Source organism: Alligator mississippiensis, chromosome 8, assembly GCF_030867095.1.
Source record: "Alligator mississippiensis isolate rAllMis1 chromosome 8, rAllMis1, whole genome shotgun sequence".
NCBI lineage: Eukaryota > Metazoa > Chordata > Crocodylia > Alligatoridae > Alligator > Alligator mississippiensis.
In genome coordinates, this window is record NC_081831.1 from 78556106 (window position 1) to 78678001 (window position 121896).

At 45.0% G+C, this 121896-nt stretch overlaps 2 protein-coding genes across 9 annotated transcripts in view; both read left to right on the top strand.

The window, feature by feature from the left end:
- Nucleotides 1-5211, top strand: part of LOC102558291 (uncharacterized) — a 7306-nt gene extending 2095 nt beyond the window's left edge. The window contains exons 2-3 of the mRNA XM_014601019.3: nucleotides 76-211; nucleotides 3369-5211. Coding sequence (XP_014456505.2) covers nucleotides 76-211; nucleotides 3369-3825 — 593 coding nt within the window. The 3' untranslated portion in view covers nucleotides 3826-5211. The remainder of the gene's footprint in view (nucleotides 1-75; nucleotides 212-3368) is intronic.
- A 14730-nt stretch (nucleotides 5212-19941) lies between these two features.
- On the top strand, nucleotides 19942-117083 carry ATP11C (ATPase phospholipid transporting 11C). Of its 8 annotated transcripts, none has more exons than XM_059732876.1 (31): nucleotides 19946-20042; nucleotides 54676-54800; nucleotides 56661-56780; nucleotides 61922-62011; nucleotides 66533-66613; nucleotides 67885-67992; nucleotides 69509-69637; nucleotides 72706-72809; nucleotides 73884-73934; nucleotides 75468-75532; nucleotides 77272-77353; nucleotides 77749-77899; nucleotides 79142-79339; nucleotides 81764-81907; nucleotides 82901-83058; nucleotides 83927-83998; nucleotides 85029-85102; nucleotides 85754-85857; nucleotides 86882-87063; nucleotides 88063-88326; nucleotides 88799-88973; nucleotides 90881-90983; nucleotides 92688-92833; nucleotides 93190-93249; nucleotides 95852-95979; nucleotides 98790-98925; nucleotides 100311-100376; nucleotides 102245-102348; nucleotides 104646-104796; nucleotides 108830-108895; nucleotides 112462-117083. In XM_059732876.1, exons 2-31 carry the CDS (start codon nucleotides 54798-54800, stop codon nucleotides 112597-112599), a joined length of 3453 nt encoding a protein of 1150 aa, XP_059588859.1. In that variant the 5' UTR covers nucleotides 19946-20042; nucleotides 54676-54797; the 3' UTR covers nucleotides 112600-117083. The 8 variants fall into 8 exon arrangements, with proteins under 8 accessions (XP_059588858.1, XP_059588859.1, XP_059588860.1 ...); XM_059732877.1 differs by having other exon boundaries at nucleotides 19985-20042; nucleotides 54669-54800; XM_059732875.1 differs by lacking the exon at nucleotides 54676-54800 and having other exon boundaries at nucleotides 19942-20042.
- The last annotated feature ends 4813 nt before the right edge of the window (nucleotides 117084-121896 follow it).

The following is a 121896-nucleotide window of genomic DNA, read 5'->3' on the forward strand; positions in this document are numbered from 1 at the left end:
AATCAACAGTGGCTACAGCTGTGCTTTTGGGAGAGGTTGGGGTGATTCTCTACCCACTGTATTGAATATTTGTAGGGAATGAATTCCAGGAGAGTCAGAAGCTGAGGCAAAACCTGATCATTGCTGCCATGAGCGTTTTCTTGGTGATGTCACTCCTGCTTATTCTGGGCTGCAGTTTCATTCACTACAAACTGGTGACAAAGGACGACACGTGAGTTTGGTTTGGGTTTTTTTTACAACAATTTAACACCCTTGTGTGGGGAGCTGGCGTGCAAAAGCAGCCCCAAGCAGCATGGCAGGAGCCAGCACTGGTGCAGACCTGACCTGCAATGCATGTGCACTGCTTGTCCTGTGTTGGAAGAGCGGTCCAGACTGGCAGCACTCCTCATCTGTTTGCAGCACCTGATGGCATGAAATAGTCTGGCACATTTTAGCACAATACGTCCTGCACACACTGGTGCCCGCACCTTGTCCCTGTGCTTTTAACATGCATCATGGCTTACACTGCTCCAAAAAGTCCACGAGCCCCTCACACGCTGTGGATATGTAGGGGTCGATAGCTATGCCCATTATTAGAATAGCTTATTGCTTAAACCACGAGACTCTGCTCTCTGCCACATATTTAGCTGTCAAACCACGCAAGCTAAAAAATATCGCGCTTGGGCATCTCCCTCGGACTGAATATTTTTTGGACACTTCAGTTTTCCTAAAACAAGATGAAAGGGGAAAAATGTTCTGTCCATATTAAATCATTCTAGCAACCTTTTCCTTGGACAACTCCAGTGCCTTGGAGTTTGGTGGGGAGAGTGCTTTTTGCTTTAGGGATGTGCCTTGGGTTGCCCATGTGAAGATCCACACAAGTGGTAGGCCTTTTGAGTCTGCATATACCCAGTAGAGACTTCTTGGACTGCAGCAGTTAAAAATGCTCTGAAGTGTCTATCCAGTCTAAACATGCTCAAACCTCATAGCTCTCAGTGCTGACCTGACTGTATGTATCCCATCCCTAAAGAGCAGCCGTGCAACCTCCCTCCAGCCTAGAGCTTCAGAGCTAAGCCAAAATTTCCCTGAAATGGCTGGGATCAAGCTTGGTAATGGCACAAAGAGTAGGGAGCCGGTCTCTGTTTTGTTGCTCATTCCCACTGACATGCAGGTGGCATGGAGGGGAAGCTGTCTGACATGAATGCAGAGGAGATAATGGCCAGACCTTTGGTGAGACTGGGACTGGAGGTAAACCAGGACTGGTGGGCAAGGAGCTGGGGTCTGAGCAGTAAGAGGAGTGGGAGAAAAAATCCTTCCCAGCCCTGTGAGGCAACCAGCAAACCCAGAAGCCTGGGCAATACCTAGAGCATAGCGCAGGCATAGCTACTCCTAGATCAGCCATGATCAATGCTCGCCCAACCTCTTCTTGAGCCCCTGTTGTAACAGCGAAGAAGTGTTTCCTGCTATCCAATCTAAACCCACTTTGCTACAACTTTAAAACCATTGGTCCATGTCCTGCTCTCTGCAGCAAGAAAGAAGATGGTTTTTCTCTTCTTTATGACAGTCCTTCAGATATTTGAAGACTGCTAGCATGTCCCATTTTAAGCTCCTTTTCAGCAAGTTGAACATGCCTAGTCCCTTCAACCTTGTATGGATGGCTTTCCAAGCCTTTTATCATATTTGTTGCCTACCCCGGACCCTCTTTAACTTCTCTGTGTCCTTTTTAAGCCCCAAACTGCATACAGTACTCAGATGGGACCAAACCAGTAAAGACACACTATCATGCCCCATGTTTTGCACCTAATGCAGCCCAAAACCCCTTTCGCATTGTGTGCAGCTACATCACACTGCAGATTCATATTGAGCCTGCGATCTACCAAGACTCCCTAGATCCTTCCCCATAGAGCTGCCAGTCAGCCAGTTGTCACCAATTTTGTATTTGTATTTTTGATTCTTCTTCCCAGGGTGTAGGAACTCAAATTGCTCATTTTTTACGTTTGCCCTTCTGGTTTTGGCCATGCAAGTTCTTGCTGTTTTTGGTATGCTTCCTTAATGACTTGCACATCTTTCCCTTGCCTGTATGCTTTCCTTTTGCAGTTGAGGTATCCTAGAAGCTCCTTGTCCAGCTGCATTAGTCTCTTATCATTCTTCTTGTGCATCCATTGTGTTAGAAAACTTTCTTGTTGGGCTTCCAGTGCTGTGCCCTTTAGACCTTCCAGCCCTCCGGGGCACCTTTATCCTTCAGTTTGTCTTCCCTTGGCACCATGCCTATATCTTCTTGAGTAGGTTGAATTCTCCCTTTCTGAAATCTGTCTCGGGATCTTGAATTCTGTCATATCATAATTACTTCCTCCCAAGTTGCCCATCATCTTCGTATCCTCTACCAGTTCTTCCCTATTAGTCAGGACAAGATCCAAGGTAGCCGACCCCCTAGTTGTATCTTCACATTTCCAGAAGAGAAAGTTTTCCTCCATACAAGTTAGGATCTTGTTGGACAATTTATGTTTGGCTGTGTTATTCGTCTAGCAGATGTCCAGAAAACTGAAGTCACCCATCAGCGCCTACTCATAATCATAGGCTAATGTTGTCACCCTTTGAAGAGTGCCTTGGCCATCTCTTTTTCCTGACTTGATGGTCTATAATAAATCCTCACCATGATATTGGTACTGTATCTTTCACCTTTTATCTTTACCGAAATACATTCTGATCTGCTACCTTCTTCCTCCTGAACCGGGGAAGAGATAGGACTGGGCAGGATCAGGATGGAGGAGATGGATAGGAGAGCATGCTCCTTAATGTATCCTCCCCGTCAGAGCTGGGAATGAGATTGGAGATTTCTAACTTTCATCAGCAGCAGATATCTGGGAAACGCACTAGCCACGAGTAACGCAGTAACACACAATCTGCAGTAGTGATCCGCCTAGAGGATTACCTACTAGTGTTACCAGCTATTTTAATTCAAGTGGGCAATGGGTCTAAAACTTCCAGCCCTATTGATTGAACAGTATTGGTGTCCATGTAATTTGCTTAAGAAATCTAAGAGAATTACACATACACACACACACAAAACCCATGTTAGAAGGTTTCTTGTGAAACCTTAATTCACTCCCATTACATGTTTGGACAATGATACACAATCACATACTATTTTTCCTTTATACGCCATGCACAAGACAGATGGTATTTTGTTATTGCATGGTTAATTATTAATGGCTTATTACTTGCTCGATAGGCTGACTTATCCTCATTGTTAAATGTACGGTATTTATTCTCATTGGTACTTATCCTCATTCTGAAATGTATGATATTATTTACCGCTTCAACCAATGTGATCCTAGAGCTTCAAGCATTATATTACAATTCAAATAGCTCTGTCTATTTTGTTTTAGGGCCGTAAAGGAAGAAGTGAAGTCTGTTGCCATCAAGACTCACTCACACCGCATTGAAACGAGGATTGTCCTGTCTCCATCCCAGGTTATGCAATTAGCTGCTTCCCAACAGCAGATGATGCCCGTCTACAAACATGCTGGTCATGTGCTGCCACGACCAGGCTCCAATCAGTCTGGGGTCAGCTTCAAGTACATTGACTGTGGCATTGCCCCCTCCGCACCCAGAAGCCATACTCCAGAAAGCTTTCTATCGACTCTCTCCAAGTCAGGAAGTCTTTACTCTCTGGATCAGCACAATTTCTTAGACATGTTCTCAAGGAGCAATTCTAGGGAGTCTACAGACATCTTTGGGTACCGACATGAAGATGGAGAAGGAAGCAGTGATTCTGGGACCACAGTTTATTGTCCCATTCACAGCAATGGGACAGCTGATCTAGGTTCCTTGAACAAATATTAATCATGCAGAAGAGTGATTATGACATGATACTGCTTTGTGTACATTTTACCATTTTACTTGTAATGAAAAAAATATTTAATGAGGGGGAAAATTTGCAACACTGATTATGTCCAGGCTTTGTCTGACAGGAAAGCCCCACAAAGAGATGGTTCCTATCAGCATGTTCTACCTTTCAATGAAGGCGGTGTCCTTTGGAAGTGACTTTTCTTCTGCCTTTTCCCTATCATGCTAAGAGCTGCAGGACCTAATACATCAAGCAGTGACCAGCAGGAATGCAGAAGGTGACCCTGAGACATCAGCTCCAAATCTTAGATCATGATCTGAGTAACAATGAGACTGATCGGTGGCAGTTGCTATTCATTAAAGTCATGTAGGGTAATTAAATCACCGAATTAAAAAAAAAAAAAAAATCTCACTTGCATGAAGAAAAGCAGAGATGCCTTTATTCACCCACACACTCTCCCCCAACTAATTCAAAATCATGCGACTGGGTGTCTGATATTTTTAAGGGAGCTCTCCTAGAAAGATGGGACATGTTTCTTTTAAAGTTTGCCTTCAGTGTTAGAGATACAGTTAATGGAGGACTTAAGTATTACTGTGTAAGGGGGATTCAGACCCAAAGGCATTGACTTCCAGGGAGCGGGATGCCTAACGACTCTCTGCTTTTTTGAAAATCACCCCCAAAATGTCTAACAGCTTGCTTAGTCAATCAGGCCAAGGACCTCACCATTGATCTCTCAGCAAATTGCACTTTTGTGTTCGTAGTTAGTATCGGGTGCAAAATGGCACCCATGGAATTGGAGGTGAAGTTGAGTCAAGACACCACAAGTTTTGGTCAAGACACCACAAACTTATCAAACCGTGCCCTGATTTCTTTTCCTGCGGGTCTTTGTACAGTCCCAACAGCACGTGGGATGTATGTGTGTTTCTACCCACAGTGTAGATGTTCCTAATGGGCAATAACTAAAACTGGACTGACTGTCATAAAATAAGACCCAAGCCAAATCTTTTTAGAGTTTGAAAGAGTTTGGCCAACTCTTGTCTTTGGTTTGAAAGAGTTTGGCTGACTCTTGTCTTTGATTTTCTTTGTTGTCCTTCTGCACTTTCTGGCTTTTGTTGCGGCCGGGTGCCAACATACAAGAGCAGGCTGTCTATGATGTGGTTCTTCTCCACTCAGAAAGAATAAATGCTGAGAATCCCACAACAGTGCCTATTTCCATGAGATTCTGCACCATGGGTGAAAGTATTGGATAAAGATCTGAATTGTTGGCTGCTTGTTGAGCCTGATCTTAGTTTTGCCCATCCGTAAATATGATCAGATTGTGATTTTAAAGGCAATAATTTACCTGATAAAATTAACTTATTTTCCTACTCATATGATGACTTTAAGCGCATGATGATTTCCTCCCATTTATTCATTATTCAATTTTTGTTGACCATTTTTTTTTTCTTCTATGAATTAATCCTAAACAGCCTGCTGTGTCTATTCAGTGCTCCATGTCCAAAATTTGGACTAGGTTGGTTAAGGTGTCTCCTGTGGTGTCAACAGTAGCAAAGAAACCTCCTTAATTGGATGAGCTTAACCCTTGCATAATAACTGGGAATAGCTTGAAATGGCTGCTCCAGATTTGAATATCATAGACTCATAGACAATGAGGGTTAAAGGGACCTCAGGAGCTCACATCTAGTCCAATCCCCTGCTCAAAGCAGGACCAGCCCCAACTACATCATCCCAGCCAGGGCTTTGTCTACCTGGGTCTTAAATACCTCCAAGAATGGACAGTCCACCACCCCTCTGGGTCCAGTGCTTTACTACCTTCCTGGTGAGAGAGTTTTTTCCTAGTACCAAACCTCAATTTCCCTTGCTGCAACCTGAGCCCATTGCTCCTTGTTCTGTCATCTGCCATCATTGAGAACAGTCCAGCTCCAGGGTATCTCGGGGGAGTTTGCAGGATTTGGGTGTTTAGAAAAATGTTAAACCTCTTATCTAGGTCACAGAAGCTTCTGTTGAGGTACCATTCATAAAGAAGAAACAAGTGGTTAAAAGCATGATTATATCCATGTCTGCTTTGTTTAAAAGTGCAGGAACACTGGTCAGAGCTTTCAAGAGACATCTTATTTGTGGACCTTTCCCCTCCCTCCTAAAGTAACTCTATCTCTGGTTGTTTAGATTTTTAGTTGTGTTTTTTTAAAGAAAAATGTACTAAAGCAACTATCTATTAATTTTGTATCTCTCAACAGCTAAAAATAATCTGAGCTTTGAGTAACTCATCTTTTAACTACTAGTTTAAAAGATGCATCATAGTTTAGCAATCAGGACTTGTAGTAGAGTTAATATCTTTTATTAGACCAACAAAATTTTTGCAAAAAAAAAAATTCTTTAGTTGCAAGCTTTCAGGCACAAACACCCTTCATCAGGCATTGGAGAAAAGATGGTAAAAGTTCTCCTGGGTAGAAATGAAAGTTTATATTTCATAGGATTTCACAGAAGAGTCAGTAGATGGAAAACTCCTCTGGGCAGTCAGTTCAGAGCTGGTCTGCAGCCTCTCACCTCCTGTGAGGATGCAAATGACCTGAACACAAAGGCAGGAGCAGGATCTCAGGTTTCAGGGGGTCACAGTTGCTTCCTGCTTGGGAAAATATTTAAGTTTTTCATATTTCAGCAAGCTGCTTTGAAATACAAAAAAAAAAAAAAAAAAAAGAAAGAAATTCCATAATGTGGTAGAACCGTAAAAAAATCCAGTTAAAATAGTAAGGAAACCTCATTAGATTTGGGATCAAAAGTCAAGTTTAATAACTGAAAATGTCTCACTGGGTACAAAGGATTTTACGTGGCGGTCAGAGCTGAATCCGTGGCCATAAGAAGACCTTTACCCTGCTACACCACAAATACGGTCTCACCGCAGTTGTATGTAGCAGGACTCTAGCACAAATCCCTGAGCCCTGGGGTCAGGTCTCGTTTTCGGCTGCCCAAGCTACACTCTAGATTAGCTTCTAACACCCATCTTCCCCGTATGATTTTACAGCAAGGTCTAAGGAGGTTTTGCCAGACAGGTCAGGGGAAGCGAACTCAAGTGCCGATTGCATCGGTGCCAGGTAGACAGGAATGAGGCTATTACGGTTTCAGTTCTGTGCCCTGATCCTGCACGTGCAGCCACCACCGTGAAATTTAATTGACTTTAAAAGGACTCGGACTGAAAAAAAAGGGCCTGCATAGCAAATCCCCTTATGAGATCAAAGCCTAAATAATTTCAACTGCTCATCTGGGAAAGAAAAATACATAAGTGAGCAGGGTAGAGCATTTGATTGATTTTTTTTTTTTTTAATGAATGGATTAGTGTGGGAAAATAATAAAAGATGGTATACACATCTTACAGCATATCTAAGCAAACTTATAGCCATATATGTATGCTGTCCGCCCTCTACATGCATTTCTGCCTTCGCTGTCTGAATTTTGTCTTGCGTCCAGATTTTAAGGTCTTTGGGACAGGAATTTAGCACGCTCCAGTAACAAACCTACCAAAAACTACATCACAAGAATATTACGAAGGTGGGAAAGTCAAGCTCTCCACAGCTAGGAAGTGCAAGGATGAAAGCTGTGCAGGTGACCCGAAGCTGTGAGGCCATCTTTAATGGTGTGATTGCATGCTACGTTTTCCTCGGGAGCTACGTGTCCTTCGGGGCAGCACGTTGCCCAGACCTTCCTTTCTCTATTCCGTTCAAGCCCTGCTCTGAATACAGAGCCATTCATTTCCCCGTTGGCTTTTCCCTGGCTCTCATCCCTGTTCCAGCTGAATGTTTCACAAACAGTCATTCATTTCTCTTCCCAACCTCCCTCTGAAGGGGAGGGAGATTTTGCCATTTAACAGGTACAGAGCAGAAGTATGGAAAGATGAAGGTCTCATTTGAAATGCCCCAGTGTAGATAGCTTGGCCTTGCTTTTTTTCTCAGAGCACTTAGCACTGTGCCACCCTTTGCATCATCTTGCTGACCTGGGTGGCAGCTGGGAGCGCTCAGCACGTCTGCAGATCAGCCCCAGAGTATCACATCAAGCATCCGGATCAAGAGGAAGAACAACCCATACAACAATACACACGGTGCTGTGGGGTAAAAGTACCTAACTTCACTTGTTGAAGAAAGCAGGGGGTAAATTAGCCTTCCCAGAGCTCCATGCATTTGCAGGTAGCCTGCAGCTTCTCCACCCCATCTAGTTTATAGCAAGTTTGGACTCCTCTACACTGCTGTGTAGTCTTCAGCATAGATATACCCACTGTTAGCCAAAAGCCTGGTTTAAAACTGCCCTCATGGATCAGGCAGGACCTGACTTCTAATATCACATAGGAGACCTGATAGGGGCAAGAACGCAACTCTGTCTGCCAGGGCACCATCCACGTGTTTTAGTCAAAGATCACCCCTTCTCCTCCTGCAGCCTTGTTCAGTGTTGGATCTACACCTCCCAACTATTGTAACAGAGACGAGATTTCTACAGCCGCCTTTAGAGCACGAGCCTGGCTTCTCCTTGTTGCGGATCTATCTCAGGGGCCTCGTACTCACTCATTTATGTCATAGCTAGTGTGTGATGTAATTAAGGTTGACCTAATGCCTATGCATGAGGGAGAGGAATTATGATTACACAGGCAGCCTTCATTCTGGCTCTTCCTAACTTTTGAGTGTTTTGCAAGCCTAGTAATGGTCCTTTACTGCAGGATTATTTTCTTTCTGCTCAATTTCCTGGGGTTTTAAGGAAGCAAAATAAAAAAAGGAAGTTGCATTATCTGACATTTTATTTGCACCCACGTGAGGCAAGGTTTGACCTTTCCAACCCGCAGCAGAGACCTCTGACATTTGAGCTATGGATAGCAGCAGTATGTTGCCATCCTCTCTATGAAGCAATGGCAGAGGAGAAGGAGATGCACATTTTGCCACTTGAATGAGGAGGGAAAATTACTTGAAAACAGCAGTCGGTAAAAGTCATAAGACAACTGCTTAATGTGTCTTCAGCTGTGGCTGCATTCAACAGCAGACATATCTCATCTTGCATTCTTTTACCAGCCGCATGATGGCAGAATAAGCCAAGCACATTGCAAAGTGCATTAGGAAGGATCAGTAATATCTCTGCTGCCAACTGGCAGAGCGTTCACCTCTAGTTCTGGTGCAAAGGTTTCTCGTGCTGATCCTGGGACGGTGACATTTTGTGGAAGAGCTGTACCAATGCAGGGTTGTTGTCCAGGAGTCATGAGTGAAAGAGGCTGCATTATCAGTAAGCTGCTTGTGGGCTGCCTGATCCATGGGGACAATTTTGAAGACCAGGACAGCGGGCTATAGTCTATAATCAGGGCTCTTGTGTGGTGGAGGAAGAGGAACTGATTGCCATTTCGACTTGATGCCCACACAGAGCCCCAGCTGCATGGCAAGGGATTGGTTCTGCTCTCCAGTCTCCATCCAAGTCCTACTGACCCCCATCAACCCTGTTTCCACACCAGGTTGGCTCCTTCTGGTCCTCACACCCTCTCTCTGTGAGTAAGGAAGAGGACAACAGTGATGAGAGTTGGCAACCGTGCACAAAGAACAGCTGCCCCACTCCCTGGCTGGAGTTGTCCTCTTTCAAAGTCAAAGGACCACCCATGTCTAGTGGGCCCTCCAGCTACTGCAACTGAGGCATATCTGTTTCCATAGCCAAAAGCACACGATGGAATAATGTGGCCAACCTGGACTCCACACAGCCCAAACGATTAAGTCCCCATTTGCAGCTGGGCCAGCACGTGCCTCTGGAGCTGTAGCAAGGTGCACTGACTACTCTGCCATTGCTACATCATCCAGGTTGTCGTAGGGGAAATGTGGAAAAGCAGAGCTTGCTTGTGAAGGCAGGTACACAGAAGGAGGTTAGTAGGTACAGAGGCTTTATCAGAGACTCGTATGTCATAAGGAGCGGGGGAAGGCGAGTCACGGAGTACGGGTTGGACATCCTTCCTGCCACGCAAAAAGCAGAAGTGTTTGCATCTGATCTACAAAGGAGCAGCAAGGAGGCTCCTGCCCTTCTCGAAACTTCAAGCAGGATTTCTGCTTGGGTTGGTTTTTTTGTCATTTATCTCGGCTTTCTCCACTTGACCCTCTGCCTTGCAAGGCAGGTTGCACGCTGATCTAATGGTAAGAGGTACTGCACAAAACCACAAAACATTGCACCATGTGGACATTTCCAGTGAGGTTCTCTGGAGCCAGTATTGCAGGGCTGCATTTTAGTTTGATTTTAACCAGTGCCAGAGAGACAACCTCAAGATACCTGGTGACAACAAAAATCACTTAGACAGCCTGACAGCTGCAGCCACCATTCCCCCTGTCCTCTTACCTAATATTTGGTAATTCTGCAATAGGCAGGCAGCTAATTGGCTCTTCCTATAACAAAACACACAGCAAGAGTATCAGGACCATAACAAAAATAAATGAATCATTACTTTTCATGTGTGGAAATATAGAAAGCCAGTTCCTGAGCAGGGGCAAATTAACATAGCTCCTATGACCTTTGGATAGAGATCTGTATCTGGTGAGAATTGTTCACGGCAAGTGGGTGGGGGAAAAAAATGAAATATTGGCGGCAATTCAAAACCACATAATAAAATTCTCAAGTGTTGCAGTATTTATACCTATGTTGATTAAAAAACCCCCAAGTATCATGTAGTTTATTCTCTGGCTAGCCACAGGATGGCGGAAGAAGCAAAGAGCATTGTCACAACCCTGCTAACACGTCTTTAACTGTGGTGGTGAAGAAGTGCTCTTGTTTTATCCTGCATTGCTTACCTCTTTGTGGAGCAGGCTATCACATAAATCGAGGATCGTGTCACGTTGCAATATATGGAAGCTCTTCAGTGACCTGTGACAAATGAGTTGCTTGGCCCAGTCCAGTTCTTAAATTGTCCCTATAAAAAATATCCTCTCAGGTAGCGCAGGTCTGACGGTAGTTAGCAGGCTCAGCAAAGTGCTAAAGCCCTGGAAATGCATCTTGACCCCAGCTGGGGTTACTCTAGGCCATGACCCGAGAGGCTTGGTGCATAAACCTCTACCCTGAGATTTTCTAGTTGGTGAGTTGGAAGTGTATCTTTGAGTGCAGAATTTGAATCATTGGTGGGACAAAGTAGGAAAACTTAATTTCGTATGGGCTCTCATATGTAGTCTCTAAATGCAGGATTTCAGTTCTGAGGGCTGTTCACCTGGTATTTTTTACAGCTATTATGTTAACTTGCAGAACAGATGTGAGAAAAGCCGGAGGTCAAAACCTGCGGTTTGATTTATGCTCAGGAGTTTTCTCGAATTCCTAGCGAGTCCTACCTAAGCGGGGCAGGGTTTAGCTCCTTATAATTATGCAGATGGTCCTACGCCAAGGATGAATATCATGGCACCGATGCAGGTCCTTTGGTTTTCTCTCTCTACCTAAGGGACAGTCGGTCTGAAGTCAGGCAGAAGGCAGGGTAGATTTGCACCTTATAGACTAATGATATTAGAGATGCATTGCATAAACTGTTGTAAGCAGTGGCTTATTTAATTAGACACTGTGGAGGGAAATGTTGTGCTTTGCTGACATGTTACCTTTGTGGATACTAGGTGAGCTTTTGGTCATTAAACAAGGGCTTGATTATGCTGATTGACTAGATGATTAGATATTTTATCTGAAGGTGGTTAGGATAAGGTAGAGGGGTCAGTTGTATCCTGCTCCTTTTTAAATGAGGAGGTAAGTGAAATTAAGTGACTTTTTCTTCATTTAAATGCATTGAAATACACTGAGCCAAATACATTTCTTGTATAGCTCCATACCTGATGTTAATTTTCATTAAGGAACAATTACCTCCCTGCTAAACAGTCCCTCTGTTTGGACTGTTAGATGCTGTGCAGAAGAGGTTTTCTTTCCTAGGTGCCTTCAGGGAATTAATTTGAATGGTTTTATTGACAGGTATGGCCATCCTAAATATAACTGCATATCAGAGCCTCAGGCTTGCATTTGAGTCATGATACCAGATCTCATTTAAAATAGCTCCAGACCTCGACAGTCATTGATAAGGTAAGAGGTTTTTTGCTGGTTAGATTACAGTTAAAAGGAAACTATACATGGATCATAGTCAGGCATAAGAGCCAGGCAGAATAAATGGAGTCCTTTTTGCTGTGCATCTACCAAAATATGTTTAGATAAAGAGCAAGTAGATAGTAGATCAAGCTGACATGTAAAGTAATATGTGAACTATTACATGTTCAGTTTGGAAAAAAGCCCCTAATTTATGTACAGCTTCAGACTTGTATGAGAGCGATTTAAATAGTGCTGTCACGCAGTCAGTGATGTCATAATAGTCCTCCAGCAAGAGGAAGCAAGTGGTTATTGGCCAGTAAAGAGAGGAATTCTCTGCTCTATAAAAGCAAGCAAACATGACTGCTTATTCCCTCAATTTTCTGCTGGTCTCTTGGTTAATGTGCGGTGGTCACGCAGCTAGTGAAAAGGAAATATCTTCTCCTGAAGGTACGGTCCTCGCCCTAAACACGATGATGAATGGCTGATGTTCTGAATGTTGAATTGGTGAGGCCAGCATTCATAGCAGGCAATATAGAGGCAGGCACCCAAGCAAGCAGGTTGTATCGCATCCTCGGTTTGCTTCCACTATTAAATCTCTCCTAAGTCGAATAGCTGGTGTTTGAAGGTAGCTTTCTAACCAACCTTCCCCATCCTCCACTTTGTCCTTCTATTGCTGGTTACAAGGCTGTGTCTGCTAAGATATATGCAGTTACACATTTGACATTTCTTGATGGTGAGACCAAGTTGCTGTTTCCCCTTCCTCTCCTCCCACGGAGATGCACGCTGGGCACGGGGAAGGCATTTGACTGGCTACGACTATCAAAGCAATCATAGAAACCGAAAGGGATTTTTAGGGCAGATTCTGCTAAGCAGACCATATGGTTGTCAGAGAGCGCTGCTGGGTTTTCATATTTAAAGTTTGCCCAAGGTCCAAGGAGACCCCAGAAGACATTTCTGTCATGGGGGAAAAAAAGCCCTGTCGCTGCTCATGCTCCATGTGTGTCAGTCCCAGAAATGAAGCGGCGAGGGTCTTCCAAGGTGCTGCTTTGAGCTGACCAGGACTTGAGGACGGTGCCAGGAGCATATTCACTGCCTTATTGCTGGGCACAGGGGATGGCAGCAGACATCTTCCCCAATCACTGTGACCGAGATGCTCCACTGTTGGGTGTCCTCAGAACTATTTAACCCCAAAGAGCACCCAAACTATCTACCCCCATGATCATTAAATCTTCAGAGATGCCCCAAAACAAATGAGAAAACGAGCCGGGCCCAGCAGGCAATCCTTGAAATCCTGAGACCTGGAGGCTAATGGCCACAAAGATAGGTCTGTGGGCTGCCACAGAGGTGTTTAGCCCTTGTAATAAATCATGGAATCACAGCGGGAAATTCTGCAAACAGCCGTTCTCACCTGGCCATCAATGCAGGTAACAATAGTGTTACCTGACTCGGGTGTCATCCCCAAGCCAGGGTTTCGGAGCCGAGACACATTTGACAGCTGCTGAGTTGTGTTGTAACCTGGAGTCTGGGAGAATCATAAAATAACTGGTACTGCTATCTCCCGCTGTTGCAATGTTTGTGGCGCTGCATGAATAGGAATGCTGGCCCGCTCATCAGAAGAGTCTTGTTCCCTCTCTCCTTCCTAAAATCTCCTTTGAGGATGGGGGGTTGAGGGTGCCGTGGTGTAGTTGCACCCCTCATTTAATTCCTGCTCCACCCCTGCATTAAACTGCCTAGACAGGAAAGTAGTGCTGAGGGAGTCCATTGACTCCATGGTTCATTATAATTTACCTGTGTCCTACTAATGTCTCATTGCCCAGATGTTAACGACCCTCTCTCCTTTTTAATGGTCTTGAAGTTCTTCTGTTATTCAAGCTAGCCTTTCTTCTGCCATTTTCTTGTCTGCTATCCTTTCCTAGTCATCTCTCTCTTCTCTTTCACTGCCCTAGGGACTGTTTTTAGTTTGAACTAAAACCCTTAATTCAGATGAACGTTAACTCAGTGATCACCTAATAATAGAATTCAACATAAGACGGCGAGTGGGTAAGGTTACTAGTAGGGTGAAAGTGCTAGACTTTAGGAAAGCTGATCTCAATGCACTCAGGCGATTAGTCAAGGACGCACTGCAGAGTAGGAGTTTTGAAGGGATGGGAGCCCAAGAAGGGTGGCTGTGCCTAAAGGAAACGATCCTTCGGGCACAAAGCAAGACGATCCCCGAGCGAGGCAAAAGAGGGAAAGGGGCCAGGAGGCTTCCATGGCTGACCAGAGAAATCCAGGGCAGCCTAAGGGCCAAAAGGGGAGCACATAAAAAGTGGAAACAGGGTGAGATCACTAAAGATGAATATACCTCCTCTGCTCGTGCTTGTAGGGAGGCAGTTAGGCGGGCCAAAGCTACCATGGAGCTGAGGATGGCAACCCAAGTAAAGGACAACAAGAAATTGTTTTTTAGATATATTGGGAGTAAAAGGAAGGCCCAGGGAGGAATAGGACCCCTGCTAAATGGGCAGAAGCAATTGGTGATGGACAGGGGGGACAAGGCTGAACTCCTCAACGAGTTCTTTGCCTCAGTGTTCCTAAGTGAGGGGCAAGACAAGTCTCTCACTGGGGTTGTAGAGAGGCAGCAGCAAGGCGCCAGACTTCCATGCGTAGACCCTGAGGTGGTGCAGAGTCACTTGGAAGAACTGGATGCCTTTAAGTCGGCAGGCCCGGATGAGCTCCATCCGAGGGTGCTGAAGGCACTGGCCGACATCATTGCAGAGCCACTGGTGGGAATATTCGAATGCTCGTGGCGCACGGGCCAAGTCCCGGAGGACTGGAAAAGGGCTAACGTGGTCCCCATTTTCAAAAAGGGGAGGAAGGAGGACCCGGGCAACTATAGGCCAGTCAGTCTCACCTCCATCCTTGGTAAAGTCTTTGAAAAAATTATCAAGGCTCACATTTGTGAGAGCCCGGCAGGGCAAATTATGCTGAGGGGAAACCAGCACGGGTTTGTGGCGGGCAGATCGTGCCTGACCAACCTAGTCTCTTTCTATGACCAGGTTACGAAACGCCTGGACACAGGAGGAGGGGTGGATGTCGTATACTTAGACTTCAGGAAGGCCTTCGATACGGTATCCCACCCCATACTGGTGAACAAGTTAAGAGGCTGTGATGTGGATGACTGCACAGTCCGGTGGGTGGCGAATTGGCTAGAGGGTTGCACCCAGAGAGTCGTGGTGGATGGGTCGGTCTCGACCTGGAAGGGTGTGGGCAGTGGGGTCCCGCAGGGCTCGGTCCTTGGACCGATACTCTTTAATGTCTTCATCAGCGACTTGGACGAGGGAGTGAAATGTACTCTGTCCAAGTTTGCAGATGACACAAAGCTATGGGGAGAAGTGGACACGCCGGAGGGCAGGGAACAGCTGCAGGTAGACCTGGATAGGCTGGACAAGTGGGCAGAAAACAACAGGATGCAGTTCAACAAGGAGAAATGCAAAGTGCTGCACCTAGGGAGGAAAAATGTCCAGCACACCTACAGCCTAGGGAATGACCTGCTGGGTAGCACAGAGGTGGAAAGGGATCTTGGAGTCCTAGTGGACTCCAAGATGAACATGAGTTGGCAGTGTGACGAAGCCATCAGAAAAGCCAATGGCACTTTATCGTGCATCAGCAGATGCATGACGAATAGGTCCAAGGAGGTGATACTTCCCCTCTATAGGGCGTTGGTCAGACCGCAGTTGGAGTACTGCGTGCAATTCTGGGCGCCGCACTTCAAGAAGGATGCGGATAACCTGGAGAGGGTCCAGAGAAGGGCAACTCGTATGGTTAAGGGCCTGCAGACGAAGCCCTACGAGGAGAGACTAGAGAAACTGGACCTTTTCAGCCTCCGCAAGAGAAGGTTGAGAGGCGACCTTGTGGCTGCCTATAAGTTCATCACGGGGGCACAGAAGGGAATTGGTGAGTATTTATTCACCAAGGCGCCCCTGGGGGTTACAAGAAACAATGGCCACAAGCTAGCAGAGAGCAGATTTAGATTGGACATTAGGAAGAACTTCTTCACAGTTCGAGTGGCCAAGGTCTGGAACGGGCTCCCAAGGGAGGTGGTGCTCTCCCCTACCCTGGGGGTCTTCAAGAGGTGGTTGGATGAGTATCTAGCTGGGGTCATCTAGACCCAGCACTCTTTCCTGCTTATGCAGGGGGTCGGACTCGATGATCTATTGAGGTCCCTTCCGACCCTAACATCTATGAATCTATGAATCTATGAAGAACAGCAATGTGCTGAATGGACCATCAAGATGCTTGAGAAGGCCAGATTTTCACATTACAAAACTGAATAAGAGATGTACACTTCACTATTATGACTACGGGACTAATGGAACAATATGTTTGAACTATTTTTGCCTAATTCATGGTTTTTATAAAACCAAATATATGATCTAGCAAATTAACATACATTCCAATAAAGCTGTATTCAGTTTTGCTTTGCTCTTAAACTGAATAATATAGTGTTGGGCCCTGAGTAAACAGTAAATCTTCTAGTTTGTCTTCAAGTGGAAAAAAATATGCGTTGTGTTGATGCAGCACACCATCTGCCTTCTCTTTGCAAAATCCTAGATCTGCCCATGGGAGGGTTTCCTTCTAGATGCTGCAATGGAAGGGATGGGTAGTCTTGCTGTGGGAGGATTCAGACTTGGCAATTTATATCCCACCAGGAAAGGGGAATTTGGGAAGTGGAACCCAGTATTCTCTATGCTCCTGCCTCATTTTGCAGGAGGCAGGGAAAACCTCCCCATATGTTCTTTACTTGATTTGCTGTGTTTGGTGGCCTGCAATCCCTGCTAGGGATTTAGAGAAGTGAGCAGAAGCCTCTCAAAGTCCTGAAGGTGGTGAAAGACAGTTGAGGAGCACTGCCTTGGAGTCAGTAGTGTTACATGGACCTTCAGCATTGCACACCCGTTCTGTTAAGGAAACACTGCATCTCATGGGATGCCCAGGAAGGAAAGTCCACTGTATTCATAGTTTGATAATTCAGCTCTGCCTTACCAGTGCTTCATCTTTACCTTTGCTGTGACACCACTGCATTTTTATCTCTTGTGGTTTTTAACACCCTCTTCTTTTTTTATTTCAGACTTCTCAGATGATCAAGAAGTAGATACTGAAGTTGTCAAGCTAGACCTGGTCCTTACTCTCATGAGTGCTCTTTTGCTGACCATTTCCATCACCCTAATATGTTGCTGTTTTTTTCATTTTAAAATGTTGACCCACGAAAGAAAGGAAACTTTCAAGTAAAGATGTGTTACGAACCTTCACCTTTTCAGTTCAATGTGAAATAGTGGTGGTTTTTTTATTACTGATTAAGCATTCAGAAATAGATTCATGGCCCAAAGAAGTTGACTCTCTTGACTTCAGTTGTCTTGGGATCAGACCTCCTGGCACGGCTGCATCCATATAGAGTTTATTAATTGACATACAAAATGCAGAGAAGCAGAAAATTGCAGTGCTTTGTTGACCTCAAGTTAGTACTCTGTGCTTTTTATTTTATTTTTTTGTGGGGGGGAAGCAACTGAATAAGTACCACATTAAAGGGAAGGTGGTATTTTCATTACTTTTTCAACATTTTACAATATTTGCCTAGTACTTTGTTCCACGATTTCTCATGTCTGTTGTATTTTCATTCTAAAAACTTCAGTGTAGATTCAAAAGTGTGCTCTAAAAAAATGCAGGGAGGGTTCAGAGGATGTCACCTGTACTTGAAATATTTAACAGAACAGAAATATCCCAGTACGGAGAGAGACTTCTACTCGTATAATGGTAACGAGCGGTTAAAAGATGCTTTTCCCTGAAGGCGTTTTGTTGGGGCTGTCTGCTGAGAGGAACTGGTTATAGTTTCTTACAGGAAATCCAGAACACAAATCCCAGCTGTTGCCAAGCAGATGTGCAGCAGAGCTGAAAACAGAGCAAATGGTGGAAAACTGGGGTACTGTGCAGGAGATGGGGTAGCCAGAAAGGTTCATCCCATGCTGTGCGTATCTGCCAGGACACCCCTGGATGCTCCCTGTAAATCCATAAAGTACCTTTGTTGCCACCCAGAGCATGCACAGACCAGCAGTGACTCTAATAAGCTTGCAGCACCTGTAGAAACCAGTGCGCTCGCAGCGTACTGTGCATTAACCCTGACTGAATGCGCTGCGGCTCGGCAGGCTATCTCATTCCTTAAGTGAAGAAGGCACTTCATCCACCGGTGCATTGGTGTCTTCATCTCAATTTGACTGAAAAATGCCCAGGGGAGGTCCTTCCCTGTCAAGATCTCTCTGTGTAACATGAACATCCTTTTCGCGCTGTTGTAAGATTGCGCAAAGCTTCCCGTTATATAATAACCCTCCTGGAGTGCAAGATTCAGACTTACTCCTTTATTCGGCACATACATCTTATTGTGTAAAACCTCCTGACAGCTCCTGCTTAAGTGCAGCAAATGTGACTGTTTCTTAGCCCTGGTAAGATCAATACAGAATTATTCCTGCTTTAAACATGTGAAACAACAACAACAACCATAATAATAATAATAAAAACCTTTGTAAGTTTTCAGGTTTCTGAAGGAAAGGCATTCAAGCTTTCTCTCCAGACTGCCTCACATCACGGTGAGACCCATTTTGTGCTGTCACCAGAACAGAAGGCCCTTTTCCATATACCGCATCACTGTGCAATATCAGGAATACATGGCTTTAGCAGTGATTTTTAAAGTGAATCAGCCCCGTTTTAGCTGTCAAGCCAGGTCTTCAGTTCACAGCAATACAGATGTCTCTGTTAGGATCCTTACATCTGAACTTGTGTTTCTTCTCTTCTGGAATCAAAAGGATGCATGCAGCAACGGGAGACTTGTGTGTGCAGTAACAGGCAACTGGTGCATGCAGCAACAGGCAAGCCATGCATGTGACAACAGGCAAGTCATGCGTGCAGCAACAGGCAAGCCATGCATGTGACAACAGGCAAGTCATGCGTGCAGCAACAGGCAAGCCATGCATGTGACAACAGGCAAGTCATGCGTGCAGCAACAGGCAAGCCATGCATGTGACAACATGCAACTCATGTGTGCAACAGGCGAGTAATGCATGTGACAACATGCAAGTCATGCGTGCAGCAACAGGCAAGCCATGCATGTGACAACAGGCAAGTCATGCGTGCAGCAACAGGCAAGCCATGCATGTGACAACATGCAACTCATGTGTGCAACAGGCGAGTAATGCATGTGACAACATGCAACTCATGCGTGCAGCAACAGGCAAGTCATGCATGTGACAACATGCAAGTCATGCGTGCAGCAACAGGCAAGCCATGTATGTGACAACATGCAACTCATGTATGCAACAACAGGCGAGTAATGCATGTGACAACATGCAAGTCATGCGTGCAGCAACAGGCAAGCCATGCATGTGACAACAGGCAAGTCATGCGTGCAGCAACAGGCAAGCCATGCATGTGACAACATGCAACTCATGTGTGCAACAGGCGAGTAATGCATGTGACAACATGCAACTCATGCGTGCAGCAACAGGCAAGTCATGCATGTGACAACATGCAAGTCATGCGTGCAGCAACAGGCAAGCCATGTATGTGACAACATGCAACTCATGTATGCAACAACAGGCGAGTAATGCATGTGACAACATGCAACTCATGCCTGCAGCAACAGGCAAGTCATGCCTGCAGCAACAGGCAAGTCATGCATGTGACAACATGCAACTCATGCGTGCGACAGGCGAATCATGCATGCAACAGGCAAGTCATGCGTGCAGCAACAGGAAACTCATGCCTGCAACAACAGGCAACGCAGGCGTGCGACAACACAGCGAGTGGTGCGCGTGCACCTCGCACGCAGGGGTGCGTGACCGCTGCGGCAGGACTGGCGGCGGCACGGCTGGCCCCACACGGGGGCGCGCTGCCGCAGGAGGCGCAGGGCAAGGGCGCCTCGTTCCGGGCACCCCGGGGGGTGGGGGTCGCTGCGGCCGCCAGCAGAGGGCGCATGCGCGCGGAAGGACTACAGATCCCAGCATGCCGCGCGCGGGAGGGGCCTCTCGGGAGTGCGGCGCGGCGCGGCGCGGCCGGGCGGGGGCAGGGGCCCGGCCCCGGCGGCGGCAGCAGCGGCGCACGTGAACCCGCCGCGATGCTGCGCTGGAGCCTGCAGCGCCTGGTGAGTGCGGCCCGGCCCTTACCCCTTCCTGGGGCCTGCTCCCCCTCTCCCCCCTCAGTGCCCTGGGGCCTGCTCCCTCCCCCCCCCCCCACTGCCTGCTCCCCTCGTGCTGCCAGCCCACAGCACCGCGCCATCGCTGCCTCCCTGCCCTGCCCTGCCCTGCCCTGCATTGCTCTGAGGGCCCCTAAATTGTACGGATGTGAAGTTGCCACTCGCTTGCGTGCTGTGCCCTGTCTCTAGTGGGTCATACCCCACGTAAAGGTGAGGGCTTTTTTATTCTTCAGGCCCCCGTTGTTCCCTCGTGCCATGAAACTAGTGTAAGGGTCTTCACAGCATCGCTCAAAGGATGCTTGTCGCCTTGCACGTCGTATATCTTTGTTTCACAAAATTTCTCTAGAAGTGAGAACAGCCTAATTGGGATAAAAGTAAATTTTTCTGGAAGTGAGAGCAACCCAATTGGGGAAAAAACTAAATTCCCTGGAAGTGAGAGCAGCCTAATTGGGTTAAAAGTAATTTTTCTGGAAGTGAGATCAACCTAATTGGGATAAAAGTAAATTTTTCTGGAAGTGAGAACAACCTAATTGGGATAAAAGTAATTTTTCTGGAAGTGAGAGCAACCTAATTGGGTTAAAAGTAAATTTTTCTGGAAGTGAGATCAACCCAATTGGGATAAAAGTAATTTTTTCTGGTAGTAGGATCAACCTAATTGGGTTAAAAGTAATTTTTCTGGAAGTGAGAGCAACCTAATTGGGATAAAAGTAATTTTTCTGGAAGTGAGAGCAACCTAATTGGGATAAAAGTAAATTTTTCTGGAAGTGAGATCAACCCAATTGGGATAAAAGTCCTTCCGACTTCTTAGCAGCGCTAGGTTGGCCACGAATTGCAACGTTGCCCTGTATTCTTTATATGAATACGTGATGGTTATAAAGACAGGCAAACCCCTAAAGGAAAATATTGGACATGTGTAAGCAAGTATTTGAGATGCTGGGGTAATTCGCAGTGGGGGTGGGGAGGAGTTGAGGTGGCAGGGTGTGGGAACATGTGGCCAGGGTCCCATAGAGAATCTGAACGTTGACCCCATACACCCATGTCCTATCAGCATTTGATTGACTCATAAACGTCTATGTACTAATCAAGTATGTGTCATGTTGCGTGGCCAGTGTGCCCTTTGAGAGGTGCATGCATCAGTAGGGGCTGATGCAAAATGTGCTGTCTTACTTACAGCAGATGCGGGACCGCAGTGTTTCTGCACTGCATGTGAGGGTTGTAGGTGTATTCCTCGCTTTCCCCCCCACGGTTTTGCACCAGTGGCTGTCAGGGATCTGTCTGCAGTGGTAGGGATGTGTATTTTTATCATCAAGATCCAGGAGTGCATTTCCAGGGCAGGGAGGAAAGGGTGCAAATGCAGATGGGAATTCACTGGTTGCAGACGGGTGATTCACTGCAGGATCCTGTGTTTCAGTGGGCAGGGGAACTTGGCTGCAGAGAAGAAAATGCAGCGATGCTGTTTGCAGAGCAAGCCGCTCAGTTTAATAGACAAGAGGTGTAAGATGTGGATGAACCTCACAGGAGAAAGCCTACAAGTTGTCTGAGCCGCTACCTAGCTGCGCTGTCAGGCCTTGATATACACAATTGACCTATGTAGCTGGTGATACTAGGGTGCAGAGGGCGTGGAAACAGTATGTAATCAGGCTGGTAGTACTTTGCATTTACTCTATATCAGTGTAAATGACTGCACAGGTTGCTGGAAGGGCAGGAGTAAATGAGGTCTTTGCTTCTATGCGTCTGCACACGATCAGAACGATGCTATAAAGTAACCTCTGCCAGTAGCTTAAACCCAATTTAAAGCGAACAAGGATAGTTTGACCCCCTGGGGTACTGAATACAGGCCTCCCTGGACAGGAGCATCTCCAGGGGCAGAGTTATACTTACTAGGATTTCTGTACACTAACATTTGTCTTTAAAATTGTTCTAATTAAAAAGGGATATTTTAAGCATCTCTGTATATTCCTAGCAACTGGGTTAGGAAGACAGGAAGGATGCAATCTACCTATTTCTTGCTGCTCGTGACAGTGACACTGGGTGAGTTGACTTTTAATGCTTCTTTAGTGAGTAGCTGCAGCCCCTAGGTTGTACATACTAAAAAGCATCTGATGTCATTTGACTGTTTGTGATTGTTTTTTTGTGCATCAGAAAACACTCACATTCTTTAGGTTTCTTGATCTATGCCCAGACTTGGTCTGAATCTGGAAAATACGTTTCTTTTAAGTTTTCTGTCTCTGCCTTGTCCATAAGAGCAGTTAAGTTACTAACCATCCTTGCAGCGGACATGTACAGCCATCGTCAAGGTGCCCATTGATTGCCTTCTAAGTACTTGTTGTCCCCAAGTAACATGTCCTAACTCTTCAAAGTGCCACATAAACTCTGTAATTATTACCCTTTATTCCCCCTATTCAGCCTTGCCTGTGGCAAAAGCAAGGTGTGAGTGTTGCTGATGCAAACTCATTTTTCTGAGGAACGTAATTTCTAGGAAAGCACATACCTAGTGGAGTCACTTGGGATTGCGTAGGGGACATACATCCGTAGTACAGGACAGGTATGCTGGAGGGCAGCTGGAAAATTTCTGCGGGTCCAGCTGTGCCTCCCAGCTGTAGGTCACCTGCCAGAACAATGTTTTCTGCCTCCGGTTCACTCCATTTCTTGCTGTTGACTCACTCGACTTCCCTTCGAGAGAAAGCTACATGGTGCACTACGTGTGAGGCTCCCCACACGATGGATGTGTGCACTTGGTTCTGATGCATATGCTTAACAGCGCAGCAGCTCTGCATGCAGCAGTGGTCTGTCTGCGTACCTGCAGGATTTTTACCTTCTGTTGTTTTGAAATATTAGGTTGATCTCTTATTGGGGGTGCCACAGTCAGCCACGTTTTCTGCTGCACAGGTCTTTCACAAGGGTGGGGACAACGCTTGGCAAGGCATCAGCACTTGAATTCATCTCTGTCACGTGCATGGACACTTATTCTAAGCTCGCTGCTTCCACGCAGATTTCCTGTCGAGGATCAAGAAAACCTGGGGGATGTGCTAAAATATCTTGCCTCCTCCAAACAGAGAAAGGGATTTGTTGCTCTTGAGGACAGGTGTGAAGGCTTAAAAAAGGTGGGCAGGATGGTTACAATCCCTCGAGAGAGAGTGAATATTTAATGAGTACAGCGTGCTTAAACTTTTATAAGCGAATCTTAGCACGCTTTTGTTTCTTCTGCTTGGATTTAGCCGCAAGGAGGTTTGCAGTGGGCTGTGCATCCAGTGGGTGCTTCTCTTCTTCTTTTTTCAAATGCTTCAAGTTGCACCACACGTGGTCTGTATCCTGAAATAACCAAAAGCTTCCTGTAAATCGCACAGACAGAAATAGTTTTGCCATATCCTCCAGGGTGGTGGCTTGGGCATCTTGTGGGTAAGGCTTTAGCAAACAGAGGGCAGAATCTGCTCGCTAGGTTGGTTTGAAAAATAAGGGAAAGGGTCTTCCTGGGAGGTCCAGGTGCAGCCCTTTTTGTGGGTCCCACTATTTATTTGTCACCAACCAAGGCTGGGAAGGGGTGAGATGCTCTAGGGCAGCGTTTCTCAACCCATGGGTCACAAGACTATATGAAAGGGTTGCAAACAAACTTTAAAAATGGATTCTGCTTTAAAGGACAAAAATGTGGGGAACCGTGGGTTTTTCCTTACAGGCTGCAGAGTTCCAGCTTGCAAGGGGCTGTTCCCTGCCCCACACACCCACCCCCTGCCCCATCCCCTGGGGGCATCGGGGGGCAGCAGGTTGGGAGTGAGGGGCGCTGGGTTGGGACTGGCCATCGATGTTTGCAAATGGGTCCTGGTACAAAAAAGGTTGAGAAGCACTGGTCTAGGGAGACCTCCCGCATCCCCCTTTTCCCTCTGATGTTTTGAATCTAGCTCCGGGATCCGAGATACCATTAACCCTCAAGAACCCTACTATTAGCCCTTGAGAAAAGATCTTCTGATCTCCAAAGTAGGGAGCAGAGACCAGTTTCATGGCTGCTTGCTAGCTGGCATCGGTGTGCTCACGCTACCCTGCTCCAGCTGCCTTTTCTGCTAGCCCCCTCTAGCCAGGGACTTGGGCCTGCAATTATATTGCTAATCCTCGCTGCTTTGCCAGGTGACACCAAATGCTCCTGCCTCCAACCATGTCCTGAAGAGCGGCCGTGCAGTGGGCTGGCAGCGTCCAAGCAGCGTAACACTGCTTGGCAAAATGATGAGCAGAGATAGAGGCAGTGGAGCTGTCTGCAGGCCCAGGCGAGCTGTGCGGCATCAGCTAGCTCCAGAGCACATTTGACATTTGAAAGTGTGCGTGTTGGGGGTCAGGGAGGCGTTGAGTAAAAGATGATATTAAATTGTTGTTGGGGCTTTGCCTGCATGTTTCTGGCCCTGTGGGGATCCTCAAGGATCTTGTCCCACAGCCTGTTTCTCAAGGTAGGGGGGACAGCAGGTTCACATCTCCACTGGAGGGTCTGCCGAGACCCCCTTCCTTTAGGATAAGGTTGGAGCCATGAATAGATGTTTCCGTGGTGGTAGTAGCACCACAGAAATACTCTGTCCCATTTTAAAGCTGCAGCAGATTATCCGACACAAGGCTGCCTCTGACAGGCTGTCATTTCTCTCCTAGCTGGATATTAAAATTCCCCACTTTCAGATGCGATTCACAGCTTATGTCTCCTAAGTGTATCTTGCCTCTCCAGCCTTAAGATTGCTATGCTTGGTTGCATTTTTCAGGCTATAAACCTTCTCCCGTAGGGTCTAAAGATGATGGAAAGAATAGTAGAAAATATTTAACTCCCAGCCGTGAAAAACAGGGCACAAGGGGATGGGTGGTGGATGGGGGGATATGTTCTTCTACTGCGAGACTCGCAAGCTCCAACTAGCTGTGCAAAAAAGCGTGGATTCTCATCTTAGATTTACACCTGTCGGTGATGTCGCCTCCCCTGTCAAGATCAGACTTAGGCTTGGAGCACTGGAGGGATCGCATCTACATAATTAATCCACTGGAAAGGATCTGTTAACTCTAAAAAGTGACTGAAAAGATTATTCTTTTTGACTACCCTTGTTCTGGCATTTCTCTAGCCGTGTTTCGTATTTTATTTAGCTTGTGTTAATGTGTGCAAGACCACAGGAGCAATGTGGTCATTTGGCTTCCTGTACAGTGAAAAGAGCAGAATTAATGATACTCAAAGTGCTATCCAATGGAGGGCTCATTGGCCTGTAAGCTGTTGATGTGGGCATCTGTGCCAATGATAGTTAATACCAACAAAATACAGAAATGAACTTCCGTGAATTTCTACCAAAGTGTTTTTTGGAGATTTCTTCTTTTTTTTTTTTGCGGGGGGGGAGGCAGATCTGTTTTGCATTATTCTTGGAAACAGGATTTTGAAACCAGCTATGAGTAAGATGAACAGGAACAGAATCATCTCCTGGCGTGCTCTCATCACTGAAAATGAGCGAATGCTGATCAGCCGTTCACTTCCTTAACCCTGCCACCCTTCAAAATATCACAGCGATCACATTCTCCTTACAGCAGCGTATTGTACGTTCATATACGATACCTGTGTAACTGGAAGACAGTGGGGTTATTTTATATTTACTTCTTGCAAATGACATTGGAGCGTGGCCTGAGAAGTTTTCCTCAATATTGCGACAGATGTGAAAGATTTATAACTCTGGAAGTCAGCATGCTCTTTTCGAAATCAACTGCCAGCTGGGTATTTTTTTCCCCACAGCACAGCCTCTGAAGCAAGCGTGTGTATGTGTAATAATTACATATATTTATGTACACATATATAAAAAACACAAATAGACTAGTAGCTTGCAGCCGTAGTTGTTAAAATGTGTTGCAGATTTCACTACCCGGGATCTCTTGGGCTCATTATCACTTTGTCTCGGATGTGTTAAGATTCTTCACCTTACCGAATCTACCAGCGTGTGTTTGTTTCACCAGATATAGTAATTTATTTGATGATCATCCTGAGGTTTTGGCAGTAGTTTAGAGATTTATATTTAGGGATTTGGGGTCGAGCACTGCTCAGTTAACAGCAGGCTGGTAGTCGGGTGTCTAATTAACATCCCTGGCACCACTCTGATTTTTGGCTGCTACGAAGGAGGGAGAATTGCCCCTTTGAAGCGTCTTCAAAAATGCAGGAAGAACACAAATGTATTTCACTTGCAAGTGACAGCAGCCCACGGACTTGCCTTCTGGAAAGCTGTGTTATTTAGAGACGTGCCTTTTTGTATCGGTTATTGCTCTAAAATAAGAAGCACCTCCAATTCAGCTAACTCGGCAGTTCCTAGCAAAACTTTTCTCCCCCATCTGGAAGTTGCCTGCCCCCAGAATAGCCCTGGACATGTGCTCTGAAGGTCAGCTTGCTTGGCCGCTGAAAACTTCCTTTGTTTTTTGGGTTAAAGGCCCATGTATTGGCTCACTTTGTGTGCATGGCAATAGACAGTGCTATATAATAAGTGGTGTAGGATTTGATTTGATTTTTTTGATGCCATGACTATAAACATCCAGGGCAGTGTCCCTGGTGGGGATCTGGGCTATTAAAGGCATCCTGCGTTGCTAAAAAGGTTAATGTTTTCTCACCTTCCACTATCTCCTTTTTTTTTTTTTCCCCTTTTTTCTTTTTAATTGCCTCTTGTTACCCTCTTGTTCTGGTTTCTTTCTTATTCTAATTTTCTCTCCTCCTTCCGCCCACTGCCTTCTGCTTTCTGCATACATAGAGCAGATGGAATTTGCCTGGAACCCGGATGCATGGAGTGCAGTGAGGTTGGTTTCTAGTAAACTTCATTTTGCTGCCTGCCCCAACAAAAGGGGAAGAGAAAATGAAGGCCTTTTTTTAAACAAGGCCAGTCGGGCACTCCTTGGTGTGTGCATTTTTGCAGTTTCTCAGCCTGCTGTAACCCAGATGCACACAGGGAATGCAACTCTGACAGAGCAGCGCTTGTACTGCCCTGCCTTATTGCTTCCTGGAATGCAGCTTAGGGCAGGTATACCGAGAGGAAGGTGTGGTTAGTCTGTAAATATTCCCAGGTACGCATGGTTTCCCTTCTGCCTGCACCAGCGCCGTGTCAGTCTCTGCCTGGTGACTTGCAGGTTTGCTGAAGATAACTCCCGAATTCAAGGTTTATCCATGTGCTCGCAGCGTGCATTCTGTGTCCAGTTCTAACTTCACCTCATCTCCTGCTTCTTAATTAAACACCATAGTACGGTTCAGGTGACCTTTACCAACCAGGTGACCTCAGCAAAGGTCAGCAGCTTTGCATTATTGTGCTTTAGGCAGATTTAAGAGCTTACCTGGAGGTCTGTGCAGCAAATGCTATTTGGAATTGAGTTCAGTTATTCACTGGAGTGGATTTCTATGCCTCTGTGTTGGGCCTGATTCAGCTGCCCGTACTCTAGCAAAATACCCATTGATTTCAGTGGTCCGCATTTCCGAGTAGGGAAATATTTTGGTTGTTTGGGGGGGGGTGTCCTATTTACTGGATTGCATCCTGCTGTCCTTTCTGCTTTCCCATCCTGTGCCATGCCAAGCTCAGATAGTTATTAATGCCTGTTTTCTCTGCTTTTTCTCTTCTCTTTTCCCCTCCTGCTCTTTCTCTCTCTCTTTCCCCCCCCCCCAGCTCTTTCTCTTTTGTACATTGTTCCCCTCTTTCTTTGGCTGCCTCCCCCCTTCTCTATTTTCCCTTCCCTAGAAGGTCACATACTGTTTGGGGAGAGGGGAAAACCAGGACTCAGTGGTGCTGTTCTCAGACATGGGTGAAAGCCATGCTCTTGTACCTAGACAGGGAAGAGACAGTTCAGTGTCATTTTCTAGGGACTGTGCTTATTACCCTATCTGAGTGCCGTCCACTAATGCATTCAGTGACGTGACTTGCATCTGTCATGTGGGTGGTCTCCTTTTGTCCCCAGGAACGGACGTATGGGCCTTGTTTGGGGTATTTTTATACGTCACTATAAAGCTGGTGGTCTGCATGCATGTGTGTTTGTTAGAGACAGCGAGGGCAAAGAAATGCAGGGTAGGGGCTGCCTCGACATATAGGAAACTTGCTCCTGCATGCCTGGTTGCACGCGGGGTTGCTGCAGGGGTAGGGTAGGTAAAGGGGTGGCTTTTGAGCATATTTCATTTGGGTGGGCCCATGTTGCACATCCCCACGGCTCTTTCCTTGTACCAGCAACACGCAGGTTGGGAAACACTGCCCACAGGCTGCTAACGTGAACCATAAAATACTCCTACCCAGACTGCTCAAGCACATAGCTGTGAGCTGGATCCAGCCTGCTCTGTGCCCTAGTGCCACGTGTTTGCCTTTTGAGACTCCTGGCTGCCATTTATGGACTGAAAGATGCAGTAACGCGGGGCCTTGCATTTCATTTCTAAGTGGTATCCTCATGCACCGCTTGTCCAAGGAACATTAAAGTAGAAAAGACCAGCGCTGAAAAAATGTGCAAAGGTCAGAAAAAGTGTGGCCCGTGCAACAGGAATTGTGTGCGTGCCTTCTTGGTTGCGGGATCACAAACCTTTCTGCCCCCCACCCCCACCATGACCTCTCCTTGCTTGGTATTTTCAGCTATTTACTGGGTGCTGTGCTCATGCTTTTGAGTCTGGGACTGTTGAAATTCCCCGTGGCTGCACAGGAGCACTTTGTGCAGATGAATATAATCATCTAAAGACACCCTGCCCCTTCTGGTGCAGTTAAGGGGAGAAAGCTTTTCACCGAGAGGCTGGATTTCCTAGGATCCAGGCTCTTGTGTAGATTGCCTAGAAACTTTTCTAGACCTGCCGGCTGGAAGGGACCTCACCCCCCTGCAAAGGTTGCCCTGAGGGTAATATTCCTCATTGGGCATACTTGAGTGGGAGGTATTGGAGTAACACGTGCTGCTTGCACGCCTAGCCAGCAGGTCTCCCAGCGTGTGCATGCATCAGGGGGATTACCCTATACCCTGCATGGTCTCCCTTGTGGGACACGTACCTCACCTGGCAGCCTTGTGGGAGCAGGATGGCAAAGGGGACTTGGGGGAGTGCACAAGGCTCGCAGCTTCCATGGGTGGCTGCAGGCCATTTGCTGCTGATGAGCTAAGTGGCTGCTGCTGTTTATTCATGAGAGCAGGAGACAAAAAAAGCTGTTATACTTCTCAGCTTTGGGGCAAGAAACTGGGGAGCAGTGGGGGATGTGCCGCAGGCCCCCTGAGCCTTACCGGTGCTCACCTGGGTGCCAGGTCACATCTGGAGTGGCATCCCTCTGTCTAGGAGGGTTTAGTTTTAGTGGGGGATTGTAATCCAAGGAGAACAGAATACGCAGAAAGAAAATGAATCCTCCAGGCTTATAGCTATAAAGACAGTGGATGGTGGGGGTGCAGAGAAGTGTAGGGCGTGCATGGAGAGGAATTAGGATGGTCTTGATTTAGGAGAAGGGGATGGGAAGTTAGGAGCTATGGGAAGGGAGGGTGATGTGGGACTCAGTGGCAGGAGGAAAAGCATCCAGCTGGGCTTGGGAGAAACAAGGGGCCTGTCCTCTGGGCGTGTTGGAAACCTTTTTGCTTCCTCTGGTGTGAGCTAGGGTCTGGAAATGCAGGGGGGTGCTGCGTCCCTGGTGCGGGCCAATCTCCTTTCATTCCCCATACAATACGTAGGAGCCAGGATCTGTGCACGCCTTGCCACTCTGCGTCTGGGCTTGAGCCCCGTTTCTATCCCCGTGCCCAAATTAGGACAGTCAGAGCTTTTTGATCCAACAGGAGAACACAGGTAATGATGGGTCTTTTCAGCTTTTCTATGTCAGACTTCTTAGAAGCTTTTTTCAGGGAATTTCTTACCTAATTTTAATAATTTCTTGCTTGAGTTGAAAACAGTATCGCTGAAGACTAGATGACTTTGTTCTGGGTATTTTGCATCCTTCTCGTGGGTATCGGTCACCTAATACCTGGAAAGCCCCGGGAGCAGTTTTCTGTGTTTTCTTTCCTGTTCTGTTTGGCTATGGGAAAGTCTGTGTGCTGACACAGACCAGTTGTCCTAATGAACATCTCTCCTTACTTGTGTTTAATAGAAAACTGCTGCTCGTTCTGGGCCCTCGCAGGGATAGGAGTGCTACTTATTCATCTGTGCTGTGGGGACTTTTTCCTGCCAAGCAGATTTGGCTAGTGGCACAGTTTTTTCAGCCATCTTAAGGGGCAGGAAAGGGAAGGGGTCCTGTCCGTAGGAAAGCTTGCAATTAGAGAATTTGGTTGTGTTTTTTTTGCAAAAATCTTGTTGGTCTAATAAAAGATATCATCCTTACTGTGAGTCCTGACTACCTGTCCATAGGAGGCATTTGGAAATGGGGGGGAGAGGAGTGCCAGTTCTCCTGCATTCTCCTGCTGCTCATTCTCTGTGCCAGGGATGATGGCTTGAGCAAGGTTTGGGAAGGCAGCCGGGTCAGGTGCGAAGGTGGCTGCTCTCTACAGCATGATTGCCTCTTTTCAGCTGGCTGAACATCCAGACCCTTCCCAGGGGAGCCACGGGCACGCGGGTCACATGGAAAGTGGGTGGGAATAATGCAGAGGCCCTGGGGTAGCCTAAGCCTTGTGGTCTCCAGGCTGTCTCAGCAATATTTGGGGCATCAGCAAGTGAGGAAGGGTGAATTTCCTGGCAGAACAGTAGCTGCTTTTGTGAGCCGGGCTGTCCAAGGCAAGAGCAAGCTGCTGAAAGCATCAAAAGCGGTAGCAAGCGTGTAAACCCTTGTAAGGGTGAATCTCCCTTGTCTGCAGTGGTGGCAGCCCCTATGCATCTGCCGCTGTCTTCAAGGAAATCAGCCTGGTCCTGCGTCTCAAGCAGTGGAGGCCCATGAGTAGATCCACAGCTCTTTAGTTTGACCCAGCAATTAGTTTGTAACATGAAGCTTGTCTAGAAATGATCCCTACGGTGCTGCATAAGAAGGTATTAGGCTAAAATTGATCAGCATCATTTCTTCTCCTTGGTTCTTCCCTGTTTGCTGATTTAGCAAACAGCCCTAGAGCTTGTAGGAGCTACTGTGTTCTCTTTTCAAGCATGCAAAGCCTGATTTTTTTCTCTTTTTTTCCAGAGGTGCTGAGCTCCCGGGGCGTAGTTTTTTCTGAGCCCTGTTCCCCTAATCCCTCCTTGTCTGTGGAAGTTACAGACAGGTTAACAGACTAATAACAAGGTTTTTGTGGAAGTCAGGGCTTATAGGTTCTCCATTGTACTTCCAGGCATAGGTTTAGGGCTGGGAAAAAAAGGGTGTGAACTTATTTGAACTTGAAAGCAAACCATGCCTGGTTAAGAGCAGGGCGCTGTCAGTGCCGGGGTATTGGCAGCCCCCAGACTGATTGTCCTGGCATTTTCAGGGCTTCTGCTAGGTTCAGGGTTGCAGTTTGAAGTCTTAAAAATAAAGAAAACTCATGTGTCTTGCAGCTGCTCTGAGAGGTTTTGAACATAAGGGGAGATGGCAGCCACGAGGCTGATCAGTACCCACCCTTTTCAAGACACTAATAGCAGCCCTGCAACCAGTGAGCCCCTGTCAGGGCTTCCCCTTCACCAGTCCAGAGTACAGTGATTAATGGGGTAGGGAGAGAGCAATGGTTGTACACTTGCATGGTTTATGCCCTTATGCTGTATGATGAGGCCCCAGGTTTGTACCAATTCAAGTAATGGGCCATAGGTTGGGACTGGCATTTTATTGTGCAGTTAAGCAAATTGCTCATTTACACCATAGTCCACTTACATGCATACTGGCTATCCCAGTTCAGTCTGGCCTTTAGGAAAACCTCCTCCATCACAGCTCATTGCCCAGTCATAGGCAAACGGGCAGGAAAAACCTAGCAGCTATTTGTGTCTGAGGCTTGCGAACTGCTTTTGACACCAGTGATGCCAGCATCTCTGTCCTGATGTCTCTGCCTCGACTGCCTGTCTCATTCACATTTGCCATAGAGGTGCTGAGCTAAGTGCAAGGCAGGCTGGCCTCTCCATGTCCCAGCTGCAGTCGAGTTTGCCGAATGACTTTGAATTCTTTAACCATGTCGGACAAAGGAGTCAGTTACTGGCCTTGCACCGAGATAGCATTAAATACGTGCTGTTGATAACCGCCATGCTCTTTCTAATAAGCTGTCATATTGAATGAAATAGTTTGAATGTTTGTAATGGTTGCCCACTAGCCAGTTTCAGGAAGAAGATAAGATTTATCTCCTTATCTAGCTCATTGTTTTGGACTACGTGCAAAAGATCCAGACTTTGCTTAAAGTCTTAATTTGAATGTTATCTTTAGAAGTCTTTTACAAAGAGAACCTGAAATTGATCCTTTAGCAAATATCCTGAGTTCCGAGAGATCAAACCCTAGAGCCTTTTGAAAAGATTGGTAAGAAAAGGTCCCTTGCAGTGATATGGAAGTTCCCCAAAGTAATTTAAAATGATCAACAAAAGAAACTAATTACTAAGCAAAAGAATCGGTTGAGTAAGATCCAAGCCCAAATTTGGGGGTAATGACAGGCTTGAGTAGGAGTGGCCCAAGACGGTAGCTCACTCAATAAAAACTATAACTTACTGTCCCAATTTGGAGGTGACTATACTTGTAGAACAACGAAGGAAGAATCGCAAGTGTAGGCCGGATCAAACTGATCACTGAACCGCCCTCTCCGTGAACACGAATCTCTTTGCAGCTTTAGCGTGAACTGAGCGCCCGAAAGGGACTGGAAGAAGGGGACTTATTCCTATCAGTATTGAGGCCAGCCTATTGAATTGTATTGCTGAGGCGAGCCCATTGAACCGTACTACTGAGGCCAACCCATTAAATTGTACTACTGAGGAATGAAACCATATTTTGATATTTGGCTTCTCGGAATTCTAGGATTATAAATATATTATGAAAAATAACAATATTGTTTCAAATTTAACTTTTAGTTGTAATTGTAGTTGTTTTTGTAACACATTCTTATAGCATTGTTTGGGAAGGAAGTGAATTTGGAACATTGTTTCTGATATATGTAGTTATTGTGTTATTAATGTTTGTGGTATTTCTTAAAGCTAAGCAGTGTTATATACATAACAAAGAGTTTTAAAATAAAATTGTGTTGTATAAATTAAGTGTGTAATCATTGTGAAATCGTGCAGTCAGCTAACTACCCCAGCCAGTGCATCAAAACGAATCAGTAAATTGTGTGGGGTTTTCTCTATTCCATAACCCACTAGAGACATAATAAGCCTGGCTCAAAGGCTTTAGTGAAGAAACAACTTGTGGATTTTTATTGTCTTTTATTTGTTGGAAAGTGATACTTCCTAAGTGATTCGTCTCCACTGTCCTTGGTGACTGCATTGCCCTTGGTTTGCTTCCCTCGATCTCTCTGGTCTCTGCTCTAGCTAAACAGGGAGGCTGTGCCTCTCTTTTGCTCATCTCCATGTGCTGGAATTGAACATCCTTTCTTTTTTCTGCCTGTTCCCTTCCACCAGCCCCGCTGATGACTGATTAGGATTTGCCCAGCAATGTGGGGGAGTGTGTGTTTCGAGGTCCAGTTCGAGATTCGGGTATTATTTTTACTGTAGGCTGCTCCAAGGGAGGCTGTCGGCACCCTGAATCGACGTGTGACAAAGCTGTGCAGAAAACCAAGCGACAGATTTTGAAATGGCAAAACTCCAGCCACATTTTTTTTTCTCCTGCTAAATCTTTCCAGCTTCCCCCAAAGTCTCGCCCCGTAACCTCAAACCCTGTTATTGCAGGGCAAGTGCCCAGAGGGAAACCTGCTGTCTGCGTTCATCTGGCCGAGTGTTGAGCACAGCTCAGCTGAGCAAACTGGGCAGAGCCTGGGGTTGGGAGTAGTTACACCACCGTGGGGCTTATAGTGGAGGAGAAGAAATCCTGCAGCTCCTCTCAGGTGGGCGCGAGAAGGAGGATGCTTTTCCGTGGGACAGCCCACCTGTTCACAGTGCAGTTTAGCATCCGGGGAGGTGGTGGCAGCGAGTGCCACAGGGGCATTGATTCTGGAGCGATATTTGCCAGGCAGTCCTTGCAGCCAGATCTACAGTGCATGGCTTTTAATCGCATAGGGTCAGGTTTGCAGAGTTGTGAGTAGCCTCCAGCCGTGAGTCATGAATAATGACCTTCAGGGTATAGCCTTTCTGCTGTCAAGCCATGTTGGGAAAGGCGGGAGAAGTGCTGGGCTGTGATAGCAGTTCTGCTTTGTCTTTGCTTTGGGGTGGTTGCAAAAAGTTGGGAGGACTCTTAAATACCCTGGAGAGGTGTGGCATTCACAACCGCTTTCTCCTGTGGTGGTGTTGGCAGCCAGGCTACATTGCACGACTTGAAACATAAAGCCATAGTTCATATACAAGTAATACAGCGAGGACTGCGTAGGAGATTTATTGTGTTTCCTTGATATGGTATGGTAGACTCTTAGATTATTTGTGCATGGATTTTTTTTTTCATTAATGCACACTGAGTGTTATCATGCATTTTGCATGCATGGCAGGTGTAAGCTTGCATATGATAATAACATTTGATGGTACAAATACCCATGGACCTAAGTCCTCATGTCACAAACTTCCACATGCCTGTTAGCTTGTTACAGCCTTCTGCATGCAGAGATGATTGCAAGATTGGGCCCTTGCAATCCTTTTGGGCATGCACATGGGTATGTTAGTTTTCCACGGTAGAAGGGCTTTGGGCATGCACATGGGTATTAGCTTTCCATTGTAGAAGTGTTTTGACATTTGACATGCATTCTGGACCAGTCAAGGGATTGTATTAAACCCCCTCATAACTAACACGACTGAGCTCTGACTGAATCCAACCCAAACATAAAAATCCTATATAGCTTAGTTTTCTCTTACAGAGTTATTTTAGATTTTATATTATTGCTAACGAATCAGAATTTGTTAGCAGCATCTGCACCTTTTTCAAAGGAAATTGCATTAAGATCTTATCTAGTCCTTGCTAATGCACCCAGATAAGTAGTTTCTGGATCCATTCCCAGTATATTGTAAGAAATCCAGATGCATTAGGGTGGATTTAGATTGTAATGCAACTCTGTGGGAGACTTGGATTTTAAAAGCCCAGTGCAGCTGAATGGGACAAAACCTAGCGCTTGCAAAGTGTAACACATTGCTTGATGAGGATCAGGGGCTTGGGTGTCTTAAAGATGACCTGGCATGGGAAATGAAGCATTAGTGCTACATCTTTCCTGTGTTCTCTTTGATGCTTTCTTACAATTATAGCAACATTATTGTTTTGCAATCCATTTGCATTCATTTAGTAATACCTGACATATTACCGCATTGACCAGAGCCTGCTGATAAACTTAGGTGCTGGTGCTTCCTTTCCATGGGGTTGCGTTGGTGTGATAAACCTCACCACCAAACTGTGCATCTCAGACTTCTGGGAAATGTTGCTAGATATTTTAAAGTATTTTTAAGTGCTTTAGTATTAAGGGGTGTTGGTTGTAGCCACGTTGGTCTAAGGACACAGGCAGACAAGGTTCTTTGGATAAATCTGATATCTTTTATTAGACCAGCAGAATAGTTGGGAAAATTCTTCTTAGCGAGCTTTCAGGTGTAAATCCCTGTCATCAAGCTGGCAAGATGCATTGGATAAATCTGATATAAAAAAACAGATATCAGATTTACCCAAAGAACCTTGTCTGCCTTAGTATTAAGGGTGCTTTAGAAAGGTTTGCCAGTTAATGAAGTATCTGTTGGTGGGAGGAATTTCTTTATTTTGCTGTATGCTGTGTTATTTTCTTTGAGCTAAAGGAGCAACAGCGATGCAAATAGCCTAAAGATGAATTGCAATTTGGAAAGTCATTGCAAAGAACGACACAGTAGACCCTGTTTGTACCTTTGCAACCCCTGTTCACGCTTGCTTTATGTAGGCTTTTTTTTTTTTTTTTTTTTTTTTTTTTTTGGTACCAACCTATGTAGGAAGAATGTGGGGTACCAATGCACCTTTACAGACTGTCCATCAGACATGTGTGAGCATGGCTACCTACCTCTCCCTGCTTAGGAGCAGTAACTTGGGATCTGAAAGTTTCAAGCAATGGTGATGCATGAGCAAGAGGGAACAATTAGGAAGGGAATTTCTGTCTGCAGTTACTTTTGTGCAAACCTTTTGGTTTCCAATTTCCTAATTTGGCTTTGTATTCAAAACCTGGTTTAACAAATCTCATTTGATTTTTAGTTCTGGGATAGTCACAGTTGCTTTTAATGCAACGTGGGGGAGGGAGCAGTTGGGAGAACAGAAGATGCATGCAATTCCTATGTATCAGTGCGTGGTTTTCCTTTGTGTTGGGAGCGTGCAGTTGGCCTTGGCTGTAAAACAGTATCTTCGTCGCTGAAGTAAGCAGATATGACTTGCAGCGCACACATCAAAGAGCACATCTGTTCCAGATGCATGTGACCATTTTTTTACACGGTCCACATTTCGAGTGAGTGTTATAGTTGACACTTTAAAAAGCCTGCAAGCAACTTGCTGTTAATACTATACTGTTAAGCCTTTTTAAAGCTTCATTTGACCTTTCAAGATAGGAAATAGTGAAGCATTGACAATGACACCATTCACAAAAACTAAATTAGAAAGGCTTAAGATCTCCATCATTTTCCCCCCAACTATTTAGGTTGGTCTAATAAAAGAGATCAGATTCACCCAAAGAACCTTGTCTGCTTTAAGATCTCCAAGAATTTGTGGTTATAATACATAGGCTCATCTACTGCAGGGCCTAGCGTAAGAATAATAGTAATAAAAAATTAAACCATAGAGCAGGAGTTAAATTGTATGCATTTATGTTAGTTATACATATGGGATTTTAAGAACCCTTCTGGTTTTATTGTCAGACAATTCTGCCTCTTTCCTTTGGGTAAAACCACGCAGAGGGAGGTGAGAAAGGGATGGGGGAATGTGGCTCTTGGAGGAAGAATCACAGTGTCGAGGTATGGTTGGGCTCAGGTTGTCATCCTGCACAATTGAGACTTTTTTTGAAAGGGCATTTCTCTCCAGTCTCCCTACCCCTTGACTGCTCTGGGGACTCTCCAGAGGGAGATCTGGACAATGATACCCTCATGGTACTAATTGTGCTCTTGAGATTCACCATTTAAGCGATCAGTTGGTGTCAAGAAAGTCTCAGGTAGCACAACAGCTGGGATTAACTTGTTCTCGCCAGGCAGTGGGATTGCCTTGGACCTGTTTCAAGTTCTTCCCTTTTCCAAGACACCTTGGGACTCGGATACACCGTAAGTGAAAAAAGGTGGGGAGAGCATTGCAGTGACGGATTATACATCTCCTTGAGCGTGTCTTTTATTTGTAGGCTTAAATAGATGTAAGGAAAATGTTCATCTGGCATAAGACGGCGTGGTTGAGATCAAAGATCTACATACATAAGAGGATCCTGCTAGAGGTATTTCAGGACCAGCTCTGGCCTTTGAATTTTTACTCACAGTGTACCAGAGGGTCTTTTAAAGGGGGTATGAGTGAGGCTTCGGTGCGTGAGGATCCTGCAGTGATTTCAGTTAGGTTCCTTAGGGAGTCCCCGGCCTGAAAAAGAAAGCTGGAACAAGGCCCTTGATGTGGGTGTGCTCCCGTGAACTCCTACGGCTCTCCTTGAATAGCGCCTGGTAGGATGCCTTGAAGGGACTTTTAAGTTGTTTTCATATTTTGCTTCTCTTAAAGCACGCTCTCAATCCTTAATGAGATTTTAATAAGACTTTATTACAAATTGAAAAACACGGCACAGCACTTTCCCAGTAGGCATCATTGGTTTGAAAAACATTACAAATGGGTTGGTTTGCAAAAACAATAGTGCTTTCAATTTACATGTGCTGCAGTGTGAAAGAGGGGAATCGGCCAAGACAGCATCATACAAGACAGATTCACAAACCTAGGAATCTCTCCTAGTTTTCTTCTCCAAGATGCTTGTGAAAAGAAATGTTTCAGCATGGCTTGGCATCGGTAATGCCACACTTTGTTGTCTGGCCAGGCCAAATTTGGCCAAAGGAAGAAAAATCCATGGGTGAGAAAAAACAAAAAAAATAGCCACTTCATAAATATCTTTGTAATACATTAGATTGCTCTTTATATGGATTATCTCTCCAGTGTTAGAACAAGGCTATGTTATTGCTGCCTTATTAGGATAAGCAGCAATGGACTTGTAGATACAGTTCTAGTTGCTTACAGCCTATGCTTAGGAGTGGGCAAAATCAACTAAGTTTTATAAAGCAAAATGACCTTTTTTACTTAAAACGTGTTCAAATCAAACACAGGGTTGTCCGGCATGACTTTCCAAATGAATCATCTCAAGTACATCGTCTTTGGTGCTTCCTGCAAGGCTCCTTCCCCAAACTAAATTGAATGGCTGGAAATGGAACTTTTCACTCGATGATGCGTTCTGGGTTCTTGAAAGAAAGGAAATCTCAGGTTGTGGGTGGTGGGACAAACACCCTGCTTCTGTTGCTGGAAAGTCAGGATTTGAGAAGGCTTGTTAGAGGTTTTTGGTGGAAACAGCTGACTGTGCTGGGTGTATTCATGCGACTCGTCTGTCTCGTTGGGTCATCAGTGAAATGGGTACATGGGGTATAGACTGTTGGCCTTTTTTTCCCCCCCTCCCCTTATCCTTGTTGTTCTAGGCTCTTAAGTCAAAGCTGCCCTGCTGGTCTAGCTTTCTCAGCAATGTATAGAGCAATTAAGGCCATGTAGGACTGCAAGTGCTTGGCAGTGATGGGTCTGATGTGAAGGGGATTTGCATATACAGTGCATTTGCATGTGATGAGCATGGGGAGGTGTACCACGCTGCCCCAGTGGAACGGTTTCGTTTAGCTGGGGTCCAGCCCAGGCGTCTCCAGGCTTCCTGTGAGTAAGCCTGCTTTCCTGTGGACACCAGCCCCACTCGCCGGCAGCTGGCTCATGTCAGTCCGGCTGTTCTGGAGATGCAAATGAAATAATGTATATCTCTGGCAGGCCAAAAGTACGGTTCCCTTACCCGGAACCATGAGCCAGAAGGATTTCCTGAGAATAAACAGCCAGGGGCAGCATGCGAGTCTCTCCCCTCTCCACTAATTACAGCCTGTGATTGTCCTGATACAGGTGATTCATAGCTGCGGTGTACAGCTGTGCTTCTCACCCTTTTTGATCCCATAGCCCATGTCTCCCTCATACCCGCCTGCAGCCCCATGCACAGCCCCCGAGGCCCTGCTGGTCCTCTTGCCCGGTGTGCTTTAGAGATCCCCGAGTTAGCCCCCCATCATTGCATTCATGGCTCTGCTGAGCATCAGAGCTCATAATCGAAAATCCTGGTTTTCTCTGATTTACCAAAAAATCCCCAATTTTCAGTTAAAAACAAGTAACGCTCAAATGCACATTTTTCTGTGATTAAAATGAAACACCATTAATGTATAGATACTATACTATACTATATATAGATATAGGTTTCATTTAAATCACATTTTTCTGTGATTAAAATGAAACACCACTAGAGTGTGTGTGTGTGTGTGTTCGTTCTGTGATTAAAATGAAACACCACTATATATATTGGTGGTGTTTCATTTTAATCTCAGAAAAATGTGGTTTAAGTGAATTCTATATATAGTGGTGTATATATAGTATAGGTATATGTAATAAATATCTATATATGAGTGGCGTTTCATTTAAATCATGGAAAAATGTGGACTTTGGGTTACTTTTTTATATCTGAAAAATGGGGATTTTTTTTTTTTTAAATAAGAGAAAGCCAGGATCCCTGCTAATAACCCACCCACCAGGCTGCACTGAGGTGGTTTTGCTGTGCCATGGGGACATTTGCGGGGGGCCATTGGATCCATCCCCCAGTACCCACCATAGTAGTCCATTCATACTACTTGCACTGTCTCCTTGGCCTAGAGCCAGGCTAAATGTGTTAGTCGTCACATCGAGCTCCGGACGGACATGCTCAAGGGAGATGGATGTAGCAGAGCATCTCTCTGGGGTGAGGAGGTAGCTAATCCACTGCCTTTTTTTTTTCTTTGGAGGGGAAAAGAATCAGGTGGAGGAATAGACCAGGTTCTTTGGGTAAATGTGGTCTCTTTTATTAGACCAACTAAATAGTTGGAAAATTTTTTCTTTGCAAGCTTTTGGGCACGTGTTGGAGAAGTGGCATGTCTGAAGAAGGAACTTGCTCTTCCTGGCAACTGTCCCTTAGGAGCTGTCAGGGGCCAAAGGCTGAATTGGACACGGTCATGTGGACCCTAGGGTAGAGTGGAGCCCCGCACGAGAGCTGAAACTGCTCTAACAAAACCACTGCCAGTTTACTGTATGTAGGGAATGGAGACTTTTCCTTTGGGGAGATGAGTATCACTTCCTGGGATCAGAGGTAATTTGGGGGTGCAGGGGGAATTGGACGTGTGTAACTATGTAGGGAGTCGCTCTTGCATCAGCCTGTCACATCTGGGGCTATATATATAAGCTGTGCAAGACACCAGGCTGTACAGAAGTGACATGAAAGCCTGACCTGAATCACTTTAGTCATATAACCGCTGACCTGCGCACAGAGCTGCTGCTTCTGGCCATACCCCCTACCCCAAGCCTCTCAACAGCATACAGAAAATGTTTTTTGGGAGCGTGCAGATGTTTATATGCAGTGTGTAGGGAAGGGGTTTTTGGTGGATGGGTGCTGGGAGATTTGGGTACCTCCCACGTGGGCTTGCTGGGTGACTTTTCTTCAGTCCCCTAGATCTAAGCTTTCAGCAATAGCCTAGGCACAGAGATGATGAGGACAGACAGTTTCGTTGCCTGCCACAGGAGTTGTGGGGCTTGCTGAACGTCTGCTGTTCAATCTGCAAGCGGATCCCTGGATTAAGATGTTGTCATTTCCGACTCATCAAGGGGTTTTCTGTGGGCAGGGCTGGTGTTAACACACAAGTGGAATTCCCTCCACTCCCATTTTTATTTTAAGAAGTTTTGTACTGAAACTTTCTTGTCAGCTCTGAGGCCTGCCTTGTAAAATACACTACTTTGCATAGCAGCTAGCAGATCATATCACTGGATTTTATCTTGGCACAAGCTACTAAATTGCTTAATCAGTTTACATTGCTGATTCCCTAGACCCCCCCAGCCCTAGCCTGCCTGAGCTGATAAAGTTAGAAGCTGTACAAACGCAGCAGTGAGACTCTCCTCCTTTCTCAATTTGCTCCTAACTCTCCACCTGCTTCAGTACTTTCCAGTCTCACAGTCAAAGCCGAAAAGCTTTGTGGACATTTTGCATAGCTGATAAATATTTCAGGCCGCGATGCAATTCGGTTCCTGCTTATAGGGGTGCAAATTAGATGGGACCGCCCGGCGTCAGCGAGCTGACATACTGCAGATCGGAAGCAGGCCTGCTTTTCCACGGGCTTTGATAACATGATGCTAAATGTCTGAACCCAGCCGTCTTCTTTCCTGCGAAAGGCACTTTTGTGTTTCAGAAGAGGGCCACCAGCTCAAAGCCGTGGTGTTGGAAAAGCGAGCTGAACTCATGTGTCTTGCCCACTTTGATGTTGCAGCCGAGCTTGCAGGAGGTCAATGCTGCACTTAATTGGCATGGGGAGAGCCTGGAGATGATTAACTGTGTGAGCTGGTGATAGTTTTACCTGTCATTTGATGGGTTTAGTTGGGAGCTTGATCCAAATCCCCAGGAGAGCTTTACCATTGACTTCAGTGGGCCTCTGAATCGGGACCCTGCCTGCTACTGCTCCCCAGCACGTGAGCTCTGAAACAGCAGGATCAGTCTTTAATGAGCAAAACAGTACACCTGTGGGCAAAAATAGAGTATGAAAATCTTGGACCCTAAATGTAACCCTCTGGGCAACACTGAGAATGCAGGGACATGGGAGAGCAGTGCAAGAGATTACCCCTAAAATATATACATATATAGCAGTTCGAACCCAAGGTGCAATCACTGGCCTCCACCACAGGAAAACAAGGAGCAGATGAATCAGGGAACTGATGATCATTAAGGCATGTGCTCCTCTTGCCTGTTGTTAAAAGCTGGAGATAGACCAGCTGAAGGACGAGTCTCAGGTTTGCTTCTGAGCAGCTGAAGTGGTGGCCTACTGAGACAGACTGAAGCTGCTTTCTAAGAGTTGGGAAGTGGAGAAAATCAAGGCTGAGTTCAAACAATATCTTAGATAAGGGATGTTGGTATCCCATGGTTGCAAGATTAGAGAAATGAAGCAGGGATACGGTCAGGCGGCAGAGAGAAGGAGCTGCAGAAAGCGAGGAATATTTCCGTCCTTTATTTTCATTGCAGAACTAGCATCATTTTTCCAAGGAAGAACTGCAAGCTACTAGAAAAGCAGCAAATTATAACCCTTCTGGCTGACGTGAGCCCAGCTGTCGTAAACTCAGAAGTCTTTTTTTCCAGACAATTTTTCTCAAACTGGCTTTTTTCAATTTTTTTTATTTTTTGGAGCATGTGGCTGGCTCTGCTGTGCAGCTCTTACGGAGAGAGTATGCAGATGGCAGGGATGGGATGTGTGCGGGCCAGCTGAGCCCAAGGGGCTGGATTTTGCGGAAGAATGACCTCATCAGGGGTTTTTTTTGTTTTTCAGGGTGACCTCTTAAATCTGTTGGACACATTTTTAAAATTTAGCTTCAGTGTTTGGCTGTCCAGTCCTCCAGTGACACTGGATTTTGTAGGCCGACAGTGTGCTGACCAGCCTTTTTTTTTTTTCCTACTGCCAAAACCAGCTACTTGTATTGCAATTCGAAGGAGGGATTTATAAGCCAGCCAGCAGGACTGGAGAAAGTTGCTGCAATTATTGGCTGTGGATCATGTTTATTGGCATGGGAAACGTCATTTCCTTTCTGGCCTCTGTCGTTTGAAACGTGTCCTCAGACTGTGGATGCTTGCTCATTTTCTGTTTTTTCCTCCTGTATGTACTGGTATGCATAACACAAGAAAATGGACAGCACTGCTTGCTCAAGCCTGGCAGCTCTCACCACGGGTCAAAATGTGCAATGTGCAGGCCATGCAGAGGAACTTTTGCTTTCTGTCTCCCTTTTACATCTAGGAGCTGCATTGTGCAAGGCCAAAGGTTGTCCATCCTCACCCCAAATGGCTGTTACAGGCAGGGAATTGGGGACTAGAAAGGCAGCTCCATCGTGCCAGATCCTGGACAGTGTGAAGGGATCTGTGCACTCTAGAGACCAGCAGGGTCTTTAGCCACCATTCGTCTGCTCCTGTTTTCTTGTGACAGAGGCCGGTGCTTGCAACTTTAACCTAAGTTGCTGCATGATTTAGGGGTGATCCCTTGCACTGCTCTTCCACATCCCTCTACGCTTGGTGTTGCCCAGCTGGTTATGCTTAGGCCCCAAGTTTTTCGTCCTCCACTTATACCCGCAGATGAATTGTTTGGTCTATTAAAGATTGACCCCTCTGGCTCAGAGCTCACATGCTGGGGCGGGGTAGCAGGCAGGGTCCTGGCTCTCAGCTGGCAGCTTTGCACATCTGGGGAAAGCCTCCTGTTTATAAACAGCAGGAGCGAATATTTGACAAGTGGGCTCTGCACATGACCGAAAATCAAAATACCACACACTAGCAATTTGCTGAGTGCCTGCCAGGGATGCAGGCATGAGAGCCCAGGGACTGAATTTCACCCCTGGAGTCACCACAATGTGACCAAACCATGTGGGGAAACATTTTTTCCAGAGAAACAGGGTGGATATAAATGTTAATAGCAAAGGGAGGTTTTGCGAACAACACACCCCCCCGGTACTACAGAGGGAGGCTGAGGTGTGGACAGCTGGAAGAGCGATGCTGATGTCAAATGCCACTGGTGCAAGCTATTCTGATGTAGCTGTTATGGCCACATGTCCCCATAGGTGTATAAAGGGACAGCCCTTTTTCATGCAGGGTCACACATGGGTTGCTACATGAGCATACAGATGTTACAGTTGCATTGAAACAGCTGGGAACAACTCTGCTTTTCAAGATGCTGAAAGTGGCTTTTCTTCCACCCCTATCACCCTGCTCCCACCCCTGTCCACGAAGGGCAAATCATTGACTTGATTTTTCAAGCTGTATAAGAGCTTAAAGCATTGGAGTGCTTCCAATTTCCTACCCCCGTACCCCGCTTTCCTCCCCAAATGTTTTTCAGTAAAGCTAAAACAACAGTCCGGCAGTGGCTCTCCCTTCCACTGAAGGACAGGATCATTTGTGTAGTTTCTTCCTTGCAGTTTGGGTAGCAGTTGCAGCTGGTGAATCAAAGACGTTCATGCACAAAGTGTGTGGCTTTGCGGCTTTTCCCAGGAATCTGGCATGTATCGCATCTCCTTTACCCTGTGTCAGGTATCCAGGATGTAGCTGTATTGATCTAGAGGCAAAAAGAAATCTGGACTCATGGTAGAGGTGATATCTTTTATGAGACCAACTAGATTTTTGCAAAAAAAAATTTAAAAAGTCTTTAATTGCAAGCTTTCGGGCACAAACGCCCTTCTTCAGGCACAGGAGAAAAAGATCTATCCAGGAGAACTTTTGCAATCTTTTCTCCTATGCCCGATGAAGGGTGTTTGTGCCCGAAAGCTTGCAATTAAAGACACTTTTTTTTTTTTTGCAAAAATCTAGTAGTGGTCTAATAAAAGATATCACTTCTACCATGAGTCCTGATTCCTTTTTATGTTTCTTTTACTATACTTGCTGCTGAGGCTGTGGCAGAGCGCAGACGTGGTAATACCCAAGAAAAGGACATGGGGTTTCCCAGGTAGGTCATGGGTGTCTGGCAGGCATCTAGTCTGCATGCCTCCCTAGCACAGATGCTTCTCTTCAACTTAATCTTGTGCCTGGAAGGGGCTGATCCCTTCCAGCAAGCCTTTGTGTTACTTGGAAAGAATGTGTGTTTCTTCCAACTTGTCCTGTTTAATCGTTTCCCTTCTCCGTGGCCCTACTCGATTAGTCAGTGTTTCCAGGACTCTTTTAAGTCCTTTCTTCCCCCATGGGAAAATTTTTTATAGGTGAGAACAAGCAGATCACCTGCTGAGCAGCTCTGTGTCCTAGCAAGCAGAGAGCTACCTGGGGTGGTGGAGCCTACTCCACCGGGCCCTGCATTGTGAATTTGGGCAAGTCCTTTCCCCTGACTCTGCCTCCTCGATCTGCCTTTTATCTGAGCAGTGCGTTTTATCCTCCATTGCCTGTTGCTGTCCTGTTAACTGACCAACTAGTCCTGATTTTTTGTAGTTATTTTTTTAAAGATAAGTTGGTGTTGCATAATGCTGCTTGTGGTTGGTGGTATAATTGTTGCAACCCTCCCTATCGCTTCTGGTTGAAATTGCACTAGGAGTGTGAGTATGAATGTAGGTGAAAGGATATTTGCTTAAAAATCCAGCTTTGCTTTCAATCAGGGCATTGGATTTCAGGCTTTCGATTAAAACCTGCCTTGGAAAGACCCTTCCAATGAAAATGAGCAACTTTTGTGCCCGTCCCCTTCTTCCCCTGATGAACAACGACTCCCCGCACAAAGGTGTTTGTTCTCGGTGAACACACTCCAGGGCAAATCACACTGACCTTTGCTCATTTGCTCGTGATTTTTCTTTCTATTCTGTTGGTTTCGGTATTTTAGAAACCCATGTTTTGCATCCCGGGGTTTTTTGTGTTCTTAAATGCCTGCTCAGTATAGAAGATAGATTGGGTATATTTTGATTTTTTTTTTTTTTTTAAAGCAATGGAATTCCCTTTCGACCAGGAAATGTGGCTAAGATTGTGGTCCGCGTGGGTAAGCACAGTCTGTTCAGTTATGAAATCAGGAAACATTTTGCAGAAGAGTTGCAGATGCTTTTGTGAATAGTAGCTAACTGCAAGCAGTTGCATTAAAATGATTCAAGCATTACGCTAAAGTATGTTGGGGTGACATTTATACTGAACCAGCCAGACAGGCTGGCGTTTGAACCCTGCCTTAAACATTTTGATCTTTTGTTTGTTTTTTGGAGGGGTTAATTATAACTCAAATGATCTTTTCCTGTCACTTTTGATAACTGGAAGCATATGCAGCGGAGACAGTTTTGGGTGGGGGGTTTTTTTGGTTGTTTTTTTGCCTTTAGTGGCTTTTTTATGATATAAGTTGTAAAGTAAATAATCTTTTCTGCTACTTCCATTGATCCCTGGAACAATATAGCAGTGGCTAGACTTCAGACTATTGTTTCGTGAGACCTAAAATGAATAGGATGATATACATTTCCTTATGGCTTTTGCATATATTAAGTACAAGCTGTGATTTTTTTTTCCTTTAAATTGAGCTTTGTAGTTCTGTGCTCTATAGTTAGTTTTATCAGATAACCCTAAAAAAATATTCCTAATAGGTCTTTGATCCTTTTCCACGACTCCTCTTGGTATCTGCCTCGGGGAAAGGAAGCAGTGTACTATAGTGACCATACAGGTTTTCTGTGGTGATGAGTTGGATGGTTTTCATTTCTCTTCCCCATGTGGTCATTGCTTTTGCATTAAAATGTTTAGTAGCCTTTTGGCTACTTTTACTATGATGTCTGGTGAGATTTGGGCTCCACTGTTAAGTACTGGACGTACTGTTTATCCTGTAGGGTAGGAACTGTGTTTAATGTCTAAATTACTGTTTCCTACCCATTGAAAGATCTTTCAGCTTTGCTCATGGCTTTGGGAAGTTTAAAAAAAAATTTTGCCCCAGGGGGCAGGGAAAGGTGATCAGATCTGAGGACTGAATCCAGATCGCCTGTCTGAGGTCAGTGCTTTAGCTCATGATATCACAACAGCTCCTTTTTTTAATTTCTTAAGCATAAAATCCTTGTCGTCAGCAACCACATGTTATCATTTGCCTTAAGAAACCCGCAGATGTCTTTAAACTATTGAAAAAAAATCTTGATCTGGCATTTTGGTGTACAGTGAATCTTCCTTTCACCGTCTCAGCAGCATGTGTGTATTTTTTTTTATTTTTATTTTTTGCAATTTAAGCACTGGTTACTTTAAATAGTAAATCCAATTCCTGCATTTCCTTCACATCAGAATCATTGCTTCTTGCTGAAAATGGGACTTGGAAAGCAGCGGTGATTGTCTTCTGAAGTAATTTTTTTTGAAGTTTAGGAATCTGGTATTAGGCTGTGCAGCCTGACCTAAAAGGCTCGTGCTTTTTTATCTTGATTTGTACACGATCCAGATTGTGGGCAGGGAGAAAGGAGCAAATTACAGTGAGCAAAAAGCCAGCGAGGTCTTAACAGGGCATCAGCCGTTCCATAACTGCCCATGTGTTTTGTGCTTATCTTGGAGTAAGCTGCAGAAACTTGACCCCTCAATAAAAAAAGTCCTGTCATTCAGCTTCTTTTTACTGTCCCTGTACAGGGGATACGAATGGGTTCACGGTCCATTCCTCTGGTCCAGCTGCCAGGATAAATTCCTGCCCTTTTTACCTTGCTGTAATTTTTTTCTTTGTCCATACCTCCTGATATGTTATAGCAGCAATGCTCTTGTGGTGTTATAATAGGTACAGCTGAGCATTGCAATGTTTAAATCACTGAAGAGGTTAAGTGTGACATTGGTTTAAGTAACGGGATTTATATGTTGCATGCCTGAGTTTGAAAACAAGCCTTTCTCGGAAGTGAGTTTTGAACTTCACTCCAGCAAAAAGTCTTCTAAACAGCCCGTGTCCCTTTATAGCTATTTAAACATCCGATGGAGAGCAGCTGCTTAGAATACAATTTGCAGTTGTTCCTAGGACCATGTCTTCCAAAAGAGCCCCTCTAAATGTCATTTGGACGGCATGGTTGAAAGTGGACCAGCCACCGGGCCTTATTCATCTGTCGGTGTGAACTGAAGACTTCTGAACTGATAGGCTATTTTGAACAGGCTTAGGAGATGTGATTGTTGCTTGGTAATGTAGCTGAAATAGGGTCCAAACTTTTGCTTCCCATCTGACCCATTGCTTCATCGATTTGTGCTTATGCATCACAGGGCTGCCATTCATTTGAGTTGAGAGGATTATAAATGGTGCGAGTAAAACTTAAGCGGCTGCTTTCTTTCTCCTTTGTCCTCGTATGTAGTTTTGGCCCTTCTTTTACCTGACAGGTAAGGGAGTGGTAGGGATGTGATTGAGGGAAACTTGGTGGCAACTGCTGAGTTTATTACAAGCCATCTCCTCCAGGGACATAGTTTTGACAGCCTTGGGGTAGGGATTCATAAAGCATCTTGGACAGGTTTTTCTGACTCCTGCAAATTCGTACAGCTGCACCCCAAGCTACGTGGGCCTGCACGGAGCTTGAGTCTTATTTCTGTTCCCCTTGTTAACCAGAAGCAGCTCCCTCAGTGGCATGCTGCATAGCAGATAGAAACAGGAAGAAGGTGAAGAGCATAACCTTCATAAACCAGTGGCGGATGCGTGGGATGGGGAGGACAGGCCACCAGCCTCCACTTATATGGAGGTGGGAAGTGTTCAGATGGATTGTATGGACCGGAGGAGGAGGCTATGGCACTCGAAGCAAGCACAGCTCCTAATACCCTGGTGCCCTGTTCACAAGATGTTTGTGAAAAAACTTTTGCAATGCTGGAAACCCAATTTAAAACCTCTGCTCCCATCAGAAATGTTGCCCAGCTGCACTGAAGGGAGCTCAGTGCCTTGCTGGGAGATGCCGCTCGATGGCTCAGGTCAGTTGGAAAATCTTCAGCCACAACAGGAATAAGTCTCAGTAACCAAAAATTTAGAAGCAGGGATTGACGAGCTGTGCAAAAGCCCAGTGGGTGGCCAGGATGGACCCGCAGGGCACTTCCAGGTAAAGCGGACACGATGCTGGGCCCACCTACACGGCACGGGTACCTTGCTCCATCTGTCAGCTATGAGGTGCTATAGGTCTTGGAGCTGGGATGCTTGGGTGCGAGCCCAGCGTCGGTGCATGGCGAGCATCCCTACTGGAACAACTCTGTATGCTGGCTTCTGACGCAGGTCTTTCAGAGAGGGGTGTCTTCTAGCGGGCCAAGTGGCAATGAGCATAGCCTGCTTTTATCCCGTAGCATTTCAGCCCCAAACTTCCTCCTGGGCATGAAGTAGCAAGGAATGGCCAACCTCAGCATTGCCCCCGCTCTGGACCATTGTTCTTTGACACTCGGGGAAGCAAGCTGTGGTCCGCCCGGGCCAGCTGAATTGCTGGAGAAATACCTTGCAGGGAAGCCTTGTTCTCTGTCCATTTGTGCAAACACCCAGCCTCTTGCCAAGGAGAGCAACAAGGAGGCTTGTGAGGTGGGGGGAAAACCCAGTCGTGTGATTTTAAATAATCTTTTTGACACGCCAGACTCTAAATAGCCAAAGAGCTTTGTACCAAGGAGCAATATGGTGCTGCTTTACAGAAACTCCCTGGGCATAACACAGTGCTCATCCAGGGGAAAAAGCAGCCAGTTCTCCCTCTGATGGCTGGAGAAACACTGGAATCCATGGTGAGTTATATTTCCTTTTTGAGGTTTCTACACCGAAAGCTGAATCTCAAATGCAGTGGAAAAAAATCTCTCAATCCTTATTATGCTAATCTACATGTTTCGTACATTGCTCACTGAAACAGCAGCCTTTCCCTATGTCTGCTTTTAAGTCTCTGGTAAGAGCACTAGAGTTGAGGTTTCATTATTAAGATTTAGCATGTCTCTATTAGTAACCTATAGTGCCTTGTGGAAAACGATGAGCTATTTAGTATACTTGTCACAATAATAGCTTTCAAGTGCCTTGCATAATATAGGTGGCGTTGTCAGGGCATGCATTTGCCTACTTATTAATTGGAAACGCTGGGTTATTTGCAGTAAATTCCCCAGTTGTTTGTGTGATTTTCTGGTGTTGAAATACCTCGGGGACCAGGTGCTTTAGAATTTCCTGGGGTAGTTAGCAAAGAATTGCAAAAGGCTTAGTGAATGGAAATAGCAGGACAAGCAGGGTTGGGGAAGGAGTCTGGTTAGCCCCTGCGGGTGTTTTCTTCCTAGTGGCACATTTTGTACAAAGCCAAAACTTTGTCCTAGTTGCTGGTGCGGATGAAAAAAAAATAGGAGGGAGGCGGGGGCAGCACAAAATCTGAAATGAAAGAATCCACGCAGACATGAAGATGAAATGATTTGAGCAAAGCAGCGATGAGAGAGCAGCAGGTCTGTGTCTTCAGCAGAGCGCGGATGGCCTGGCTTCCAGTTCTGCATCTTGAAGAACTGTGTGTTCTCTCGGGTGAGGGCGTGTGCATGTGACGTGAAAGTCCCCGACTGCTTCGTGACGCTTCGTAAAACGGATTGGCTTTTTTTTTTCTGTTTGTGACTGGGGAAGATCCGAATGCCTGCACATTTAAGGTGACGCCCTGGAGGAAACCATCGCTTCCTCTGTCTTGAGTGAGAGCGGCACTTGCAAACCACGTGGAGCTTCGGGTCCCTGCTGGCTGGCGACTTCAGAGGGATTGAAGGACATGGTACGCGTCTCGCTGCCCTTGCCCGACGTAGCTGGTATTGTGTGGACTGTGGATGGCTCTGCTTCTCCCAGGGGCATCTCAGGTTTGTGCTGCTTGTCTCGCTGAGGCAGCAGGTATGTTTGTGGAGTTTTCTTTTGGGCCTTGTTTTCAGTTCATAAAGCAGGCTTGCTCCCCTCTGGCCGAGCCATCGCAGTCGTGGTGTGCACGGAAAGGATGTCTGGCCGCCGCAGGTTGTGCCAGACGTGACTGAATTGCAGCAGGCGTGCAACGTGCAGGTGCTTTGGGGCGGAGGAGGAGATATTTCTATGAGAGTTCGTAGAGGGGCTGTTGCTGCTGGTAAAAAGGCAGGTGCTGATTATTTTGTGCTGCTGTAAACGCCCTGTGCTCTTGGGGTCAAACTCTAGGGTCGGGATGGATATTTCTGGAGCGTGCTTTGTAGCATCAGTCCATCTCGTTTTCATCTGCATTTCCACCAAGGTGTAAGGGGGCATCTTCCCGGGTGTCCCCCAGCTCCCAGAATCCTTGTAACATGGAAGATCCCATCCCTCCCCTTTGCTAGCAGCTCAAAGGAGGCTACAGGTAGCTGATGGGGCGATGCCCAGTGAAGGCATCTTTCTTTCCCCACATACAGGATCCTATGGGGGTGTTGTGCGGGAGGCGGGTATAACAGAGGATGTCCAGCGTGCTTCTACTATTTGGATGACAACTTGAACCTGCTTTGCTCCTTTCCATGGTGGAGCACAGTAAGGAGGAGGCTGAGGCAGGAGCACAAGGATGGGTCCCTTGCAGCAGATGTGCAGACTGAGACCTCCTACAGAGCTCTTGGTCTTTGTTGGGATGGGGAGCCGGACCCATGCTGCTTTGTTGGCTTAGGTTTCAGTCGGGGTCTGCTGAACTGCTGCTGCTCAGTTTAGATATGTGCCCAGGGTTGTGTTTTTTGGGTTTTTTTATAATTTTTTTTTTCCTTTTGGCCAGTCTTTCTTTAAGGCTTCATACCAGACCCTTAGCATGCTTTCCTCCAAGTGCAGCCAAGCCTTGCATGCGTTCAGGTTTTGCAGTTGAGTCTCTTCCCTGAAAGGCGTGTTGGACCAGAGCATGCGAGTTATGGACGTGCGCCATGGGGATGCTGAGGACGTGACGGGTGTTCAGCATTTTGCCCTTTTGGCACCTCATGCAGCTGGGTTTCAAATCAAACAACCTGGGAAAAATATGGAGAAGGATGACGGGGGTTGGCGTAGTACCCTGTAACGCTGTATTAGCCCATCAGCCTGTTCGTTCCTTTGGAAAAAAAAGCAGCTAGACGGCTCCTTTTTTAAAAAAAAAGAATGAATGCTTTGTTTCTGGAAACCGCAGCTGGATCTGTGATTACAAAGTGGGCTAGGCAGCTTGAAAATCGTCTAATGGGGCCAAAGCCTTCTGCAAGGTCAGGCTCCACCATTCAGACTCAGTCGTCACGTCGGTGCCCGTGCAAAGAAACAATTTTAATTTCCTTTTCTCAGACTGTTGGGAGCTGAAAGCTTTTCTTCCTGTCTTGGTTTTGGTTGGAGCTTCTCCAGGCCATGCTTGTTGCTGCTTCCTGCTCCTTCTTATTGCAGAAAAAGCATTTGCAAGCGAAGGCTCTTGTTTTTTTTGACTGTAGCAGAACTGCAGTTGTCTTGTCCAAGCTCTCCAATGGAAGTAGCATCGAGTACCAAGATGGGAAGAGCCACTTTCCGAGACCTTGCGAGCTAATAACATCATTTCTTCCTTCACGCTGCTGGAAGCAGAAAAGCCAAATCATATGGTATCAAATTTCTTGGTCTGGCCTGAAATTTTTGTTCCATAAAAGTAGCCTGAAGGGACAGCACTTGAAAGGGATGGCAGCCTAACTTTGCAAATATTTGTGGCTTTTTAACTTTTGCAAATCATTGCTTCTCATTAGTCAGGGATATTAAGAATCAAGTGCCCAAAGCCAGTGCAAATATTCAACTCATCAGTGTGATGCGAAGGCAGCTGTTTCCCCATTCAAATGAAAGAGTTTGCAGACTACTTACTGGTTATTGTGATCCCACGTATCATATACGTTCATGTCTGGAATATAGCTGTATTGATGATCAGGTATTCATCTGTTGTCAAATGTATAGTAAAAGCCACTTTCCCCTCAATTTAAGGTATAAGAATTATTCAAATAAATGTTACTCCTCTCACTGAATACACATTCAGGTTCCTCATCTGTTAAATATTATTTTCAACACATTCTCTACCGAATTAGGAAGGTTTATATATAGTTACATATTTTCTCCACATCTTAAAGGTAATAAATGTTGTCTACACTTAGGAGTTGACCAGAATAACTGTTCCAAGCAACTCTGAACACAAAAGTTGCTGGCAGATGTTTAAAAAACCCAAAATGTGCTTGATTGGAAGCAGCAGCATGTTACTTGAGCCTGGCTCTGCAGCGTCTGTAAAGATAGGGCGCTTCAGCGGGGCTTTTTGGTGCTTTTAGCTAAAGCTGAGTCAGTCAGCTATTAGATAAAAGCACCAAAAAAAGCCCAACTAAAGTACCCAATTTTTACAGATGTTGGACGAGCTGGATTGAACTAACGCGCCGCCTCTTCTGGGCATGCGCAGGGCTCGGTGCGGGAACACATGTTTAAAGTAAAGCACCATTTTTTTTTTTGTTCTTTTAGGCCTGCAAGTGCCTTTATACTGAGATTGTGGAATACAAGTGTTGCCTTCTGGTTTAGCTTAATTCTCCAGGGCATAATGGTAAACCTGCCAAAGGCTTGTTTCATCACAAGAGCATCCACACGCAGCTGTCTAGACTCACTCTTGTGTTTCAGTTCTCATCCTGGCTGATTCTGAATGAACTGGAAGTTAAAATGGAAGTTAATTCAGACACATGCCAGGAAACCGGGTGGTTGGTTATAGATACCTCTTCTGGGGTTTTTATCTCAGCAGCAGGTACATGGCTTTAGGCTTGACATGTTTATATGCCCGAAGGATGGCAAACGTTCACGTAATGTTGGGAAGGCCAGTGTGTGCAGAAGTATTTAAATGTGCAAATGAGGATGGTTTGACTTGCTGTGTGCAGATATCATCGCTAGACACGTGGGGATCTTCAAAATCGAAAAGGAGATCAGACACTTTTCTAGGAAAGGGTAAATCTTATCTGGGTTAGATAAGACACGCTCTGGGTTTGTGTCCCGACAGGGTCCAGACTGAGGATCTAGAGGACCATCGCAATGCTGATAATTAGTAGTGCTAAGACTTTGCTGGAATTTGTGAGTGCTTCGCACTTCTGAAATGCATGCTGCTTGTATGTGTATGCCAAATGCAAGATTTTTAGAGCCCTGGGAAAACTTTGGACTGAAATCTTTTTAAATAAAACATGTTGATATCTGTAGTAAACAGCATAGAGAGCTTTTGAAGGAAATAAATGCAGTCTTCCTGCATCTTTGCTACGACAGTAGCTCAGACCTGAAATCTAAACCTGTTGCAAGAGCTGCTCAAAAAAAGTGTGTTTGACTTCAGGACAAAAACCTCTTTTCCCTAAAGTTTCCTTTGGCTTTTTGTTGGGGGGGAGGAGTGGGTGTTGATGTGTTTGTGTATGAGAAAGGGAGAGAGAGAAAATCTGACAAGTCTATTTTAACTAGAAGGACAGAAATTCTTTCCGCGCTCGATCAGCATCTTGGACATGCTATAAATACTCTCCTTCCTGTTGTTCTCTTATCATTTCTGTGATTGCTGTCAGCACAGAAGCTCTCATTAAGGTTTGACCCTAGTTCACTCGTAGCATCTCATTGTGATAAAACGATGTCCATCCCATGTGCCAGGTTTCATTGCTTTAGGGCTTAATACCCCAATGTAGAAGTCCACGCAGCCCCGCCACCATCCCCACTAAAACGGGAGGATTTGGCTGGGGGGGTGCTGCTGTGTGCCTTAGCCGCCGGTCCAACTTGCATGCTCAGGCTGGTTTTGCTGGGCGAAACATCCCCTTGTCCAGGAGCACAGTGTGGCTTGCAGTAAAGGAGCAAGTATTTGAACCTGTATGACGGGGACCCGAGGTGCAGTCATGGGAGAGCGGAGCTGGTCATGGAAGAGAGCAAAGAAGCGATAGCCGCCTGGCCAACACCGACAAAACTACACATCGGGCCTCAAAATGGCCTTTAAAAGCACGAGGATCTTCCCCCCGCCTTTAATTTGAATCTGTTGACTTGCTTTCTGTTTGTTTGAGTCTTTAGAGTTGCCAGTTCGAGCTTTTTCTCGGCATCCATGAAGGCTAGAAGGTAACTTTAAAAAACAAAACGCCAAAGCTGGGAATCACAGGAGTCCAGGAGCTGGGACTGTAAGAGAAATACCCGATATGGTGAGATTTGTGCTGAGACTGCTAGTATCAGCAGTGCACCAAGAGGATTAATCCTGGCTAGATTTGCCCTCTGCTCTCCTATCGCATCTTGTGTTACTGAATATAATCCCCTGCCAAGCAGGAGATGGTCCGAATTGTGATGAAGGTATTTTCTCTGCCTGCCACAGAATACCTTCCTGGCTTTTACCTTTGAGGGCTGGCAACAGTATTTTCTATCTGCCAAAACTTGTTTTGAAGGCTGAGCGCTGCTTCCCGAAAACCTCCTTAATAAAACCTTCCTTTTGAAATGCTGAATGTTCCTCTTGTGTCTTTTTTCCTGTGCTTGTTTCCCAACTAAAATATTTTCGAGCGTTTAATTATGTTTCTTCCGCCTGTGATGGTTCGTTTTCCTGATGCTCTTATAACATTGGCCGGACTGTGCTTCTTTTGTTTGTCTCAGACACACTTTGCATGCAACTTTGCATTGCATGATGGAAAGTTTATCCGCCTCGGTATTTTATTTTATTTAAAACTTGCAAAATAGCAGAACTCGGATCTTGATACAAAACGTCCTAGTTTCCCTGAGCAGGTTGGGTTGGGATTTCCAGTGGGGGGAGTGGGGTGAAGTTTGATGCCAAAACCGGGAGAAGAAGGTGCTGTTTTCTCTAGTCATGTTGCAATTCTTTGGGGTTAATTGAAAGATTTATCACGCATGTTTAAAGTTACCCCCTTTTGTAGTACCTACATAATAAAGGAAGAAGTCTTAGATATGCGTGTGTCAGGCATGGATATGGAAGTAGGAATACGCCCTGTGGAAGCAGAGGAAATAGAGGAAAAGGACTAGGTTTTTAAAAACTACTGGAAACCTAAAGATACTACCCTTCTTCATCCTCAGTAAATAGGGTGAGCACCCTCACATTTATGGTAGGGTAAGAGCATGCAGGTAAGTAAGCAGATGTGTTGTATGTTCACACTCTTGCTTACCTGCAGGTAATTAGCACTCGAACTTTAAGAGGGAAAAATTATATTAATGTCCACATCCCCCAAAAAAGAAGACTTTCCCCCCCTTTGCTTGTCAAGCTTGTTTTTTAGGTAGGTGTCCGAAGATTAACAAAAAAGAAACAAATGGAAGAGCCAAACAAGCTCTTAGAAATGAGAGAGGGGGTTTTAAAGTCTAGGTCAACTTGCCCCAATGTCAGAAGCTCAACAGTGTTGCCAACTCTCATGATCTTTGGCATTGTTCTTAAAATCTAGGCTTTGGGAATGTGAAAAACTTTCATTGATATATATAGATATAGATAAATACAAATATGTATAAAAGAAAGAGCTAAGTTTTGCACATTCCTGAAATGTAGACTAAGAACACCGCCAAAACTCACGAGAGTTGACAACACTGGCTCAATATAGTTCAGTGGCCAGCAACACTCTCCAGATGTATTTTCCCCACCTCCCATCAAGCAAAAGGTGGAAAGTTTCTTATTAACATGTCCTGGCAGCTGGAGCAGATGGCAACTCTCGTATTTGGGAGATGCCAGCCACTAACAGTAAATGCTGAGGCAAGCCTTGCTTCCATATAGTAGGGCATCTGCCATGGACCACATCACTACATAGGTAAGGCTTCAGCTGCCACTTCCAGATGTAGACTTTATTGTACTTGGAGGGAGCAGTCATCTCTTGCCCAGCATAAAAGTGCTAAGTATGTAGAAAATGAACTTGTGTACTGCGTTCCTTCCACTAAAACCTGTAACAAGGAGGAGGCCAGGAGCATGGGAGTTAAGAAACCATCCCCATAAGCTAAGTGCAGACCCCTGGGCACACGCACGCAGACATGTATGTTTTAAGCCAGCGGCTTGATTTCCTTTCCTGTGTTGTCTCTGACAGTGTGCTGGGGAAGAGAAACGAGTTGGTACACGCACCGTCTTAGCTGGCCACCGCCCCGTGTCTGAAACAGATGCTTACGTTGCGCAGAAATTTTGTGACAACAGAATCGTCTCCTCCAAGGTAAGTCTTTGCTTGCAAGAGCGGGGTCATTTAATCTGCTGGAAAGTCTACGTTTTCCTTTCCGTGTTCAATCTTGTCTCGTTTCATCTTCCCTCGCAGCCTTCTGAAATCTCCAACCTCATCCGTCCGGGTTCGAGTAGCTGAAACTCTTCTTTGCAGGAAGAATATGCTGCAGTGTTCAGTGCTGTGCTGAAGTGACTACTTTAATTACATAAGCTTTAATTAATACAGCTGTTAATCTAAAAAAGCGTTGAGTAGTAGTCAAAAATGGCATGCCTTGCATTTGTCACGACAACTCCTCTCCTATGCTTGTGTAACTGGTGCCTGAAATGTTGGTGATGAGCCGTTACGATCCACTCTGGAGTTTGGTGTGAAATTCTGCACCGATGTTCATGAGATGTGGGATTGACTAGGCCCTAATGGGTGCACATGGGTCTGCTCCTGCTCCAACCTCCCCCCTAATTTTCCCCCTGCCACTACACATACCCTTCTTCAGAGGTTTTATTTATGCTTTTATTGGCACAATCCAAACCTGTACCAAATATAAATCTGTATGTCACCAAAACTCCAGTTCAGACTGACTTCCTTGTTCATGCTTACCGCAGATGCACCCATGGGAACATAAACCATGGCAACATGACCCAATAGCAAAGTGCCTGGAGCTCTTCTATGTACATTTTCTGGGTTTAGAGAATTAAAAGATAACTGATATATGGTGAGAGATCATCACCGACTTACCCTGTTTACTATGGGAAGTAGTTTGGAGGGATATTGTTAAAATAGGCAGATAACAGTTGATTTGAGTGATGTTATTGTTTTGTGTTTTTTTAAATTTTCCTATGCGGGACTAAAATAACTTCCCAGAGTGCATGCTCTAACTCTTAGCCTTTCCTTTGGTAATGGGGGAAACGCGGCTGTTCCATTAAAATAAACTTTGTTTATTTCGGAACATTTTGAGCGATGAAACTTCTCTTCCTTTGGTTTGGCCTTGGCTTGTCTTGAAGCTATTTGCAGCTTCACCTTTCTTTCTGTAAAGCTGTTTCACACCCAGAAAAATGTTTTTAAATGTCAAAAAAAAAGTGGCAGCAACATTGTCAAGATAGCTGGTTGAATGTACATCCCACTTGATACTAAGGTGATTTTGGAGTCACCCAGGACATTGTTGCAAACATTAGTCATGCTGTACTTAAGATCCTTCCTGAACAGTTGAGATCTCTCTCTTCATTTTGATGTCCTCTGGCTGTGTATACTGATGCCAGAATTGATTTTTGTGCTGGAAGCAAGCTCCAGCAGTTCTGACTTAGGTAAAACCCCCATTGATTTTTACCAGGTGTCCTTCATTTTTTTTCCTTTTGCATAAAGTATGCAACCCTGGGCCTTCAGGGAATACTAGTTTGTGGGTTTTGTCTTGAGGGTAAATAACTAAATTATTTTAACACTCCATTTTCTGTAGCATCTTACAGTGTGTGTGTGTGTGTGTGTGTGTGTGTGTGTGTGTGTGTGTTTTCTTTCTCCTCATTTTTACATACCTTTTGTAATTGTGTCCATCTTTATTTGGTAAATGTGACTCTTCTCAGTCGGCTTAAGATTAAGACACGATGAAATCAGGTCTTCGCGATGTGTTTGTTACTTGCTTGCAAATACCCTTAATGATTATCAGTAGAAACTTGGGGAAAGGGCCTCAATAATTCAAGAGCACAGCAAGATCAAATGTTAACCTGGCTTTGTTTCATACACTTACTTTTAAAATCCATATCGTTATTTTTTTCCAAAAGAATAATTCAGTGACCTTCTCCCTTTCTCACCCTCTAAAAATTGCCAGACCTGCAGTTGCATGTGCGACAGCTTTCGAAAAGCAAATACGGATGCCGTTACTCTTTCTTTTTAAAATAAAAAGCAGTGAACAAAGAATTTTATTTCAAGATTGTAAAGATTTAACTTCAGCAGCAGTGAGCAACTTCTCAGTATTGGGCTGACCTGTTTTGATGCATCCAGATGTAACTTCTGAAGTTGTTTATGGACGTACAACCCATGCATCCTCCCTTTTTTTGATCAGATTGGAGTAATTAATTTCACTGCCGAGCTAACTGATTAGCTCCTCAGTAAGTCTCACCATCTACATATACCACCGTATTAGGCCTTAGTCGACTAATAAACTCTGCTGTAGATAGTGCTTGTAAATACAAATACTAACCTACGGTGGAGTGTTTTAGTGCACAGCAGCACATGTATAGACACTTATACCCCAGCCAGCTCCTTCGCAGCACATTGAGCCAGGTCAGAGCAAACTGGGGCTGGCAAGGTGACCCCCCACAATCCCGGGACCCCCTGCCAGCTGAGGCTGCTCTGACCCAGCTCAACGTGCTGCGGTCCCAGGGACACGTTCAAATGTGGTATCAAATATTGTGCCAGTGTTTACTGCTGTGCATTAATTGCACGTAGACACACCCAGGGAACGTTTTCTACCAGTTCATGAATTGGTGGGAAGGTCCTAGATTTGAAGTGCAGAAGCTGGGATGTGGCATTATAGTGTGTGCTGTAGTTTAAATGTAATGGGCCGATTATGTTAAGTCAAAAGCACTACAAGGACTTAAATTTGCATCCAGCAGGTAGCTGAAGAGTCCCTCAGTGGGCAAGATGAGCAGAGCCACGGACTTAGCCCCATAGTCTTAGTTTAAAGGTCGCTTTGTTTTCTTATTGGCATCTCTTTCATTGTTTAGTTCAAGTCCAATAGTGGCACTAATATTTTACTCTGAATTTAGCATTAAAAGGCTGCCTCGTGTAGCTCCTAAATGCACAGATAGCCCTATTGATCTTTAATGGGCCCCTTCCAATGGGTAAAGGTTTCAAATGCCAAACCTATGACGTTTGCCTTTTTAATAAACCAGCAAGGGATAAATCTCCTTCACAGTTGTCACTGAAGGGCCCAAGACGTGTCGAGGAGATGAGCCAGCCTTCCAGGATTTACACAAGCCTAGTAGTGAAGTGTCACAACTGGTTTGGGGAAACTTGAGCTTCCAAAAGGTGGTTCTGGCTTGTTTCAGCCCCAAAGGCTCACAAGATGCAGCACTCCCACATTGCGCTGCTGATGATAACCTTTTCCTCCAGTACCGAGAGGCTGCTCTTGCAAGCATATTGCTTTTCACACTTGGGAGCAGCTCAGGTAACAGAAGTGCCTCATTATCCCTCTCCAAACCCCTCCTTATGCCTCTCTTTGCTGCAGTGTCCACAAAAAAAGTAAATAGAGAAACCTTGGCAATGGTTAATAAAACCTCTCGCACACACTTACGTTACAGGCTGTCTGGGAGAGTGGGTACTGATTTTACGGGACTTAACACGGTGTCTTCTGGTCCATGCATAGGACTTTGAGGTGTTACAGGAATAGAAATAATAGGATTAATAACTATTGGACTGATTTTTGTGCTGTAGATGGATAATTGGCACTGCCCTGGGGTGTGCCAATATAGACTGGGGGGGACCGCCATAGCTGGACCTGCATCCTGGTGCGTGAAGGGGCAGGGGGAGCTCTGATTGTCCATGATAAAAATAAAAAACCCCAAATCAAAAGCCAAAATATATAGGTATTTAGAATGTATTTTATTATAGTGAATGAGGCACTGGTAGGCTTCCAAATTGCTTTAAAATGGTAACTACATCAATAAAACATTGTGTTCAACAGATACCTCTATCTAGATAAAGAGATAGTGGTGTTTCATTTGAATCATGGAAAAATGTGGATTTTGCAGTTTTCAATCGGAGAATTTGCAGTTACTTTTATCAGAGTATTTGTGACTTTTAAACAGAGAAAACCTAGATCCCTGTTGATAACCTTGGATTCACAGTCAGGAAGCAAAACCATTCGTTTCCTGGTTGGGGGTGTATAGACCCATCTCTTTAAAGTCAGACCATGGGATTAATGGGGCCGCAGTCCTACCATATTGCAGGTTTTTTATAGAGCACTTGCTTGTTGGCATCGTATTTGCTTTAGACAGAATGAAAGCAAATAGATGGCGCTTATTGCCCGTCAGGGGACCATATGCTTTGCTTGACATCAGGGCTTGGGTTATGTGAGGATGGATAAAAGGCAGCATGTGGCTCGGAGCGTGGGTTTTGTTTTTCCCCTGACATTGAAGATGCAGTCTGCGGGCTGCTCTGGTCTGCGGCACGAGAGGTGCACTGCAGATGCTTTTAACTGCTTCGCTGCTGATTCTTTTAACAGAAGCGTCCAGCTGAGGTCCGCATCCTACATGCCTGTGGTCCGAAAGTCCCAGTAGCTCATCTCAGATCTTCAGCCTCCTTGCCCTCCAGCACAGGTCCAGTGAAGAGCTGGTTTCTGCTACCCAGATAGCAATACTGTCTTGGGACTTCAGAAAAGAGTTTGGGAGTGCTGTCCATGCATATGTGTCCATGCGCAGCTGTGTTAAATAAGCTGTTCCTTGAACGTATCCAGAATTGACACTGCTGGGAAGCCAACCTACAAAGCATCATTGGGCTTACACACCACTCTGCCTTCCTAATACTGGGATGTTCTAGCGGCTGAACTGGTCCCAGCACAATTTAGAAAGCCCAGTGGACTGTCATGATAGGAGACATGATTACACTTGGTCCCTGTGTGAGGGCAATCAGTAAGGTTTGCAAGTAAGATTGCAAGCAGTTTGCAAGCCAGAAGATTTCTTGGGGTCAGATCAGCTCCTTGGTTCTGTGTTCGTACAGCAGCCAGCCACCCCGTGGCCCTTGTTCTGTGTTCGGGATGCTCGTGAATATAGCCGCTATGGCAGTAGCTGCAGTAAAAACTCGCAGCTGGTGTGTCGCTGGAGTTTGTTGCAGGTTTCTGAATGAGTTCAGTAGCAAAAGAATAAACTTCCTGGGCTAAATATATCCCAAGGGTAACTTGGTGGAATTACAGCTGGGATACATCCACGCAATGCAACAACTCCAGCTTTGAAGATGAAATCTCATTTCCTAGAAAACATCCAGACATACGTTCCCATTCTTTACCTTTTGACCCGAGGATAAACACAGCTTCCTGGCACAGTTCTCTCCCTCGGTGTTGGTTTATTGACTTGCAGAATGTCTCCGCGCTGCTATTTGTTTCACTTACCCAGCTGTTCTTTTCTTTTTCTTTTTTTCTCACCCTGCAGTACACTGTCTGGAATTTTCTCCCGAAGAATCTTTTTGAGCAGTTTAGAAGAATCGCCAACTTTTATTTCCTTATCATCTTCCTTGTTCAGGTAAGGGTGATTTCAGCAGAAGCGCTGGCAAACCTGGGGGATGTTTTTTTTGTCGGGTTGTTTTAAACTGGTTGTTCAAAGCTACAATCACCATCTGATCGAGCAATGAGACTTGAGATGGTCTTGGTGCTTGTGAATCTCTTTAATCACTAGCTCTATTATGTCTCCAGCACATACACATTCAAAATGCAATAGCTAGTAAAGCAGTCAGAGCTATCTGAACATCTGGTGATGTCGGTTGATAAAATTTAAGGGCCCTGCGTATTTTTCCCTCTCCCGGTGATAATCCATTATTAGGATTTAAAAAAACATAATTTACATCAGTTAAAATCAGACGTACAAAATTCACCCCATTCATCTAATAAATGAAATCTCTCTGCAAGACGGCAGTCTGCGGTAAAGGTGACCTTCTTGGGGTTGTATTAATAACTTGGTATATCATTTTTATTGATATACACCTCATCTTTAAAAAGCCAGATGCCCTATAGATGACTACAAAATATAATTTTCTCCTTCAGGCTCAAAATCTCAGTGACTGCTGCAGAAATAGGTAATCACAGACTGTTTCTAATGTTGCTGATCTTAAAGGGTGAGAATCACTCCTGAGGTCTGCTCTGTTTGATTTCGTTGGCATTATTTTCTGGGACTGACTCTGCCCAGTGTCTTGTACTGAAATAGTGCTCTCAAATCAGGATGTTTCTCGCAGTCTGTCACCTAGTTTGAAACCACAGATTTACTTCTTGTCCGCTGTCCCGGAGCGTGGATTGTGGGACCGTAGGGAAAATTTTGTTTTGTCACCTAAACGAGTGGTGATTTGCTGCAGTTTCTTTGTGGTTTAGGTGCTAACCCAATTTAGACTTTTTAGAGACATCACTCATTCATTTGATTGCTTGCAGCGAATGCTTGTTGTTATTCTAGGTGCCATGAAGTAAGAAAACCCTCCACGCGCTCCATCAGAGACTAAGACCCTGACAGCATTAATAGACTTGCTGCCAAGGCAGAGACAAGGCCCAGGCACTGCTCAGTCTGGACTGCTGAAGATTTCACTCTAATTAAGCAAGCTCTCAGAGTAGTGCCGTTAATGTAAAGCGTCAGGGTATTACCTCGATAAATGCCATTTATAGCCAAAATGCCTGGTGTTGATCAAGTTAAGCACTTAATACTTTGAGTTAATGGACTTTCTGCAAGTGCTTCCTGGCAAGTTAAGTGCTCAGCAACACTGAATGCTGCTGGGGATTTTTTAAGTATTCAGCAGACTCCGTCTTCAGGCGTGCCTAGAAATTGTATGTTGAACTGTTGTAGGGCCTGATTCAGCTCCTTTTGAGATCCAGTATCTAAATGCTCATTTGCTTCAACGGCTTTGGGTGGCTACTTTTCTTGATGTCCATGCCACCCACATATTACATAGTGGATTAAAAGTTACAGCAATAAGAACACATTCACTAGGTCTGTTTGCTGAACCGTTGGATAGATAGTGGCTGCAAGGAAGCAAATGAAATCTTGCAACACCACCGGTTTGGATAAATAGAGTCATGACCTTTTAACAGAAATGGAGACAGGAAGAAAATAGACCATTTAGAAAAGATCACAGATGAGAAATATCTTTTGCTTGACAAAGAGAATGGTCCATGGGTTTCTGGCCCATAGTATTTAGTTTGGTAAAAGACATCAAATAAAGCAAAACCTTCAGATCTTAGCCGGACTCTGACACTTGGAAATGAATCCAAATTACACTGCTGATATCCTGGCCAATATCCAGATGCAGTTTGATTTATCTGCTGCTGATTGAATCCTTGTTGTAAAGGAAAGTCTGACACCCTCCCCCCCGGACTTTCTTAACCTGTATTTCAATCTGCATTTTTCTGTGTTGTTCCAGCACTTGTGCCTGAGAAGTTTTGCAGGGGCATACAAGAGCTCCCTGGAATTAGGTTGCAGGGAGTATATGGTTGGAAGCAATGAGGAAATCCCTGCATATACTCTAAACGAATATACAACTCTAGTTTTATCATGCATGCACTGGGACAGGTCTCTTTTTAGGTGGCCCTGGCAATGGCAGATGGCACATGTCCTTGTTTATTAACATCAATTCCTTTTCACCTGGGGCAAGCAGACCTTGCAGACGAACACACGTACCCAATTTGAGTTGGTAGGTACACTTGTATACAGAATTACAGGCTGCCAGGCCAGAAAGTCCCTAGAAGTTGAGATTTGTCTCGTAGTTAGAGGCAAACATTTTTGATCGCATGTATGTGGACAGGCAGCCACATGCTTCTGGGGACACAAGTCTTAGTTAAGTTACCTTTGGCTGAGGATGCGACTATGTCTGCGTGCACTTTGCACAGCTTATCTCAGTGATTCCCAAAGGGTCTGCCACAAGAGCAGCAGAAGCGTGCTGCAAAAAGTATGCTGCATGGGGCTTCGGTTGGGTCAGCCCCACGTGGTAGGATCAGGGCCTGGCTCCAGCAGCCACATGGAGGGGTTGGACTTGCCTATGTCAGGATCAGGCCCCTCCATACTGGCTGTGCATGGAGGGATTGGGCCCTACCTGGGCCAGCCCTGTGTGCACCCCAGGGTGAGCAACATGTATCGCCTATTTTAATCCAGAAAAAAAATGTGCCTCGGTTATCAAAATTTGGGAAGCACATCTTGTTCCTGAGCATGATTTTATTCTCGGTTTTTAGAGGTGCAGTGGAAGGCCACAATGCAAGTTTTTGTGGCTATTTTTTGGGTTTTTTTCAAAAGATTAATATGTGCTGACTATCTCCAAGCCGGCTTCCTTGGGACAGATAAGAAACATTTTGTGTTTAACGCAGCTCTTTACAAAGAGCCTAAAACAACAAATACAGAGTCTATTGTTCACAAGAGTGTGCCAACAAAACACAAATGAATGTGGTCAGACAAAGTCCTCTTGTTTGTAGGAATACAAAGCATTTCTGGTGAACTTCCCTTTCTCCCACCCTCTCCCTTGCAACCTGTCATCTTCCAGAGATCGGCCTCAGCCCCTGCAGCAATCGGCTTGGTCCCCGATGTGGGCTGCCGGCCGGTGGGAGATGACGTGTGCTTCCCGACTTTCCCACGCTGCATCTCTCTGCCCATGCCTGCTGTTGCCTTGTGTTTGGCATTTGGAGGTGCTTCTGGAAGGGGGAGTCCGGACGCGGTGGCATCTGAAGAAATGCTCATTTTGCTCCAATGTATCTTCCTCTCTCTGTAGCAGTTCACTGGTCCGAACTCCCAGCTTCTTCTCTCCTTCCCTCCATTTGCCGCTGTGGCATCTCGTTAGCTTTCTGCTTGTTTGCTCTCCCACCACAAAACCAAGCTGAGGAAGTTTGAGTTGTTTGGGCGGGGCAGGATGGTACAGACACACCAGCAGCTATGCAAACCGGCCTTTTTAGCAACTGCAGAGCTGCACGCTCTGTAGAAAATATGCAGTCCACACTGCAAGTGGATGCACTGATGAATCAGAGTGCTGCTGAGGGTGTAGTTTTCCTGGTTTTGTTTTATTCCCACCTACTAAGGAGCCTGCCTCAGTGGACCTCATGTTTCCTGTCTTCTAAGGACTGGGTTGAGTTGTGATGCGCTCCATAGAAATTGCCGTTTCCCGCACACTGGGGTTCCTGGACTGTTTCGTTAGTCTTAGCCCTGGCCTGCTGTGCATTTTCCTTGCTAGGGGCTTGTTTTTGCTGCAGTGTTAATTCAAGGGGTGACTTATGTATCTTAACGCAGCTCCCATTTGCACACACAGACGGTCTCTCATTCACGTTAAATAGAGGGAGAAAGGTGGGGGCGGCGGGACTGCAAAGTCAGGTTTTACTCTGTGCTGCTACTACAACAGAGCTCTTCAGTCACTGCACCTCCCTTTCAGTGCAGGGAAGGAAGTGGCACCGCTCTCTCCCCAAGCAATGCATAGCTTTATTTTTCCATGCCTTGCTCTCAGCTGCATTGCAGAACATCCCTGGGAAAGGGACCGCTTCCCTGCAGGTGACTGCACTCGGGGAGCCAGCCAGCAAGGGACCGCTGCAACGGGAGGGAAAGTGCATCTCAGTTCAAACCACAATTGTCAGAATACAATGGGCTTTAATTTATTTACGGCACTTCATAGGGCTCTGTGGCATGGCTAGGTAAAAATAGCAGTCTAGGATGCTGAATCTTTAGGCAAAGACTGACCATAATTATATAGTATGTGTGTTCAGCAGATGTTTGGGAGCTCTTTCTTTTGCTCCTTTGCAGAAGCTCATTCAGCAGCTCTAGCTGGCATATATCAAGTCCTTGGAGTTGGTCAGAAACTCTCCATTGGCCTCCCATGGGACTTGAGCACCTAATCCATTCAGTACTTTTACAGATCATCCCAGTCTATATGCATTGGCTTCTCCCAGGCATGAGTGGTTTTGGGTGTTGTGTTTCTTAGTATAAAGTGTGTTGAATACATATAGCTCTAATAGCAATATTCTTCTTTATTGTAATTCTGAAAAAAGTTTTATAAACCCCAGTTTGTTGTTTTTTGTTGGGTTTTTTTTCCGGCAGGTCATAGTAGATACGCCAACCAGCCCGGTAACCAGTGGGCTTCCACTTTTTTTTGTGATCACTGTTACAGCTATCAAACAGGTAATGTTTTTCATTAATGGAGGGGGAAAAACAGATTGCTGAAGTAATATGTGTGTATGCTCTGTAGACGTGTGATTACAGACTGGTGAATTTAGCATATATAGAAAGACAAGGTTCTTTGGGTGACTCTGATATCTTTTTATTAGACCAGCTTAAATAGTTGTGGGAAAAAATTTAGCAAGCTTTCGGGTTTAAAAACCCTCCGTCAGGCTGAGGAAGTCTCTTCAGCTGGTGTGTGCTCTTCCTGGATGGAATAGCTTGCTATGTCCTTAGGCCAACATGGCTACAACCTACACCCTTGCATATGTAGAGATGCATCTTTGAATATACACATCAATTAAATTAGAGACAGCTGTGATTTAAACTTCTAATTTGAATGAAATCTATTTGGATGAGAATTCAAAAGTGATTTGGGATTATATATTCACCCTAAACCGTCTGTCCAGTTTTTGTAGCTTTAGAGTGCATTTTGCTGGTCCTCAGTGTGGATTTCATATATGAACTATGAGGACCATATACATACTTTTGAAGACAAGTTGGTGGTTTAGTCCAGTTTACCTTTTCAGGCAGTGCACTATTAGACTCTGTATTTGGCACCTATTTTGGGAGAGGGGTATGGTAGAAATCCAGCTTCTGTTCTACTGTAATGCTGGTGGAAAAGCAGCAGTAGGTCTATTCAAACAACTATCTAGTGCTTAAAACTCCTGGGCCCTTTGCACTGCATTGTGTTAAGGAACTCCTCCCACCTGCACCATTTTAAAATTGCATTGTTTGCTGTTTTTATTGAGGAAGCCAGTTGGGGTGGGGAAGGGAGCACTAGAATAAAATCATATCTGTTAGAAAGATGATTGTTTTCATTCTTTAGCTGAGATGAGGAGAGAGTGACTTGCCCTGCCCAGCATTGGGAAAGGAAGAGTTACTGAGTCTTAATCATATTATTCACATTATCAGCATATTCTTGCCAGTCTTCAGAATAATAGAAACATCTACAGCAATTTAGCTGCTCGTGGCACTGAGTGCATAGAAATGAGTTTTTGGTTTGGGTTATTTTCATCTGCTCAGAATCTGTCAAACGCATCTTTTCTTTTTAATTGATTCAAACTGAGCTACTCCAGTTGATACTCAGTCATGCATGAAGGAGCCCTGATGACTGTCTTAATGTATTCATCTGGATCTATCCTGTCCTGCCACACCTGTTCTTTTTATATTTTATTTGTGCATTTGCTTCCTGATCCAGGCTTGACTCTTGTTACCTGTATTTGTGTGCTTAGGGATACGAGGACTGGTTGAGACACCGAGCTGACAACGAAGTAAATAAGAGCAATGTCTTCGTTATTGAAAATGCAAAGCAAGTACGAAAAGAGAGTGAAAAAATCAAGGTAATAATTAATAGAGGGAATGACATGCACATGTGGACACTGAAGCTACTGATGTGGTACACAATATGACCCTGTGTCTGAATACATGCACATACTAAGGACTCTGTTCTGTAGCGGTTACTTTTTGTCTCCTCGTGCTTCTCTCTTTGCCGTCTCAGGCACCAGAACCATGCCAGTTAATAGCCAGCTATTTGCTTTGCTTCTGCCTGGACAGGTTTACTGAAATACTGTCTTGTAGACCCTTTGCTTGGGGGGGGGGGGGACAACAAATTTACCCTTGTTTTGCATCTTCTGCATGGTTTAGGCAGTCTTTCTCTCTTCCCATCTTCCCAAAGATGCCTAGAAAGTTTTTCCTTAACAGTAATGCTCACTTATCACATCTTCCTTTAATGAGGTGCCACTTTTCCTTGTCCGCGTTGGCACCCATTGAAGCTGCAGAGTTATCATCCGTCTGAGAACCGAGCTGGGTTTGGTACTGCCAGTGGAATGACCCGTAATGCTTTCAGAGGGGATCGTTGCTCACGAGTTTCACGTACCCATCTGCGGTGGTCATTTCAGCGATGGGAGGAGCGAAGCCTTGGGATGGGGGTTTTTTGCACTTTGTCAGGCTGCTTGTGCATGGCCCCTCTGCAGCAAAAAGGGAAGGGGAATCCAGAAAATGTCAGTCCCTCTTGTCCCAGTAATTGCTGCAGTGTCTTTCCTACTCAGACAGGAGCAAGCACTGCTATCTTCCCAAAGCCAGGTTGTGAGGGAAAATGGTTCACACGTGACCCACAGTGAAATGGTCAGACCTCTAAAGCAAAGAGCTTGTCACCTGAAGATCCACCGTGTGCCTATAATATATGTAGAGGAGCAGGGGTACCATAAAGAATATGGAAGAATTATCCATCCAAGTCCATTGAGCTCACATGGGAGCGATGGGTTCAGCATCACGTCCAGCTGCCTTTGACTCCCCAGCCTAGATGCTCAGATTCCCATGCACAGCTGGAAGGGATTCTCATGCACAGCTGGAAGGAGCTTTTGGCATGAGTCTAGAGCAGAATTTGAACCCCTGCCTCAGAAAGCTAGTGAGGTACCTAAACCAGGGAAATAATTAAAACAGAGAAACCAAGAGTTGGGTCTTACTGACTTCATTTCAGTGTTCAGCTGTTCTATACTGTTATGCTGTCTTAGTTTTTTTTGTCCTCTTGGCCTCTGGTTTGATTGTCCTACAGACGATCAGTGCACAGCGTTCTTATTTAAGTGAATGAAAAATAAGTGTGGAATCACTGTAGGTGGAATGAATGTATGGCTGCCATGTTATACAGTGCTGATGGTTAACTGGAAGCAACAGTTTTAGCCTGTGATTGGGGACTTATTGGGGTACTTGCACAATTGGTTTGCAGTTTTAAACCACTACTTTGCCTGGCAAGGATTTTTCTTTCAGCCCTTGAAAAACAAGTTGAAGTGTTTTTTTTTAATAATCGCCCTGAGGGCTTTATGAAGCAAACTGTTAAGTCGGTGGCATTCTTTCCAGGTTGGGGACATAGTAGAAGTGAAAGCAGATGAAACCTTTCCTTGTGATCTGATCTTCTTGGCATCGAGCAGTCCTGATGGGACCTGCTATGTTACTACAGCCAGTCTGGATGGTGAATCGAACTTCAAGGTAACAAAAGGAAAGTCCATGGGGTAAGATGCCGAAGCATCAAGTTGGTGCCCTGGAGGTGCTCCTGCTGCCCGGATTCTTTCATTTGTAATTAATCACCCTTTGTACAGTGCGTGTTCCTATGGGATTAACGTGAAAATGCTCTCAGTGTGCGCAGCTCGGCTGCAAATTGGTTGTTTCTCGCATCCGTGTCCTATATACACTCATCCTGTATACACTCATGTCCTATATACACTCATTCAGTTACTCCGCACTGATGTACTACATGGTTGGTTTCTCGCTAGACAGTCATTCCTAACGTCCCCATTTCAAACTGTAACAGGTCTTCATTGGTACAACCTGCCGGCTCTATTGCATAGACTCCTACTGTTCCCATTTTCATCTCCTGTCCCACGTGGGAAGATCTCATGAATTGGGAAATAAACCACTATAGTTTTATGTGGTTTTGCCATAGCGCCTGTGTTGTGACCTCTCTATATAGGTTTATGTCCCGGGTCTGGTTATCACTCTTTGTACTTCTCAGAGCGTATTAATTGTTCTCCCCTCATTTGACTGACATGGCACAGATTTGGTCTCAGCTTATAGGTGAACCACTCTAAAGGCTGTTTTAGGAGATGCTGTTTGAATCACGTTGGGGGGCTTTGGGAGAGTCCTGGAGTAGGAAATAAGCTACTTTCTTTTTTTTTTTTTTTTTTGCATGCCGATGACCTGAAAAAAGTGAAGTTTGACACTTGAATCTTCAGCAGTTAGATAATTCTGATTTGGATGCTCTTTCCATTTCTTTGCTCTTCCTCCCCAAAATGGAAAGGTCTTCCCAAGAGTATACAAATTTCTTTTTTCCCATGCCTGGTAATAATTTATGTAAGCAACAATTCCAGCATAATGCGTGGGATAGTGTTAGTGTTATGAGATTCCTTCAACTGGGGCATCACCAATTCCCCAACGTGTAGTATCACGACTGAATATAGCTGTGTGGTTATCAGCACTGAAAGTCCTGTGTAGATGCTGACAGTGTGCTGAAATAACTATGATTTTCAGCCCTCCCCAGCTATGTAGAAATGAGCATTGCTGTTACATTTCTTACAAGTTTCACTGGCCACGTAGCTCTGGGTCCACAATCTTACTGCTTAGACTTGCAAAGAGGAGTGTAGCTGTTAGATAAGCTCTCCAAGGCTAAATAGGCATTTCTGTGGTAAACACTATTTAAAAGTATGTCATACCAATGGACAGGGATGCACTGTGAGGCTGCTGTTACTTTGAGAGCCTTGACTCTTTCCTTCCCTGACTTGTGAGCATTTCAAATGTACCATCCATAATTAAAGCCTGTTTCACCTGCCCATGTTGAAACATTGCTTATGCAGCTGCAAAGCAGGAAATCTTGCTGCTTAGGTGCAGTTTGTACTCTGCATCCAAGTGGGGCAGAATAAGGTCAACGTGTACATGCACATGCCAAAAAAAAAAGGGGGGAAGGCCACACGCAATGTTTGATCTAGTAGCTAGGGTACTTTCCCAGAGGATGGATAGACCTAGGATCTGGACCTCCTTCACCCATGAACCTGCAACTCCTGCTGTCCAGCAAAGTACTCTAACCACCAAGCCGGGGGGTAGGTATTGTCCAGAGCACTCTGCAGCTGCCCACTGACCATGCATTTCATATCCTGTGGATAAAAAGCCTTTGGATAGCTTCTGTTCTATCGGGGGAGAGATCCAGGCTAGATCCCACCTATCTCACTGAGTCACCCTCCCCTTCTGCCTGAGCACCCAGGACCTCAGCCCTGCTAGGGTAGCATCCACATCACTGAGCCGTCCTTCAATTTGTCTTGTTTGCTTCCTCCTGGCTCTGGTTGCCTCTCTCTCCTGGCTGACCAGGGTAAGAGCTTCAAGAGGAGGGCTGGAGGAGTTTTTGGGAAAAGTTTAGACCATGGCTTGATGCTTGGAGCACTTGCTTAAGAAGCAGGAGGTGGCAGGTTCAAGCCCTCTTAGGGGTTTGAATGAGGGAGTGATTTTTTCTCACTTGAGCAAGTGCCTTTCCTACGAGGCTTTTGGCCTGAAAGTGAAAGGGCCATTTTCCAAATGTCTTATTTATGTGGGTTTTTTTGCAATTAAAGCTGCAGGACTTGCCCAGGCAATAATATTCTCCCCATCGCATACAAAGCAGGCACCTATATAGCTGGGGAGTCTTCTGGGCATGCCCCCTCTAGAAGGGACCACAAATATCACCTAGGCATATGAAGGTGAAGTGGAATTTCTGCATTAAGCATCCTGTATAGCATTCCAATAGAGGATTAGCTGTTTTCTCCTGTAATGTAAAAAGAATGTGAAAACAATGCAGCTGCACAGGGGAGCATGTCCTGAAACGAGGTAGTTACTCCCAGTAAGCACCGAGGATTTGCATTTGTGGTTAAGGGAGGAGGTGATGCACACTATCTTGCCTGTCTCGCTGGTGTGATGGAGAGTTGTTTCTATAAAAAGAACTTGAAGGCAGCAGAATCGGATTCTTTATGGGCTTTCCGGCTAATTGGGAGAAATGAAATTTCACAGCGGTAGCTACTAAATATAGCTCCCGGTTCTGTCTGTGCTTTTTCCCCTCCCCTGGCAGCAGGGCTGTTTTCTAATTACCTTCAGAAGCAGCCTGCGCCACCACCTCAGTGGAGCTCACCACCTGCTGAGCACCTGGCGCTGGCTTCAGAAGTAAACAGAAGTAGCAGGAGTCCTGCCTGCCTTGGGATTTTGCTCTGGAGGAGCAGTCCTTCTGCCCTCTGTTTGCACGTGGAAGAGGGCCTCCTTCATTAAACAAGCCAGCAGCAGAATAAACTGCTGCAAAGGATCTCTTAGGCCTGCTCATCTGGATCGCTTCCATCTTTGATGCTAATCAAAGCCCCAGCCTCTGTCAGGTCTGAAGCTTATGATAAGTTTCACTGTGTATCACCGTTCCAAGGAAGTTGCTAAAATAACTCCATAGGCAGAGCAAGAGTGAGGCTAGAGAAATCCACAGGCAGAGACGTCCTGCATTCTCGGGCATCAGACCTGCACAGTCATTTCTAATTGCTCTTGTTGCTCTCGCCTAGACTCATTATGCTGTGCGGGACACCATGGTGCTGTGTACGCATGAAGCCATAGACTCCCTGGCAGCCACCATCGAGTGCGAACAGCCTCAGCCTGACCTCTACAAGTAAGTCTGAGAAGAGTTGCCACTGCTTCTCTCCTGCTCGTCTCTGTTGTTTATCTAGCCTTTGGTGTCTTCTCTCTACAAAACAGCTTCTCTGAGCAGGCTAACGGCTGAGCCATTGGCATGCTTTTATCACCCGGGCATTGGGGAGCTTGCTGCTGCATGGAGCTCTCAATGGGACACATTTCCTCAAGGAGTGAAAGACTCTTCAGGCAAGTGCAAGCTGCCAGCCCACTTTTCCAGCCCAGGCAGGACTCGTGTCTCGCTCCAAGTCAGAGTCAGACCTTCCTCTGGGCTTCAGCTTGTATTGCTTCACAACAAGACAATTCAGCATTAGTCCCGCTATAAGCTCAGGCCCAGAGCCAGGTATCAATGTCAGTAGGAAGATATGAGTCTGAATGCCTTTGTGGATCTGAGCCTCTGTTTCCCCTTCCCAGAATCTGCAGGGATGTATCTACTCTGTCCAAGCTTCCACCCTATATCTTTCCTCCCTGACCTGTGCTTCTTCCTGGCTTTTATCATCGCCTTGACTAAGTGAAGCTGGCCCAAGGTCCCTGTAAAGGGCCAGCCACCCTGTCCTGGCAGCATTTAAGTATTGTGCTGAGTGCTGAGCTGCAAGACAAATCTTTGTGGGAACTTATTTTTCATAGCAAAGCATCCATTCTGTAAAGACTCCCCAGCTCGCCTCCCAGGAGCTGTGATCATGCCCGAGTCAGAGTCGGCTTTACTGTGGTTTAGTAACCTGGTAGTTTTCTTTTCATAACAGTTAAGAGAGTGAAGAGAAACCTTGGCCACAATTCAGCAAGGGGCTTAATCACATCAGTAACTTTGGTGAAGTTGGTGGAGCTCTTCCCAGGCTAAAAGCACAGCATTAATCGGTGATCAATCTCACAGCATTTATAATTGGTTCTTCCAAATATGTTTCTGCCTGCGTAAAAGCATAAGGCTTTTCCAACCACTTGTTTGCTGATAGACTTCCACCTGCAGGCTATGGTACTTGTTTGTGATGCCCTATCTATAGTCAGACATTCAACAACGCTCAATTAACAGACATCCTCTTGTATATTTTGATCACAGATTCGTTGGAAGAATTAACATCTACACAAGTAACCAAGAACCCATAGCCAGGTCAGTGTGCTCTTCAGTTGTTTTGTTGGCCCTGATCAATACTTTTAAAGTCTTTAAGTATCTAATGCCCATTGTTGGCTAAATTCCTTTGAGGACAGGAGTGCTTATGGATATCTTCAGGTGGCCTTTGTTTCCCTGATTACATCCAGGTGTCTCATTTATCAAAGGGAGACTGTTGGGATTCATAAGGCTTCACTGGCCCTGTAGCAAACTCTGCCTTTGCTCTGAATATCCAAAGGGTCTAACTAGGTGCTGTCTTTGTAGATGGCCTGATCGTTTTTCTATAGAAAATGAAAGTGTGGGCGAACAGATAGCATTTAGGAAGGCGAGGTTGTTTGACTGGATGCTAGGTTTCTACCATGCAGGCTGTTCCTATGCACAGAGTGCTTTTATTTCAGAGCACATGTTGTATAGTGACCGCAGCAATATACTCAGTGCTATAGCAATATACTCAGTGGCATGCAAAGTTAGAATTGAAAGACAGCCGTTGCCCCAGTACAGTTTCACAACAGACAGGCATGAAAAAAATGCCCAGTAGAAAGCCCAGAGATGGCTAACTTAGCATATTGATCTCCAGCTCTGCCTCATAACAGCATTCTCATTATGAGTCATGGGAAACCACCAAATCAATAACTAATTAGCACTGCAAAATTAGGGGGAGCAAATTTTAAAGCACAGGAGAAAGGCAAACTTGGCAAGTAGCAATAAAAGGAGGATTGTTAAGCAGCAGTAGGAGCTAGCTCACCAGTTACCCAAGCAACTCAGAACAGGCAAAAAAGGAAATAGGATGGCTCTCTTTCAGCCTGTACCTGTCATGCTCATGGTGTTCATCCCTGCGGCATCGGTACCAAGACATATGCAGCTCAGATTCCTCAGGGCTGACAAACTAATTGTTTCTCCAATACTCACTGAAGTACAGGACTGTCTAGAGGCAGCTGAAATATTCCTGATTGGCTTTGTGAGGACTTGCACAACGTGCATCTTCCCCCACTTTAAAAAGCTGACACCAGATTAGCTCTGGAAGTAGGAGCACCCAATGTTTTTGAATGGGAAGATTAGAAAGAAATAAGAAATTAATGGAATAGGACAATATGGGAGAAAAAAACACACCAACTTTTTTTCAGCTTTATTATTTTTAAGTTAAAAAACACCTGGGTGCTTAATGTTTTTGAAAATCGGGCCCCTCACAGAGGTGTTCAGGTGCCTAACTTTAATAGGCCCTTTTCTTGAAAATATTGGCCCGAATTCCCAAATGAATTGGGCATGGACAAGTCTGAATACCAGTAATACTTTGTGGAGTAAGATGTAGAAACTGAGGATTTAAATATCCATGTGCAGGGAGAAATAAGCAGAATAAACTAATTCCTTAGGTAATATCCAAGGCAAACAACTCTCCAGACCTGAGAGTATTAATAAGCAAGCCTACAGGACTTGAGGGTTAGCTTTGTTTTTAAACTCTGAAAATGATACATGCATGAGCTGGTGTGAAATGGTTTACACGTGATCTAATGTCATAACTTCTTCTGTATTTAGGTCTTTGGGTCCAGAAAACCTGCTGCTGAAGGGTTCTACCTTAAAAAATACCAAGAAGATTTATGGTGAACAACTCTTTGTTAATAGTTTTGGTGGATAACTAAGAAAACCTAGATGTTTATCAGTGGGTCTAGGAGTGCAAAACACCTATCTACAGCCCTTCTGTCAGGACCCTATATTCAGCTTGGGGTCATGTGCAGGATACTTGATATAATCTTGGGAATAAGACTATAGACAGCTACACCAAGAATTCTCAGTCAGGGTGCCACAGTACCTTGGGGTGCTGTGAGATCCTCTTAAGTGTGCCGTGGCGTGCGATATTAGCCCTGTTAGGTGTGTGAACACCTTCACATGATTATGAATTCCTATTTGAAATCTCTGGGTTGATTTGTGAATCATGGCCAAAACACTCTGTCCAAAATCCAAAACAATCATGTCCAAAACACTCTGACCTGTTGTGGTCTCCCTGAGTTCTGTGCAATAGAAGGATGGCTCTATTATTTGTCTGCAGTCAAAAAACAAGTGAAAACTAAGAGCTGGCATTTCCTGCAGGATGCCTAGAGTCTAATGACGGGGGGCCTTGCATCAACAAGGTGAAGTTTAGAAAGGTTGAGGACCACTGATGTACACAATAGGCAGAAGAGTGACTGCAGCCTGTGTAGACCTGCTTTGATCTAGCTACTGTGGGTGCCAATAGCAGTGAAGCTGCAGTGGCACTTGGCTTTAGCTCCCAGCTGTTTACCCAATGTCTTGGCTGGGCTTATGTCCCATGCTGCTTGGGCTATGCTGTTATTGCTATTCAAGCTGAGCTAGAAGAGAATTGCCTGCGAGGGTGTCTACACGAGCTGCAGTTGCACCTCTGAGTGCACTGTAAACCTACCCTGTGTCAAGTGCTCCACTGACATTTTAAATACATCGGCCAAGATTTCCAAAATGACTTGTGCTTTTTGGGTGCTCGGTCCAACTCTTTAATGGGTCTGGGCTTTCAGAAGACAGATGCTCAGTGTTTTCTGTAAAAGGCCCCAATGTCACTCTCTCAGGGTTGGCCCCCAAAGCTGCAGCTCCTTTTGGAAAACTTTGCTCCTTTGCCTCCTATTCTCTCTGCCCACCAACTAGTGCAGCTCTGCTAAACAAGCAGTTAAGTTTGCGTGGCAAACGTATTCCTTATACTACCCTCCGTCACACACAGCTTATTGTTAATGGTTCCAGTATCCTCAAGGGTTGAGTTGAGCCTTGGTGCAAGTAGAAATTGTTTCCCAGATGTAAGAGGGTTAGCACCAGCTTCCAGTAGAATTGAATTTGGTCTGGATTGCCCCAGGTGTTTCCCCTCCAACCCCCCTTTCCCGACATTTGGTCCATTTTATTTCTCTCTAAAATGCTAACACTTCTCCCCATGCCCTTTTCCAAAGAATCGGTACTGCAGTCATTTGTTTGCCAGCTCCGCAAGTACTTAGGACATACAAATTTATGCAGTGCTGCTCTTTTTATTTTTTTCTGAGCAATTTGTACAAGTAATTGCGAGGGATGAAAAAATATTTGCTCTTAAACTGATTAACTTTATCCAGAAATAAATTATATTGCAGCTAAGCATTAGGCAGTTCTCTCCTGTGAACTGTTCCACATAGAATTATTTAATAGCATTGGAGATTGTGTTAAATAACAGTGCTTAAACCCTGGGTAATGCTTCTTTCTGCGGATCAAGACTCAAGTTCCGTGCAAACACTGACATCCTCCCCTGCTGTGTGGGAGGTAGAGCTCTCTCGAGTTGCAAGCCTCTCACGAGCCATGCTTTAATGTTCTGTAGGGGTTGCAGTCTACACAGGAATGGAAACAAAAATGGCTTTGAACTACCAAGGGAAAAGTCAAAAGCGTTCCGCTGTAGAGAAGTAAGTAGATGGATGCCTAGAAGAGAAAGTACCATAAAAAGTTGGTTTATTTATGGGTCCAATTATGCAGTCGCAGTCCCATAATTCACTGCCTTTTGTTTCAGATACAATCTGGTTGCATGAAAAGTCTGTATGTTCGGTTAAGCGTGCCTGCTGAAAAGCTGCAGTGTTGAATAGCCCATTTAAAAATGAAGGGCTGTTCAGTACAGGAAAGCACAAATTGGAAGTAATGAGTATTAAAAACCCTGGCTTTGGCACTGAAGATCGGCACTGTCAAAAGCAGCTATTCTAGAGTTTCCGTCTTAAAAACAGGGAAGCTACAACCTGCCTTATTTTGCATGACTGAATATTAGAAATAACTGTCTGAGGATTTTAAAAAGAAACCTATTTTTCAGGTCTATCAATGCTTTCTTGGTGGTGTATTTGTGCATGTTGCTGAGTAAAGCTACAGTGTGCACCACGATGAAGTACGTCTGGCAGAGCAATCCATTTAACGATGAGCCTTGGTATAATGAGAAGACCAAAAAAGAGAAAGAGGCATTCAAGGTAAGTGGATTGGTATTTTGGTCCTTCCTCAATGTATTCTGACATGTTGGTCCTTCCTCCTTATATATTCTGACAGCCTCATTTAATCTGATAACGTTTGCTGCCAGGGCTATCTGTCCTGCTTATGGCTTTGAATGCTTATGAAGGGAAGTCTTGTCAGTGCCTCGGTGCCCTTTCCCCTTTTGTTCCTATTTGTTTCCATTTTGAGCTACTACCTGGTACTCTTGCTAGAAATACTTACAGGTAGCTAGGCAGAGCCCTGCTCGGAGAAGCTCTGATGCCCAGCTGCTCATGTTGCTGTTCCTGTTATATAGAGGAGGGGTGGCCGGTTTGTCTCGTGTGTGTCACAGGCCGCCTCTGTGTGTGGCACACAGCATGTCATTGAGGTGCCAGGGAGCAGAAAGCAGAGCAGCAAATCAAGCAGGGGAAGGGGACTGGAGTGGCACTAGTGGAGGGCGCAGGGCTTAATTTGTGACACGCCTGGCAAAAAGGTTGGCCTCCACTGGTACCGAATATGCATCCCCATGTGTTTGTATGCAAGCTCTTCAAACTTCAAGTCTCTGAAAGTCAGTCTCTTATTTACTGGCAAAAGACAGGTCAATAGAAATTTGGCCACACCGATCTCATACTCAATAGCAGTGGCAGATTTTTGACATGCCTGGTGCGTATCTGGAATTTAGCCAACACTTTCAACCTTGACTGCATAAATTCAGGCTGGAGACGCTTTTATTCAGCGTCTCAACATGGATTGAGCCACTGTGTCCTGGACGGCCAACCTTGAAAATGTTGACCCTCCATTATTTTTAATAATTTGGAGGACAGAGGCAATCTTGTTCTGATTTCACTTGCACCACCTATATATGCCCTGGGGTAGGTGCATGGATTTCAGAACGGTCCCTGTCTCTTGCTCACCGAAACGAAACCAGAGTCAGACCTGTAACAGTTGCAGAAGTGGACACCATGCAGACTTAGTTATCCAGGTTGTGCATAAAATGAAATGATGAGCCAAACTCTTTAGCGACACCTTCGCAGTTCCTCAGAAACAGAACTTGACCCATCAGTCTTGGCATGATTTTTTTTTTTTTTTGTAGGATCCTATTTTCCTTCCAAGGTATCTTTCCACCTTTTAATGAAAAAAAAGCAGACAAGCATAGTGGATGCATTATGTTTTAGACTGCATCTGGCTCTGTCTGAGTTGCATATGCACCGGCCACAGCGTTCCTGGTTATCTTTCCATTCTAGGTCTTAAGGATGTTCACCGACTTCCTGTCGTTTATGGTCCTGTTCAATTTCATTATCCCGGTCTCCATGTACGTCACAGTAGAAATGCAGAAGTTTCTGGGGTCCTTCTTCATTTCTTGGGATAAGGAGATGTACGATGAAGAAATAAAAGAAGGAGCTCTGGTGAACACTTCGGACCTCAATGAAGAGCTTGGACAGGTCAGAACCCCCTTCCTCGTGTGTCTGCGTATGCTAAAAAGGGATGTTCAGATGGCGTTACATGGAAATAGGGTGCTTTTGTTCGTTGGACTAGAAACTACTGAAATGAGAGCCCTCTTGTAGAAGTTACAGTGAGTGCCCAACACATCTGGCATGGGAATGGCCAACGCTAGCTTTTAGGTGCTTTTACATATTAAGCCCGCCACATGCATCTTGGAGCTAGTTTTGTGCTATGGATCTCATGATCCTGTCAACATGCACTTTTCAGGGGAGGTCTGTGGCTCATTTTAGTTCCATCCGTCTCTCCCTTCTCTGTGTCAAGAATTGTTCCAGCGCAGCATGCTGGGATCACTGTAGCAAAGCAGCAGGCTGGCCAGATGCCCTTTGCAAAGAGAGGGTGTTGCATGGAGCGGCCTTGTTGTCGATCTTAGTCTTGAGCAGGAAATCGATTTCGGCGATTGGCACTAAATGGGGCAAATGATGTTGTCATCCCTTTGTCTCCTGAGAGTAGGACGCTTCAGTGGTTTAAGCTTTAATGTGAGTAGGTAGACTTAGATTTTCATATAATACATAATTCTCTCTGCCTCCCCCTCCTGCCTGCAGGCTCTGTGTACCAGCCCGAGAGGGTGAGTTGGGGGTGTCCAAGAGACCTCCAGAGAAATGTTTCCTAATTCAAAATCTGGGAGCGTGCCAGCTCTGGAGTGTTGATTTAAGTAGGGTATTTGGGTGTATTTTAGAAGCAACCTGTTCAAAGTGATTAAGCGTACTGTCTTCTGACTGCCAGGTTAACTTTAGCTTTTTAACGAGGACAGTGAAAGTTAGCTATCAAGACTGTCACTATATAAATTAATTAAAAGTAAAGGAAATCAAACTTTGCTGCAAAGAACAGAGAGAAAATTGATGGCTGTATTTGTGCCAGCATTGCAGCTTTTAATAGTGCTGAAAAATAACTAGGGAGCTGCTGCTGTAGGAGTTCATCATGTTCTCCCTTAATAAAAAGCCTTAGTCTGCTAGTCACTCATGTGCCCATCCACATAGAACTTTTAACTATTTTTGGTGGTAATTTACATTTAATGCGATTCTCCTTGCTTCAAAAACTAGATGATGTTATAAATAGCACATGAAAGACGAGGAATTGGGTCACTGCGATTTGTTTCCATCTGGGGGAATGGCAGGCTCCACTCTGCGTGGCAGCATGTGTTTGCTTTCACTGCTTTAATTAAAAATAAAAATCCTTGGTAACTGGCCTCTTTGAAGCTTAATGGGAAGAGTGCGCATCTGGTCAGCGCTCTGCATGCACAAGGGTATGATTGCTGCTTTCGCCGGCATGCCAAGCAGCCAGTGGCTTCACTCTGTTCTTCCACGCTCAGGGAGCCGAATGCAATGCAACACAATTGAAAATACACCCTGCTTTTATTTCTTTAGGGAAAATGTCTCATTTCCTGCAGTGTTTAGCTAATTAAAGCATGCTGTCAACATAAAAATCACACAAAGCAAACAAATACATGTCCTTCTGCTGCTAGCAGCTACTATGTTTTTAAAGCACAGTTTGCTTTTGACAGTTTTATCCTCCTTTTTTGTTGTTTCTGTTGTTTCTTTTTTGGATTTCTTCCCCATCTGATGATGAAAACCCAGGAAATTTACTTCCCATTCTCATCTTATCCTTCTGTTCTTACCGCCTTAGAGCTGCTGCACTCTGGGACTAGCAATGGGGAGCTTGTTTAAAAAGCAAGCATCCAAAATGGGATTTTGATTCTTCATTTAGAAAAAATTAGGGAAACAGTTTATATTGGAATGTGCACTTTTATAAGCATAAACTACATGTTTCTCTGTTGTATCCCTGTATTTTGTGCATCTTTTAATACCAACTCAAAGAGATCTAAGGAAGACCAGTTCCTGGCAGGGAGGAAGCTGGAGCCCTGAACTATTTGTATTTGTATAAGTGCAGCTATAAATAAAATAACTCGAGCCCTCGATATGGGTAAGGATGTCCAGTGCTGAATATATTTTGAGCATAAAGTAAAACTAGGAGTAAATTGGCATCATCAGATTCAACAAACAACAGTGACGCTTTGATTTCTGTGGGCACATTCATCCCATACATTCAAATATCTCATAGCTGGGGCAAGTTCTGGAGAGTGTGGTTTGTTGGGTTTTTTTTAAAGAAAACCTGTGGCAGCCATGAAGTGAATTGGGAAGAAGGGGAGTTGTTCTGAGGATGAAGATAGTAACACAAGAAGTAGATGAAGCTTGGAGCTTACTCTGGGCGTATGCATTCCCCGCTTGAAGTGGCAGAGTGCTTTTATGGGTCAGGCCCGTTTGCTAAAATGCCTGCTGCGCCTCCTTTCAGTTTGAGCCCTGCCGGAGCTGTGGTTGTTTCCCCAAGAGCATAAGCACTGCATTGAATTCCTCTCTTTCTTTCAGGTTGAATATGTGTTCACAGACAAAACCGGGACCCTGACTGAAAACAGCATGGAGTTCATCGAGTGTTGCATAGATGGGCACAAGTACAAAGAGTCCATTTCCGAGGTGGATGGGCCTCTGAAATATTATGGTAAAGCAGAAAAGGTAGAGCTATGCATGGTCAATTCTTTTTTCACTGCCAGCTCCCATTTCTGGGAGGTTACACTTGAGCCTCTACGTGAGTCATAGTTAAAACTCAGGTGCAGATTTTTGAGCATCCCAAAGCTTGACAGTACTTGGAGCCAAGGCACGGACTTAGTCCATTAGAGATATTTGGAGAATTGGGTTTCTGAATCCAGTATTTTTCATTGCTCAAGTGCAGGAGCACTGACCATTTGGGCATGGTTCTCTCTTTAATAATCATAGTCATGCTGGCCACTGGACTGATTTCACATAGTAGTAACAGGGGAGAACAGAGCCATTTTTTGGGGATCAGCTACATCCTCTGCTTAACTAAGACCACGAGGAATAGAATTGTAGCTAAAGCAGCTGTCTAGTTGTATCACTAAGATGGCATCAGAGTAATATTGTGCACACACCCATGAACAAATTACTGAACCAGCAGGCTAATATTGCTCTTCTAGTTGTGTTATCTTTGTTTACCCTTCCATTGCATTGAAAATAAGGGCAGCCTGAGTTATTGCTAGCATCTGCATGGAGCAGCTTTCTGCCTGTCTGGCTGGGAAGGACACGAGGGCATTTTTTATTTTTTATTTGCAAGAGTAAGGATTTCTCAATGTCTCCAGCTCATTTTCACATCTCCCCAATTGTTGGACGGTGTGGTCGCCACTCCTCTTCACTGAAAGTTTTCTTTGTGTGTGCATAAAAGGCGCAACGTAAATGAAAGTTCCTGTATAAAGGGTAGATTTTCAGAGGTGATGAAAGGATTTGGGTGCTTAACACCAGCAGTGTTGAAAATCCCCACCTAAAGCATTAGTAATTCAGAACAAATCCTACCTGCTGTTTGACTCAGCATCATTACAAGTGCTGGGTTTCAATGGCACGTGTGTCCAGCCACAGGGTGTTACTCCCATGTAGTACCAGGACAGGCAGTGGTGCTGGTAACTAACTTGTTCGTCTTGCTGCCGCTCTTCCTAGTGCCGAGAAGAGCTGTTTCTGCGTGCTTTGTGCCTGTGCCATACTGTTCAGATCAAGGAAGGAGACCAAGTGGATGGACTGATTGGGCATCTGGAACACCGAGCTACCTATATCTCCTCTTCACCCGACGAAATAGCTTTGGTGAAAGGCGCCAAAAAGTAAGGGCCTTCAGGCTGTCTTTCGGAGCCAAGGGGTTTGCTTATCAGTCTCTTAACTCCTTTGTGCTCCTTGGGATTATATAGAGCGCAGAAGTTGCCTCCTGAGCTGTTCCCTACAGCGGCTCAGAGGCTGCTCTCTCAGTTCCCCAGGCATAGTGGAACATGCTCGTTCAGCCTGGTCCCAAAGGCTATTAAAGTTGATAGCAGTTTTTCTGCAGATTTCAGCGGGGTCTGAGTTAGGCCCCCAATGCAGTTTTGTGTGCTAGTCAATACTTAACCTTTACAAGCCACATCACAGTAGGAGTAGTTTTGGTCCTACTTAATGTCAGTCCTTGTACACCACAGTGTATTTGGGCCTTCCAGAACAAACTGGTCGTCCTGCTCTTACTAAACAGAGCCATGCTTCATTCAAGCTCATCAGGACATTAGTGGTTCTGTTGTGTTGTACAGGACTCAGTCCGTTAGCTGTGTGTATATCAGGGCAAGATGGCTTTTCTGTGCAGTGGCAAAAACGCTCATAGACAAAGCATCTCCTGCAATGGCTACATGTGTCAGCCTTTTCTAACATGCTCGTAGCATTGCTGTTTTGCAAGGCTTAATAGCGCCAAGCCTGTCTGTTTTGCCACAAAATTCATGCACGTGTGTTAATTCATGCAGTTTGTGGAGGGAGGCCTTATACTTTCCTGGGATGGATCAGCTCCTTTTTAAGGATGTAGAGGCAGGGAAAGGTAGTGAACTGTACAGCCTGCAGATCCCCTGGGCCGGATGTTGTACTCCAGGATATGGAAATGACTTTGAAAATGATGTTAATGTGTCATGTATGGCAAGAGCTGTTTCCAATGCCCTTCGTCCTCTTGTTTGTTGGCAGGTATGGTTTCAGTTTCCTAGGACTTGAAAATGATTACATGAAAGTAAAAAACCAGAACAATGAAACTGAAAGGTAAGGGCCCTCGCAGCATGGCCACGAACATGGCTCCCACAGACAGGCTCTGCCAGGCCCCCCCACTCCACATACTTTGTTCACCCTCAGCAGAGCAGGATCAAATCCATGCAACATGCTGAAGACAGAGCCTAAACACAGAACATGGGGTGGCTGAGAGAATAAATTGGTGGCAGGTTTTGCTAAAAGCAATATTCAAGGCACTGAGGCTCCTTAGAGACTGCATGGTTGAGAGAAGAATGAGTTTTCATAGGGAACAAACTTCATCACGAGATGCATAGCTTTTGCTAATTAACAAATTGTGTGAAGCCGCCTTTGTTCCTTTGAAAATAGTCATGCCTTGCATTAGGGATTGTGAGCATTTTTGATGTCCGTAAGTTGTCACGATGCCTCACAGACAGGGACCATGTAGGGGAGCTGGTTTCTTCTGGAAGCCTCAGCCCTGCAGTGTTGAGCCCTTGTGAACATACTCCAATCTTAACCCCTTTTGCATTGAAACTCCCCCCCTGGTCCTGTGGCAGCAGCCCCTGCCACATCCCTCCGTCATGCCTGCCGCTGGGAGGGGAGCCCCAGCTGCTCCTCTGGCTTTTGCCCATGCTACCATGTTTCATTTCGGACTTCTGTGCAGCTTGAGTTCCTCTGTTTTATGTGCAGGGATTGACGTGGTCAAACGCTGCTTCTAGGACTTGCAAACCAGTTTAGCTGTTTCCGTACAATACCTGCAGCTTCTGAGTAATCACATGGCCCAGGGAGTTCCTTAATCACTTCCTTCTAGCTGTTCACTTCCTCTGGTGCTGTTAAATCACAGCATGTCTCACCTGGGGCCTCCAGCCAAGGGACCGTACCTGTTTCTTGGGTGCCAGCCAGCCACGCAGGGTGTGGACCAGAAGGGCCTGCCACTGAAAGCTCCCTGAATGCGTATGGAGCAGCTTTGATTTTTCAGGCATCCCAAACCTTGGTCATCTTGCGTAAATCTGAAAATGTTTTGTTGATTTTTGGCTGATCCAAGTTTTTTTCCTTCTCTTAAAAGGTACCAACTTCTTCACATATTAAATTTTGATCCTGTCCGTCGCCGGATGAGTGTCATTGTTAGAACTATCACAGGTATAGTTGAAAGTCTGGTTTAGATGCATCAGATATCAGTTTTTATACATCCTATCTAGGAGAGAGAAGTTTTGACACATAAATATGTCTGCCTGCATTTAGTTTTGTGCTGCCTATGTATAAAGCCTCTGCATTGCAGCCTCGGAAAGGTAACTCACTACGTTTTGTGAGCCTTAGCTGCATCTGCAAAATTGTCTTTTACACAGTCTGAGTCTATAAAGTGCTCATTGGTGCATGCAAATCTGACCTGGAAGCCACCCCCTTGTTGAATTGCAGTCTCCATCTTGAAAGCCTGTTGACACTGGCATTTTTCAGAGGAAAGTGGGTGAACCTTTTTTTAGCATAAGTAAAACAACTAATTTTTCCTTCCGTGTCTCAGAAATGATTGAATTCACCTGGCTGCAATGTTCAAAAAATAAAAGAAAAATCTCCCCTCAGGCTGACACTCGTGTCTGATACTTCAGCCTGAGCGGCTAAAGTTTGGCAAAATTACAAGCAAGTGAGAACTGAAGTCGTGGGCACCCTGACTAGAACTTCCTTTGCAATCCGATTCTTTCCTTTGCATCAAAGACTTGCTGCATATCAAACCAATGGCTTTTACATCTTCCTCTAGGTTTGGCATACTCTGATCTATTTTTAATTCGGTTTTAGGGAAGCTGTTCCTCTTCTGTAAAGGAGCCGACTCGTCTATTTTTCCAAAGGTGCAGCAAGATGAAATACAACAAACTAAAGCACATGTGGATCGTAATGCCATGGTAAGAACGCACCTGGAACTGGTTTTGATTTTGGGTCAGGAAAAGCTATTTCCAAGACCAGGATCCAGCCTTAGCTTGGGGGAAAAGAGTGTAGAAAATACAAGTTTTATTTCTGTTCTCTTTGAAATCCAGGGTGGGACTCCTTTCTTTTTCTGTTCCTTTGGCTTCCAACTTCTTTTAACTTCTGATCTACTTATATGGGCCTGATTGCATCTCAGCATCTCCCAAGTGGTCAAAAATAGATGTAACAATAATGCTCTTTCTCCCCCCTCCCTTTTAGCCTGGTAAGAGAAATCCTTGAATCAGTTTATAGTTTTGTTTTCCATGTGTGGTATGTGAGAGATTTATCTAGGGAAAGCTGAACGCAGAAAAAAATGTTTAGACTTAGGTCCCTGAGTGGTGAGGCTAGCATCCATTTTCTGGTTATGACTGTCTGTATATCGGTCTTCCTCTTACCTCACTTGGTTTTTTAAATTAGCCAAGTTTTACAGTCTCTTAGTTCTCGTTATCTATGAACATACATAGTGGGCATGTCTATATGAGACACTTTACCATGGAGCAGACTAATTTGCTGTGCAGTAAAGCATTACTGTCTACACGTGTACAGCAATTTGGGTGCAATAGACTAATTTTACTGCACTGCTGGATAGTCCCGTCAAATACAAGTGGTACCCTGCCACACAGTAAATTACTGCACTGAAACGCACATGTAGACGAAGACGTTGGGGTTAGTTTACTCTGGCTTAAATTCAGCTGGAGTATATTCGGTCACATTCATTTAATGTGTACACGCACCCAGTGTCACCTGTCCTCGTTTAACCATGTGTGAGGAGGTTCATATATCAACCTGGCTATGCAAAACCAAGAGGAAATGGTCCTTTTGCTGAAAATGTCAGATTGTTTTTAACATTAGGTCCAGTACTGACAGGTATTAGGTGCCCCGTAGAGACAGAAGCAAAAATCCTAAAGTAGAGAGCTGTGGAAGAGACAGTTTTACAGCACTTCACCATTTCTTTGTTTTAAGGATGGGTATCGAACACTTTGCGTGGCCTTTAAAGAACTCTCTCAAGCGGAGTATGATCAAATCGATAAGCAGATTTGTGAGGCTAAAATGGCTCTCCAGGACAGAGAAGAGAAGATGGCCAAGGTTTTTGAAGACATAGAAGCCAACATGCATTTGATTGGGGCCACCGCGGTGGAAGACAAGTAAGAGAGCAACAAGCAAACAGAGTAAATACTAATTGCACCAATGTGCTGATTTGTGATCTGGACTTTCACTGTGACCTCCCTCTGCAGTGCAGGGCACACTACTTAACCTCTCTGCCTTTGGTTTCACAATTGTAAAACAAGAGTGTCTGCTTGCTGCAGAGGGCTGTGTGGATGAAATGGTACTGTGTGGATGAAATGTCTAATATTTATAAAACCCACGCTGTGATGAAAAGCACAGATATAAAGTAGTATTCTTTTGGGTTCCTTCCCAAAGCCCTCTTACTTAGGCAAAACTCTGTCCAGGCTTTATTAGTATGTCCATTTACATTGTCACAGGGTTTCTTTCTGCCTGAGTGTCATCTGACAGCCGCTTTGCTATTATTTTCCACATTTGGTGACAGTGGCAGACTGATGATAATTCTCTCTGAAAGCAAACTGATATGTTGGAAGTGAAATGCATTTTTTTTTTTTACCAGTTTGCTTTCAGAGTGAATTATCATCAGTTTCCCACTGTCACCAAATGTAGCTCTTTGTCCTCCTCTAGTGGCAAGAGCTTAAATAGCAGTTAGAGTCTATTCCCTTTGAGTTCAGGCTTATATTTTTTTAAATGCATATAGGCACCTCGTTTAGAAGGAGAAAGGAATTGTAGGTGGAATTTTAAATGTAGTGAGGCTGGTATTCATTTGTCTCTTCTGGGTGCGTGATGTGTACATAGAGATATGCAAAGCGCTTGGATCAGCGGCGATGTCTTTTATTACACCAATTTGTACTGCTGGGCATCTTGTATTGATGGGTGTTTCATGCTTGCATGCATTTAAAAGTCTGGGTCATTGCTCTATAGCTGAGACGGCAGCAGCTGGTGTTTTTTGATGGACAGCCTTTAGGTTCAGTCCCCCAAAAGGATCAATATGCGTGATGCACCGAATGAAAAATTCAAAGCAAAGTGCTATCTTGTGGGCAAACCAGAGGGTAACCTGTTGTTGTTTCTATGTACAGACTCCAGGAACAGGCAGCAGAAACCATCGAGGCCCTGCATGCGGCTGGCATGAAGGTTTGGGTGCTTACTGGGGACAAGATGGAGACGGCCAAATCCACCTGCTATGCCTGCCGGCTGTTCCAGACCAACACAGAGCTGCTGGAGCTGACCACCAAAACGGTGGGGCATAGTGAGAGGAAAGAGGACCGGCTACATGAGCTATTGATGGAATATCGTAAAAGGCTACTGCAGGACTTTCCCAAAAATAGGGGAGGCCGTAAAAGGTGAGATGGGGGAGAGGAAGAGGAGAAGAGAGAGAGAAGTGGGCACTTTCTTCAGAGCTGCCCCAGAGGCAGAGGCCAACCAGAAAGGGAAAGAGTTTAATCTCAATCCTGCATCCTTATAGAGGCAGCTGCAGAAGTCTTGCCACAAATGAGACTTCTTTGTGGGTGGCGGTGTCTGCCCGCTCTGATCACTTCAGGGTTGGGTCCTTACTACCCTGCTCTCTCCTGTCCCACATCCATTCAGAGTTCATCTGTTTCTCAATTATTGCATTTCAAACACAAGCATGCAAACCTCTCGGGGAAATCCCAGGGTTTCCCTTTTCAATCCAAGCCATTTGAGTTCATTGAGTCCCAAGAAAGTGAGGGGGTTTTATTGTTTAAGAACCATTTATTTGTGTGCTCAGATGACACAAATTGACTTCTTGAAAACTTACAGCTCAGAGCATCACCTCTGTTTCCATTTGCATTTTAGGAGCTGGATGTTGAACCAAGAGTACGGCCTCATCATAGATGGCTCAACGCTGTCACTAATTTTAAATCCGTCTCAGGATTCTAGTTCCAGTAATTACAAGACCATTTTTCTACAGATTTGCTTGAAATGTACTGCAGTGCTGTGTTGTCGCATGGCTCCTTTACAGAAAGCACAGGTACGTGCCCCATGGAGCCTTTTGTAGGCAGCTTGGCACATTACTTACAAAACATTTAATAGGATAAAGCAGCTAAGGAGTTATAATACCTTGCCCCAGACTTTGAGCCCAGCATGTATAGAAAATGACTCCACCTCCCGTGTTTAGTCATCTACATCAAGTGCTCTCGTTTTTTGTCATGGGTATGAACACCTCTTGTACTGGCTGTCTGTCAAGAGGGAGTTTTGCTCCTTGACTTGGGTGTGAGCTATGCAGCAGGGCTTTTGGTGGCTGCTAAAGGTTCCCACAGGAAGCAAAAAACGCTGTTGCTTTTTGTATGGGAACAAGTGTTCAGTACTTTCATATGGAGTACTGAAGGATTGGAGAAGTATGGTTTTGTTTGTTTTATGTAAAACCGTAAATTGGAAAAACCTGTCACAATGGCTGGGTTGCTGGCAGGTGCCATTTGATTTCCTTTACCCATGGGGAGTGTCCCCAGAAGTATTCCAGCAAGTTTTTCAGGCCCTCTGATTATTTCAGCTTCAGGGCACTAAGAAACATGATCAGATTTGTCTCTGCCCAGTCAATAAACAGCAGCCCTTTCTTCTGGTTCAGTACAAGCCTTTTACATACTTTGGTTTCTTTGTTCCAGTCTTGTTTTTCAATGACGAATTTTTAAAGGCTTGTTTTTTTTAAATTCAGTTCAGGAAACAGTTAAGTACACATAGTTTATAAATAAGCAGATGCATGAGTCTGCCTCTTTCATTCTGGTCCAAGATCTGAGGGTGGGAAGCCATGACTTCCCCTCCACCAGTGGTAATGGCAATAGTATAAAAACCAACGTGTCTAGCCCAGTTCCAGGTACAGAGGATGTGACCAGCTGCTGTGTGATTTATTGTCACATTGAACACTTGGGAATCATGTCCTTGTACTCAGAGCAGAATGGAGCTCAAGGCTTCGAAAGTGCTGAAATTTATTGTAAATTCTGTCTTTTCTGCCTTGCAGCGTTAGGGGGTTGACAAATGACAGCAAATTCCAAAGAGGTGGTACACGTTGGCTGCTCTGGGACTGCTCGTGCACCTGCGCTTACCTTGTAGTTTGCAAAAGCCAAACCTTAGCCTGGCTTAATTAAGGAGTAAACTGCCTTGGTTTAGGTCTCTCTTACTTTAGGGTTAGTTTGGACACATGGACGTTTCCCATGGAGCAGCTGAGATGTTGCGGTTCCCCATCCTCTAATTGGTTCACGTGTTCATCCTTTCAATGCTGGCTCCTGCTCATGAAACTCCAGATGGATTGAGTGCATTTCTTCATGCCTGTCTCTTAAAAAGCTTAAAAAGGTGGGGTGGGGAGAAGAGATTCTGCAGTTCCTCTGGCCGTAGGTTGATGATGTTGACTTGCCCTGGGTCTGGTTGGACTGGCTTCTTAGTGTCCACCCTGCGCAAATGAGTTTGGGTTGCTATGTTGAAATGATGCCTACTGTATTTCATCCTCCTGGAGAAAGCTGGCAAGTCTGCAGACTCCTGGCAGTAGCTGCTTGTGCTGAATTATTATTCAAGTTTGTTTGGAAAGGCTACATTACGATGTCCTGTGAACCCAAATTCCCTGGGTCTGCAGAGTCCAGGGTGTCACCCAGAAATTAGGCACCTGCTGGGGCAACTTGGTAGAGCGGGGAAGGTGCATTACTGTGATCATGCCAAAGGCTGCACCCACCTGTAAATGGGTGCCTTGACATTTGGACTGCAGAGTCAGAGGTGCCACTTATTGTAGGAGCTGGCATGCCTTAGTTATATTAAACTGGAAGGCTGTTTGGCTAGGACAAACCATTGGCTTGAGCCTATACCTTGAGAAACAGGGTCTTTCTTATGTGACATTGCATGCACTGATTGTTGGGATGCTTGCACTGACCTGTGTTGTATTTACTTCCTTAGATTGTCAGGATGGTAAAGAGCACCAAGGGCAGTCCAATAACACTATCAATAGGAGATGGCGCCAATGATGTTAGCATGATTTTGGAAGCGCATGTTGGAATCGGTAAGGAGAGATCTGGAAGTATCTATTTTTTGTACAGGATTTTCCATTACCTGGTCTCTTTTTCAAAGCACTCTGAAATGAGTGTCATTTCCATTTTGCACGTGTGGAAAATGTGAGGCATGGGCAGGTGAAGTAATTGCTGGAAAGTGACCATGGACAGATCAGAGCAGGCTCAGAATCCAACCCAGCTCTCCTGGGCCCCAGATTTTCCTGACCCCTGGGGAGTGTTCTGGCCCCTCAGCCACACATCCAGCCAGCTTCTAATCTAAGCAGAAATCATTGCAAATTATATAAGTTAAATAGCATTTACTGTGGCCTTTAAGGTGTTTGCAGTTAGCAAACATGCATGGAAAGAAGGTCAATTAACAAAAACACCTGGCTTCTCTAGTTGATACAGGAGATCTCAGGCCCCTTTTCAAATTTGATATGGGTGTTTAAGTTCCTTTTGAAAATAGGTCTTAGGCATTTTTGAAAATTGCACTCTTGGTCTGGCAGACATTGTTTGCAGACTCATCTCTTCACAAGATACTTGGGGAGGGGAGAGTGGGGGTGTTAACACTTGTATACTTGTCACCAAAGTGAGCTCAGCCATCCAAGCCTGGCAGGGAGGGAATATAGCCCACAACCTAACGAAAGTATGAAACAAATCCCCCACCCCCCTCACCCTTTGTTGTACCTTCCTCTTGCTTTTCTGGTTATACCTCACTCTTGCCTTGTTCAGTCCCCATTGAAGTTGATGGAGATTTCCTCTTGTCATCCATGGAAACAGGCCTGGGGATTCAGCCGGATTCAAACCAGTCTGAATCAGGAGTGCAACTTTCTTCTCTCCTCCTCACCAGTAGCTGTGGCCTTGAGATTGCCATTGATTTGCATTGGCGTATTCTTGCTGAGCTCAAATTGGCCCATATTTTTGAACCAGATGTCTGCTTTGCAGTTTTGCTGATCCCAGCTGGTTGTAATTCACCACCGAGGATTGAAAAGTTTAGTACCTAAGGGCTCATTTTCAGTCATGGGGACGTGCCTGCCCCTTCTTTCTGACTGATCTCAGACTGGAAACTATTTAAAAATGTTCTTTATAGCTGTCAGAGGCAGTGGAAATATTAAAGAAAGCTTCTCATGTGTCACCAAGGAGGAAGAAATGGTAGCTTCCTTACTGGCAATTGCAGTGTCTTGTTATGCTTCAGTGAAAGGCATTCCTTGTAATAATGCACTGAGCATGTCTCGTGGTGCAGCAAAACTGGTTGTCTTGGACTTTGCTCTGTGAGGCGATGGTGTTAGTGGTCTAAATATCTGGAGAAAAACAAGGAGACTATGTGGAATCACAGGGTTGAGTGCTGGCCAGACTGACCCAGCTTGCTTGTTTTGCAATAAGCTGCATTCCCCAAGCTCACTTTTTGAGAGCCTCTTGGATAAGAGCTCAGAAACAGAGGGCTGGGCTGCTGAGCAAGACAAAGAGGATCCATGGAGTATTAGTCTCATCGCCTTCTGGCCACTGCCCTCCACCCACTGTTGCTGTGAAACAAGAAGAGACTTGGGGTGAGAGGGGAGGGGGAGACATGTCAGATGTTACTGGATCAGAAAGCCTTCATTCCTGGGATTTTGTTGTAGCTTGAATGGTTAAGATGTCTTAGCCACTGTTATAGACATCCCAAATCTAAGTTCCAGTACACGGATAATCACTCACCGTATGTATGTCCTGTCCAGGTATAAAAGGCAAAGAAGGTCGCCAAGCTTCAAGAAACAGTGACTATGCTGTTCCAAAATTTAAGCATTTGAGAAAACTACTACTAGCACATGGGCATTTGTATTACGTGAGAATTGCACACCTTGTACAGTATTTCTTCTATAAGGTAAGGATTTGCATTCATCTGACACAATTCATGGGTTTTTTGCCATCAACAGTAAAGTCCATTAAAGTTTTTTTTTTCCTAAATCAGTTGATTTTCATCTACCCGTCTGTAAATTAGCTAGATCAGCATGGTGTTGTATGTTTGCAAGGTGTACACAGCCTGTTAACATTTTGGTCCAGGTCTGTGTTCCTGCAAATAAATATTAAAGCCTGATGCTAAAATGGTGAATGCCAGTCCTGATAAGTCAATAAACTGAATACATTCAGTTTGGTTTTTATTTCTAGCAGTCAAATCAATATTGAGTACATCAAATGCTTCTCGACTAGCATCTCTCTCTCTCTCTCATTTTTTTCTAGAACCTTTGCTTCATTTTACCACAGTTTTTGTACCAGTTCTTCTGTGGATTCTCACAACAGGTAAGTTCCCACAGTGAGTTTCTAAAGACACAGCCCAAAATCTGTCATAGGATCAAGCTCCAAAAAAAAAAAAGACATTGGTTTGATTATCCTGTTGGTAACCTGTTGGCTTTTCATAGATAACAACCCATTTCTATTAAAGTCGCCAGTGGAAACTAGCTTAGTTGCTAAGCAATAGATTCTGGAGGTCGAAGTCTTTAAAGGAAGATCCTTATGATCCTTCCTTTTGTTTTCATCACCGAAGCACAGATGGCACTCTTCCAGACTAACAAGAGACTTTTATCAGCAGTGTTGTCATTAACTCATTTGGAGAACGCTTCTCCTTCTAAAAGATCAGAGCTGCTCCATTTGTCTCCTTGTCCTGAAAGACTCACTCACAGATTTAGGTAGAGAAGCTGAATTTTCCAGCATAACTTTGAAAAGAACGAGCTGATGAAATGAGATCCCAGGTGTAGCCATGGGCATGTCTGCTGTCCAGAACATTGTGACAGGTGGGCGGATGGGGCCATCAAAACAAAATGGTCTCGAGACAGCCCAAGGTCTTTGGTTTGTGCTTTGGTTTCCTGTCTCTGTATTGCCCTAGGAGCTGTCAGGAGACAGAACAAAGCATTCGGGCTATTAGGAAATGACTTCCATGGAGATGAAAGGCAGCTTTTCTTAGGCAGAGCCCATGTATAAGCTAGGATCTCTCAGGGAGCAAGGGCTAAGGACAAACTTTAAATGAGCCTGCTCTTAAAGTGGCATCAGAGGCCACTTTAAGTGCAGAACTTTATTAATAGTACTATCCATAAGGTAGCTTTATTAATTAGGTAGTACTATCCATAAGGTAGCTTTATTATTAAGAACTTTATTAATAGTACTATCCATAAGATAGCAGCTGGTGGAAAGGTAGGCAGTGACAGTCACTGCTGTGGAATCCCTTTGTTCCCCTGCCTTGCCAGGCTGCAATCCTGAACCAGTGAATCCAGGATTTAAACAGACTGCTTACATTTTCACTTGTCTGAAGACCTAAACTAGCCTTTACTTATAACCAAATGAGATCCGTTTACTGCACAAGGTTGCTGTTCTCTGTGGCCCTGCTGAACCTGAGCACAAGGACCTGGAAAAGGATGAAAGAAGCTGATAAAGTGTATTGCACAGTACAGTTCAGCCACTACCAAAATGAGATCCTTGTAACAAACCTGTTAATAAACACAGACATAGCCACATTCTTCTTAAATGTCTTTTTAAGTTGCTTTTGCAATGCACGTGCTGGCTCCTATATGAGAGAATCCGAAGGAGGCTGCCAGAGCGGTTTCATTATTGGCAAGGATCTTAATTTAATTTTGTAATCAGAAGATATTGGGCAGTCTGATCCTCCAGCTGTTGAACTGTCTGGGAATGTAGTTTCTGACTCCGGCAGGAGCACAAGAGGCCTTTTGTCATTAATTTGTCATAGAATCATAGGAAGTTAGGGTGGGAAGGGACCTCAGGAGGTCACATCGAGTCCAACCCCCTGCTCAAAGCAGGACCAGCCCCAACTACATCATCCCAGTCAAGGGTTTGTCTACCCAGGTCTTAAACACCTCCAAGGATGGAGAGTCCACAACAGCTCTGGGTAACCTGTTCCAGTGCTTCTCTACCCTCCTAGTGAGAGCATTCTTCCTAATATCTCACCTAAACTTCCCTTGCTGCAGCTTAAGCCCATTGCTCCTTGTTCTGTCATCTGCCCCCACTGAGACCAGTCCAGCCCCATCCTCTTCCGACCAGCCTTTCAGGTAATTGAAGGCTGTTGTTATATCCCTTTTCAGTCATCTCTTCTCCAGACTAAATAAGCCCAGTTCCCTCAGTCTCTCCTAAGTCATGTCCCCCAGTCCCTGAACCGTTTTTGTTGCCTTCCACTGGACTGTCTCCAATTTGTCCACATCCTTTCTGTAGTAGTTTGTCGCGGTATCTCTGAAAACCAAGCCCTACCCTCCAGTGTATCTACTACTCCTCCCAGCTTAGTGTCATGTGCAAACTTGCTGAGGCTTCACTCTATGCCATCTACCGGGTCATTAATGAAGATACTGAACAAAACCAGCCCCAGGACCAACCGCTGGGGCACTCCACTTGATCCCGGTTGCCAACTAGACATCGAGCCATTGATTACTACCCGCTGAGCCCAATGCTTCAGCCAGCTTTCTGTCCACCTTACAGTCCATTCATCCAGCTTGTACTTCCTTAACTTGCCTGGGAGAATGCTGTGGAAGATCATATCAAAAGCCTTGCTCAAATCAAGGTATATCACTTCCACTGGTCTCCCCACATCCACAGAGCCAGTCATGCCATAGAAGGCAATCAGGTTGGTCAAGCATAACTTGCCCTTGGTGAATTCATGCTGACTGTTCCTAATTACCTTCTCCTCCTCCAACTATTTAGAAATAAGCACAGGCTTACAGGTAAATGCCACCTGTCTTTAACCAGTCCGCTTCATCGGATCATATTGCTCCCCTCTGTGCCCTGACAAAAATATGATGTGGGCTATGTATGCAGTGAACAAAAATTGGGATTTTTTTTGAGGAAGGCCAGGTTTCACCATCTGAACTCACTTTTTATAATTTCCCCCTTTCGGTCTTTTAAGCCTCTCTACGATGCTGCTTACCTTACGATGTACAATATTTGCTTCACATCACTACCGATCCTGGCCTACAGCCTGCTGGAGCAGCATATCAACATTGAAACTCTGACCTCAGATCCACAGCTGTATATGTAAGTACCACCGAATCCTGCGTGGTCTCCACACAGCCCTGCCTTTAGCTTTCCAGCAGGTCTTAAGGGTTGTTACTAGGATTTATTCGGTGATGTTCAGTGTTGCTGATCAGCTGCTTTCACAACTTCACAAAGGTGAGGCAGGTGTTCTTGTGGCGTTGTTTCACTACTTGCTCCCTCACGTCTGTGTTAAGAGGAGTTATGCCTGGGAACTAGAGTGCTACTCGCACGTCCCATTGCCTATGTCTAGTTACTGGATGGTTCTGTAAAACAGGACTTTCCATCAGTTGGTCTCCTTCTCAAAGCCCTTCAAAATGAATGCCATTGTTCCCATTTTGTGCATAGGGAAAATGAGATACAGGCAAGTGAACTAACTGCTGGGAAGGGACTATGGGCAAATCAGGCCAGGCTCAGAATCCAACCCAGCTCTCCTGGGTCCCAGATTGGTGTTCGGGCCACTCAGCTGCACAGCGAACCTCCTTCTGATCTAAGTGAAAATCATTACAAAAAAATATAAAATAAGTACTATTTCTGAGATGTTTGCGGTTAGCAAACATGCATGGAAGGAGGTTAAATGATCAAAACCCCCAACTTCTCTAGTTGATCTAGAGCAGTGGTTTTCAACCTGTGGTCTGTGGACCCTTGGAGGTCTGCAGACTATGTCTAATGTGTCCACCAAAGATGACTGCGATCTGTCAAAAGTATGTGAATACCCTCACTTATAATTCAAAGGCGTCTGCATTTCCAGTCGAAATTTCCAAGGGGGTCCACAAATGAAAAAAGGTTGAAAACCACTGATCTAGGGGCTCTCAGACCCCTTTTCAAATTGGATTAGGGTGTTTAAGCTCCTTTTGAAAAGGGGTCTTGGACACATCAAAATTGTGCTTTTGGACATTACATTTGCAGACTCACCTCTTCATTGTCAGGGTTGGAGAGAAATGTGAGGGGTGGGGGAGCAGTGAACACGTTTGCATAAGTATTAGAAAAGTGAGCTCAGCCATAGTCAGGGGCTTATTTTGTGGCATGCCTGCCAAAGAGGTTGCCCCCCCATTGTAAAGTGTCGTCTGCCTGTATCTCAATGAGTTAGCATACGTAACAAAGCAGGGGCTTTTCTTGCTTTAGTAAGAGGTGCTCAGGCATCTTCATCTCTAACAAATACCACTGCATTATTTTTAGATGCTAGTTGTAGTGGGATAGTGTATAGCAAATGTAGTCACCCTGACTGGGTAATGAGTAGTATGAATGCAAGCACATGCAAACCGGAAAAAAAAGCAGATTAATGGTTCGGTTAAACAGGCTCTAACTTTAATATTCACAACCTTACATGTGTTGCTGAATACAAAGTGGCTGCTGCGCTGCTGCTGTGTAAATTGCTGAGTTGCTGCAGTGCAGATCTCTGTGGTCGTGAGCCACTGTCAAATCTTGCTCATGAAAAGTGCTGCAGGACATAAAATGCAAATACAAAGGAGAATTTGGGGTAAAGAAGTTCTTACAATTGCCCTGATCCAGCACCTGCGTGATCTGATCTTTCCTTGTACAACCTTTCCCTGCAAATCGAAATGACAGTACACCATTTCTCTTTTGGGTGAGAGCTTTGTAACATCGTAATTTTTTGAATGTCAGCAAGCCTTTGCGTTATAAACTATAAATGCCAGAGACCCTGTGCTGCAGCCGTTTGCAAGATGCATCCTGCTGGAAATTGCCACCATGCATTTTTTGGTTTTAATGGAAGGGAAATCAGTGGTGGTGTTTCTCGTTGTAAAGCCTGTCTCCTGCTCACCCCCAAAATCCCAGCCACAGAGAATGCTGAATGATATGGATCCGTGGAAACTTCTCTCGGAAAGGCATGATGCCATTGGTTTTGAATGGGTCTTTCCTGGAGACTATATCTAGGCACTGCATTACCTTTGTAAATTAGTCTCAAAGCTGAGGGTGTTTGCAATTTTCTTTGGGGTTTGGAATCCCTCCCTTCGTCTGGTTTCAGAGCGTATTTCTTGGGTCTGCTGCTAAAGGGCAAGGAAAAACAGCCAAGGTCTTGCACTTTCCGAGATGTGGCTATTGTCACCGTTGCAGTCCACGAGAGGGAGCCCATTCATATAAGGACAGCCTTGCTGAGGGCAAGGGAGCCCTTATGTGAAAGCATCCCAGAGCCCACAGCAAGTTAATTTACTACCTCCTTTCACCAAAGAACCAGCTGAACAGAGCCTCGGTGTCCCGTACCCCTTGCATACAATTCAGAGGTCTTTTCCTTGACAAAGGAGACATGCCAGCTTCAAAACATCTACAACAAATAATTGCGAACTTGTAGAAATTTACCCTTTGAAAGCGATGTGTTGGAAAGGAGCAGAGCACAGAGAGGGAATAGCGAGAGAGGGAGGCTCTAGCAAGAGTAGTGCCACATCGCTTGCTCCTTTCTTACCATCCTGTTTTAAACTTCAGCTGCCACAAACCTTAACCCGTGTTAAGTTGCACAGTGCTTTTGTGGCACAGAACTGGGTAATAACGCAGTGATTCTCCTTCTGTTTGGACTGAGTCAGGATTTGAGGCTCCTTGAGAGGCTACCACAGTAATATGCTGACCCATTTACAACCCCTTCTGATCAACAGTTTTCTATATTTTAATGTAGTTTGGGCTTTCTCTATATATAGTGAGCTACTTTTCACTTTTTAATGCACAAACCTGAACACGAAAATTAGAGCCTTGGACCAGAGTCCACTGCGCTGAGCAGGAGGAGTCTCATTAGCGTACGTGGGCTTTGCATCCAGCTCTGAAAGGGAAAGTGATTCTTTTGTTCCTCTGCTTCTTCACAGGAAGATTTCTGATAATGCCATGTTACAATGGAAACCCTTCTTATACTGGACCTTTCTGGGCGCCTTTGAAGGACTTGTGTTTTTCTTTGGAGTTTACTATCTTTTTCAAAATTCATCGTTAGAAGATAATGGCAAGGTAAACCCCTTCCCCCTGAAAAAAATAAAAAATCCCCCTGTTGAGTGTGTTTGTGTGTGTTTCTATATAATATATATATATGCATAAATCCGTGTAACATGTCTTGTTGTGTCTTATGTAGTAACAAGTAAGTCATGGTTGCTTTAGCAGCACAAAAGTAACTTGAGATTACTAAGTCACACGATGAAATATTGCTTTAGTGCCAATACATGAAGCTTCTTCCGAAGTGCCATGAAAACAGTTTAAAAGTGCTTGTGCTGTCTGGGTACCATAGTCGCTCCTACAGACATGACTGCCTTCAAACCATTAGGCCTCATCCTCCCACGGATTTCGCACACAGCTTCCATGCATTTTTTTAGAGGAGTTCTGGATGCACAGTGGTGGTAGGATGAAACCCACCTTTTCCAAGTAACCATGCAAACCTGGCTCTTTCAAAAATAGCTATTGAAATTTGAGTTACTTTTACATGGGATGACCATATATGCATACAACATTTTCCTTAAAAAAAGTTGTTATAACCTCAGCTCATTGTTAAGCCCCTGTGCTGTAATTCGAATACCCTTGGGTACATATACTCATTTTAATTATAACTGAATGAAACCGTTTTAGCATCAGGATGTTGAGTCAGTAACCAGAAAGGCTGAATCTATATGCGACGCTGAATTGATGCATAGGGTCACGTCCTGTTTCGTAAACGCTTATGACTGTAAGAACTGCTACCAGCAATTGTTCATGATATCCACGTATGTTTGATTGAATCCTTCGTCGCTCCTATGAACTTTAATTTTTTTGCATTTTTTCAAACTTTTACATTTCACTTTCTGTTTTAATGTATGCATTCAGATCTTGACAGCCTTTGGTAAGCACCTGTCCCATTCATTGCCATCATTTGGACTGATATGCAGTATCTGCTTTTCTTTGTTGTGCATAGTCACTAGTATGTGCAAGCAAAACAAGTGTGTTCTAGTTTGAATATATCGAGCAGTACATTCAGCTAACGGGGGAAAAAATTCCATGAAAAGTACAGTTGCCGTGTTGGCTTTGTATTATGAGAGAACACAAAGTAAAAGTCCTGAAACTTTTAAATCCCGGTGGTCAAAATGACGCGTCTTCTCCGTAAACACTGCTATTAGTAGAACACTTATTTGGTGCTGTCACAACAACGAGTGAATTGTTCGTATGGTACTGCATGGCCCAGGAATAGTGTAATGGGCAACTAGCTTTGTGAGAGTGTATGGTGTATATCTTTGTAGATCTAAATCTAGAGAAATAGTCACTCTCCATTGAATTTCCACTCCCCCCTGCCTCGTTACTGCTTGTGTAGTTAGCTTTCTTCCTCCAGCAAACCCCCAGAGATACATATGATAATTGAAAATGTTTTTCAGGTTTTTGGAAACTGGACCTTTGGAACTATTGTTTTTACCATATTAGTCTTCACCGTCACGCTGAAGGTGAGAGCTTTCCGTTATTTCCAATAAGCTAATTCTGTTATAATCTTTTAAATAAGCCTACATACACTTTAGGATGAGATTATGCTTTTCAGATACCAGAAACATTTTCCACGTATATTTATGTTTGTGTTCTTCCATTTTTCCTTTTATTTTAAACTCATCGTAATACATTTACTGTGAAAGCAGCTCACATGATTTATATCCCAGGCTGTAATTCTTACTTGGTTTTGTGTGTGCGTGAGAGCATGCATGCAAATGTGTTTATATGTGTCCCTGTTCTGTAAATTGTATACCTGTTTTTATCCTGTTTTCTGATCTGCCTAGGTGTGTTCTCTTGTCTCATCTCTCCTTCCATACCTTCATTTCCTTGGCTGTCAGAAAAGGAAATGCAAGGATCATAAAACAGTCTTAAAAAACTTAAATTAATCCTGGCTCACATACCTTTAAATGACTTGGGGCTGTGTGGCATAAAAATACATGAGAATCATGGATAAGTAGGGCTTAAAAGGACCTCTGGAGGTCATCTGGTTCAACCCCTGCCTGAGGGCAGGATCATTCGTATCCAAACCATCCCATACAAAACCTTGTCTAACGTATCATGAAAACCACCCAATCAATCCTGCTACACAACCTAACCTGCCACGGGCAAAGCAGGGGGACAGCAGCAGTGTCCTGCTGCTGTCAAGGTAATTAAAATAAACTTGAGAGATCTAAGGAAGAGGGCTATGCCCCCCCACCCAGAGGAAGGCAAAAATCTCTACAGACTTTGCCAGTCTGGCCTCGGGGTAAAATTTCCTTCCTGACCCCAAATATGGTGATTAGTCTGACATTCAACAGAGGGGCAAGACCCTCTAGCCAGAAATCTCCGAGATTTAGTCCCAGCAGGAATATTGGCACATCCCAATCAAATCAAATGTTGTACTATAGTAGAGTCCCAAAAGCTCTACCAGGTAGCTGGACTAGTGTGTTGTGTGCTCGGTCACCCATACTCTGCTGACAGCCTGTTGGTCTTGGCACAGCACTAGTAGGTAGGATATATATATATCTATATATATATATATAGATATATATATATGAACATGAGCATAATGCTGGTAGGAGTCCCCTGGGTCTTTGAGTCCAGTCCCCTCCGATCAGAGTCAACTTTTTGCCCAAAGGATCTATGAGCTCATCTACTCTGGACCCTTTTCACACACCACAGAGCACCCTATGAAAAACCTTGCAATGTGTCAGGGCGAAAGAGCAGGGAAGACAAAGCTGGGAATTTGGTCGGTTAATATAGATAATAGAAGATGCGTCTCCATGTGCATTAACGTGCTTTACTTAATGCACATTAAACCTAGTACCTTTGTTGTGAGGTACTAGGAAAATGCTCATTAGCCTGTCCTAATAAGCATTAACTAAAGAGCATGGTTTTAAAGTGACGCTTAATTCACATTAGCCTATTTTAATGTGCATTAACTAAATAGCACTTTTTTAGTGATGCTTTAATGCGCATTAAAATAGGCTAATGCTCATTAAGGCGCCCACACTGTTTTGAGCTTGCTGCTGCCCCTGCATTAATGCTTCACAAGAGCATTGCACTTTTTATTCCCAGAGTTAGTCCGAAAGACTTTACAAACCAGCATCATAAAAAAGGAGATTAAAACCTCTTGGGGAAGGTCTCTTGTTGGCATGTACTGGTGTCTACATGGTTTCTTTTCATTGCTGGACCTGTGCTAACAGATGGTCGAATAGTACATTTGAGCACCTAAATGAAATGAGAACAGCTGTGATGAAGTCAAGTCGATCACGTACATGGCACTGCAGTGTGTGCATTGCAACCGTCAACTATGGATTTATGTCTAACTATTGTTTTGTGTGTGCAGTTAGCACTAGATACTCGATTCTGGACTTGGATGAACCACTTTGTGATCTGGGGCTCCTTGGCCTTCTATGTGTTTTTCTCGTTCTTTTGGGGAGGAATCATTTGGCAAGTATCTTTCTTTTGGTTTTGATTTAGATATATGACTATATACGTATATATGTGCATATTTTAGGAGAACGTGCAGTGTTTGTATGTATATAACGCTCCCACAGAGTTTGATTCCTTCGGGCATTCAGAGATAGTATGCGGAAGGGGGGGAAAGATGATTAATTTTTCGAATTAATATGTGTTTTACTATTAAATACTAGTTAATATTAACACAGAAGCACAGAAAAAAACACACAAGGCATCAGACAGCGATTGAAATCTATATTTTTACTAATGAAGCTCTTTATAAAGTGTTTCCAAATGCGCAGCTGCCATAATGTTTGCTTCCACAGCAATAATTCCTAACCTCCAGGGACATCCCAAGTGTGAGGGGAATTCAATGATGCATTATCCATTTAAGATGAAGCCTGGGAACTTCTTCACTGCAGCTTGAAAAATGCACTTGCTTATAGCAAGCTGCAGGCTGTCCATGACTAATACTGTCACCCTGCCCAGAAAATAAGTTTTCATTGAAAGAGCAACAAGTTTCTAGGCCACATGGCTGCAAGGAAACCTTCCAAGTGTGAACAGGGCTTCCAGCCTAGTTTTTCCTAAGTCTTCAGAAAGACTTTCCTATCTTCCAGCTGCAGCGGAGTGGGAAGATGACAGAGGATGATGATTTTTTCCCCTCTAGGAGCCAGAGGAGAATGGGGGAGAGTAGCTTCAAAATGATCAAATACCTACTAGCTAAAGTCTACAAAAGACGCAGCCCGTTGAGCAGACAGCACCATGGCAAGAGTCCAACAGCCGTGTGGTTTAGCTTCTTCCCTGGTGGCATCTTAAAGCCATTTTCTTAATGGTCAGGTGTCCCGGTAAATATTTCTGATTCTGTATGGGTGGAAAGTGAGAGATGGAGAGAAAATACGGTGAAGGTAGAGTGCATCCTGAGAAAAACAAGAGCTGGAGCAGGAGTTGGTAGCACGTGATGCCTAAAGGGATGAAGCCAGTGGAAGAGAACATGAAAGTCTGGCCCTACAGAAATGAGAGAGCTCCCATGGATAGCAGTGGAGACAGGATTTCAGCTAGCATGTCTTAAAAAAGCAAACAAGCCTTCATTCAGGACACTTTATTGGCTGTCAGCTTTGTGTTTGACATATTGCAGATTCATTCCTCTAAGTGGCAAGGAGAAGGCATCCTGAGCCCTAGGTTTGGTCCTAGAGCCTGCCAGTAAATAAATGGAGATGACGCGAGTCATTTTATGGAGAGCTGTGAGCTTTGTTTGGTCTGGACTGTAAGAAGTTCAATCGGATTTGGTCTATAACCTCACCGGCTATCTCCTTGCACTCAAATGCCTGAATTTTCCCCTGGTGTGTTTACTGTGCACAGTTAAATATTTGGAGCTAACGTTAAACAGCGACTGCATTAGAACCCTTGTCACCGTTTATTTAGCAGCCATCTTTTGCAAGCATCTGTCAGTTCCCCGCTGTCATCGCGGGAGGCAGAAAGATGCCTGCGACCGGATTTCCATCATCCGAAGACATCTCAGAAAAAGCTTTAGCTGAGTTCAAGTTCCAAATAAAATCATTTAATTCACAACAAAATGCCAGACCACTTGGCAATGATGAGATCAAGCGATGATAGGAAAGGAAGGCTGGAAGGGATATCATAAGGTCATGAAGTTCAGCCCGTGCTCAGGGAGATGCAGAGGGAAGTTGGGCAGGAGTTTGTGCTGGGACGGCCAGCAGGCCACCTTTTGAGGCAGGAGAGAAGAAGCCATCAACTGAGAGAGCCGGTTGAAGTGAGAAAAGTTGACCGCTACATTAGCTGGGGGAGAGGCCCATAAGCCGAGGGGAGCAAAGCATAAGAAGAGTCATTGGAGCTGTCATGGCAGAGAAAAGAGGAGACCTGGGAAAGACAAACTCCAGAAGGAGCAGGGAGCAGATAGATAAACTCCAGAAGGAGCAGGGAGCAACTGTGCCAGGCAGAGGCTGAGCTGCCAATGAGACCAGAGAAGCAGGTATGAACCTTTGCTAGGAAGAAGCAGCTAATTGCTGTCAGAGCAGTCACAGGAGCTTGCAGGCAGTTGACGGAGAAGCAGAAGAGGGAGCAACATGAAAGCAGAAGCCGGGGGCACATGTGTGGCAGTCAGGCTGTGTGTACTCCTGTGTGTTAAGGGGGCTGCAAATACACCCACATTTGAAATGTTGTCCTATAAAACCTCTGGTCTGAATCTTCCTGGGAAACCCGCCCAAGGGGAAAACTGCCATAGCCATGTGCAATATCTGAAAGTACTTGTCTCTTATTTTTTCTTCTAGGCCTTTCCTGAAGCAGCAAAGAATGTATTTTGTATTTGCGCATATGGTGACTTCTTTATCAACCTGGCTGGCAATAATCCTCCTGATCTTCATCAGCCTTTTCCCAGAGATTCTTCTAATAGTTTTTAAAAATGTAAGAAGGAAAGCCCAGGTAAGGACTGCTTTTGCACCATGTACTCTCCTTTCTTGCAGAGTTTCTTCCCTGCTTACAAAGCTCAGGGTGAAAGTGCACTTTCCATATCCAGGCATAAGTTTCCGAGAGTCTCAGCATGTTGTCACTTCATGTACTGAACAAGGTGGCTAAAAGTTTTGTTCAGATCTGCGTTAAGCAGCAGACTCAGTACAGGGCTTTTTCATTCAGACTTCGACGTCTGTGGAGCACAAAAGCTTTCTCTTACAGAAAGTCAAAATCCCCTATAATCCACATCAAATTGGACTGAATTTTGCTTTCGACGTCACTAGTCCAGCTTCACTGCCAGTCTAATTGACTGTCAAAACTTGCAGACTTTTGCCCAGAGACGTTTTATTCACCAAGTCACTTGAGGTGAGATCTTGGATCTGAGCCTGGCTTTTTTTTTTTGATGGGTGAGATCATCAGTGTTTTTCTATCGCCTTCCTTGTTCCCTTCAATAGAGTTGAGGCAGATATGTTGTGGGTGAGTCGATTAAATTCTCGCTCTCCATTTGCCAGGCTGCCCATGACCTTGACAGCTAGCTCAGAGTCAGTCAGAATAGACTTCTAGAGCCCCATCACCACAGTCGCTGAACAACTCCATCATTAATGTGGTGATCATCACCGGAGAGGAAGCGATACTGTTCCCCACATTGTACCCCAAGGGGCAGGGGTTAAATGATTTAGCAAGGGTCATGAAGAAAGCCTGTAGCACAACGGTACAAACCCAAGCTAGCACCCTCGAGCTAGCCTTCCTCTTCGTATGTACCCACTGCCTCTTCAGGGAAAACACTGGCTTTTCCTTTAGAGGGACCAGCCGTCCTCCTGAAGCCTCACTGTGACAGAATAGGGAAGAAGTGTGGGAGGAGGTGTGCAACATGGCAATTGTCCCCTATAGGTGTGAGCTTATGTTAGATGCCCATCCACCTTTGCCTTCCTTGCCTCGTGTCCTCAGTGCCAGTACAACGAGGGTTACAACATGCATGCAAGGTGGCATATGATCATGTGAAGTACAGACTTACGTTCCCTGGCAGGTTGTTACAACCATCTTGGCATCATCCCATCTGAGCCTCCCCTATTCTCCTCTTGGTTACTAGCAGTGCTAACTCCCCGCTGCCATCCTGCAGCCTGACGTGCCGCACTCCTCCCTCCTCTGGTACATTGCTTTTCGGAGGGTATATTAATGCTTTACATTCAACATCAAGTTTGCAGCAGGCTTAGGAGTGGCAGGCCACCACTGAGTCTCATTCTGATCGTTGCTTTCTATTTTCCTAAGTAATACCTGACCCACAGGGCATAGCGTAGGTTTGCTATAATCATTCATGCTTTCAATGATGCTAAGTTAATTAGGAATTTACATTCAATGAAAATGTTAAATTACTTAGTAAATTTAAGAGGGGGATGACTTTTCTCATTGTGCCATAGCAAACTGTTTTGATTCTGCTATAAGCCTCAGGCACTTTCTTCACCTGGAGCAACTTGTACTCTCCGTCTTCTGTATTTTGGCCAAAAATGGATATTTAACTGGAAATTAAGGAAAACCTTGGACCTCAAGATATTTCTCCAAAGCCTTTTGATGGATGACTTTGGCAGAATACCACCAGTAAAGCAGTGGTTCTTAACCTATTTATTTGCCTTAGTGGGCTCAATGGGCTGCACCCACACAACTTACTTCCGGTGTATCCATTTAACAGGATGTCACATGGGCTGCAGAAGTGTGCTGATTGGGTCGCATATGGCCCCCGGGTTTAGTACTCTACTGCAGTAGAGTAATATATGCATACGTGCAATAATGAAATTAGTCAAATCATTTATTCATTCCTGTTTTAGCTTTATATGCCATGAACGCTTCTTGAATCACTGTCTATCAGACAATTTCTAACCTTCTACCACTTCTGGCTTTTCTTCTTTTGAAAAGAAAAACCTCCCTTTGGAAGTTTCCTGAATTTTATCAAATGTGGCTGGATTATTCAGAGTCACTAAGTTTGACATTTTTCTTTCCTGGTCCATTTTTGTTTTCGATGATCAAAAAAATAGCTTAATGGTTTTTCGAGATTCAAGCTCACCAGTTGAGCAGGAAAGAAAGATCTGGCAATGGGGGTGAAGTAAGGTTTGATATCCTCAAGGCTGGGAAAGGAGAAATATAACGTGACAATTCCAGTTATTTAAAAAAAAAAAGTTCTCTCTCTACCAAATTCACTTTGGAGTCCATTGCAAAACCATTGCTGGCTTCAGCAGCAGCAGGATTTGGGCCTTTCTGTGAATTTAGACAACAGCATCTGATAGATCAGCAGTTTGACACCCAAGATTTCTTTTCTGAGAGTGGATGGGGTTGATATGTTCTGGCTTTCCACCTTGCCCCAAAAGTCTGTCATTAAGATGCTCACCCTGTTCGATGGGTGTGAAAGGCATGTCCTTAACCAGTCTTTGGTTGGTGAAAACTACCCCTCATTAAAGTCACTGGGAGTGCTGTCATGGATTACCATATCGATGGCATATGACCCTTGCTGCTCTCCTAGTTGGGGAAGACACTTAACTTCCAGCACACAAGTTTAGTGATTCTCATTAAAGATCTCAGATCCATCAGTATCCAGATTGCTGGTGTGAAGCAGGTACAGGAAAGGAATTATCAAGTAGTTATAAAGGCTGGATTACAAATTGGCCGTTCACCTGGGAACTGGCCTATCTCGCCTCGGACTGCTGAGCAGACGACCTTTCCTGCCTATGGTTTTGGCTGCTAGGGATGCTTTTAGAGAAATATCAAAGAAAAACATTGGTGTGGTCTTTCAGCTGAGCTACAGTGTGCTGTATGCATACAGCGTACTGCACGCTTTTGCATATGCTGAACACACAATGTCTCTTTTCAAATTGCCGTTTTATAATCCTAGGTCAGCAGGTCAGAACCAAATGCTGGAAGCTGTAGGTCTGTATCCCCAACCAAACACTAAGGAAATAGCTGTTTTCGTAAAGGGCTGAACTCATTCCAGTTGAAAACAAGGGCTGGATTTCTTTTTCAAAGGAACTGAAGGGAGTCAGGGCCCAGTTCCCATTCAGAGAGGGATGCCCTTACCTCCTTGGAAGAGTCAAAACTGAGCCATACATTTAGGTGCTCACACTACCAGTTTGCGAGAAAAGTCTTCAGGGCCAGCACTGCTGGTTGCTGTGTCTCCTTTTGAGAAAGTAGGGTTGAAATCCAGACTTTCCTGGAGTTGACAAGAACTGGCTGTAGCAGTATCATAATGTGAGGTGGGCGAGCATTGCACATTCCCTGGATGTGCCACCTCAGGAGGAGTGCCAGGAAGGTGGGTTGGTGGGCAGGGAAGGCTTCACCCCCAGAGCTGTTGCTGCCTACCTTGCTTTGGCAGCACTTCCCAACTCCAGGAAACAGCCGGTGCAGGCAGCGGGTGCCATACAGTACAAGGCATTTTGGCCATCGGTTTTGTAGAGTAGCAGTGAGGTTTGCTGCTGCTGGGAGGGGAGAGGAGAACTGACCCCCCACCCTTTTTTTTTTTTTGTCACCAAAATCAGCATTTATTTTGTCCTCTGGACATGAGCTACAGCAGGAAAAAAATGCGGCAAAGTTTCCCCCCGGTAGCAGCAAACTCCATTGCTAGTCTAGAGAACTAGGATTTCCAGAACATTTTCTACACCATGATGCTGCCTGGCCTCTGCTCTCTCAGGTGTGTGTGCAGGCAGTCAAGAAGGCATGAGGGCTGGAGGGGTGGGTGGGGGAAGGAGGACAGACCGCTGGCCTTGGCACAGTTTTTCTATGCTATGTCTTGAGGCACTGGCCTTCTGTAGGTCCTGGTTTCTCTTCTCAAATATTGCTCTTGTATAGCATTTCTCTTTAGCTCCTCTCTGCCTGCTTGAGCTTTGTCTCTATGTGAAAATATTTTTGCAATGCAAAGTGTGTTTGTATTTTCCTTGGTTTCTGCATTTCTCTCTGTTCTCCTGCAATTTCCTATCTTTTTGTGCTGTTGTGAACTAGGTAACGAAACGCCTTCCTTCCTCAGGAACATCCACTATCTTCATGCTCTCTCAAACTTCCAGCAATCACAGCTTTTCTTGGAGTGAATAAGGTGATTCCCTTTCTTAATCGTACATGTTGCCTCTCCTGCTTTCATTTCCTTTTCCTAAGGCATAATGGCTGATCATGTGTATATTTTGATCTGTTGATGCAGCAAATGCTTTATTTTTTTAACTATTTTTTTTTTTTATTTAAGTATATTTTGTCACCCCCTTCATCCTTTTTGGTTTTGCAACTCTTCTAGTCAAACATTCAGATAGAGAATCAGAGAGAAGTAGGGGCGGAAGGGACCTCCAGAGGTCATCCATCTAGTCCAACCTCCTGCCTGAGGCAGCATCATCCTTATCCAAATTATCCCATACACGCCACAAATCAAAGTAAGTCCAGCTAGTTCCACTTTAGTAGTGTCCTAAAGGGGCTGCCATTATTTAAATATCCAACCGCATACTGGTGCTAAGACAAGATCCAACCTCAGGGAATTGCAATCTGCCTCTTAGACCAGACTCTTAGCTAATGTACGGTAAGTTGTGTAGCTCTGTGGAAATCAGTGTAGCTCCAAAAACTTGCACCCTTGGTAGGAATCTCATTGTTTCTTTAGACAGCCCAGTCTTCCCCTCTTCTGGTCTGTTTGTTAGTGCATTAAGTAAAGATTTCTCTGATGCATGGAAACAACAAGCAACTTCATTTGATTTTTGTAGCAAATAATGCATCTCAAACTTGTTAAGCCCAGAGGTTAGCAGTGAATTCTTGCATACACTTCATTGCCTAAGAAGACAACATAGGGTAATATCACAATAAAGAACATTTGCTATTTATCTCTACAGCAGGCAAATCACTGTCAGAAATCATTGCACTAATTACACTTCTCAATTGCAGCTGCTCGCTATGGGAACAGTATAGTTTACTCCTGAAACTCCAGCATGAACATTTTATGCATAACCCTAGTGGTCCCACTGTCACCTAGCCGTGCTGGTCACATGCTTTCAGCATTTCTCAGGGTCTGCAGGAGTCAGGAGCAGGGGATGGTGGATCCTTCCTCTCGTTAAGATTATGGTGGCCAAACTTCCAAATTTGGGTGCCTAAAATGGGACTTTGTGAACAAGTGGGATGAATTTCAGAGTTGCTGAGAACCCCTAACTTTGATGTATTGACACTGCCTGAAACGAGTGGTGCTCCTTCAGAAAAAAAAAAGAAATGGTCAGCTCAATCCTGGCATTTATAACGTGTCTTTTCATGCTGGAAGTTACCTTAAAAGAATGATATAAGTAGTTTATTATTACACCACTGGGGATCTTAGTTTCTCACCTTCTTTAAGTATTTTTGCCTCACTATTTCAGAGCAGTAGGAAGGCATCTGATTCATTGTCGCCCCGACCTTCTGTCAGACCTCTTCTTTTAAGAACGTTCTCAGATGAGTCTAATGTATTGTAACAGGTACCCTGACCTTAGGATGGCTTTAAAGGTTCAAATTAACCAAACTCTCCTCCCCGCCAATCAATTAAAATATGGTTCTTATCATCTTAACTTCTGGTGTTGGACACCTGTCTGCAAAGTATAAAGATGCAATGCTTGGTATACATTTTAATTTGGGAGATGTTATAAGACCTTTATCAGGACCTCTGAGCTGGGTGGATTCCAGAAAGCCAAAACATTCGGCTATAGCAAAATGGGAATATACAGTAGAGCTGGCACTTATTAATACATGTTTATTTTGGGGGAAATATTAAGCTGAGACTGAAAATAGTATCAGGGTATCGTGCCGGCAGTGATTATAAAAGGCTAAAACTACTGTATTTGTATTGAAGTGCTCAGATCCCAATTATTAAAAAGTATTCCAGGATTGCATCAAGGTGGTAATAAAGGGGTTTTTTTTAATTTTGGGGGGGGTTATTAATGCATGCTCTTCTATCAGAATTAAATAAGTGTCAATTCATGTGAATCAAACATGTGGTATATGTATTATCCATATAATGCATGGTACATTTGTCTGTGTGTGCATATATGTGCGCACACGATATCTTAGACCACGTTTGATTTTCTAAAACATACTCATTAACCAGCCAAAACATTGTAGTTCTGAAAAGGAGATAAAAATGCCAAATTGAATGCACATCTCAACCTTTCGGGCAAAATATTATTTGGCTCTGCAGTGCCGGGCACGTGGGACTGCAGCCTTGTTCTCAGCATTTTGTGTCTTGAATGGTTAAATTTGCTAGGGAGGGAAGGCATTTAGCCAGGTTAGTGCCAGATAGAAAGCCCAGTCGTCCCTGCCTCGCCAGTGTGCATCTCTGGGTTTACATAGTCTCACATACTGATCCCATGGTTCCTTTGCACTGAATTTTGCAGCGAAGCAAGGACTGCATTTTCAGCACCAGCTAGGACGTGGGAGGTTCCTCCTCATGAACAGAGGATGCTTCTCTGTAGGTCCATCGGCATGCTGGAAACTGAGGGTTTTACACGATGCCCTAATTCAACCGAGGCCTGAGCATCACTTCAAATAAGCACATCACTTGCCATTTGACTCCCTGATTGTTTTACAGCCTGCTAAACATTAGATGGTGCTGTATGCTGTTGTTTTCTACCAGAATGATTTATTTGGCTCTGTTGCAGCCTTTTTTTTGTTTTTTGTCCTTTAGTGCAACCAAGACTCACCTTGTCTAGGCAAGATTTCCCTGCGTCAGCTCTGGGCCTGGGAGCCTATTGAGCCTTGTTGCCAGCTGGTCCAGAAAACTGCTGTGCTCTTGTGCCTCCCTTGAGAAAAAGGGTCCATTTCTGCTCCAGAAATTCCCAGTGAAATCCTTCCATGAAATTCTTCCATGAATACTTGAAAAATATGCTTCCCAACCCCCTGGGTTCAATGCAGGTGCACAGAAGCAGGGATAGCATGCATCAAGTCAAGGTTTTCCTGCCCCAGTAGTAGATGCCCATCTCTCCAGCAGTGGCTTGGTGGCCTCAGCATCCTGTTTTGCCTCAGGGTTTGCACTAAGCATAGCATTAATAATATCACAGGTCCTTGAAACCACAGGTTCGGATCCCAGAAGACTCTGATTCAGCTACTTAGTCACTCAGATCTGTCTGCAGAAGGGTCCCGTAATGCAGTGATCCCAGGCAGCAGCAGCTCCATGGTGATTTTTTTTTTCCCATCTGGAAAGAGTGGCATATGGTTCCCCAAATTTTCCGTTTCCCAGGTCGTATGTACATTGGGAAGCAAAGTTTTATGCCCCATACTAACCTCCTTCGCCTGGAACCGCCACGCACGCGTAAGACAGCAGTAACAAATGCAGGCAGGAAGCTGGCCTAATTTCTTCTTGCCTTTTTGTGGTGTCTGCTAATTGTGAGACTTTGTACCCCGTTTCTCTTGCCCATAATCAAATAAGATGTTATCACTTCTCAAAACAGCCTGGCGCATGGTATCGCTGAGCTGAAAGCCATGCAGATTCATTCGTCATACTCCTCCTTGTTATCAATACAATTTGGCATTTTTATCGTGGTCTAATCATTCCTTTTATTCTCCCAGCAAGTCCTAATACATGATTCTCCTAAAATAACAAAAAGAGCCCTTTTGCTTTTGGAAGTGTAACAGTTAAAGTAAATGTGCGTTTTTCTTTTTGTTTCACAGAATGCCCCCTTTGATCCGCCTATGTTACTGTCCTACAAACGTATGGAGAATGGTTGCATCTTTAAATGGAAACCACAAGAGGTTATTAATTTGACAGAACGAGGTCCTCTCAGGATACTGCAAATGCAGCGATGCTAAACACAGCGCATGGCCGTGCTGTAGGACAAGCCGTGTGTCTGTGAACTAACGATGCTCTCTAAGATGACACGCACAATGTAAGCAGCCATGCTGACACAGCAGTAGCCAAGGCCACAGAACCCATTTCTTTTGGCTATTTCCTCCCCCAGATCTAGAAATCAGAAAAAGCACGGGAAACAAAAAGCCTGTCCGAATGGCAAGTCACACTTAGAATTGCAGGCGAGGTGAATAACCCAAACTTGAGAGAGACAGAGAGAGGTGGACGCGGCATTCCCCCTACCACCCTGCATCTGGATGGAGACTTATCTTTTACAGCCACAGCGATTGTTCCAACAGCAGTGAACTGCTGCTAAAGTCTTATCCTTTTGCCTGACCAAAGAAGTACGCAGCCTTTTAAACTTAATTAAGGGCTGGTCCAACTCCATGAAAGGGAATGGAAGAAAGTTCCTGTTACCTTGTCGAGAAGTTGGATTGGACTCTGCCTGGGAGCTACATGCTGTCCTCTCTAACAACCCCCATTGCCTTGTGATGGGGGGCTGCGTACCAGCGTCTGGAGACAGGATGTGATCCTTAGAAGCACTGAGCTTTCCAGTGAACACAGCAGGATGACATGAAACACTGAAGAATGAGTTACTGCTGGTGTGAAACATTCAGTGACCTCAGGGGTAGACAAGTTAGTTGTTCCACGTTCCTTTTAAAAAGTTAAAAGTGTTTTTATCCAGAAATCCAAGGAGCTGATGAAATATTTGGAGAGTTCTTACCCGGTGAGAATTTTCTTTCCATGTTACAATTGGTTTTTTTGTTATTTCTGAAAGAGGTTAAAGGAAAAATAATGAGTATTTTCCCCTTTTATGTCCTGGAAATAAACAGAATCCTTCTGTTTGAGAGTGCCTCTCTGGTCAGAGAAAAAAAATCATAGTCAAAAGTCATGTTGTGCCAAATACTCAGCCCCAGCTGGGTCTCCTTATTGTGTTCGCACGAATGCCGGTGCAGTTGTTTAAACACTTTTTAAGGATCTGGTTGCCAGCCACAGTGAGGGGCTTGGATGTCCTGATGAGGTGTTTGCACCTGTTAATAACAGCATCCTCAGCTATTTGCACTGACAAAAAGCCCAGGCCAGTTTAAAAATACAGGAATCAATACATCTAGTTGTAGGCGGTTACATGTTACCACATTCGAAAACTAAGAGGTTCTTCTTAAATCTGCCTTTAGCAAGTTGCTGGGAGCGGTGATTTCAGTTCGAAATACTGTACATGCAGAGCATGAGGGTGCAATGCTGGACACTCAGCTCCGTGGTGGTTGGGACGCAGGAAAAGCAGTACCTTTTGTTGCAAAAAGTCCTCGGCGCATGTGTATTGCATCTCACAAGAAGCGCAATTGCTTGTTGAATTTTTACCGGTAATCTTCCCTCGTTGACTTCCCCCTCGCTGTGTCTGATCCAGGTGTGTCTGTCTGGAAGGGCCCACACAGACTGTAAAGCATGAGAACGTGCTGTTGGCGTTGTGATCAGTTGTCGAGTGGGTGGTTTGGCAGGCGGCTGACTCCATCCATCTCTTTTTCCGGTTTCCGTTGTAGTTTCCTCCAGGACCCACCTCCTGCAGCCGTGTCCTTCCATACCTCCTCTTCTCATACGTTATGTGGTCTCCCCTCTGGGTGCTTGCCTTCTGTACACCTCATTGCTACTCTGTCTCATTCCACAATTTCACGCATCCTTTTCGCATGTTCAGTTCATCTTCCTCTTTCTATACTTGCATCTTTCAGCTCACTTCCTACAGCTGCTACAGTTATCTCTTGCTCAGTCTCTTCTCAGCTTCCCAATGGTTGCCTTTAAAACTCAGTGTTGCAGTTTGCAACCAGCTGAAATCCATCTTTGTTAAAACCAAAGTCTCTGACCCATACAACACCATGGGGATGTAATCATTTCTGTACATCGTTAACTTATCATTCGTGTCCCACGCCAGCCTCCTAAAACACTTCTAAAAGAAAAGAAATGCATTTAATAACATGGTACAATTGGGCGGAAGAATTGGATGCATAGTTGATTGGATGAAGGTCCATCTGAGCCTAACATCCTGTTAGGCTAGTGTATTTAAAGCACACCAAAGTCTTAGCTAACAGCACACAAGAGTAACGGAGCCAGCATTATGTCTGGTTAACTTTGACTTCCCAACCTGAATGACCAGGTACCCGCTTACACCCGGGTCAGCTTTGGCATGAGCCTGGAGTAGGGCTTCCACTCATGCCTCCAGGGCCGTAGCAAGCTCTGCCACTGTGCCCATGGCCACAATTAATTCCATGTATAGAAAAGATCAGGCTCCTTTTCCAAAGCAGTAGAAACTGTTGTATCACACCGTGATTGCAGTTTAACACCCTGAGAAATATTGCTTTCAGTCTCCATTTTGCAGCAAACTTCCCATCACCATGACATTTTAGCAAATAACGGCAAATAATATTGGGGAAAACTATCCCCATGTCTTGCATACCTCTCTTCTACAAGTTTAGAAGCTCTAAAGCTGGAACGAAATGGCAAGCACTTGGGAGAAACCAGGGGGAGTGAGATTTATGCCTGATCATTTTAATTCTAAATGCTGAAAGTTATTTCAGTCCCTTGGATTCTGTCCGGCTGCCTGGGAAGCGTTGATGGCTGGCGTGGACTATAGCCAAAACTAGATTGGGATCCACTGTCGCGCACTCATTGCAAACAAATCGTGACGCACGTGGAAGCCGTCGCACAAAGCCTTAAATTGCTGAATATGGAGTGGAGGAGGGAAGGGAATAGGAACTGCATGCAAGAGGTCTCTGCAACCTGCATGAGATGCAGACAGCACTAAGGGATTGGTACGTGGGGCAGCCTCGCCAATCTTGCAAAGACTGGGAGGGCTGCGGGGCCCTTTTATTACCCGTTATGTGTCAGTGGCTCCGGTCCTCCCTGCATCAAGCCAAGGATTGCATTTCCCTTGGAGCAAAGCCAGTGTCCTTTAGCTCTTCCCATGGCACTGGAAGTCAGCTTTCCGATGGTTGACATTTATGAGTAGCCTCGTGCCTGCCGACCTAGCCCGCTAGTCCGCTGAAGATGGGGTCTCCAGGCCAGCTCCAGCCTTTCTGCTTAGACGCACAGTTCTGTTTCTCCGTTTACATAACCGTTTAAAATAGGGACAGTGACACGCATCATTCCAGCAATTCGAAACCATTCCACGCTCAAGGTCCTCACGTCTGGCCCCGAGAGCCACCTTCGCGGTTTGCTTCATATCATATCCTGTGGAGAGGGTCCCATTCTGCACCCATGCAACTCAGGGTTTTGCCTTTGACTTCAGTGGGAGCAGCAGGAAGAAGCTCAGAGTTTATACTGTAGAGGTGTTGGGGGGGAAGGGTGGAGGGGCTGTATGTTGGGAGGGGTCCATCCTGGTAAAGGGTGGCATTCACATACATAGGAAGTATTCATCTTGCATTTTAGAAGAATGAGCCTCTCATTTCTCAGTATCAAGATAAACAGTTCATTATAGCCATATACCCAAACCCAGGACAGGTCTGAGATGAATAAACATAGATTGTCATTAAACTGTTCAAAAAGCAGGTTTTCCTGGGCTGACTGCAGCTAACTTAATGTTATCAACAGAACCACACTGACTTACACCAAGTGAAGATTTGGCCCTCGACTCAGAAATAGCAACGGTCAAATCCTCGTGCTCCAGGCGCAAGGTGGTGTAAGAGGAAATAGGAGGGCCGGATCTGGAATTAAAGAGCTGGCTCTCCAGTGCTGCCAGTAGCTAGCAGGGCAAGATGGAGAATGGCAATAATTGGATAGGGGCACAGTAATGCTGTGACTGCTGTTCATACAAAGTACTCCAAGCTGCATTGTTATGGTACTTTTTACTAACGAGCAAAAAGGTCAGTACGTGTTCCCAGGTAGAAAAACCTGAAGGAAACTGGTTAGTATTTCTAATAATAGTTCATTGCAATTAAATCACTGATTAGTGATGCTGGAAGGTAAGAGGAGTAATTAACCACTCCCTACCTGTTTCAAGTAATAGTGGCAAATCTGATACGGTCACTTCTGTTTTGCAAACTAATCTTCATTGTACGAGGATGTTATTATAAATGATCCAAAATGACAAAAAAAACGAGTAAAATTTGCATACTCACTTCCTGATGGAAAATATAACGAATATATTGCAACATCCATCCCACGTCTTGGCTACGGAATTTTTTTAAACAACATGTAGTATATAAAAAGGATGTAAATTATACACAGGTGACGAGAAGAAACATTTTTCAGCTTTTGGCAAAAAAAACCCCAACCCAACCAACCCTGGGACTGCAACCTTACATTTTTTCACTTAAAAGCAATTTTATACATTTATGTTGCTTTATATAACAGAAATTGAATGTGAATGTTACCTTTTCTGAATGCAACTTGCCCTTTTTTCATTACAGAAATTTTTGTTTGGAGTAATCAATAAACTTTGGTATGTTGTTCTGATTAATGCTTTTGCCCAGTCTGTCTTTTTTGCTTGCTCATAAGCCACTTTTGCAGTAACATGTACAGGGCTTAGAAGCACAGGAGGTAGATACCAGGAGGCCTCCCGTGGTCTTCGGTAGGCATTGGATTGGTTTTACAGAGAGATTCAGTGCTCCACTTAAACCACCTTTATCAAGCAGAGTTGAGCACACAGGAAGAGTATGGCAACCTCTAGCTTGCTACATCAGTCAAACAGCAGTAATTCTACTGCCTGTTTATAAAGACCATATTTACTTGAACACAGGATGACCCTGTATACAAGACATGCCCCCCTCCCCATAATTAGATTTTATATATGGAAAATTTCCAAATTTGTTAACAATTTTCTAGGTCTAGAATCTAAGTATTGGGGGAGTTGTATCCCGGACGTTAAGAGGGAGGGAAGTTGGTGGCAGGGTGAGGAGGGCAGAAGCTGCAGGGGGAAACCAGATGTGTCGGGGCAGGAGGCTGCTGTGGCCTGGCTCAGGGCCAGAGTCGGAGCTACAGCAGCTGCCTGTTCGCCACTCCACTTCTTACGTGAATATAAGACGTAACGAGGGAGTGAAGTGTACTCTGTCCAAGTTTGCAGATGAGACAAAGCTATGGGGAGAAGTGGACACGCCGGAGGGCAGGGAACAACTACAAGCAGACCTGGATAGGTTGCACAAGTGGGCAGAAAACAACAGGATGCAGTTCAACAAGGAGAAATGCAAAGTGCTGCACCTAGGGAGGAAAAATGTCCAGCACACCTACAGCCTAGGGAATGACCTGCTGGGTGGCACGGAAGCGGAAAGGGATCTTGGAGTCCTAGTGGACTCCAAGATGAACATGAGCCGGCAGTGTGACGAAGCCATCAGAAAAGCCAATGGCACTTTATTGTGCATCAGCAGATGCATGACCAATAGGTCCAAGGAGGTGATACTTCCCCTCTATCGGGCGCTGATCAGACCGCAGTTGGAGTACTGCGTGCAATTCTGGGCACCACACTTCAAGAAGGATGCGGATAACCTGGAGAGGGTACAGAGAAGGGCCACTCTTATAGTTAAGGGCCTGCAGACGAAGCCCTACGAGGAGAGACTAGAGAAACTGGACCTTTTCAGCCTCTGCAAGAGAAGGTTGAGAGGCGACCTTGTGGCTGCCTATAAGTTCATCACGGGGGCACAGAAGGGAATTGGTGAGTATTTATTCACCAAGGCGCCCCCGGGGGTTACAAGAAACAATGGCCACAAGCTAGCAGAGAGCAGATTTAGATTGGACATTAGGAAGAACTTCTTCACAGTTTGAGTGGCCAAGGTCTGGAACGGGCTCCCAAGGGAGGTGGTGCTCTCCCCTACCCTGGGGGTCTTCAAGAGGAGGTTAGATGAGCATCTAGCTGGGGTCATCTAGACCCAGCACTCTTTCCTGCCTATGCAGGGGGTCGGACTCGATGATCTATTGAGGTCCCTTCCGACCCTAACATCTATGAAAAAGACGAGGGGCTTTTCCTTCCATGCTGACTGGGGAGGGGGACAGGGGACCTCATCTTATATTCAAGTAAATGCAGTAATATGATGGACCTCTTTCCTCAGTACAACAGTGATACTCTGGGTCAAAATGTTCAAACCTGGGTTCTTGAACTCAGACGGATAAGTGCTTCCAGCTCACGCGTTCTGAACCCGGCAAACTTCAGCAGCCCCGCAGATAGTCAGATTTCCAGCGGAAAAAAAAAATGGCCCCAATGTGCAAATTTAGCACGTTGACAGACCCATCTAAACCTATTCAAATAGTGTATAGCTGGTTCCTTGTGTAATGAATAGCTGAAATGAATTGTGGGTCGAGCAAGCTCTCCATTGGCTTCAAAAAACCTCAGCAAAGATGATGTAGCCCAATCTCCAAGGTGCTGGATGGAAGAACACCGGGTTCGATTTTTCCGCTAATAAAATTGGGCGCTATTGGTGGAGGAAACCACATGCCATCTGTATTATTTTTTCAAGACCCATTTCTGTTTCAAATCTACCATGCTTGTAAAAATAAAAAGAAAGAGAAGTGTTAACATCATGTTTGAGAAATTTCATTTTGGCTTCTTTAATTTATTGCACTCCCATGAACCATTGCAGGGCAGATGGCTGAGCTATTTAAAACAAAATATAACCTTTAAGAGGAAGTGCACAGTATTGGAAACCAGATCCTCCCGTTGAGAATCTTGGTTTTGTAGTGTTAAGCGATAGTTAAAATGATCTGAACAATTGCAAACGCTTTTTTATCTCAAAAATGCCTATACAGAGTGACAGGAAGAGAGTGGGAGGAATGAATGCGAAGTGGGACTAATGTGAATTGCCAGATATTTCATAAAAGCTCAAACCGCTCGCTATGATATTTCAAATGTCTGTTTAATGCTTCAGAACGGGATGGAGAAGTAATGGCACGTCCCCTAATGTTATGACTTTTTAAAATAGGGACTTTGAAGGTCAGGTTCTCAAAATGTCAAAGCTCCCTTTCCCACATAAGAGCCAACAGGGGCGTTGTTCCCGCAGGGCCTGTCTTTCGGCCATCGCTACCTGTGCGTATGTAGCACAAGCGGCCCTGCACGACCCGCTTGTATGCATCTCGGTCTTGAAATAGCGGCCCACTAGGCAGGCTGCTTGGGGGAATTTCTGATTGCAGGCTCGCTGCGAGTAAAGCTGGTTCTCAGCCGGTAAGCGCACTGTGCAAGGAAAGAAGTCCTTACCGACTGCAGTTGCTTCTTGTTTTCCCCCTTTGAAGAATGGCATTTATAAGAGCAATTGTGTTAACGTAGGAGGGGACTAGCAGTCTTTCACCCCTGCCTTTGGAGGTCCTATCCATCTCTTCCCATCTGTTGGGTGTGGTGCCCAGCCTTTCCGAAGGCAACAAGCCCCCCTCTGTATGGGTGACGTCCTGGCACAGTTGCATTGATCCCAGTATCACCTGGATCGCTTGGTTTGCAAGTCCACGAGGAAGCTAACCCATTTCACCAAAAATCAGGCAGTGCTTCCACCAAGTGTAGACTGGCAGCTCTTGTATCCAGTGTGTTTGAGGCCCTTTTGTTGAAATCCTGGTGCATAGGAGCCAAATTCATCCCTGGCCTAAGCTCTTTGATGTCAGGTCCTTTACCTCAGCAATGAGCCTCTCTCTCCAACTGTGCTTTGCTTCCAAATTTAAATTGAACTCGACTTGTTTTTCCAGTTTCCAGCATTACTTAATAGGATGTGATTCGGCCCTGGGCAGGGAAGATTGCACAGCTGCTTTCTGTGGCTGGCAGACAGAGGAGGAAGAGGAGTATTTTCAAGGGAGTCCCAGGATTTAAATGACTCCTCCCATCTGTGCAATCCCTTCCCTCCCCTCTTCGCCCACTCACCCAGACTCACACCTACTCACAGTCACCTGGAGGACACTAGTCCTAAAATGCATTGCACAGAAGCAAGGGGGAGGGAGAAAGCAATGGTAACTGCGTTCCTGAACTATGTGAACCTGCTAGCTGGAGACTAAAGGCAGGCAGGGGGGTGCCTGCTGCCCTGACCCATCTGGAGCTCAGTTCCCTGTATTACTCAAAGTTGCCTATCTAAAGCCTCTTGTTTTTCATGTACAGGATGAGCACGCCATTCCCCCCCCCTCCCCCCCCCCCCCCCCCCAGCATGGTCAAAGGCTCAGATGGGTAGTTGCATGCATCAAAAGTGCTGCAAGTTGAGTTGCCAGGTAACTGGCCCAATGGGTGCTTTCATTTGGTGTAGCCACAATTATCAATGAGCCACACAGCAGTAGCAATGCATCAAGACCCCCTTAGGCCAAACAAAACACCGTGGGCCCTGCCTCAAAAAGCTTCCAGTGCAAGTGTAAGTCAAGAGACAACTGAAGGGCATGCAAAGAAACAGGTCAGCCTGGAAGATGGTGGTCTCAGGACACCAGCAGCCTAATTGCGGACAAGATTTTCTATAAGTCTCACAGCTAAGGAGGAATGTGAAGGAGGCGAATGAGGCAGCTTGGAAGATGTTTGCAGGGTGCTGCTCCCAGGGGAGATAGCATGGGAGAAAGTATGAAGGACTTCAAAAATTTTACGGGAAAGCAGTAGAGATGGACCAGAGCGTTGAGCGAATCCTTCAGTAATGAACAGGAGGGGATGGGCCATGAAGAGCCTTGAAAGGGAGGAAGGAAATGAGTGGAGAGGAAGGACCAAGTCCAAGTGAGGTGGTAGGATAATGCTTTTTGCAGCAGCCTTCTGGATGGGTGCAGGAGGTTGCATTTGCCAAGGCCAGAGAGGATGCTGCAGTAGGTGATAGATGAGATGACAAGTGTTAGCTGCAGGGAAGGAAAGACAGGACCAGTTTTAGGGGCAACTGTCTGTGGCCCCAAGAGGCTAATTTGGGTTACTTTGGAGCGGTGGTGCAAGTCACCCAGTGTGCAGGTGGAAGGAGAAAGGGGCCCGCACCTTCACCTATGCATGGAGCCTCACACTTGGCTCTGAGGACAGCCTCCCGTACAAATCTTATGCAAAACCTGCAAGATGCGGACATGGCTTGGTGGTGGAGACCACAGAAGAGAAGATGACCACAGTGGAAGATGACGCTCAGGTTTGGGGCCTGTGACAGGTAAGATGATGGTGTTCTCCACAGTGACTGAAAACGGAGGGTGCAGGCATGGAAAGAGCTCTGCCCCAGCTTTGCTGAGCTTGAGCTAATGAGTAGGCATCCACAAAGATGCCGTTTCGGCAGATGGAGAACAAGGGCTGGAGCAGTCCAAATGAAAGTCCCTCTGTGATTCCTGGTTTTTCTGCACTATCACACAGTGCTGCAGGAAAGCAGGCG

Excerpts from the sequence above, each read along its gene's own strand:
- ATP11C (XM_059732875.1), top strand. The coding sequence starts at position 20,016 with ATGCTGCGCTGGAGCCTGCAGCGCCTG. Across the intron at positions 69,638-72,705 it reads ATGGTGAATCGAACTTCAAG|ACTCATTATGCTGTGCGGGA; the intron begins GTAACAAAAGGA and ends GCTCTCGCCTAG. Across the intron at positions 88,974-90,880 it reads CTCCTTTACAGAAAGCACAG|ATTGTCAGGATGGTAAAGAG; the intron begins GTACGTGCCCCA and ends TTACTTCCTTAG.